The sequence below is a fragment of the Carya illinoinensis genome, chromosome 12, assembly GCF_018687715.1.
Source record: "Carya illinoinensis cultivar Pawnee chromosome 12, C.illinoinensisPawnee_v1, whole genome shotgun sequence".
In the NCBI taxonomy this organism is placed as follows: Eukaryota; Viridiplantae; Streptophyta; class Magnoliopsida; order Fagales; family Juglandaceae; genus Carya; species Carya illinoinensis.
In genome coordinates this window covers 20,891,261-21,019,648 of record NC_056763.1, presented here as the reverse complement: position 1 = coordinate 21,019,648, position 128,388 = coordinate 20,891,261, and the positions used below count along the sequence as shown (strand labels likewise).

Here is a 128,388-nt window from a genome sequence, read left to right as displayed (position 1 = left end):
AGAAAAGTTGTGGCCAACATTAGCATAGATTCATTTACTTCACAAGCAAAATCATAACTTAAGAGGCTAAATAGAGAACATGTGGAGACAATATATGGCCATGGGACCCATTTGAGTAAGATTGAAGAGTGACACAAAATCTCCCTACTAGTATCTCAACCTATAGCTTGCTTGCTTAGGAGATTATGAGACGAGGGATTCAAGTCCATCGATTAAAGAAAAACGATGATGACAAGAAATGAATGGCTCTCATTACAATAGCTTTTTGGAGGGGCCTTTGCTCTTCCTCTTCCCAACTTGTTCACTTCAATCCTTTTTTTTTTCCTCTCTCAACCTTGGACCCAATAAGATCTATTGTTATAAGGGATGAGAAATGGGAAGCTCTGACTGTATGTTGTGATCAAAATCAAATGTACCAAATCCAGCTATTGCAGAAAGTTTGACATTGTGGAGAGCTTTGAAACTATGTAGAGACCCTGACTTTGACAGAGTCAATTTTGATGATGATGCCTAGTTAATTGTAAAGGTTGTTAATGAAGAAAGCTCTGATTTTCCTTTATATGGCAATGTGATCTAAGATGCTAAAAAAATGCTTCAATTATAGCAAGGGTGGAAGGTTCAATTTGTTCACAGAGAAGCAAATGAAGTAACACACAGGCTAGCTAAGGAAGCATTACAATTAGATATTGAATTAATATGGATGGAAGATGTTCCAATTTGTATTTCTGATTGTATAAAAAAGGAAAAACAATGTAATGATGTAGTTACCAATGAATGAATACGAAGTTTCTTTGATTCAAAAGAAAAAAATAGGATCTATTGTTAAAAAATTAATTTTTTTTTTATATATAGATTTTATATTTATTTATTTAAAAAAAATATAAACAGTATTTACATATTCTATGACTACAAATATAATTTCTTGTAAGGATTAATGTGTCATTTTGTGAAATTCTATATTTTTAGTCATACTTGAAATATCATATTTGTGTTATATAGAGGGAGACTCTTGTTCTAATTAGGACCTTCGATTTTTTTTTTCAAAAAATTATTCATTTCCTTATCATCATCGAAAAGAAATTTGAATCCTGAACATCATAAATTTAAATATTAAAACAAAAACCCCATAATTTTGGATTTATCAAACCCATCTTCTATTTTGCCTTTAGATATCAATATCTAAAATCTTCATAGACCATTTTTAGGTTTAAAATCTTGATCTTTAAATTTCTTACAAACCAAAAAATGGGCTCTCTTTGTAGACTGCAGAAGCCATGCACGACACTAAGCCTTAAGGGCCTAAGGCTGCTTATATAATCACATATTTCTTTCTAAGAAACTCAACCTGCTCAAAGCAAGGGACCCTACTCTCTTTTGAAAGATAACTATGTGAAATGCCACAACAATTTTTTATACATAATTTTTCATAATTCATGCCTAATTTTACATCTTTTGTTCTCTCTCTCTTTCATCTTCAAGACAGAAATTTTATACATGTTTTAGAGACGATTAATTATTACCTACAATACCAATAAAATAGTAATTCCATGTCGTATAATTAAAATTATTGCAATTAGAAAAATACTTTAACTATGAATCAATTATATAAAAATAAACTCATAAATTAATATTTTTTAAATTATTTTTATATTTATAGCACTTCTCTTGTAATTATAGGATCCATAATTCCAAATTATCAAATCTATATAAAATAATTTTTTTTAATTTTATTTTAAAGTCAGTTAAAAAAAATTATGTTTATTTAAGAAAATACTAAACATAAATTCAAGAGAAATGATGTTTGCATGGGATAGCTCAGTTGTAAAAATATCATATCAGGCTGTCCAATGTTCTAAAATCACAACGTTCACAAAAAAAGTTCCCTTGAAATGGGAGCTATCTCTTACGTGCAATCGTATCGTCCCTTCTTCCACAGCTTATTGAACTTTTCCTCCAATTTATGGGGCGTCCGTCTCTCTCTCCCTCCATCTCGCTGTAGCCGGTCGTTGCATTTCCCGGAATACGCAAATTTCCAGATACTATTCCCCGGCCGCGCTGGTTACAATTTCCCGAGGAGAAGGGAAAAAAACAACTCGGGTTTCTCGGATCGTCGGATTTGCAACTTCTGTTGTCGTGATTCAGCTGTGAGCCTGTGATTCATACTATTGCAAATTTCTTTGATATCGCCGATTCTGATAGCTTGCTGGGGAGGATTCTAGCTTCGGTGAATTTACTTTGTTTTGCGGTAAATTTTGAAATTTTGACTTTAACCTCCGATTGTTGCTAGGAAAAACGGTGGGAAAATCAAAGATACCACCCCGAGGTAGATTTGGAACTCGTACATTCTGTTCTTGTTTCTTGTTTCCTTACCCATACTTCTAACTTTTTGGGTCGGAAACTTAGAAAGTAAAAATAAAAGTCACCTGAGCGATCCTCAGACCCGACAAAACCGGAAATGATTTTATTTTTTTATTTTTTAAGATATCATTTTCTTTTCGATTTTTCCAGCAAACAAATTGGGTCGTTAGATGTTTTCTTTCCATCTTTTCGCAAGACTGATGGTGGTTTTTTTTAAATTGAAGCAAAAGGTGGAGGAGATTGAGTTGATTTGTCGGTGAAGATGGCGAGTCAAGGAAGTTCTTCAAGAAGAAGTCTATCATTTACAAAGAAGAAGAAAACCTCGGAGAATGGAGGCCCTGATTCTGCGAGAAAGTCTCTATCACTTTCGCGGTCCAAGTATGTACGAGTCCGCTATATGTCGTTTTCTAAACGTATTACATTCGCAGAAAGTCTTCGTCGCTTGAGATTTTACCTTTTGATGTCTCGAGAAAATTTGGTACCCATTGAGTTTTGCTTTATCTTCATTGTTAGTTATTTTGTGCATATTCTCTGGTTTGATTGTAATGAGTTGTGAGAATTGAAAAAAGAATGAAACTTTATGAAAGGATTTTCAATCGCAACCTGCTTCAAGTTCCTATTACTTTACCTATGATTACTTACTGAATGGAGTGTCTGAAATTTTTTTTTCAATTTCGCGGTGAATTGATTGATAAGTTGTGATTTAATTTTAATAGTTATCTATACTATCAAAATTTTAATAGTTATCTATTACGGAATCCTCTCTGCAATGACATTTTCCCTATATGTGAATTGTACATTGGATGTGCCACTTCTTAACCACTATTCTCTTAGGAGACGTTAAACTGATTTCTATATTTTTATCTTAACTGGCCACGCACAGCATTTGAGATTTTCATTGGCTGTCGGTTGTTACTTTGAGAACAATCATTTTTCTGAGTTTAAGTTACGAGGGTATCTTATAGCTATTTCGATGGGGATGCAAGGGTTTAAGAGGCATACCAGAGAGTGTATCGGAATTAAAATTAATGGCCGAGCATGTCTTATTCCTCCTCTTTTTAAATTTTCTGCAAATATCTGAAGATGTGAGTTGCCAATCATAGGTTCTCGGCTCTTTTAACAGTTTTCTTTCTTTGGGTTGGGGGCAAACCCCTGTTGAAGGGTTGTTGGTTGTATAGAGATTTTACTTTCTAACGAATATAATATATTAGGGTTGCCAAAGGCTTGATGGACCAATGCTTTTTATTTGTTTGATATTATGTGTTCAATCATTTGTTCTAAACATACTGAAGTATAAGCATTCACGTGTCAAGTAGGTGCCTTTGGAACTTTATCATGAGACAATGATACATTTACATACCAACTTACAATCGGTTCTGAAAAGGCAGAAGGCTAATAGGCTAGCTCAAGTTATCTTTTTGTAAAATGAAACTCTAATGAAATTTCCATGTATACTTGTATCTTGAACAGGGGACTGACTGGAGAGCGTACTGTAAAACGGCTGCGGCTCTCAAAGGCACTAACAATTCCTGAAAATACAACTATTCTTGAGGCTTGCCATCGCATGGCTGCTCGTAGAGTTGATGCTTTGTTGCTAACTGACTCCAAGGCATTACTTTGTGGAATCCTTACGGACAAGGTATTATTTGAATTCGTTGTCTGGCCGAATTTACAAGATAGATATTGTCTTCAATGCTACATTTACCAGGATTTTAAAAATTCTAGTGGTATGTTTCATGTAACCATTCATTTTGTGGTTGAAGGATATAACAACTAGGGTTATTGCCTGTGAGGTTAATCTGGAGGAGACACCTGTTTCCCAAGTTATGACAAGAAACCCAACTTTTGTTCTCTCTGACACGCTTGCTGTTGAAGCCCTCCAAAAGATGGTGCAAGGTTAATAGGAATCCTAGAGGCCCATCCAATGTTTTCTTTTTCTTTTACATGAAAAAACAATGTCTTATATCTTGTTCTCTGAACATGGTTATGATGTCTGTCTGCACAGGAAAATTCAGACATTTGCCAGTAGTGGAGAATGGGGAGGTCATGGCCTTACTTGATATCGCAAAGTGTTTATATGATGCCATTGCTCGTTTGGAAAGGGCAGCTGAAAAGGGAAAGGCTATTGCTGCAGCTGTTGAGGGTGTCGAAAAACATTGGGGGACATCAGTTTCTGGTTGGCAGATTTATTTAGAATACCCTATTATTTATATGGTTGTGTGATATCTATTTAGGTTTGTGTCCAGAGAAAGAAAAGTGTTCGACGATGCCGTTTTGGTTCTGCAGGTCCCGATACCTTAATTGAAACATTGAGGGAGCGGATGTTTAAGCCTTCTGTGTCTACAATCATTCCGGAGAATTCAAAGTAGGTAATATATCTTTTTGTAATTTTTGATATGGTATACTAGATGGATATTTGGTAGCAGTATTATATGAGTTATTTGACCCCATCAAATCGAATGCTATTAGTCAAAAGCATCCTTTTTGGACGCAAATTGCATCTACCTCTTGCTAAATGATTAGTGATGCATTGATTAAAAAGTAGTGACATCTTTCAGGATTGTAACGGTTTCCCCAACAGAAACAGTTTTAGTGGCAACAAAGAAGATGCTTGAATTTCGATTAAGCTGTGCAGTTGTGACGATTGATAACAAACCACAGGGAATTCTTACGTAAGTCTCTTATTGATAGCTGCACTTCACTCTTGAGTAGCCATCAACCCCAAAAGGAAAATTCATATTGCTCATCATTTTTATATTCTTTTAGGAGAGCTGTTAATTTTTACTGCTATGATTCACTTCGTTGTTTTTATCATTTATGTTCATAATTTTTGCATTTTGTTCTTGACAGTTCAAAGGATATCTTGATGCGGGTAATAGCAGAAAATCTTCATCCAGAGTCCACTTTAGTAGAGAAGGTATTTTATTTTTCATCTGGGGAATATGTTTGGGCCACTCTCTGAGGACGAAGAAAAAGAACTTCCTGTAGATAATTTTGGTTGGAATATCAGTTACTGCATAGGACACCTCAATTTTGTTTGTGTAATTAATAAAATAAATTGATTGTTGATGCACGTGCTCATGATTTGATTTACAGGTCATGACACTGAATCCAGAATGTGCAACGGTAGACACACCAATTGTTGATGCACTGCATAGTATGCATGATGGAAAGTTTTTGCACCTTCCTGTACTAGATAGAGGTAATAAGCTGATTGAAGTTAAGAGCAAAAATGTTGTAATAATTCATTGTAGTTTCTGATAAGTTTTGATTGTCAAATACAGATGGAAATGTAGTTGCTGTCGTGGATGTAATACATATCACTCATGCTGCTGTAGCCACTGTAAGTGAAGCCAGTACCTTTCTGGTACTATTTATCTTTAATGATGTTCTATTCACGTGGTTAATATTAATCTCACATGAATTTTATAGGATCCCCTGCCCAGTTACATTTCAGTATATTCCAAGAGAACCTATTCTCTAGTAGCACTCATGAATCAGTTGTCAGTTTCTATTTCGTTATTGATTTAACTTCAAAAAGTGCAAGTCTTGTTGAAGGAAACATCTGTTCACTTTGTTCTTTCTTTTTCTTAATTCAATGCCTTGATAGTAAAATAGGTTTCAATATAATCCTCTTACATCAAAACTTCACAGATTTTCTCCCATATCTAACTGTATACAGATGTTCCCCCGTATCTAACTGTATAGGGTTTACTAGGATGCCTGACTAGGTGCTTATACCATGCCTTTTCATGTTTATCCTAAACCTGGAATTCATTGTCTTTAGTGTTTGATTTCTTGACTATGTTGCATGAGAAACAAGGGAGTACTCCACTTCTGCATGCTTGGTGGTTGATTCGAAGTATAAAGTTCTTTAGGAATTCTACATGTGCATAACAAGAAAATAGAAAATAGCCAAATACTCTGTCCCACTATAGATGACATGCTTTGCTTATAGATTCTCATAATTCATGAAAATTTCCTGGATGAGAACACTTTTCACCCCTACACTACAAGATGTTTTACACTTTGCACCCTTATCTGCCATAACTGACGTATTGTACCCTCTAACTACCTTCAACCATCAAACAACACCCTTCGTTAAGATCTGACAGTCTAGATTGTGCTAATCGCCTTTTTCTAGCCATCGTAAGGGTCAGAATGGATGGCTCTATTTGCCATTTATAATAGCTTAAGAATAGTTTTGATATTTTTGTAGTTTAAAGTGTAAATTACCTCATAGTTTATGGGTCCAAAGTGTTTACTTTTATTGCTCTCACCTTCACAAACATGATTTTTCTCATCTGATTTCTCACCTTCATGCACCTGTTCTTTAATAAGCTATCTAATTTTAGCTTAGGTGCTTCAGAAACTCATAAAGTAGCAATAAATAAAACACCACCTTGCTTACAATAAAAAAATTTTAAAAAAAATTAAAACACCGCCCTCCCTCTCCCATCCTTGTCTTTGCTTTTTCTTTTTTCATCTTCTTGATGATGTTCCATGAGCATACATAATTCTTTGCATTGTTTCGAAACAAGTTTACTTTATTTTTTTACCATGCATACAGAAGATATAAATTAGTAGTCTCCTGTAGAAAATTACATGGCCAGACTAGATACCAAATTTCTGCAATGGAGATTTTCATTTTGAAAAAGCATATGGATGTGTTTTATTCTTTTTGGACGTAGAAGACATGGCTTCATCCTTTCCTTCATTTGCTAGGTCGGAAGTACTGCTGGCATAAGTAATGAAGCCACAAGCACTATGATGCAAAAGTTCTGGGATTCCGCCATGGCCTCAAGTCACCATGGTGATGAGGAGGATACACCAAGGTTATTTTTATGCAATGGTGATACTATAATAATACATTCTGACATGGAGACTAAAATGTACTTACATGTACTTGTGATGTCTCAGTGAAGGTTCCTTGATATTGGCTTCAGAGGTAACAGAGACAGAGAGATCACTTCCCTTTCCCTCATCGAACCTGCAAAATACATTTTCTTTTAAAATCCAAGACAAGAAGGGAAGAATGCATAGGTTCACTTGTGGTATGCTGCTTATTCTTCTCTTAACATAAGGCACCCCTCAATTGGCCATAGTTTGTGGTATTCCATTTTCCTTTGTGCCACGTATTTAGTTTTTTTTTTTCCATTTATTTTTATTGGTATTGCTAATAAATAGTATTACATTTATAATCCATCGATGTGATAGGTTCAGGTACAAGACACCATCATTAATGCCTGGATAATTAGACGTCCAACCCGTAGTTGCAAATTGAGCTCCTTGTTCGATTACTGCAACCGCTTGGTCCATCTAGGTGTCTTGCTTAAATAAGTGGCTCCTTGCTTGGTCCATCTAGGTGTCTAGCAGTCCACTACTGTATCTATTTATTTTGTGATAAAAAATTTTGTAAACTACACCGGCTAGATTATGGTAGTCTAGAAAAGCTCACTGGTTGTATGCATTCTTTGGAACTATGGATTAGGCTTTATGGTACAGCCCTGGCATCTAATATAGCAATGCACTCACGTTTGATGGTTGATTGGGTATTTCTTGTGCTGCTTGACTTCAGATGTCCAGGGTTTGGCAGATCTTATAGCTGCAATCCTTCAGAGGGTGGGAGATGACATTGATCCCAACCACCTGCCCCAGATTCTGGTATATTTTAAGATCATCATTTGTTCTCTTCATTTGGTTCAATTCTTGGTTGTTCCTTATCTGGAGATATTAAGCTAATGATAGCCACGCTCTTTAGTATGAAGATGAAGACCATGATAAAGTTGTCCTAGCATCAGATAATGATCTTGCTGCTGCTGTGGACCATGCAAAGTCAGCTGGTTGGAAGGTACAACTGATCTGTCTATTGGTACTTTAGACTTTTTCCTCAGAACATTAGAATAAAGATTAAAACATGGATACCCTAAAAGATTATGCCTTCTCTTTGTGATACAATTGTTCATTCCAAGCTTAAGAGAAACATTTTTTTAAATGGGAAAAGGACTGTTGTTTTCTCATAGCAACTCAAAAAGAGAAACTTTGCAGGGTTTGAGATTGCATTTAGACTACTCGGGAACACGAGGTCGTCGGAGAGCTACCAGTTCAGGAGGTTTGGATTATTATGCCGATGAAGATGCATGGGCATCTGCATATAGTGCTGTTGCAGCAGGAGCTGCAGTTGTAGCTGGTTTAGGTGTATTAGCATACTTGAGAAGATCCGGGACCTGATTTCAAACAACACTTTCAGAGCTGATTTGCTCCCAAGGCTGATTTGCATCGTGCTTCATACATTAATTTTTATTTTTTTATTTTTTTAAAATTACCACATTCAAGGAAAATCAATTTTCTGGTACCGTGTATTCTAATAAACTAGTTGCCACATTGTTAATTTTTTAATTTTATTTTTGTTAATAACTTAATTTTTGTGAAGGTATTTAACCATGATCTTCTGACATTATTAATTTTAATGGAATAAGACATAATATTATGGATAAAAGATGATAAAATAATGATAATAAACAAAGCAGTAACGGATGAAAAGAACAGGACACGGATAATGAAGTGGCAATAAAAGATGCGTAATGTTGAATAAGACAAAACTTTATATTATGACATGTCAAATTACTCTTATGATTTATATTAATTTAATTTAAATAATAAGAAAATAACATGGCTTACCAAGAGAAAAACTTTTTGAAATTATGTAGCATAGAGATTTTCATGTTTCCTCTCTTTCGGGTTCTAATAATGGCGGATAAGCTGTTTGAAATTTAAATTTCAGTTTAGTTTAATTTTAAATTAAATTTAATATTTAAATATCTAATTTTCAAATAATTAAATTCGATTTAACTCAAAAAATTTTTACACATAGAATGTACTAGAGGTGAAAATCAACTATTCGGTTTCAGTTTTGGACCCAAACTGAAACCAAACCGATATATCATAAATCCCGTAAATCTCGACAAAAACCAGCCGTTGAAAGGGGAGAAAACCGTCTAAATCGGTCTCGACATCACTTCGATTGATTCGTTGACGTCTATGGTGGCGATGGAGGCTACTTCTTACCTTGGAATGTTCCAGTTCAACACCGTGAAGAAGAAAAAAAATGTACGTTTTCTTATTGATCTTCTCCTCCACAACCAAAAAAACAACCATCGAAAAAACAATCACCAAAGTCACCACCACAACCAAAAAAATCACCACCGAAAAAAAAAAAAAAAAAAAAAAAAAAAACCACCGAATCAACGACGCCAAGAGGTGCGATTTGAGAGAGAGAGAGAGAGAAAGAGAGAGAGAGAGAGAGAGAGAGCGGCATAGAGATGAAGAGAAGTGAGAAGAACTGAAGAAGAATCGAAGAGTTAAAACCCTAGAGTGAAACGGCACTGGCGCCATTTCATTTAATTTTATTTTTGAACTTTAGATGTTAAGTGACGCCGTGAAACGGTGTCGTTTAAGTAACGTATAAATAAAAAAATATATAACTTATTACGTTGGCCAGTTCAGTGGTTTGAACCAAGGCCAAACCGCTGCCAAACGGACATAGGTCGGTTCTGAAGAATATTTACCGTCCGTCGACCGGTTCACAGGCGGTTCCGCCTGGTTCCTGACACAACCGGTCGGTTCCCGTCGGTGGCAGCCGATGGCATTGGTTTTTGTACACTTCTAGAATGTACAATTTTTTTAACTCAATACTTCTTTACATAAGGGATTTATAATTTTTTTCAATTTTTTATAAATTTATTTAAACTTATCTTATCATTTAAACATATTTAAATTTATCTTAAGTGGATTTCACAAAACTCACTTAACAATTTCAATTCATTACTATTTATAAAAAATTTAACTCAGTTCAATATCCAAACGGGACCTAGTTTCATGTTGGGTTTGAGTGTTGAGAAGTGTTGATATATGTTGTAAATAATAATAAAAAAATAGATAAAAAATAATAAAAAAATAATAAATAATAAAATATATTAAAAAATGTTGAAATACTCTCAATACCTAAACATAGTTTGAGCATCGATTACAATTTTTAGACACTAATTTTTCTTTTTTATCTTTAAGAAATGTTTTTTATATTAAAATTGGCATATATTTGCGAACTTTTAAAATATATTTTATTAAAAAAAATTGTCGGCGCGTAGACCCACGTGGCCTCGTTCATCAATTCCACGTAAGCACGCAAGCATTCTTTGACCTTTGTGGTCGGAAATAAATTGATTTTATAAAGCCACCCAACACGCAATATCTCGGCAGTCATTATTCCCTTGTCCTAAAAAGGTTGACAAAGTTTGAGCAGAATTCTCCTTTTTGTTATGGAAAAATATAATTACATGTAGTAATTTATAAATTAATATAATATAATTGATTAAAAAATAAATTTTATTAAAAATAATATTAATTTAAATATTAAGTATGAATAAATTAATATTGATATATAGATTAATATGTGACTGTATTTATATATAATAAAACTCTTTTATTAAATATATATAAAAATAAAGTTCGGTCCATAAATTAATAAATAAAAATAATTATTTTAATATAAATTTTAAATTTATTATCTTTTTAAAATATAATGAAACTTGTACATTCTACCATTACAAATATTATTTTTTAATAATTTATCCTCAACACTTCCATATTCACATTTTATTTATTTATTTATTAATAAATTAATTAGATTTATTTTATTTTATTTTATTGGTCTCAATCTTCTAAAGAAGTAAACAACTGTTCTGTCCATGACTTATCTACCAAATCTCAAATGGCACCAAAATTCAAAGATATTTTGAGAGGCTTCACGTGCAATACTTTCTACCCAAACATTCAGAATTTAAGATGTTTTCATTCCTCAAAATATAACATTTACAGAAAATAATTTTTTCAATATTTTCAAATACACCAAAAGCTCAAAATCCCATCTCCCAAACAATTTTCTTTTAATTAGAAAAAAGAGATGATGGCGAAAAAAAGAAAAAGTCATTTAAAAAAAAAAGAAAAATGATAGTTACAGTCGTAAATGTCTAAATACCGTACAATTATTTTTAAAAAAATAAATAAATACGAGAATTATATGAAAAAAATTAATTTTTAATAATATACATCACTCTTTTTTAAAATACTTACGCGTTTTACGACTGTACGTAACATTACTATTAAAAAAATTGAGTCCAATAATTTTCATAAAACTTTTTACAACCTTAGTTTTCATAAATATTTTTACAAAATTCAGAAAATCTCCGTAGCATATAAACCTCCCATTATTTAAGAAGAAAAACAATATTAAAAATGTTTGTGCCAATCGGTATATTTTTCCTATATAATATTTTTATTTATTTATTTGAAAGGTTGCCTTAAATGGTTCATAATTTATGAGGCTTGCTTGTGACCAATTGTCTTGTTTGAAGTACAACATGTCATCATGTGACCACATTACCATATTTTGTCTGCCAATATTTATTTTTGCATTTAACACCTTCTCACCCAGATTTAATATTAAGTGTTTTTTTCCTTCTTGTATTGATGGATGCTGCCAATTAAAACGTCTCATGCACCAATTGGCGCTAATGTCACTTCATTCTAAATTTTAATTTAATAGTCACTTTTACGTACTCTTTATATATTCTATTGATGTGATTATTTACATAATTTTTTTAAGAATTTTGCTACATACAAACAAAGTCGTGTACTAATCTGCATACTAATACTGATTCATTCATATTTAAAATTTAAATTAACACTATTTTCAATAAAATTTATTTTTTGATTAATCACATCAAATTATTGCATAGATTAGTACATAATTGTACTTGTAACTATATTTTTCTTTTTTTAAATATAAAATAAATGTTAAATTATGTTAAATCAGTGAAATGTATAAAAATTATGTAAAAATGATTATACGTAACAGAATTCTTATTACAAGCCTAAAATAAGAAAGCATTGAAACTATGGTAACTAGGTCACTAGGAGATTAGCAAACACAGAGGCTATATTTTTGTTATTCTTAATTGCGATTGAATATAAAGTATAAGTCAAAATATATGGAGATGAAATAAAATAAATATATTAATTATTGTAAAAATTAAATCTCTTAACGTGATAATTATGAATATAAAATCATTTAATTTGATAATTCTGAAAATTAAATTAAAATAATAATCAAATTATATGATCGATTTCATTTATACCGGACTGTCTCCACAAGGGACGACCATCTTGTTTTAACTCAAACCATGGGCCGTATGCTTTCTCAAACTACAGCGAGTATGCACCAGAGAGCATTCGACTTCAACTCGGAAAAGTCACCAGAACAAGTCGCAGTTCCGTTTAGTTATACATATTAGATTAAATGAGATAATTTTTTTTAAAAAAAATTAAATAAAATATTATTATAATATAATTTTTAATATAGTTTTTTATTTTTATTTTTATAAAAATAAATAAATATAATTTTTTAATATTAATTTTAATGTGAGATGTTTTGCATAACTAACTAATTTATGACATTTCACCTTTCCTTTGACGTTGCTCCTCTTTTGCAAAAGCACCATCTATATAAAGATTGGAAAGGCGCAAAAGCTAGAAGCTTCTTTTTCCTCTACTGGTTGCTCTGTACTCGAAATGCACTACTGTAACTCTATATCTCTTTACTTCAAAAAAAATCTGATGAACTTCTCCTCCACATACTGTTTCTAGCGCATTATTCAGAGAGAGAGAGAGAGAGAGCGAAACGAAGAAACCCATTTTGCCAAAACTAGCATATTTCAGAGAGCATGGGAGGTTCCAAAACCCGGCCATCAGGTCCGCCTTCATTCGGCTCTATTTTCCTGCTATTTCTCACTCTGTCATGGGTTTTCCCACTCACCCATTTTGTCTCAGCAGTCCCACCTCCCCAGCAACCCATCAAAACCATAGTGGTTTTGGTTATGGAGAACAGGTCCTTTGACCACATGCTCGGATGGATGAAAAAAGCCATTAACCCATTAATCAATGGAGTCACAGGAGAAGAATGCAATCCAGTATCCACCAACCAGACAAACCCAGACTCCATTTGCTTCTCGGACGACGCTGAGTTCGTGGATCCGGATCCTGAGCACACCTTCGAAGCAGTGGCGCAGCAGGTTTTTGGCTCTGGCTCTATTCCTTCCATGACTGGTTTTGTGGAACAAGCACTCTCAGTGTCCCCAAACCTCTCCGAAACTGTCATGAAAGGCTTTAGACCTGAATCTGTGCCGGTCTACGCGGCTTTGGTTCGTGAATTTGCTGTCTTTGATAGGTGGTTCTCTGCAATTCCTGGCCCGACTCAACCCAATAGGCTGTTTGTGTATTCTGCAACTTCTCATGGTTCCACAAGCCACATTAAGAATAAATTGGCTTTCGGGTATCCACAAAAAACCATATTTGACTCACTTCATGAGAATGGTATGAACTTTGGGATTTACTTCCAAAGCATGCCCACAACTTTCTTTTACAGAAATTTGAGGAAGTTGAAGTACATATTCAAGTTCCACCTCTTTGATTCGAAGTTCAAGAAAGATGCTCTAAAGGGAAAGCTTCCAAGCTTAACAGTAATCGAGCCAAGGTATTTCGATATACTGGAAATGCCTGCAAATGATGATCACCCTTCTCATGATGTGGCTAATGGGCAAAAATTAGTTAAGGAGGTTTATGAGACATTGAGAGCAAGTCCTCAGTGGAATGAGACTCTATTTGTGATTACCTATGACGAGCATGGTGGGTTCTATGATCATGTCAAGACTCCTTATAATGATGTTCCTAACCCAGATGGGAACACAGGTCCTGCTCCATATTTCTTCAAGTTCGATAGGCTTGGCGTTCGTGTGCCGACAATTATGGTCTCTCCTTGGATCAAGAAAGGGACAGGTGAGCTCAAATTTTCATGTTTTAACCCCTCTTTTAGTTAGCTGTTTTGTGTGGATGTTAGAGATTGCTCTGATGATTTGCATAGAATTGTGTTTGGTATTTGAATCTCCTGGGAAATTTCTGAGATTGAAGTTGGATTATTTTTTAAGTGTCCTCTGTCACGCTTCTGTTGTTTGAGTGGGGATAGATTGAGGAGTGTGGTAATATGGGTTTGAAGTTTTGAACTTTGAGAACTTTGAAGTCAATTTATTTGGCAAGTTGGCAATCGAGTTTAGGAAGCTAGTTACAAGTGAACTGGTTGTTATTAGTAGTTTTCTTAAGAGTAACTACTGTCTTGGTGCATATCTTAGGGTAAAGGTTTTGAAGCTTCAAACTTAAGTTTTAAATGCTTTGTTCTTTCGCTTTCATCTTTTATTATGCTGATCTGCATCTGTTTTCACAGTAATAAGTGCCTCAAAAGGGCCTACTCCAAACTCCGAGTTCGAGCACTCTTCAATCCCTGCAACCATAAAGAAGATGTTCAACCTCTCCTCTAACTTCTTGACTTATAGGGATGCATGGGCTGGGACATTTGAGCAGGTTGTTGGGGAATTAACGTCTCCTAGAACCGATTGCCCGGGTACCTATCCTACATTCAAAGCCAATTCAAAAAACTTTTTCTTATTTTTCACTTATTCGCCAATCATTTGACGGTACACCAAAAATGATTAATAACAATTTTCTTGTTTTTAAATATGCACGAGCTAGTACTAGAAGAAACCTTAGCCTAACATGCATCTGTTTGCAGAGACTCTGCCAGATGTGACACCTTTAAGGACCACAGAAGCAAAGGAAGATAGTAAGTTATCCGAGTTTCAAAGTGAGATAGTTCAACTAGCAGCCGTTCTTAATGGCGACCACTTCTTGAGCAGCTTCCCAGATGAAATGAGCAGCAAAATGGATGTGAAAGAAGCACATGAGTATGTGGAAGGTGCTGTTGCAAGGTTCATAAGAGCAAGCAAAGAAGCCATCATGTTAGGGGCAGATGAATCTACCATTGTAGATATGAGATCATCTCTCACCACCAGATCCTCCATTCATAATTAATAAATAAAAAATTCTCCAAAGTTATCATCCCGTTTTACTCAATTATATATGTCAGTGTCCTTTCTTTGGTTAAATATATCTCAGAAAGTGACCACCATTCGTATTGGTTTTTGTCAGAAGTGGAATGCCTTGAAAAAACAAGGGGAAGTGGTACTTTCTATTGTGATTTGGCTACAATTGTTGTCTGATTTGCTTCAAGTGGTTATCGATGCTATCAAAACAACCTGTAAAGGAGATTGATTGCTAATTTCCTCATTCGTTTCGTGCTTGCTTTGGTCTTCTTCCTTGTTCCTGGGCTACGCAACATCTTCAGATTCCTTTACAGAATTTGATTTTTATGGAGTAATGAAAATTTGTTTTTATTGGATTTTGATGTCTGCAAGATCATTGATAATTCTTATACTTCTGTCTGCGTGTTACTTTCCAGAATTTCAGTATGGTAGAGTGAAAAATTTTAATGCTACAACAATTAGAATTAAAATAATGAAAAGTTAAAAATTAATATTTTAATAAAATAGTGAAATATTTGTTGAGTTTGTTGTAAAAAACGGCTAGATAAAATTTGTAAAAGTGAATTTTCTAATTAAATTTTACTCAAAGTTTACCACTATTAGTGCACTAAAGAGATTAGCCAATCATAGTCATGGAAAATGATGATGATAATATGGATTCAGCAACTCTTGCGTGTAAAAAAATTGAAAATACAAACAGATGCAGCAATTTCTGTTCGAATGTTTATGGCTCCAAAAATTAGATGGGACTTGAATGCAAGGGGAAGGAATACAGAGGGGTCATCAATTATTGCTGTCTATTTATTTGACTTGTCCGGTAGTTAGCAAGCAAGACTAGCAGTAGTGCTGAAGCAGGGAAAGAGATGTGAAAAGCCTCTATGTTTCTTTCCTTATATGGTATTCCTAAGACATTGCTTTGCACCTTACAGCAGCCAGCCATGGATTCTAACATGCTAAAGCATGTTAAAAGCTGAAATACTCAAACTTCTATGCATAACGATTAAGCCACGGGATTTTTGCACGGAATGAAAAACAAGGGAGCAAATTTATACACTGTTCATTATCTATGTTTTCCATTCCGTGTAAAAAAACCGTGAGTATCAGGGTTCCATTTTGATGGTCCTGCTGCTACTGCCTGCCAACTTCCTCGTGGTAAAACCTGATTCCTTTTGGCACTTCATAGCTTCGAACAAGAGGTGTTTTGGCATGAAATGAGGCTATTCCTACTACAAGATAAAAGGTGCTTAAGGACGCCTATATAAAAAAATATTATCCATATAACAAGTCAGACGCGTGCATTGGTTCAGTTTCTGTTTGGACGTCGGAGCTAACTTTCTATGGAAGGCGTATATATATTTAACAAGATCAGTGTGCCTCAACATATCTATTAATAGTTTGGCTTATCAACTATTTTCTATTGAACAAATGAATGAACGATACTGAATCAACTTTTCACTGGATGCAAGCCCAACTTATATACAACTTACCTGATTTCGAAGTAGTAGATTTACTCTTGTTGAGTCACATCATCCCATAATTTTGATTATTTGCGTTTACAATTTATAAATTTTCGTGTAAAAGCATAAACTTTACTACTGTTGAACTTGGACTTCTCACATTCAGACAACCCTACAATAAGATTAAGAACAGAACTAAAAATTTACACTTCGTCCAGCACGACTTGCTCACCCCTCAACTAAAGCTAAGAAGGCTCTCCTTTTCTTTCAGTGATATTCGAAGAAGCCCCCTTTCTACAAGCTTCTCTAAGATATAAGAGAAACTCAAAGAGCTTTCTTGAGTAAAAGATCAATCCTCAATATGTAGACCTAATGTCTCAAACTTCTGAAGCATATACATCAAATAACACATCAAGATATGGCTGAAATAAATCACATGAAGAGACTCATCACAGGAATGACTAACATGAGCAAACTAGGTTAGTCATACCAAAAATCCTTTTCAACAAACACTTTATCCATAATGTTAAATGTATCAGGATATAAAACATGTTCCTTCGGGACTACACTACTCTATTTTTCATCCAAAATTTGTAAAATAATTTTTACCCCTCCATGTCCTGATCACTCTCCTCTTAACTACTAGTCTTCTAAAATGAATATATGGTGAAGTTTAACAGAACAACGAAGAAAGTCGGGACAGAAGTATCATCACCTCATGCAAAAATATGGGCCAGAGTCTCTATTCTCAGCCATGGTTACTCAAGAGGACCATATATATCCAGAGCTTCATACAGAACAAGGACTTTGCCATGTAGAAATGTCAGTAATAAGATCTCGTAGCTGATCTATGAGAAGCTTGAGATACATGTTCTTGTTTGCAAGTTCCTACATTTAGAAACACAGGAGTTCAAATTGTAATGTAAAGACAGGTTAAGAAAATATGAGCTCTTATAAGGTCAAATAAATGCAGCAAAATTATAGACCCATTGCAATGAGATGCTAGTTGCCTACTAATACTCATGGTTGAAGCATACATCCAACCCACCATCCCAACTCCAGAATATATTTCCTACCACCATTCTAATATTCACCAATACAAATGTGCAACTCAATCAAAATCACCTTTCTTAGACTAGAGGCTCGCTCTTCTAACTTCTGAATTTCAGTCTGATCTTCTAGGGATTCCAGGCCACTTGGAGTTGAACCCATTTCAAATGACTTTGCCTACTTTAGGCACAAGAAAATTTGAGTTAGCTCAAATAACAGGTTACAACACAAAGCAAAGTCTACATCTCTCATCTCTATTGCAGCCAAAACTCTCACTGAATAGAAATATCAGTTTCAGTTACCAAGAAACAGAACCACCGGTGGAAATACAATTCCCTTTGCAATAGACACTAACAATATAACAATGGTTGCTTTTACTTTGCACTATCTCATTATTCAAAAAACAAAAAACTATCTCATTAGTCAAAACAATTAGATTACAAAGGAATAACACAAAGCACAACTTCTCAATACATTTAGAACTACTCCATTTTTCAAAGTAGAATCCAGTCCATTTGGGCCCAGACCCCCGCAACAACAACAACAACACAAAAAAGGAAAGAGAGTAGAATCCAGTCTATAATTTTCTACCACTAGGGATGTTTTCTTCTTCGTCAACTGAAATAAAATCTGAGACCCAAGCTCTTGGATAATCAACAAACAACCCACCATCACAACTCCAAAAACAATGTTCTTAATTTCTCTAAGATCTCGCAAATTATGCACATACCACACGATTGTCTTCAATACTAACCGCGCCCTTTTAATTAAAAAAATCAAGCACCAAATTTTTTTCATAAATCCCCGATATATTACTCCAAATTAAACTTTTATCAAAATTTCCCACAAAAAAAAAAGGGCACGACAACAAAATTTATAAACCGATTCTCACCACACCACACGCACCAAAAAAAAAAGAAAAAAAAAAAGAAAAAAGAAAAAACCAAAATAGCCAAAAAGGAGCTAGGGTTTCGACTTTATTTACCTTCTGAGAGCTAGGGATTGCGGCGATAACTGCACGAAGTGAGTTCACAGAGTTCTTATACCGAAACCGAGCTTCCTCGAGCGCTCCTCCAGTACCACCAACACTCTCAGCGGGATGCGTGTCGGAAGCGGCGGCGTCGCCATTGGCAACACCGTTCGAGGATAGAGAAGAAGGGCCATTGGCAATTGGGGTCGTATTAGTAGTGATGGCAGTCGCAGATGGTAAAGAAGTAGAAGTAGTGGTGGACCACAAGGCGGGGTTACAGAGCTCGTCGTTCATGGAGGAAAGGATCTGGAAGGCTGACTCTATCGTTTTTTCTAGATGCTTCTGGCCTTCAATTGCCAGCTCTTGCGTGGTCTTCGCGCTCGTTAACGGGGACGAGATCTTCTGTTCCATTTTCTGAATCAGGAAGTTTTTCTGATTCAGTTGGATTGGATAGAATGTTTCGAGAGCATAATCGAAGGCAGGTTGTTTATTTTGTGAGAAATATTACTATTTTCCCTACGTTTTCTTGGCGCCCAAACACAGATGTGAGAAATGATATTTGTGGTTATGAGTATTTAAAAAAAAAAAAAATTAATACGAAATTTATATAAAAAAAATTAATTTTTTAATTATAAATTTTATTTTTTTTTAAATAATTATATGACGTTTGTAATTTCATAATTATACATATCATTGCTCTTCACAAAAATATGAAACATCGGTGACTGTCGATCTAAAAATTATCAGGAACCGGAAGTTTCGGGATACCGATGTACGGTAGTCTCATCCTCGTACAATCTCAGTGCTTGCAATTTATATGTTTGAGTTCGTCATGTGTCATAAAACGAAGAGAAATGTGTTAGGAAAAAAAATTCCAATAAGGTAAATCAAAAAATAAAATTAATTTATAATTAATTAGTATTGTATGATCATATTTAGTCGTTATAATTAATCAAATCTTAATCTTCAATTAAAATTTTTATATCCATATATATATAATATATGTATGTATGAGGATTTTTCTAAAGTTCATAATTAATAACAAGAACACCTCTCTCTTGGTCTCTCTCTCATTCTCTTTTTTATTTTACAATATGATTTGAGTTATTACATTTAATTATAAAATTATTTTTATCATAAAATAAATTTAAAAAGGTTAATGCTACTCTGCCGCTAGAACATCGGTGACCCATTGGTTAAATATTACTTTTTATCTTTATTTTTTTTTCACATTTTTTAAATATTTAAAAAAAATAAAAAATACACCATTACACTAATATTTTATTTTCTTAATTATTAAATTAAAAAATAAGCGGTTAAAATAAGGAGACAAGTTCATAATACATACTAGCATTTTCTATTTAAAAATCATATCAGTTTTAATTTTTTTTTTAAAATACTATATCGTTTGTCTAAAATAAATGAAAATTTATTCATAACATTCTCCGCTTTTGTCTATTTAAGATTTGTCTAATATGTCCTTTTTAAAATTAATATATTGTGTTATTTAAATTTTTTAAATTAAATATTTTCATGTAAGTTATAAATAGTGTAAAAATTAAGCTTAATTAATTATGAGATCCTATCTTTTGAAAATTAATAATTAACCATTGCAACAATTTTCATATATTTGAAATTGGAATAAGTATATCTCTATTTCAAGCAAATAAATAGTATTTTTTTTTTATAACATACAAATATTTGTGTCATTCCACTTTATATTGTTTATTAGTCATTCAAAAAGTCTAGATACAATTGCCTAGGGTAAGCACCAGGTGATGTGGAAAAAAATTGAAACACACCGTTTTGTCTAACACGAACTCTCCTCCCTCAGTTTCCATCTCTCTTTGTGTTTCCATTCCTCTCTCCCTCGAAACCGAAGTCCACTCGAAGCGCCTCCCTCCCTCGAAGCATAAAATTTGGAAGGGAGTTTTGTATATCATTGGATGTATTTAGAGAAAGAGTAGCATAAGAGATTTTGAGGGGATTGCAAATTACCATTACTCAAACTGAAGCCTCTGTTTTCAACTAATCATTTATGATTTGCCATCGGCCACAAGCTACTGTTTTAAATCTCTGAAAGTTCAAAGAGTCGATTTCCAACTTACTTGTTCCCACACGTTCAAGAGCTCTAGTCGTGAGTTGCAAGAAAGGAAAATTTGAAATACCCACAAACAAAATGGCTATTTTCTTACAGCGGACGCCGTCGTTTGGATCCTCACATTGCATAGAAGCCATTGGAGCAACATTCTTTCTCTTGGTCCCTGCATTTCTTGTGCAAGAATAGAAGAAATTGGATTGAGAAGAAGAAGAAGAAGAAGGAAAGCGAGATTGGTAGACAGGAATGTGTAAATAGCAAGGGCTCCCTATCACGAAGCCATCGCTTTTGCATTTTATCTGAAGTCTCAATGCATAGAGAGAGAGAGAGAGAGAGAGAGAGAGAGAGAGAGAGAGAGAGAGAGAGAGAGAGAGAGAGAGAGAGAGAGGCAATTAAGCTTTGTTCTTGCCTTTCTTATATTTTTTTAGGAAAATGCTTTTTGCAAGCACAGGGGGTAGTCGCCGTGTAGTCGATGCCAATGTGGCATGAATGAAACGGTTTCGTTTCAATTCAAATTTGCATTTGCATTTTACACTTCAATTTCTTTCTTTCTTCCCTTATATTTTACACCTCGATTTCTTTCATTCTTCCCTCTCTCGTCTTCGCGCTTGTGACTCATTCTATTAACTCGTTCAACCCAGACCACTTCACGCTCGAATTGTATCTACTCAACCAACAAGAAATCTAGGGCGAACTCTTCCAGGTACCGCAGCTGTGACGTCCCCAAATTTCGTTTGGGATCGGACGGACATTTGAAGCGTCGAGACATGCAACACAAGGTTACCTGCCCCCGTTCATGACATATAAGATGCAATGTTCCTAACATGCATCTAACATTATGCAATATTCGCAGCGGATAATTTTTTTCTTTAGCAATACTATGCACCAAATTGAAAATATCCCAATTGCTTAAAACATACTTCATACATAAAGACCCATTGAGTATATCACAACACTAGTCCAAAATGGTTATGATCCAAAAAATACTAAAGATTCAACTTCATTATACAAGTAGTAATTTACGTTAACTACTATATTAACATTGACGTCGCACCGTCGCTTAGTCAACTGTGTCTAGTTGATCAGCTCCTGATTCTCCTTTAGGTCCTGTAACAAGATCTACCATTCGGGGGGAATGGTAGTTGGGACTACCAAAGTGAGATTTGATTACAAATCTCAGTAAGTTAACAAAAAACTTCCACACAAGCTAATGATGCATGCATGATAGTAAAAGCATAAATGCATAATCAAATTCATAAGTAATTAAAGCATAACTTGGCGTACAACATAGCATAATTGACATAACTTAAATTGAAATATGAACTGAACTGAACTTGACTTGACATGAACTTGATCTGAAACTTGACTTAACATGAAAAATACATACTCCACAGTTGTTGTGGCCTCATGTATTCTACGTGTAAATACATACTCCACAGTTGTTGTGGCCCCATGTATTCTACACAAACTTGACTTAACATGAAAAATACATACTCCACAGTTGTTGTGGCCCCATGTATTCTACGTGTAAATACATACTCCACAGTTGTTGTGGCCCCATGTATTCTACACAAACTTGACTTAACATGAAAAATACATACTCCGCAGTTGTTGTGGCCCCATGTATTCTACGTGTAAATACATACTCCACAGTTGTTGTGGCCTCATGTATTATACGGAAATTTATTCTTTAACTGCTTAAATACATACTCCACAGTTGTTGTGGCCCCATGTATTCTACGTGACACAATTGTTGTGTCTCATGTAGTATATGCGTCACAATTGCTGTGACCCCATACATAAGTAATCAAGATGAAACGTGACTGGAATACGAAATGACTGAAGCCCTAACGTAACATAACGTGATTTGAACATAACTTGAAATACATGACCAACTTGAGATAGAAATATTTCGTAACATGGCATAACATATAATAGACAACATATTTAACATGACATACTTGTAATGTACAGTAATACATGACAGAATATATTATGTAACAGATAAAAATTGATGACAGAATAAATTCTGTATAATAGATAATTACGTGATAACTTGGCATGGCATGACATATATGATAACATACATACATACACTGTAGTTCCTTTACTTAGTACACATACACAGTAGACTGCTAGTAAGTTAAAAGCTAACTTACCTCGATCTCCGCGTTTCTTATAAAACTTCAAGTGCGATCACGAGGAACTGTAATTAGTAATTCTAAAAGTTTTTTTTTTGAGTATAACAATGAATCTTTATTGAAGTAACTGGAAACAAAGTTCAATCAATACAGTATTTCTCACTAAGCACAGTATTTGTAATTTGCCTAGGACCCTCCTCTATCCACACTCTTTCTTCTATACTAGACAAAGCTAGTTTTGCAAGTATATGTGCTACTTTGTTAGCATCTCTATACACAAATTTTATAGACCAATCCGGCCTTTCTTTAAGTAACTTCTTTGCATCTTCTATGAACACCCCATAATCTGTTAGAATCTCCTCATCACTGCTCAGGTCCTTCACAACAACCTGTGAATCCCCCTCCAGAATTACTCTGCTCAGCCCCAGTTCTATACACAACAGAGCAGCTCTTCTAGCTGCCATGGCTTCAGCAGCACAGGCCCCCACTTGACTCTCAACACCCGAGCATAGACAAGCCAGGATTTCCCCTTGATCATCCCTCACAACAGCCCCCAATCCAATTCTTCCATTATTGGCATCAACTGCAGCGTCCCAGTTAACTTTAATCATTCCCACCTCAGGCTTTTCCCATCTAACCACCCCTCTTCTCACGGCTCTAGCACCCAAGCATCTCTGCTTAATCAAGTTTGCTTCCTTGAATTCTGACATTGCCAGTTTAGCAGCTTTGAAAACATTTTCTGGAGCATCAAACTTGTTTTCAAACACCAATAAGTTCCTTCTCAACCATAATCTCCTCATGGTATAAGCCATTAGCTCCACATCCTCTATTCTTAATTTCTGAACCATAGAAGCCCATAATTCTGCAAAACCCCATTCCGCATTGCACCATTTCCTGACAGGACTTTCATCCATCCCCCATACATCCGCAGCTGCAGAACATCCCCATATCATATGTACAGCTGTTTCCACCCTCCTCTCACAAATAGGACACATGTTAGAATCAGATACTTTCCTTCTATGTAGATTTTCCTTAGTAGGTAATAGTTCTTGACCCACTCTCCACAAAAACAACTTCACAGCACCTTGCACATTTAAGTTCCATATTTGCTTCCACATTTCCTCCACCTTATCTTTCCCTGAACCTTCCCCCCTATTCCTCCTAATTTTTTCCTTCCCAAGAAAATAAGCAGATTTGACAGAAAATCTGCCATTTTTTGCTGGTCCCCACACCATCTTATCTTCCACACCCACTCTACTAATTGGTAACTTACTAATCTGTTCTGCATCCATCTCATTGAAAGATTCAGAAATCAAATCTCTCTTCCAACAACCATTCTCAACATCAATTAGCAAGCACACCTTAGCATCTAATGGTAAAGAAGTTTGAGGAGATTGTACCTTGTATGAACTCGGGCATGGGAGCCATTTATGTTGCCATATGCTGATTTTCCTTCCATTTCCAACCCTCCAAAAAGTCCCCTCTTTGACAAGCTCAATGGCAGACCACAAGCTCCTCCATATGTATGAGGGATTATTTCCAAGCTTGGCATCATTTAACTCAGCCCCTCTAAAATATTTCTCCTTCATAATCTTGGCAACCATCAAAGAAGGGGAGGTGAGCATTCTCCAGCATTGCTTAGCAAGCATTGCTTGGTTGAAACATTCAAGATCCCTGAAGCCTAACCCCCCATCCCTTTTTGAATCCCCCAACTTGTCCCAGCTTCTCCATTGAATCTTGTTATCTTTCTCTTTATGCCCCCACCAAAATCTGGCCATGAGTGTAGAGATCTCTTTACAAATTCTTCTAGGCAACATAAACACACTCATTGAGTATGTCGGAATAGCCTGGATCACTGCTTTCAACAGAATTTCTTTCCCTGCTTGTGAAAGAAACAGGTTCTTCCAATTATTCAGCCTTGCCCATACCCTTTCCTTTACTTCTCTGAAAGTGTTATACCTAGATCTACCTATCATGGCAGGTAGACCTAGATATTTCTCATAATTCCCACACACAGGGACCCCTGCTTCCCTTTGAATTTGTCTTCTTACTGCAGTAGGTGTATTTGAGCTGAAAAAGATAGTGGTTTTCTGTAAATTGAGCAGCTGTCCTGATGCCTTCCCGTACAACTCCAACAGCCTATGAATCCTCTGCCATTCTGCCATAAGAGCTCTCCCAAAAATCACACAATCATCCGCAAAGAGCAGGTGACTAACCCTTGTTCCACCTCTGGCCACTGCTACACCCCTTATTCTTTTTGACCTTTCAGCCACATTAATTAAGGAACTAAGTCCTTCAGCACACAAAATGAACAAATAAGGAGAGATAGGATCCCCTTGTCTAATCCCACGAGTTGGCTTAAAAACTCCACCCGGCTGACCATTCAACAAGATTGAATAAGAAACTGAATTCAAACACTGCATGATAAGCCCTATCCATCTCTCCCCGAACCCCAATCTCCTCATCATTTCTTCCAAAAACTTCCATTCAATCCTATCGTATGCTTTAGCCATATCCAATTTGAGAGCCATACTCCCCACCCTTCCTTTTTGTCTTGTTTTCATTGTATGGAGAGCCTCATAAGCAATCATGACATTATCTGTTATAAGCCTCCCAGGAATGAAGGCACTCTGATTGCTGGAAATCAGAGATGGAAGCAACTTCTTCAGCCTATTTGCCATTACTTTTGAGGCCAGCTTGTAGACCACATTGCAAAGACTAATGGGTCTAAACTCACTAGCTTTCAATGGGTCCTTTACTTTTGGAATAAGAGCTATATACGTATGGTTGATGGTGCCATTTAAGCCCCCATTACCATTCAAAAAATCCAGTATAGCCTTACTTACCTCATCACCCACAATGTGCCAATATGCTTGAAAAAAACAAGCACCATACCCATCGGGTCCAGGAGACTTTAGAGGAGCCATCTGTTTTAATGCTACCTCAATTTCCCCTCTAGTGAACTCCTTTTCCAGCACCTCATTCATGTCATTAGTAACCCTTGGCACCACATTGCTCAAACATTCATTTATATCATCCAAATTTGGCCCCGATGATTCAAACAGCTGCTGAAAATGGCTTTTAAAAACCTGCTCAATTTCCTGCTGCTCAGTCACCATCCTTCCATCCATATTCAAGATACCTTTCACCCAATTTTTCTTTCTTCTTTGGCTAGCACAAGAGTGAAAGAATTTTGTATTTTTATCCCCCCACTGGTACCAATTCCTTTTCGCCCTTTGCTTCCACTTCATATCTTCTTGCTCTAAAAGAAGTCCCAACTCTTTCTGCAGCCTTTTAACCATCACTACATTATGAGGGCCTTCTTTATCTTGTTCAACCTTTAGCCTTTCTGTTTTTTCCTTAATAAGGGTCTCTTCACTTTTCCCTTTTTGCCTGCTCCATACCACCAATTCCCTTCTGCAGTTATACAATTTATTCTGGACCCCCCTTAAACAACCATGCCCACCAAGCCTTCTTGACCACACCCCTTTAATAATCTCTCCCCCCTCTTCCTCCATAGCCCATTTAGCCTCAAATCTAAAGATTCTTTTGCCCCTCCTTCTTTCCGTGCATCCTTTTTCCATACTCAAAAGAAGAGCTTTATGATCTGATTGTGGAGTAGTTAACACCTCCACCTCATGATTTCTAAAAAAATATGTCCATCTACAATTAGCTACAGCTCTATCAAGCCTTTCCTTTGTAAACGTGTTATCTTCATGCCTATTGCTCCATGTAAATCTACACCCCTTCCATCCAAGATCAAAAACAGAATTAACTTCCAGAGCTTGTCTGAAATCATTCATTTGCCCTTCAGGCCGAGGCCTCCCTCCCCATTTCTCCCCTTGACAGACCACTTCATTGAAGTCACCTATCAAACACCATGCCATATGCTCTGAGGGTCTGAGCAATGACATCAAGCTCCATGTTTCCCTTCTCCTACTCATTTCAGGATGGCCATAGAACCCTGTCATTAACCACTTGATCTCCCCATCAATATAAGCACTAATATGGTGCTGTGAGAAATTAAGAATTTCCAGGCTCACCTCCTTTCTCCATAACAGTGCCAAACCACCTTTACATCCCACTGCTTCTACTACAAAACAGCCATCCCAACCCATCCTCTTTTTAATCCCTTCAAAATTTTTGGCTACAAGTTTTGTTTCCATAAGGAACACTACCTCGGGTCTCTTATTCTTCACCAGTAGGTGAAGGGCTTGAACTGTCCGGGGGTTCCCAAGCCCCCGACAGTTCCAACTTAGGATTTTCATGGTGATTGGCGGGGCTGGATCTCAGCCACCGCCATTGATAAGAAAATAGCCCCCTCCTCCACCTCATCTGATTTTCTTCCCTTCTTATACAATCCATCATCCCCCAATATGTTTGAAACAGCACCAAAAGAGCGTTTGCAGGCACTCTTTTGGTTAACAGCATCATGATCCCCAGCAACTCTAGCCCTCCTCTTCCATCTACCTCTAGTCTCCCTCACTAGCACATCCCTCATAGCTTCATTCAAACAGCTGTTACTCTCCACATGATCACTTATCTCACACTGATTTTCAATATTAACCTTGGTTTCCACCCCCTCCCTTCTCTCAACCTTTTCCTCAAACATCATCTTAGCATTGACTAAGACCCTATCCATTTCTCCCTTATCCAACTTCACACCATTAGACCCCCCCTCCAATCTCACCTCTTGATATGCACAATTCACATCCTCTCCTTCACCATCAGACTCCCCCTTTCCCCTACAACCATCTAATCTAACCTCCCACCCCCTCCCTTTTTCTTCCCCACCCTCATTTTCAGTCACACCCTCCCCATCATCCCCATACCTACTGCCCCCACCATAACTCCCTTGTCTACCATTTAGATGGCGTCTCGGGCTATAGGTTGCCCTGAGCCAAGAGCCATATTGCATCCCCATTCCCTTCCCACGCATTGAACCCTCCATCCAACCCTTACATCCATCTACCCCATGACATATCACACCACAATTGAAACACAATTTCGGGAGTTTCTCATATTTCATTGGAATCCAGATCTTGTTTCCCATCACCATTGCTGTCCTTCCCCGTGCCACCTTCTTCTTCAAATCAATCTCAATTTTAACTCTCAGAAATTTTCCCCAACCAACTCCATTTTCCCCTACATCAACATCTTTCACCACACCAATCGATGAGCCAATCCTATTCCCAACCTCTGCCGTCATACAAGCCAACGGCAAATTGAAAAATTGAATCCACAAATCTTCAAAACCAAACTCCATTGATTGAGGCGGAATAAATCCATCAAACAATTTCAGCACAAGTAAATGATTATCAAATAACCACGGCTTACCTTCCATCACTCTTACCTTATCCTTCTGATTTTCGAATGTGATGACAAATAGGTTGGACTCGATCTCACGGAACACGAATGATCCCTCCGTTTGCCAAATCTTCTGCAGCGTAGCTTGGATTACAACCTTACTGATTCTCCTTTCAGAAATCAGCTTCCCTACCAAGCTTCGATCCCCTTCCTCGAGAGCCTTCGCCGATTGTCCCGAATCCAGATCGATAGCCTCTGTTTCCTCCTCCGTCAGACTCAACTTCTTCCACTGCTCTTTCAGATCTTCCATCACCACTCTCCAGCCTGCAAGCAAGCTATGAGAATCTCCTTCGCACCAACCGAGACTCAAGCTCCACCTTCGCGCTCTTCACAGAGAACCAAGAGGAGAGTTTTTGTTATATGAAAATCTTTAGTGATTCTAAAAGTTAGAACTAAATCACTAATAATTTGAAATATGGAAAATACTAACTTAAAGACTAAAATTTTCATTTTACTCTCTACATGTGGAAAAATGACCGTTTTACCCATAACTTAAGGATTTTGCATACTAACTCCAAAAGTTTCCAAAATTTACATTCCTCATGTAAATTTTGTCCTAAAGTTAAATATCAACTCAGAAAAATTTAAAACAAAACACAACTATGAAGAACACACTATGGCCGAAACATCCATAGGCCATTTCCCTTTATTTTTGTTGCAATTCCTTCTAACTTCAAAACTCATGCTTAAACCAAAATTTTGCAACAAACATCTTCCAATCATAAGTTCAAAACCATACTTAAAACATCCATTTAGAAAAAGCTAATAATTAACACCAAACTTTTTTTGTAAAAAGATCCAAGCACTTGAATCACAAGTTTTGACCTTAAATCAAAACATCTTCAAGAATTTCAAAAATCAAATCTTACTTCTAACATATTCATAATATCATCCTAACATCAACCATGCTTTAAATCATCGAACTAAAGTCACCAAAATCACAAAATAACATTTGGAGTTTTTTGGTTTTACACTTAGTCCAAAAACAGAAACTTTTTCCTCAACTAGTTTTGATAAATCTCTTGATCTATGACTTATAAATATATGATCTTCAAACCAAACCATCACATGGTTTAAAAAGATGTCCTAAAACATATATAAACTTCTAATTCAAGATCACATGGTTAGAAATTAACCAAAACATAAATTTAGCCAAGAATATCCACACTTTGGCTTATTTGAATATCTCTTTGCATAAAATTTCATATCTTTGAAATTAACATCAAATATATTCAAAATAATAATATAACATGTATATAAGATACTTAGGATCCTCCAATAAAATTATTAAAGTCATTAGAATAGGTTTAGACCACCAAAGAGTTAAACTTTCTCAAAACAGAAACTGTTTTTCTTCTTCCAGTTTCTAAGTTTCTAAATCTAAGAAAATCTTTCATCAAAACCTTTAATCATGAAAAAATCCTCAACCAATAGTCACATATACATGTTAACAATACTCTATAAAAATTTCGGACCAATATCTATCCATTAACTTGGTCAAAAACTCCAAACTAGAACATATTCTCCAGTTTATCTCCCAGAATGACCTTTTTATAGTTTACACAATATTTAACTGACCAAATGATCTTCAAATGGGGCAAATAAGATATCCATGTAAACTAGACTAAAAAAGGAACAACTTATATGAAGGAGACTTTATGATAAAACACTTACAAAAGCTTCGAAATGGGTGTGTAAAAGACCTCCTAAAAGCTGTCTGAGAGAGAGTGTTTGATATTCTTTCAATGAAAAGTGTAAATGAAGATAATTTCGTGGGGAGAGGTGGCTGGAGATACTTATGGATGAGATATGGAAGAGATGAGGCTGGAGTTAAGAGTTGAGTGTAATTTTCTCCTACCCAAAATATCTATAAAAGATTATCTCATAATATTCTATCCAATAGTATCTAAAAAAATCAACTTAAGATATTTTTATCTAATAATATCTATAAAAATCAACTCAAAATATTTTTACCCAATAATATTCATGAAAATTACCTCAAGATATTTCTTTTTATCCAATAATATCTACAGTTTTGAACAGACGTTTTGTCCGAAAATATGAAAAAATGTTATTGCGCCATAAGACTTTAAATAACCCTCCGAGTCTAATGGCACAAACCATAATACATTTTGACACTTCTAACTATCTCTAATAATCAAAAACACACTTCTGATACCATAGTAAATAATAACACTAACTATGTAGTTAGACAAAAACCTATACGATTAATGGATTTGTGAAAACTTATGGGGTTTTCACGAGGTTCCTAAAGTTAATAGAAATTTCACAATTGAATTTCTGGCGGGCTGTTACAGCCTCCCCTCCTAAAAAAAAGATTTCGTCCTCGAAATCGAAATAAGTAAGAAATAACAAGTTAAAGAATATGTGTTGCTTACCAATCTGGTGTCTATCCCGTATATATTTACCTTTGAGATTATGGCATTCCTTAACTCTCTTATTTTAATCAACAATTATATTATACTTCTTTCCACAAGGTTGGCCAAGTTGTATCGACACACTCTCCAAACTTAAAATTTCAAGTAAATAATCTTTCGAAACTCTTCTTTAGAAAAACATAGGCGATATACTTTAAGTGTTCTTGTAAATACCAAAGTTAGTAGAAAATTCATCAAAATTAAGCTGTTATCCTCTCTCTCTCTGTTTTTTTTTTTTTTTAAATCGGTGTCCCTCTGTTTTAGACCAGACAACTCTGATGCGCATGATTTTTATAGGTCTTCTGTAGTTGTCAGGCGCCGCATAGCTACGACACTACTTTGTTCTTCTGTAATTGTCAGGCACCGCAGCTATGATACTACATTGCTCTTGTCTCTTGTAGAGAAATGATTCACGAGAAACCCTTGAGCTGCCTTGGGTCCCCACCTTGTTTTTTCAGAAATGGGTAATCCAAGAAACCCATGAGCTACCTCAAAAGGTTGACCTGGAGCAAGCTGTAAATACTGCTATGCGAGATGGGTCAAGACCCAATGGGTCGGTTTCTACATGTGGGTCATAGACCCAGGTGCCACTGAGCCTACTGCTTTTCTCGAAGACCGACGACCTGGTGGCCTTCTCTTTTAAGCTTGCAAGCAGCGAGTAAGCCGGCCATGCCAACTACAATCACTGCCACTTTTGCAATATACAATAAGAGAAAACGTCACATTTTTTTTCCACTGTTAATAACGAAGACCCACAAGAGAGCACAAAGAAGAAGAGCTCTATACATTTCTTTTATTTTTTTTATTTTTTAATTTATAAAAATTCGGCTGACGTGGCTTATTTTATTGGACGACTACCTCGTGACTGCAACTCCCAATTGTCCCTAGCAGGATTCTTTTTTTTTTTATTATTGTTTTCTTTAGTTTCAGTAGTTACCATGGCCAGTTGCGCACTAACACGTACCTTCATTTTGATTCAATTACGAAAAGGCCTACTCTCGTTGGAGGCATTGTCAACAGGTTTTTTTTTTTTTAAAACGATGTGGCATCGGCGACTCCCCACTACTTACGCAAGCCGATTGTATGTAGAAGAATTATTTATCATTTTACTTGTTAATATGACATAAAATAATAATGCTTTATAATTGAGATAGCATATGGATATTTCTAGCGAGAGAAAGAGAATTGATCAATCTATAGTTTAATTAATATTTATTTATTTATTTAATAGTAAAGGGAAGAGTGGAGCTGTGGGTCAACATATTTGGGTTCATGCCCTACTAAAATTCATTTCTCAAAATTTGTTACAAAGCTATGGAAGGGTGGAATATTCAGATCTTACTTTAAGGGTGAGCATCTTCAAAAGAAACAAGAGAGAGAAATTTGTTGCATTGATTCTGCATAAGGGAAGAATTCCCACTACTTTGGAGCTATATGCTCAAACTGTAACAAACTTGACTAAATAAAAAAAGAGTTACTATGCTAAGTACTTAGTAAAATAATATACACCCAATGATAGGTCTACATGACACAAACTCAGACTTACGATAGGCCTAAGCCCTTATAGTAAATGAAAAGGCCCACCCTTTATTCTTACTAAACCATATGAGAATTCAACAAAATGAGCCCAAGAGCCCACTGGCCCGTAAGCCCACAACCACTTTCTCAACTAGCCAAGTCCTTCAGTTTAGGTTAAGTCTTCAGTTCACTTCCTCCCCCAAACCCTAAGTCATCCCCTCCCTAGTGAGGCCCCGGTAACCCCTATTGACGACAAAGAGTTAGAGTGTAACAATACCCTCATTTTAAAACACCTTACCCACAAAGTGTGGAAAGATGTTTTTAAGCTTGTAGTAGTTCTCCCATGTCGCATCTTCCTTTCCTTACTGTTGCCATCATACCAACAGCTCAGTAATTGGTCGATTGTTGAGAGGCTACATCCTTCTACCCAAGATCTCTTATGGATCTGATTGCAAGATTCCCTATGAGCTCATTGTGGGTAACATTGACACTGAGACCCTCCCCTCTCCCAACCTCTTCTTGAGTTGGGAGATATGGAACATAGGGTAGATTTATGGTGTTAGAGGCAACTTCAATCAATAAGCCACCTCATTGATGTGTTGCTCTACCAAAAACAACCTATAGTGCCGCAGAGCTAGCTTTAGCTCTTGTCGTTGGGTCACCGAGGTTTTTCTGTAAGGCTAAAACTTCTGGTCATTCTTTCTTGTGCCTTGTTAAAGATTGTGATAGAGTAATTGTGTAATGTGATATCTAGATCTGAGTCATGCATCCACCTCTACAGCCCTTGTAGTTCCTGGTATGTAGGATGTCAATTTAGGTGGAGGATAGCTGTATAATCCTTCAGAGTGGGTAAGTTTTGTTGTTGAGTATTGGGTGGTATCATACTACCATTCAGCTAGAGGTACACATTTCATCCAATCCTTACGTCTGTCGCCTACAAAGCATCATAGGTAGGACTAAGCCAAAATTTTGAATACCGTACTATATCGACCGGATTTACCTTGCCAAAAAAAAAAAAGGGTAGCGGGGTGGTAGATGTTTTGTATCAGGTCAAATACCATCCATTTTGGTCAATACCTGCTGGTTGTGGTATTTTTGTAATTAATGTAAAAATCCTAGTTGTTTTTTTTTCTTAAAAAAAAAAATCACTCAAATTCTCACATCTGGAGATTATTTATGTGTTTTAACTTTTTAAGACTTACATTGATGTTATTTTGAAATATAATTTATACATATATAATTAATTTATCTATATATAGGCAATTCCAAAACGATACTGATACATAAATATTTTGTTCCAATGCTTTAACCAAAACGGTCACCAGAATGGTATTCAAAACTTTGCTCTAAGCACTTGTTTATTGCCTTAAACTGCCTATCAGTCTATAGATGGTATTCAGTGCTAAATTCCAAATGTACACTTTGGGCCTTGATGAGTTGCCTCCATAATACACTAGTGAAAGTGTTGCCTCCATAATACACTAGTGAAAGTGTTGTCCCGATTGGAGACAATGGACTGGGGCAGACCATGCGACTTAAACACAGCTTGATAAACAATTGAGCTACTGACTTAGCAGTGTAGGGGTGCCCCAGAGCTATGAAATGATTGTATTTAATCATCTTGTCTACAACCATTCACAAAGTATTGAACCCATTTGAGTGAGGCAACCCCTTAATGAAGTCCATAGTGATATGGGTACATGGCTTGGGGGGAATGGGTAGGGCCTGTAATAACCCACTGGGAAAGGTATGGTTTGATGTCTATTTTTGGCATACTTCACAGTTTCTTATGTAGGCTCTCACCACAGATTTCATACCTTGCCAATAAAAATCATCTTGGGCCCTTTGGATAGTTCAATCTCCTCCTGAATGTCCCCTCCCCCCCTTCCCATGTGCTGTCATGCAAGAAATTCAGTAGCTTAGCCTTGAGCTCAAGAGATCTCGCAATATAGACCCTGCCTTTATAGAACAATACACCATCCCTTATTAAGTATTGTGAGGGCAGCTCCCCCTTGATACACCTCGTCATGAGATTCTGCAGTTCTGGGTCCCTTTCATACCCCTTTTTGATCTCCTCTAACCAATCTTGGGAAGAAATTGAAATTATAGTTAGGAAAATCTCATCTTCATCCCCAACTCTAGACAGGACATTAGCTACCTTATTATCGGGCCCCTTCTTGTATTCTACAATGAAATCATATCCTAGCAGCTTGCTTAGCCACTTTTGTTGCATAGGGGTTCCAATCTTCTAATCTAAGAGGTACTTTAGGTTATGGTGGTCAATCTTGACCAAAAAAATATTTGCCTAGTAAATAGGGCCTCCATTTCTAGATAGCTATAATTAAAGCATATAGATCCTTCTAATAGGTCGACAACAAAAGAGCCTCGTCCTTCAATGATTGACTAAAAAAAGACACTAGCCTACCCTACTGGATCAAAACTGCCCCAACTCCCTTACTTGAGGCATTGCACTCCACTATAAAGGCATTTAAAAAATCTGGTAATGTTAGCACCGGGGGTTGGGTCATTACCTTCTTCAACTCTATAAAAGCCAAGTCAGCCTCCTCATTCCATTGAAAATTATTATTTTTAGTTAGTGTAAAAAGAGCAGTTGCAATAACCCCATAGTTCTTGATAAACCTCCTGTAGTAACTCATTAGCCCTAGGACACCCTTTAAGGCCTTAAGGGTTTTAGGCTTGAGCCCGTCTACCATTTCTCTCAACTTTTCAAGGTCTGCTTTAACTCCCTGGCCAGAAATAATGTGGCCCAATTAACCCACCTCTAAACACCCAAACTTACATTTTGACTTTTTAGCAAAGAGCTTGTGCCTTCTTAGCATGTCCAGGGACCAGAGTAAGCCTCAGGTGTTCCAAACTTCCAAGTGCTCCTCTTAACCCTTGTTGTAGATTCGGATGTCACCAAAAAATATCACTACAAACTTCCTCAAATAAGTTTAAAGACCCCATTCATCAGGCCTTAGAAGGTAGACGAGGCATTAGTTAGCCCAAAGGGCATGACTAAAAACTCATAATGGCATTCATAAATGTGAAAATGTCATTTTGTGCACATCCTCAGGATTAACTCTGATATAATGGTAGCCAGATCTGAGATCCAGCTTAGAAAATAGTTTTGCCCCACTTAATTCATCAAGCAACTCTTCTACCATTCTTTCATTGTGACTTAGTTTAAGGCCCTGTAGTCCACACACATGCGCCATGACCCATATGTTTTCCTCACTAGTAAAAATGAAGAGGAATATAGACTTTGGTTAGGTTTTATTACATCAGAACCCAACAGCTCTTCACTGTTTTTTCTATCTCTTCTTCTTGCAAAAATGGGTACACCGTACATGTATGGCCTTACAAACACAAGTTTGGCCCTTGGTAGCAAATTAATAGCATGATCCTGGGCTCTAATGGGGGGAGGCCCTTTGGGTTCCTGGAACACACTGTATTGTTTCAGCATTACCTTGATAGCCTCTATATAAACCTTCTTATAGATATCATCTTCCTTGTTGATCATTTGCAAAATCACATCCCTCCTCTCTAACTTGTTTAATTTTGTGCATGTCTTCTAGTAACTATGAAGAAATCAAGCCTTACAATGTGACCATTTGCCCTTGCACAGAAAAATTCATGGTGAGTTTCTTAAAACTTATGTTTCTAATGTTTTCAACTAAGACTCAGTGGATTTCTTCAGCCCACTCAACCCTTCCTACAACGATTTTATACGAGCCCCCTCAGCCATGGTGGTGGTGGAGTGCTGCCAAGGATGATTGGCTCTGATGCCAATTTGTTACATGGCTGTGGAAGGGAGGAATATTTAGATCTCACTTCGAGGGCGAGCACCTCCATAGAATCAAGAGAGAGAAATTTTTTTTGTAGTGATTTTGCAAAAGGAGAGAATTCCCACTACACTGGAGCTATATGCTCAGACGGTAACAAACTCAACCAAGCAAAGAAAGAGTTACCATGCTAAGTACTTAGTAAGATAACAGATACGGAATAATGGGTCTACATGACACAGACTTAAACTTACTATGGGCCTAAGCCCTTACAGCAATTAATAAAAAGGCTTACCCTTTATTCTTACTAAACTATATGAAAACACAACAAAAGGAGCCCACTGACCGTACGCCCACGACCAGTTCCTCAACTAGCCATGTACTTCAGTTTAGGTTAAGGGCAGGTTTGGCCTCCGAGATGAGATATGGAAATCTCAAACTATTTCAAAACTGAAATGAGATACTTTTACCAAATGATCATTCATTTCCCAACTGAGATGAGATATCTGCATTCAAAAATATTTTAACAATGTTCATCGACATGACCGGCAACAGTATTGTACAATTATGAATTGTCTCCTCATCAGAACTGCCTTCTCTTTCCCCAACTTTCCCTTCACTCTTTCATAAATTCTCATTCCCTTGCTTTTTCTCAAACCTGTACTCCCCAAACCCGAAAACCCTCCATTCCTTAAGCATAAATCTCATCTCAACGACTAGTCTTCTTCACTAAACTGGGGGGATCGCTTCTCTGGAGGGAAAGATTGACGCTCTGTGTGTGTGAGTCATGCACCCTAAACTCTTCACAGAAACACATCTTATAGAAACAGTGTTGCTCATGAAACTGACCTACGTTTGGCCCTAACCTAGGCATCATTGAAAACCCAAATAAGGGTTCATAACTTTGGTGAAGACGTTGTAGCGAAGACAGGGAGGGAGGGAGAAGGGAAAGGGAAAGTATAGAAATCGCACGAGGCCTCGGGATCAAAAGAGTGGTGGGGCCATGACAATCCTTCTCTTATCCCAAAGATGAAAATTTTCATCTCAATTTTACATACAAACACAGTTATATAGGACCTATAAACTTTTTTTAAAATCAAACCCACAGATTTTAACACTATTCACAAAAATCTCAAAATTCTCATCTCATCTCTATCCTTAAACATGTCCCAAGTCGTCAGTTCAACTTCTTTAGTTCACTTCCTCCCTCGAAACCTAAGTCCTCCCCTCTCTGGTAGTGCCCTGCTAACCCCTGTTAATGGCGAAGACTTGGAGTGTAACAAAATTTGTAATCATTTCTCATTGTTATAAAAACAGTTTTTTTTTGTTTACAGGACTATGTATATATCAAAACTTGATTTGTAAAATTTAAATTCTAAAATTTAAAATCAAATACTTTATTGTGTTATTGATGCCCGGCCACTTATAAATAAAGTTTTCATGGTTACAAAAAGAGCACAAGAGCTCGTTTATTTGGCAAAATACTATTAAACGGCAGCGTTTCCGTAGAACATAAAACAGAGATGGATGCCTGGTTCGGAAAGGATAAACAGACTGGACCAAACATGAGTTTGATTGGTCATCTGCTCCCTCCACTTTTTCCGACCTCCAAGCCCTCGGCCATCAAGACCTCGCTTTGCCTTCAAATCCCAGAAGCTACTTTCCAAATTCCAAATCCAAAACCCTTACTCCTATCTAAGCTACTCTCTTTGGCTCTTGCTGCAACCTTGAGCTCCCCATTACCTTCTTTGGCAATCCCTTCACTCAACTCTCAGTCCTCCCTACTCTCTCCCACCACTCCCTTCTCCCAATCCAAGAACTTGCAGACTGGACTCGAAAATGGGTATGTGTTGAATTCGTTTTTCGTTAATGGGTTTTGTGCTCTTTTTTTTTTTTTTTTGGCATATGCAACCAAATGTGCCCAACGTTCATGGTTCACGCTCAATCTGAGCATGACATAGAATGTTTGCTCCGTCCCATGTTGGTGAATTCATTAGCAACGAGTTTGGCTCTTCATTTCATTACAGCACTCCACATATATGTGCCTAACGTACTCATGGGTCAGGATATACATAGGCTTTGTGAAGTTAAAATCTTGCTCATTATCTTTAACTAATGGTTAAGATTTTGTCGCTTTAACATTTATAACTAATCCAAGCTTTTCGATCAATGCACTGCAATACAAATTGAGAATGGCTTTTAACTTGTTTTCATTTTCTCTACACAATTACGATTATCTTTCTGTGCAATCATCAGATTTGTCACATCTCTATTTTTGCTGGTTTGAAGTCCAGAATTTTACGAGATGCTGTGTTCTTGTAGGAAAATTAGACCTTGCCCGTCAACAAATCCAGGTTGTGTATCAACAAACCCGAAATCATCATCATTTGCATTCCCATGGAGAATTCCTGAAAATTCTACCGACAATGCAGTTCAGGTCCTGAGGATATCTGTGTGTGTGTGTATGCGCTCACTGTAGGCATTTCGATTGAATATCCAAAGTGGCGTTAAACGATACTTGCTTGGTTGAACACCATTTGCTTACATTGTTTTGCCTTTTCAGTTTAAGTGTGCTTGACGTGAAACTTTATTTGTTCCTAATCTTTTGCAGAAATTGCAAGAAGCAATCCTGAAAACACAGAAAAATGCGAAAATTCAGGTTGTGGAAGATACACCAAATGGTAACTAGACTGAGCTCAAATATTTCACTTGGAACAAATTGATGATATTGAAAGTGAGGCATAAAAAAAGGGAGGGGTATAGATATTATGAACCAGTTCTGGCTTTTCTCATTCCTGTTTTTACATGAGTTTGGACGAATGCCATGAACCAAGAAAGTTGATGGCAAGTGTTATAAATAATAGATATAACATAATATCTAAAGCAGGTGCCCTCATATGGGAATGAGAGGAGGATTTCTTTCAACAGTTTAGGCGTTTTCTATCTTATTTCTAAATGAACTCAAACTGACAGACATTGGAGGTGGGTATGTGCTTGAAACGGTATGAATAGTATCAATCACACTCAAACCATGGGCCGTCGACATTAGACGGGATAAGATAAATTTCTTCCTGTATATGCTAAGCCTTTTCTATTCTAGTTTTATAACTCATTCCTCCTACAATATAAAACCATCAAGAGTATTTCAGTGGGGAAAGGGGGGTTTGGAGGAGGAGGAAGAGGGGGGGGCGGGGGTTCTTTATTTTCTGTATTGGTGTGTTTTATTTTTTCTCTTGTTGTTTATTTTCTCTTGTATGATGCTCTAATGATAATTTGGCTGAACACAGGTCAATATTTACAAGCTGAGGTTGACGGAGGGTTTGATCGGGATGTGCTTGAGTTCTTGGTGAAAGGAGATGTGGTTGCATATAGGTCTATGGCCACTAAAGTAACATACGTGTACCCCTTCACAACAGCATTTGGGGATTCAAAGGGACAAGAAGAAAGAATGAAGAAAATCAAGGATCTGTTGGGCTGGTATGCTCCAAGTTTTGATGCCATGGATTAATATCACTTCATGCGATCAATACAAAATAGCAATTGCTTTTGGACCATGTTTATCCTTATTCAGTCAACTAAATATTATTCTTAATGTCATGTCCTTCTACTGCTCATTTCCTAAGTATATGATGGCAGCAATGCAGTTTATGACTTTGTATAGAAGTGGAATATATGGGCGTCTATTTTAGGTTTCTTGATCAATGGTGGTTTCACTTGATGGATAAAGTAAGACCTACAGTTCGACATCCGCAAACAAAGTTTATGGCTGTAGAGTTGTTACATTGTCGATCATGTATATTTTGTTCGTAGGAATTTTTCCTTTTTTATTTTTCTTGATGAAAGAGTTGAGACTTCCTGCCTTGTATGAAGCACTTGTTATTGTCATATTGAAAACACTTCCCTAATCAGCTTGGGGAAGAGCATTTTCCGAAGGAAAAAATGGAAAAGAAAGAACTACGATGAACTTATGTTCTCCATTTCTTTTCCTATCATTTTATAACCATATCGTTGATATAAAATGGGAAACTTTACAAAAGAATGAAATGGAGGGAGACAACAGTATCTTGGTATTTAGCATGAAAGCTTATAAGGTCCAAGGATATTGTAGCTGCACTTTGTTATTATGTAAAAAAGGTAGGCCTTACTACCAAATATATCAAATCTCCAAGGTGTTTAATCGTCTAGTTCTTGCATGTTGAACTAACCTCATAAATACCATCTATAAGGGTATTGTTAAATTCAATTTGGTTATTGTATTTAGTCATTTTGGGTCTCCATCCCTTAGTTGGCTTCCAAAGGATAGACCCTTTCCTATTAAACAAGTAATACAAAATACAACCATTCAGCACCAGTGTAGAATCAATCTCTATTTGCTTGAATCAAGAGATGATTCTATTCTAATGTATCAATTATGAAAGGCTGCAGCTATCTTTGTAACTTTATAATTCACATCAGAAGGTCTGTCGGCAGATCATGATGAGAGGAGTTCTAGCTTCAGAGTCACCCTCATCAATTACACGGTAACTGAAATCCCTTAAAACATGCTCCTCAACACTGTCCATTGCCAGAAAACTCCATCAGCTAAGGTTGAAATGGAATTCAGCAAGCTCTTGAATGGGTTGAAGTTCATGCAGTGAACAGACAATCATATAAATCATCACAGCAGACTACTTTCAAGAGCCCAATATTGATCAAATATGCGATGTCACAGACTCAAGTATTTTTGTTTTTGTTCACTTGTCATGTTCTCTGCAAAAAAATGCACCCGCACTTAGCTTACAGTGAAAAGCACAATTGACAAGCCAATACGAGAAGCCATTATTATTTAATGATAAATTAGAAAGAAAAATAAAAACGAAAAAGTAGTGACTCTCTGCATAAGAAATCAAATGCAGAATGCAAATCGATAAAGTTCAACAAATCAAGAAGCAGCCAATAGCTAGAATCAAAATGATCACTTGAAAGCTCCAAGTCTTGTGATAGGTTAAACTAGAGGCTTAATTGGGCAGTAAAAGTTCATTGAATAAACAGAGATTCACAGCAAAGAATATGACCCATCGTTAATGTCAATTAACAGAAAAAAGGAAGAGGCACGGATAAGACATTAAAACAGAAAATCATCAATTTATGGCTCTGGTTTTGTTCTCATGAGTATTTTTTACAACTGAGAAGTCCGCACCTGTTATTTTGTTCAGCCAGTGTTGGATTATCTCTCAGCAAGTTTTGCATAATAATTGGAAAATTGAGTTCTACATTGAGTATATTCCAAACAGTAATGCTAGGTACAACTCCCAAATAGACAAATTTTGTGTAGGCCTTTTGTAAAAATGTGAGTTCCGCTAAAAAAATTAGGGTAGAATCCACTTTTTTACAAAAGTTTACGCGTGACTTGTCTTTAGAGTTTGTACAAATCATTTTTCTTCCAAATAATATTGTTTTATTTTTTATTTTTTAACGGAGAGGAATCTCAACTTATTACAGACTTCAACACCAGGGACACGGAGACCATATAAACACATAAATGTTAGAGGATATTCCTTAGCTTCGATCAGATTGACCTGAATCTCAAATTTTGTGACATGCATTCCATTAAACATGCAAAAAAAAAGGGAAATATAAAGTGCAAGATGAATGAAATAGACATCTTTAAGGTTGTCAACGAATAAAGAACAAGGTCTAGATGTGTATGAAATCTGAAATGAAACTGCCTGGCATGTTTGACAAGTGAGATGAGATACAAAATTCTCATATCATCATTATAATATTTTAAAATTTTTATATAAATATAATAAATAATTCAATATTTTCAAATCTTAAAAAAATATTAATATTAAAAAATATTAATTTAAACTATCATCCAAAAAATTCTAATCTCATTATCCAAACTTATCTCGACTTAGGAAGCATCCAAAGTAAGAACAATTTGGAACTTCAAAAGCCAATATTACATTTTTATTTAAAAAAATATAATTACAAGCATAATTGTGTACTAATCTGTACACTAATATGATATGATTAGTCAAAAAATAAATTTTATTAAAAATAATATTAATTTAAATTTTAAAGATAAATAAATTATTATTAATATATAAATTAATACATAACTATATTTATATATAACAAAAACTCTTTTCATTTTCACACCCTTCAAAAGGATCGAAGTATTTGCTGCTGCTCAAATTTGTATACCAGAACTGCATATTTATTGATAACCTTGTTGGGTGTGCTCGTTAGTACTATTCTCTGCGACTGCTCTAAAAAATTCTTACCGGATGTGATATTGAATGCCATAAATGATAAAACACGTGGATGTATCTATCTGCCTCAACGACCAATTGATTTTAGGTAGATTGGCAGCGCAAAGTCCGAGAAGTGTAGGTCATGAATTCGAGTCGCAAGTGTCGTTGTGAGCGAGAAGTTGTTGGAGACTCCATAATACCATTCCTGCAACTACAACTGCTCTGAACCCGCTAGGTTCTTTTATTTTTTTTGGTCGTTATATTTATATCAAAGATGACTGAAATTCCATCCGCTGAGTTTTTTTATTTTGGACATAGTTACAACTTACTTCCATTTTTTCTTAGGAATTAAAGTTCGAATTCCATGCAACATCTTTCAGTCTCGATATGTAGTGTTATGTTATGATATTAATTAAATAATAAAATTTATATTTTTTTATTAATTTAAAATTTTAAAACAAGTAATGACTTAATATAATATCAAAATAGATATTTTAAATTTAAACTCTAACTTTACACTCTATTTTATTTAATAAAATATTTCATATATTGAGTTTACTCATTGAGATAGAGTCTGATGTACATACGAGAAAGAGTGTTAATATATTAATTAAATAATAAATTTTATATTTTCTTATCACCTTAAACTTTTAAGATAAATAATAATTTAGGTTCAATTTGACTACTTAAAAATTTTGAGTTTTAGATAAAAGATTAAAATATTATATTTTAATATTATTATATTTTTAAGATTTAAAAAAATTAAAAAAAATTAAATTATTTATTATATTTTATATAAAAATATAAAAAAATTATAATAATAAGATAAAAATTTTGTAATTAAAATAAAAATTTCATGCGACTAAACGTAGTCTTACTAGGAGCATGATGGTACCCTTTTGATAGTGATTGCTGAAAAGCTGAAACATGAGGTTTTGACATCATCTGACGTGTGGGTTTCTTCCTGTTTGTTTCCTGTACAAATCAAGTGCTTTTCTTTTCTGTGTGGCAGAAGCTACTTGGATTGCACTTTTCGCATCACCGAAGAAGTTTTCCACTAGCTGGATTCCACACTCACCACCATTTATATTTCATGCAATTTGCAGTGAAGAACAGGATGGACACTTTTTCAGGACAATCAGAAACCGGGGTCTTAACTTAATAAGTATACGAGTGAGGACAAACAAGGAGCAACATACACTTTTAAAAATATTTTATCCCATCTTAATTATTATAATTTTTTAAAATTATCATATAAAATAAAATAAATAATTTAATCTTTTTAAAATTTTAATATTAATTTTTAATTATTAGATGAAAAGTATTATGAATATATTAAAACTAAGTAATATATATTATTAATTTAAAAACTCATAAATATTTTGACTTTTTCATAATATATTTTTATATTATTATATTATGACCTATTTATTATACTATATTTTATAAAGTTTGAAATATATTTTTCTAATTATATCTTAAAATAAAATAAAAAATTTTAATAGATAATTATATATATTAAAAATGTAGTAATTAGCGTTATTATATTGATACTATAGCTTTACTATAATATCAATTGAAAATGAAATAAGGTTTTATTTCCAACCGTTTGGATAAAAGATGAAAGATAAAATACATTTCAGATATAATAGGAAAGGATAAAACCCTTTCCTATTAAACAAGTAATACAAAATACAGGAAAGAAAGAAAAAAATAATAATAATATAAAATACAACCATTCAGCACCAGTGTAGAATCAATCTCTGTTTGCTTGAATCAAGAGATGATTCTATTCTAATGTCTCAATTATGAAAGGCTGCAGCAATCTTTGTAACTTTATAATTCACATCAGAAGGTCTGTCGGCAGATCATGATGAGAGGAGTTCTAGCTTCAGAGTCACCCTCATCAATTACACGGTAATTGAAATCCCTTAAAACATGCTCCTCAACACTGTCCATTGCCAGAAAACTCCATCAGCTAAGGTTGAAATGGAATACAGTGAAAAGCACAATTGACAAGCCAATATTTAGAAGCCATTATTATTTAATGATAAATTAGAAAGAAAAACAAAAACAAAAAAGTAGTGACTCTCTGCATAAGAAATCAACTGCAGAATGCAAATCGTTAAAGTTCAACAAATCAAGAAGCAGCCAACAGCCAGAATCAAAATGATCACTTGAAAGCTCAAGTCTAGTGATAGGTTAAACTAAAGGCTTAATTGGGCAGTAAAGGTTCATTGAATAAACAGAGATTCACAGCAAAGAATATGACCCATCGGATAAGACCTTAAGACAGAAAGTCATCAATTTATGGCTCTGGTTTTGTTCTCATGAGTATTTTTTACAACTAAGAAGTCCGCACCTGTTATTTTGTTCAGCCAGTGTTGGATTATCTCTCAGCAAGTTTTGCATAATAATTGGAAAATTAAGTCCTACGTTGAGTATATTCCAAGCAGAGTGATAGGTACAAGCTCCAAATTGATAACTTTCGTGCAGATCTTTTGTAAAAATTAAGGTCTCACTAAAAAAAATTACAGTTTTTCATGGTGAGATTCACTCTTTGGGGTTTATATAAAGAAAAATTCTATATATTATATTATTATCCTACTAAATAAGATGTGATACATTTATCATAATTAAATGATTATTTATTATATGTTTTTTTATCATCAAATGATGATAAATGCACCACATCATAAATAGTAGGATGCAAATAAGATAGTAGTGTGATGTATAGCATTATTCGAGTTCAACACCAGGGACACAAATACCATATCATTAAACATGCGATCAGATTGACCTGAATCTCAAATTTTGTGACATGCATTCCATAAAACATGCAAAAAAAGGGAAATATAAAGTTCAAGATGAATGAAATAGACATCTTTAAGGTTGTCAAAGAATAAAGAACAAAGTCTAGACGTGTATGAAATTTGAAATGAAACTGACAAGTTTGGCAAGTGGAATGAGATATAAAATTCTAATATCATCATTACAACTTTTTAAAATTTTTATACAAAACATAATAAATAATTCAACATTTTCAAATCTTACAAAAATAATAATTTTAAAAAATATTATTTTAAACTTTCATCTAAAACAAAAAATTCTAATTTTACTATCCAAACCTACCTCGGTATGGAAGCATCCAAAGTAAGAACAATTTGAAACTTCGAAGGCCACTATTACATGACTTTGCATTCGGATTTTTACATTTTCATTTTCACACCCTTCAAAAGGATCAAGTATTTACAGCTGCTCAAATTTGTATACCATAATTGCATATTTATTGATATAAAAATTTTATATACAGTTATTTTTACGTATTTTTTTATACATTCTACTAATATGAATATTGATTATGTATTAAAAAAAAATAATGCAGTTAACTACATTAATAAATTACATAAAAAAATATATAAAAATAATTATAAATAATATTATTCTTATAGATAAACTTGTTGGTTGTGCTCGTTGGTACTATTCTCTGCGACTGCTCTAAAAAATGCTTACCGGATGTGATGTTGAATGCCATAAATGATAAAACACTTGAACGTTACCATCTTCCTCAATGACTAATGAGAAATGATATTTTCAGTTATAGTTGTACAAGTATCACGTAATATTTAAAAAAAAATGAACTAATACGGGACTCACATAAAAAAATTAATTAATTTTTTAATCGTGGATCACATTTTTTTTAAGCGATTGTGCGGCATTTATATACTTCACGATTATATATAACATTACTCATGATCAATTAATTTTAGGTAGATTGGGAGCGCAAAGTCCGAGAAGTGTAGGTCATGAATTCGAGTCGCAAGAGTGTCATTGTGAGCGAGAAGTTGTTGGAGACTCCATAATACTATGAGAAAATATTAGGAGCAGCCACTATTTATCACTGCATACCACATACCTTATAAAAAATATCTATATATCTTATAAAAAACATCCTTACACCCTATAAAAATTTATAAGTGTGTCGTGTATAGCATGAATAGTGATTAATGTATAGAATTACTCTAATACTATTCCTGCAACCGCACCTTCTCTGAAACAACCAGGTGTTTTTTCCTTTTCTTTTTTTTTTTTGGTCTCTTTTTTGTCGTTATATTTATATCAAAGATGATTGAAATTCCATCTGCTGAGTTTTTTTTTTTTTTTTTTGGACATAGTTACAACTTACTTCCATTTTTGCTTGAGAATTAAAGTTGGAATTCCATGCAACATCTTTCTGTCTCGATACGTAGAGTTACGATATTAATTAAATAATAAAATTTACATCTTTTTATTAATTTAAATTTTTATAATAAGTGATAATTTAATATAATATCAGAGTAGAGATTTTAAGTTTAAACTCAAACTCTGTACTTTATCTCATTCAATAAAATATTTTATATATGGAAAATGCTACCGCTCTCTTTTTTTTTTTCTTTGTGATTAAGTAAAAATTATATAATATTATTGTAAATTTTTTATATTTTTTAAATATTTGAAAATATTAAAAAAATGATGTGAAAAAAAAAACACAAAAATAGAAAAAAAAAATTTTAACCTAGCGAGGCCCAGCGATGGCCGTAGCACTATCCTTTATATATTAAGTGCACTCATTAAGACAAAGTCGGATCCACATATAAGGAAGAATGTTAATATATTAATTAAATAATAAAATTTATATTTTCTTATCAATTTAAACTTTTAAAATAAATGATGATTTAAGTTCGATTTGACCATTTAAAAATTTTGAAATGAGAGTTTTGAATTTTAGATGAAAGATTTAAATATTATGTTTTAATATTATTATTGTTTTAAGATTTTAAAAAATTAAATTATTTATTATATTTTATATAAAAATATAAAAAAATTATAATAATAAGATAAACATTTTATGATTAAAATAAGAATTTCATGCGACTAAACGTAACCTTACTAGTAGCATGATGGTACCCTTTTGATAGTGATTGCTGAAAAGCTGAAACATGAGGTTTTGACATCATCTGATGTGTGGGTTTCTTCCTGTTTGTTTCCTGTACAAATCAAGTGCTTTTCTCTTCTGTGTGGCGGAAGCTACTTGGATTGCACTTTTCGCATCACCAAAGAAGTTTTCCACTTGCTGGATTCCACACTCACCACCATTTATATTTCATGCAATTTGCAGTGCAGAACAGGATGGACACTTTTTCAGGACAATCAGAAACCGGGGTCTTAGTAAAGTATACGAGTGAGGACAAACCAGGAAGAACACACATTTTTAAAATATTTTCATCAGATTTTAATCATTATAATTTTTTTAAATTATCATATAAAATAAAATAAATAATTTAATTTTTTTAAATTTTAATATTAAAATAATATATTATTTAATTTTTAATTTCAATCTCAACTTTCTCATCTCTAAAAATAAATACCTAATAGAGAGAATGGGTACATTTGGTTACCTAGTGGCCTCTATTATATTAGAATCGCTCTTATTATTTATTAATTTATTTTTCTCAGCTTTCACATAATTAGAACTTATTGTAATGCATATATATTATATGCATAACATAATTTAATAAATCTTATAAAAGATGTAATGAAACAAAACATACATAAATAAAAACATCCACATCTATTAATAAAGTAAAAGACATCTAGACAATTAAAAGTACACAACAAAAGAGGCCTATGACATTTAGAGAGGGTTTCCTTCTACACTTCACTTCTTCTGATCTTGCTTCTTCTTTTCCTCCACTCCCTCTAACAAAGATAGAGATAAATGGAAGTTTGCATTTTATATATCTCTGTAGTGAATTTTCTCTTCCATATCTTAGGGATGTAGGCCTTAGAGACCACATAAAAAAGATAGAGTTTTGGGTCTCGTTTGGTTATATAATTAAAATGAGATGAAATATTTGAAATAATAATGAGATTTTTGAGTTAATATGAGATGTGATAGTTTGTAAAAAAATGTATGTTTAGATAGTAAGATGAGATGAAATAGTTTTAACTTTTTAGAAATTTGGTAAAGTGGTGGGTCCCACTAATTATTGAACAGTATTTTTAATTATTGGGTGGAAAATGTTATGAATATATTAAAAATAAGTAATATATATTATTAATTTAAAAACTCATAAATATTTTGACTTTTCCATAATATATTTTTATATTATTATATTATGACCTATTTATTATACTATATTTTATAAAATTTGAAATATAATTTTCTAATTATATCTTAAAATAAAATAAGAAATTTTAATAGATAATTTTATATATTAAAAATGTAGTAGTTAGCGTTACTGTAGTGATAATGTATCGTTACTGTATTATCAACCGAAAATGAGATAAGATTTTGTTTTCAATCATTTGTATAGAAAATAAAAGATGAAGTACATTTCTTATAAAATAATTTGTATCTCATCTAGACATTCAAACTAGGCCTAAGAAAAGTAGCCAGAAGCTTCCTAGAATCTCTTTTTTTGTGAAAATTGTGGAAAATGCACTAGAAAAATGCTTCAAGAAAAGACCGTATGACAAGAAAAAGAGACGGAGAACATAGCTTAGAAGGAAATATGCTTTCCAATATTTTTTTTCCAATAATAGAAAAAAGTAATAAATTATTGATAAAGTAATAACTGCTCTTAGCCATAAATTATTATAGAATAAAAAAATATTATTATATATTAATATGATTTGATATGATATATTAAATTATAAAATTATTTTTATTTATAAAATATATTTATTATATATATAAATTATATTAATTTATAAATTTATTTTTATAAAATTTGTAAGACTTTATGTTTGATATGATGTTGGATACTTTATTTATATATTTATTTTTTTAGCTAGATGCTTATACTTTCAAAGGTTTGACTGACTAGATAGTTGACGTATACGTTGTTGCTACCTCTCTTATTTGCCCTTTTTAGATTGGGTTTTACAATCAAAGATTTCTACAGTAAAAGTATCAATTTTTTTTTTAAAAAAAAAGTAGAAGTATCAAATTAATCAAAGATTTAGGTGGTAATATTTCTTTAATATTAAATATGAGAAATAATAATTATAATTATGAGTATGTAAATATCGTATAATTATTTTAAAAAAATAAATAAATATAAAATCTGTACAAAAAATTAATTTTTTAACTTTATACTTCGAAATTTCCTGGACGTTAGGATTCCGACCGAAATTTAAGTGTAAACAATTAAAGTTATGTGTCGGACAAATCTTTGGGTTCGACCCAAAATGTCCTCTACAAATTTAAGGGTTGCATAGGCTTTTTTTTTTTTTTTTTAAATATATATATATAATTTTTTTAATAAAAAATAGACTTTATTTCATTCATGAAATTTGAAATTATATTTGTAATAGATAAATACAGAAAAAAACTTAGATTACAAGCTAAATTACGTATCTATAAGGGACTTCTCCACACATAAATTTTTTTATGACAGACATTATTTTAATTTTTATAAACTCTTCTGTGACAAAATTTTTTGTTATACAAGACTCTTTATGGTAGAAATTTCAAACCCAATTAAGTGGTGCAAAAGCTATAGATAGTAAGTATATATGGAATAATTCAAATGATAATAAAATTCTCTTAATTTAATGGCTGAAAGAGTATAAATGCACATAATAATTATTCGAAGCTTTTTTTTTTTAAAATTAATAATATATATGTTTTTTAAGAGTATGTTGTACCTTATCCAATCCCTTTCTCCACAACCCTCAAAATCCCCACCCCACATTCCCTCTTCATCACTCAAATCCCACCCACCCATCATCATTCATCCAGAAAAACACACGCACTTGCACACGCAGAGAGTCCCCCATTTGGCAGCATTTCTTACAGACCCATCATCAAGCACCTTTCCATCAAACCCACAAATCCCCCCCTCCTACCCATCAATCAATGGAGAACAACAACCAGGCAGCCCAGTCCTCCTCTTACCCTCCCCAACCCACCCCTCCTCCAGCGGCTCCATTCCACCACCTCCTCCAACAGCAGCAGCAGCAACTCCAGGTGTTCTGGTCCTACCAGCGCCAGGAAATCGAGCAGGTTAACGACTTCAAGAACCACCAGCTCCCTCTTGCCCGTATCAAGAAGATCATGAAGGCCGACGAGGACGTGCGCATGATCTCCGCCGAGGCTCCCATCTTGTTCGCTAAGGCATGCGAGCTCTTCATCCTCGAGCTCACCATTCGGTCCTGGCTCCATGCCGAGGAGAATAAAAGAAGAACCTTACAGAAGAACGACATCGCGGCGGCGATCACAAGGACCGACATATTCGACTTCCTGGTGGATATCGTGCCGAGGGACGAGATTAAGGACGAGGCCGCCGGCCTGGGCGGGATCGTGGGGGCTCCAGCCAGTGGGGTCCCGTACTACTACCCTCCGATGGGGCAGCCGGCGGGTGGGCCCCACGGGGGGATGATGATTGGTCGGCCCGCGGGGGCAATGGACCCTTCTGGGGTATACGTGCAACCCCCCTCAAACGCATGGCAGTCCGTGTGGCAGGGCCACGCTACCGACGATGGGTCGTATGGGAGCGGAGGGAGCACGGGGCAGGGCAATCTTGACGGCCAAAGGTACGTATTTTGGTGTGGTTACTCTTTTTTTTCCCTCGCAGTTTCTCTCAAATGTTACTTTTGTTTCTCTCAAGTGTTATGTTTGTGGATTTTATTTGTTATGGGGATTTCTAGTATATGATTTGAGTATTAAGTGAGTTCGTTTTTTGGCGTTGGAAATTTCATGTTTTGATTGCCTGTTCACGGGGTAAAAGATAAAAAATAAATAAATAAAAAATTGCCTGTTGATGGTGTCTAGCATTCCAAGCATTGGCCTCCCACATATTAATGTAGCTGGATGGTTTTGGAATTCGGTGCTATGTTGGTGAGTGATAGCTATTTTGTTTGTAGGTTTTCTCAACATGGGTATATAAGGTCTGTAATGGTTTTATGATTCTGGGTCATAAAATCGTTTAATTTTTTGTTCGCAATTTTTTTTTTTCCCGATCAAATGTTTTTGAAAGTAATCGATCTGCTCTGAAGATTATAAAGACGGGGTGATCATTCTACTTTGGACAATCTGTTTTGTGTTGTGTGCATTGTATAGAGGGTTTCCACTTGCCCAATTAGCCTGAGGTACCACTGCAGCTTATTCTCTCTCTCTCCTTGCCCCCCACCTGAAAGAAAGGAGAGAGATGCCATCCCTTCTTTATGCCCATCTTTGATCTATAAGGGAATGAACAACTGTTATTGAATATTTGAAATTGCACAAGTGAAGATTAGTTTGCTCAGCAGACTATCTTGAAAAAGAAGATCTTGTGGGTAAGACAATCCAGTAAAGGAATGGCATGCAGTCTTCCTCCTTCCAGCCCTGAATCAAATCAAACACTTCTGAGTTCTGATTGAAAGTTCTAACTGTGATTTTTAAAGAACTGCATCTCATTACTTTGGGGTGGCTTTTCAACCCCATATCTCTGGTGGATTATGGTATTTACGATTGGTTATCATTATGTGTGGGACTTGAATGGATGCACAAATGGAAAGAAAGGAGGATCATGATAGAATAAGGGAAATTACTCTTAAGTGTTGGATTCTATCACTCCTTTTTTCTCTCTCTCCTTTTTCTCTCCGTACTGTTCTTTGCGTATGTTTTTTTACACTCAACGATGGTAGCAATCACTCAATCTCTCCACTGATTTTGTGCGGTTAGCGGCGTTTTGCATGGTTGTGTTTTGGGTTGTCATGCACAATATGAATCTCATTAAGGACTTAGTTATAGATTCTAAACACTTTACACTAGCGAGAGGGGGGCGGCTTGGTTATTACAGAGAGGACTTGGAAGGTGGTGGCTAAGGTGATACTGGGACCTGCTTCGGTATAATGGCTGGCTAAGGCCATGGATTTGTGCTCAAAGATAGAAAAAAAGGATTTTTACACTACAATAAGGGAAGGTAACCGAAGCTTTATTGCACAACGGTGCTCGAATGAGAGAGGCCATAATATGGCGGTGGTGGAATTTAGTGGTGGAGGGAGGAGGAATTTTATCTTCGTTCCAGGGGAAGAGGGTAGTGGCTGGAGGATACTGGGAGAGGTGTTGCGGGAGTATTTTGTTGACAAGAGAAACATCCATAGCAAAAGAGGCGTGAAGAGGACGTTGGCCACGGCTCAGCCATAGCCTCTTTCCTATTGGGAGGTATTGATGGTGGAGCAGCCCCTTGTGTCTTGGTTTGAAAATGAAGGCATGCAAGGACACAGAGGTCCGGATACGGGACATACGTCTGACAGAGAGAGGCGTCCAGCAAAGTGTCAGGGTGGTGGAAGCAGACAAGAAGGTGGCGTGGCAGAAGGGGAGACGTTGAAGCTCCTTATGGAAACTAAGGCTCAGCTGGGTGACTTGCAAAGTAAAGTAGATTACTTAATAAGGAAAGAGAGGGGCCTTTCATGGGCTTGAATGGGGAAGCTGAAGTTAGGCTGTCGTTTGATGGGCATGAGCCCAGTTTTGGTAAGCCTAATCCCGTGGGCACATTGGGCACCTTCATTCCGCATCCAACGGGCTCCTTCAAAGCTCATAATATGGGCCCTCCCCAGCCCATTGGACATAATAACAAGTTTAGAATCCAAAAAAGGGGACCCAAGTACCAGTTTAACGGCAAATGGTCTTGCCTTGTCGAAGAATGTCTTGGAAGCACTGATTCCAACGGTGATCCTAACTCAGGTGGAATAGACAACGCTGGCGACCGTGGTGGAGTAGATACTGCCGTTGCGCGATGCAGAAAAGTAGGCAACCTGCAACTTTTCTCGTTCTACCTGATTTTTACGCACAGACTAGACTGATAATGAGTAAGGAACCTTCTCCTTCCTAGGTGGAGGCCCCCATCGCATCGGTTGAGCTTCTCTCTGATTTCCTTACATAGAACACACCGATAATGGGCAGGGAACCAACGCCTTGCCAGGTGGAGGCCCCCATTGCATCGGTTGATCATCTGTTGTTAATGTCGGAAGGTGGGGGGATGAGAGGACTTGGAAATTGGGGAGGACAGATATGAGGGGCTGTTGCAACGGCTCACAGATACTAGTATGGTTCCTGATACTCAAGTGGTTTATGTTGAGATGGAGAACAACGTGGGTATTGTGATCAAATGGGGAAGTAATAGTTTGTTTGGGGATGACATTGATGTTGGTGACAGGAACCCTTATCCGTTGAATTGTTTATTACCCAATGAATTTGAGATGTCGGATTGGGTGTTCAAAAAGGTAAAGGATATCCAGCATGTTGTGGGAATGAAGTGTGTGGGGTACGAAGAACAATTCATGGCGCTTCTCACGACCATAGAGGTGGGTCATGCGCAAACTAAGAAAAATGGATCCAAGAAATAGAGAGAGCTCAAGAGACTTGATTAGTCTCTGAACGAGGGGAGCTCAAGTCATGATAGATCCAAAGGGAAGGGTACTGTTGTTTCTTTATGAAGCCAAAAATTGTGTCATGGAATGTTCGAGGGCTGAATGAGATCAAATAAGCACCTCCGCATAAAAAATTTACTTCCAGATTGGAGGGCGGATATTGTTTGTTTATAAGAAACTAAGTTGAAATTGGTGACCAGAAAATTAGTGAGAAGTGTGGAATTGCCCGTATGTAGATTGGGTTTATCTAGCTTTGAATGGGGTCTCGGGTGGTATTCTTGTGATGTGGGATAAAAGGATGGTGGAGAAAATGGAGGAGTTTGTAGGGGAATATTCAGTGGCCATTTCCTTTAAGATGGTAGAAGACAATTTTTTGTGGGCTTTTGCAGGTATTTATGGGCCAAATGTTGATAACATCAGATTGCATCTATGGGAAGAACTTGTTGGAATATGGAGCTAGTGGGACCTTCTTTGTTGCATAGGCAGTGATTTTAACATCATAAGATTCCCAAGTGAAAGATTGGGAGACAATCGCCTAAGCCCAGCCATGACTGAGTTCTCAGATTGCATTTTTGACTTGAACCTAGTGGATCTCTCACTTATAGGTGGCCCTTTCACCTGGTCCAACAACCAAACATGATCTTAGTTGGATAGATTCCTAATATCATTGGATTGGGAATGTCATTATCCGGAGGTATGTCAAAAGAGATTACCACGCCTATGCTCAGACCATTTTTTTATTGGATGGAGGCGTTATTCAAGGTGGTCGGCGTTCTTTTAAGTTTGAAAACATGTGTCTTAAAAGTGAAGGCTTCGTGGAAAGGGTAAGGCTTTGGAGGTCATCTTTTCAGTTGCATGGTACTCCCTTTTATATTCTTGTAGGTAAACTAAAAGCTTTAAAGAATGATTTAAAGCTTTGGAATTCTAAAATTTTTGGAGATGTAGGGGAACAAAAGAAAACCATGATGGAGGAGATACATAACTTTGAAAGGATCGCCGAAGATAGAGTCCTCACCCCAGAGGAATTTTCACGTAAGCCAGAGTTGGTTTCAGAGCTGGAAAGGATATTATCATTAGAAGAGATCTCCTGGTGTCAGAAGTCAAGAGCCCTTTGGTTGAAAGAAGGGGACCGAAGTACAAAATTTTTCCATAGTGTGGCTAACTCACATAGGAGAAATAATACCATTGAGATGATGAAAATCAATGGTAGAGACTGGATAAAGGCTCTGGTGATCCGTGAACATGTTGTGAGTATTTTTGAAAATCTCTTTCAGAACGAGAGGGATGGAGGCCAACAGTGGATGGTCTTGGTTTTGATTCTATTGAACCACAATCAAAGTCATGGTTAGAAAGAGCTTTTGAAGAAGATGAGGTATATCAAGTGGTTAGGAAAATGGAGAAAGATAAAGCACCAGGATTGGATGGCTTTTCGATGGGGTTCTTTCAAACGTGTTGGGAGGTTGTGAAAGAGGACATCATGAATGTGTTCCAGGAATGTTTTTACGTTGAGAAATTCAAGAAAAGCCTGAATGCTACTTTTATTGTTCTTATTCCGAAGAAAACTAGGGCTTCAGAAGTGAAGGGCTTTAGGCCCATTAACCTAATTAACGGGATTTATGAAATCCTTTCCAAGGTGTTTGCTAATAGACTAGGGGAGGTCTTAGGAAAGATGACTTCAAAGCCTCAAAATGCCTTTGCAAGGGGTCATCAAATTCTAAATTCTGTGTTAATAGCTAATGAATGTCTGGATAGTAGATTAAAATCTGGTATTGCAGGGGTTATTTGCAAGCTAGATAAGGAAAAGGCATATGATCATGTAAACTAGAACTTCCTCCTTTATCTATTGTAGAGATGTGGCTTTGGGGAGAAATGGTGTATGTGGATCCCGTGGTGTATCTCAACGACAAGATTTTTAGTTCTAATCAATGGCAGCGCGGAGGGTTTTTTCGGTAGCTCCTGAGGTTTAAGACAAGGAGATCCTTTGTCGCTACTTATCTTTGTTATCATCATGGAGGCCCTGGGTAAGATTCTAATACTGATAATCTGCGAAACCACCGGGTAATTATTGCATACTGGTGTTGTATGTGTAAGAAAGCCAGCGAGATAGTGGATCATCTGTTGTTACATTTTAAGACAGCTAGAGCCTTGTGGTGTGAAGTGTTCAGCAGAATCGGGTTAAACTGGGTGATACTTGCTATGGTGGTTGAGTTATTGGCCAGTTGGGGGATGCCGGACGGACTTTCACAGATCAAAGCTGTGTGGAAAATGGTTCATATATGTATTATGTGGTGCATATGGTGAGAGCATAACGAGCGGATTTTCGAAGATAAGGAGTGGACACTAGTGGAGCTTCGCTCTCTTTTTTTCACCTCTCTATTTCTTTGGGCCATTGCTGTAGATTTTAATGGCCGAAATATGCACGACTTTCTTATGTCTTCTTTAGCAAATTAGATAGATTTTATCTCTTGTATAACTTCTTGTTTACTTGGGCTATGCCTATTCGTATTAATATTATCATTTACCTATTGAAAAAAAAAAAAAAAAAAAGGAAATTACTCTATGATGCATGAGAAGGGAAGTATTTGACTGATTTGATAATACGTAAAAGGAAGGTGACTAAAGCAACTATGCTACCATTCGCGCCCAAGAAATGTATCAATTTTGGTCATCAAAAATAAAAAATGGATCCTATAGTTGCTTGGGCTGGGGAATATAGATCAATATTTGTATTAATTTAGAATAGATTATGTAGTTTGAAGTACTGTCCAATTATGATGGAAAATGAAAGTTTTTATTATTATTTATTAGATGATACACCCAATGTCTAACCTATGTTGACATTGGTCCAACAATCACTTTGTAATAAAGTTATCCCATTGTGGTTCTGCTAACTCTTACAGACGGAATATTCGATTTTCAATATGTAATTTCGTTATTAAAAATAGAGGTAATGGACAAATCGACATAGGGCTTAGTAGCCATATCATCATAAGCCTAGTAGAGAGTGTTTATAAGCTTGTATGTGAAAATTGGTAATTTGAGGAATGAGCTTGACTTTTACTGCACTGTGCAACCCACTTTATCGGAAAAAAGTAAAAAAAGGCTTTGCTCAACCATTTCAATTGCGGTATATTTGTGAAAGAAGATTGTGAATATACTGCAGTCTTTACTTTTTGAGTAAAGATTGTGAATAACAGAAGATTGTGAATGAATATTTATAATTGTATCTAAATCACCAACTCATACATATTTCAACATATAACTTTCGCATTAGAAATGGAGAAAGAGATGTGGCTTTTTTAAATTTTGATGGTTAATCTAGTGAGATTTCTCTGAATGTAAGAAGAAAAAGTCTCAGATGTTGTTCTCGTGTTTCATTGCTGCTGTTAGCAGTGTTTTATGTGTACTTAATGTTGTCCCTTATTGTTGTTGGTGTTGTCTCCAATTTAATGTATTCAAATTTTAATTACCATAAGAGTCCACCTCTAAAACGGTGTAGTTATTATGAATATTTATATATATATATATATTGTGTTTCTGGAACTTCATGCCAGTTCTGACATACACCCCCTCCCCCTCTGTTGTTTTGAATTTTTTCCTCCTAAATCCAGAGATAATGTTTTGTGCTCAACTAGATTTCGTTTGTTGTATGAGTAATTCACATTGCATACTACTTTTTGAAGGGGATGACTTTCGAATGAGAAGATCACATTACCTGATAATTATCTTTAATTTGTAATCCTTGAAATTTTTTTTCCTAGGACTGTTTATGCTTTAAATTGAACTTGTATTCCTGCATCAGTCGCATGAATTAATTCCTGCCTGAAAAGAATATATATTTTACCTAATTATAGCTTGTTTGTTCAAAATTATAACGAAGAAGTTCTGATACCAACTTTCCTTTCTATTAATCTGTGCAGTTAAAGTAGCTTGGTTGAAGATGTGCTGTGGCGCAGTTGTTCCATGTAGTTAAAAAGTAACTTGTTTCGAAGATGTGCGGTGTGGCAGCAGTGGCGCAATGGAAAGGTGTCAGGGTGTAGCTGATGCTACTTGGAATTTTTGATTGCTTCTAAATTATAAGATGCACTTGTTGTCAGCTGTTATTCTTTAGATTGCTTCTAAATTATAAGATGCACTTGTTGTCAGCTGTTATTCTTTATGGACGCCTTTAGAGACTTGCTATAATTTTAACTTGATCCGATGCAGTTGATCAAATATGCTGCTGTGACTTTAACTATTTTAATACTACTACTGTGCAGTCCCCAGTTTAATGATCCTCATGTTGCTTATTTGAATGATTTTTTTATAAGTAATAATCTTTATTGAATAGAAAGAAACTTGCTTATTTGAATGATACTGGCTGTTTCGTGTTGATAATTCATTCTTCTTGATTTACTCAACTTCGACTATAATTTTGAATAGTAATGTTGTATATGGTCTTAAGGTAAACTCTAGGCACGCATCGTTCACTTTCTTAAAAAAAAAAAAAAAGAGTATATTATTAAAAAAATAATTTTTTTATGTGAGTTTAAGATCTATTGTCAGAATATTCAAAAAAATTAAGCAGAGTTTACACATCTTATAATTAGAAATTTGATTTCTCAATTTTGAAACATTATCCCCCTAGTCCTTGGAGACTAACAAACGACAAACTACGTGTGCTCCGGCATGTTGGCTGTCCCTTGTTTATTTGAGTAACATATCTATTATAGCAATGCTACATACAGTCGTAGAATTGCAAACACTGCGTAAACGCTTTGAAAAAGAATGGGATCCACGATTAAAAAGTTAGTTTTTTTTTTTATGTGAGTTTTATATTAATTCATTTTTTTCAAAGCGACTGCACGTCGCTTGCACAATCACGACTGCAAATATCATTTATCTATCCATTATATATTTGTGTGTATTATGAATACATTTGCTAAATAGACGAAAGGGTGTGGCTGTCGTTGCATGATTCTAAGGAATTTTGTGACAATGGAAGTCTATTTTGGGGATCAAACCAAAGTTCAATTCTTTCATCTAAACACAATTAAATATAAATCTCCTCAATCTTTAGTTACATTTATTTGAAGAGTAACGTTAGATATAAATCTCAAATAAATTCAGTCTATATAAATCTTTTGTAAAAAAGTAAGTCCTATTAATACAAAATAACTTTTTTAGATTTTTTTAAAGTGGGGTATATATTTTTATAATAACTTGTATGAAATTTATCTATTTAAAATTTATACAAATTATTTCTCTTTATTTGGGTGTTACAATTTTTAGTAAAACCGAATAACTCATTAGAATCATGATGAAGGGAAAATTAGCTGCAACAAGAACCCTTTCGTCTGAAAACTTGAACAAGATAAGCTCTATAAGGTAATCCAAATTTTACTAAAAACAAAAAAAATGGTTTGAAAGAATTACTCTTGTTGAGGAAACCAGCCCCTTGGTTTCCAAACCATATCTTCTTCAGTCCTTGTTGACAATTATTCTGTAATTATTCGAGTAAAATCTAAATTATATGAATTTGAAAAAATGATAGAGCTACTATCATTTTACTACTTATTTATTATTCTTTTTAAAATAGGATAATAACCCTATAACTACCCACGAATTTATACTTTAAAATGATTATTTGACTATATATTGTGGTTAGAGGAAAGTGTCCTCATTTTGATTGATACTTAACTGTTTTTTCTTAATCGTTAAGAAATAAATTATTAGTAAATTGATATTTTTTAAATTTTTTTTGAAATATATAAAGATATTAAAAAAATGTTTAAAAGGAAAAAAAAATATAAAAGTACATTTACACTATCGGTACAATGCAAGGGCCTTTGCACCATTTCAGTCCCCTAGCATTATCCTTGTGGTTTATCATCCTCATTATTTCTTTAAGAGTCATGTTATATGCCAGATTCTTATTTCATTATATAAGAAGTAGAATATTTATCATTGTTGATAAAAAAAATCTAATAAAAGATTATCAAATGGTAATAAATAATGAATGTGATATAGTAATATGAAGTATAGAATTTTCTTTTTTTTAAAAACATATTTCACAACTTTTACACTATTCTTCACTTAAATATTATTATTTTAAATCAAATTATGTCAAAATAAAAATATAAAAATATTTTATATTTAAAAATCTTATAATAATAGTGCCTATACAATTTTTGTAAAAATTAAAATATAAGGCGAGAAGATTTGATAGTGAATTGAGATGAAAGTTAAAAGTTGAATAAAATATTATTATAATATTATTTTTAAAATTTTAAAATTGAATTATTTAATATATTATATATATAAATTTAAAAAAATTATAATAATTAAATAAAATAAAATGAGATGAATTCTCATCAACTTCAATCGAAACGCTCTAAATTAATTATATCCGTACACGCTACTCAAAATTTCGATCGCATATCCCAGTCCTACCGTTCTGCGTGTGTCGTTAGATGTAGAGGACACGATCGTCCAAGCCCTAGTTGTTTAAGGGCACTCTCGTCCTGAGACAAAACTTTGCTTCCGTTTTTGACCAGTATATAGACTGTATACACGCCCAAAGTTCGTACTGTTTCTTTAAATTTCAGATCTAGGCTTTGCGTCTCTTCCATTGTATCCGAGCGATGGACGCCGTAGATTCAGTCGTCGATCCTCTCAGAGACTTCGCCAAGGACAGCGTCCGACTCGTCAAGCGCTGTCACAAGCCTGATCGCAAAGGTATGCACATACACGAATATAAATTTTTGTGATTTCGTTGAGATCTGTGTGATTGATCGGGTTCTGAATTTACGGTCTTACTTGTTTGGCGTTTTAGAATTCACGAAGGTGGCGTTCCGTACGGCGATCGGTTTCGTTGTGATGGGATTTGTCGGTTTCTTCGTGAAGCTGATCTTCATTCCTATCAACAATATCATCGTTGGTTCTGGTTAGGTAATAATTTGATTTCGATATATGCATTCTAATTTCTCTCTGTTTTTTTCCCAATAATGTGTTCAGGGTTTTAGATGGTTGTTTGTCAAATTTTCGCTCGCTCTATTTTTCTTTTTTTCGTTTTGTTTTACGATTAAAAATCATATTAAAACCATCTTCGAATCTTTAAATGGATATCCTCATTCAATCCGCTTCGTTAACTATTCATCTTGTTTCCTCCTTAATTGCAAATGCTTCATATGCTAGATGGTGGCTAACTGGCTGCATTTAATTCTTTGATCAAATCAATTACATATTTGGGTGATTCAGTAAATGCAAGAAATTCTGTGACCAAACAAAATTGCTTAATCCCACGATGCAGATCGGGAGCTAGACTTGTCGTCGGAATACACATGTGAGCGTCTATAGTTAAGCCTCATGCATTGGGTAGATTTGACAAGAGCAAGTGGTTGATATGGCATTTTAACCAAAGTTATTAGAAAGCATTTTATTTAAATTTAGGGGCTTAATCTTCTGGATTAAGGTAGTATCTGAAATCAGGGGCAGAATTCCCCCCCCCCCCCCCCCCCCCCAAAAAAAAAAAAACAAAAAAAAGTTCAGAAATATAATAAAATTAAATTTGTTGAGTATTTTTTTTTAATAAGGGAAATTCCATATAAATTAACTTTGCCTCCCTCAATTTTTTTTTTTTATTTTTTATTTTTATAGTTTGGCCTCCCCATATTAAACATTCTGGTTCCGCCCTGAATATGATGTTTGAGGCCTCATTCGTATATAAGGAAAACCGTAGTAACCCACACCATTAGCAGTATAAAATCCATTCAAAAATTTCTTAAAAAGCTTGTCTCAAATCATTGTTTTTGTCAAACTCTGTTCGGGCCTTTTGCATTAGTAAGTAGATGTCGATGAGCTCTTTGCTATTTTTTATTGTACTGCATTTATTTGAAATGATTTCTAATATGGTCTTCTTATCTCGTTGATATAGTCTTTTGGTTAACGGTTCTCTCTCAATTTTTAGTCTCAGCCTCACTATTTTAGGTGTTAGTACTTTTAGAAATCAGTTATATTTCTTGGTGTAGGTTGAAAGTTCAATTTTTTTGTGATGAAACATTATGTAAGCTATTGATCAGAAATAATTATATATAAGAGCTCATCAGGTTAATTGTAAATCCCTTCTTCTTTTTTTGTCAATTTTTACCTATTAAATTCAAAACACAATCTTTAATCTGAACGTTTTTGTTTGTTTCATTTTTGAATGGTTAATTAGTTGCATGAATATGATGTGGTAAATGACTATTTTGGAAATTGTGTCTGCTTTCTAAAAGCATTCTGTGGTTTCATCACTATTGTTGTTATGGTTTTCTATAATTCATTGTAAACCCTTGGTCTAATGTTAATACAAGAACTGTCTTTGTGTTCATTAACAAATGCAGGCCATTTGAATCACTGAATTGATGGAGGTGGAAGGCAGACTGGTGCAATGCAACATCATGTTTAGCATGTAGCTTCCAATTAGGCTCCCTTTCGATATTGTATGTCATACTCGAGTAGACAATGATATTTTGACTCTTTGTTTTCTTTTTGGTTTTTTAAAAAAAAGGAACCCTTTGTTTTCTTTTTGCACCGTTTGTAGTGGATTTGTTTGCCCCTTTTTAGACTAATTGCTGTTCTCTTTCTCTTAGCCACTAGTTCTCAAGCATAAAAACTAAAGGGATGAATATATTTGACCCTCGAGTGTTATTATCACCATTAAGCCACTAGTTTTTGTAAAATTGCACAATTTTTACAAGTATTACAGTCAGATCTTCATAGCAGCGGGGGGTGCATTGTATCAATTTTAGTATTAGGTGCAATGTGTCAATTTTAGTCTTTCTGGATTCAAAATGTAGAATATTTAATAGTCGGAGGGTGGAAAGCGTATTTTGCCCAAAAAGAAAATTTTGCAATCCCCCAATTCATCAAGAAATAGGGACTTGAGGAGAAAGGCTCCCTCTTTGACCAGAGTTATAGGCCATTACATTTACATTTTTTTTTAATAGTTGGAGGGTTTCGAGTCCAGGTTTTTTATTTGGTTTATTTGGAGAATCAGGTCATATACCATTAGGCTCTAAGTCACCAAATTTACATTTTGTAGCTGTAACAAGTTGGTATTTTACTATCACCTCTTGTGGTTGTCAACCAATTATTTGAACAAGTTATGTCTTGGTAAAATCCAAACATCTAAAGAGAGAGATAGAGAGGCCTGGGGAAAAGCTTGAATCTAATTTCGACACAGATGAATATAAGGTTGATATAAAATAATAATAAATTTAAACTTATGTGACTTGACAATATACGTTAATTATCTGGTCAAATCATACCAATTATCGTACGTAATTTCTTTTTATAAATCTAGCTCACACATCTCAATATAATTGGGTTATATCATTAGCCAAACCCGCGCAAAGTACAAATAGATTGCCATCTCGCCATTATTATCATTATGCTTGATCGTGTAAAAACTTAATCAGGATTGAGGTCATACAGAAACCTGTGGGGTTTCAGATGAACGGTGGATTTAGACATTTTGAGTTAGATTTTGCAATAGTAATTTTGTGGGATCTTACATTTTGGAAATTATTCTCCAGGAGTTGGGTTTTAGAGAAGAGAAATAAGGTTAGTAATGAAAATTGATTTCATGTTACCTACATTTATTATATATATTTTAATAACAAAAGCTGGCATTATATAACTGCATCCTTTGTCATTAAGAAGGGAGATAGGTCTAAGAGCTGAAACAATCTAAGCCGTGCGCTTTACCAAATTTTCCAACAATATTTCTATTGTGAAAGCCTATATTTCAGAACTCTGGCCATATATATATATATATATATGAACATTTATTTGCTGTATCTTTACAGAATCTTCTCTTTTAGCAGTGTAGTTTGATGTGTCATGAGTTTTGAGGATCAAGAGGTATGTATGGCTTTGTTTTCTTGTTTCTGTCCTCGTTGAGTTCACGAGAAAGGCCAAGAATGACTTGACAGTCCCAAGTCAGTCAGTCTCGACAACAATAGCATTAAAACAATTATCTTAATTAATAACTACAATCAATAACTACATTTCTTTATAATTTTATAATTCATTCTACAATTAATTTAATAAAAATATATATATATATATATATATATAAATTTGAGAAATGATATGGTAAGTGGTAACTCCTTAATTTTACTCTAAAATCGCCTTAGATTGAGATGTCAATTTGTGGGCATACATGAAATAACTTAAGGGACATAAAGATGGAGAAAAATAATTAAATAGATAAAGGTTATAATTTTCTCAAAATGGTATATATTGAGACAATTGTTTTAAAATATAAATCCATAGTCTTTGTTTGAAAACTACAATAAATAAAAAATAGACACATAAAATAAATCGAATTTGCAAATCTTACGTTCTCTTTTTAAAAGTAGGTGAGGTTTAATATTAAAAGATTGATTTTTTTTATAAAAATTTTAAATTTATCATTTTTTTTAATAAAATATTTGCGCAAGATTGAGACATATAAATCATTTCCTATACTAAAATATCTCATAAATATTTTATAATATATTTTATAAGTCTATCACTCTCAATGCAGAATGCTGAGGTAAGTCATATAATTAATTATAATGATATTATATTATATGTATTTCTATTATAATAGAGCTTAATAATGCAATTTACAAATTCTAAATAGACAAGTTTCATATAATTTAGTTTTATAAAACTTTGAGTTTTACTAATATAAAATAATTTTTTTTATACTTTTTTAAGATGAGATTAACTTTTTTATAAAAATTTATGCATAACTTATCTATTTAAGACATATACGAATCATTTCTCAAAAGAGCCTATCTAGAAATGAATACTATTTTTTGATATCTTTCCTCTCCAATTCTATCCCTCTGTGTCTCAATGCATTGTAATGGTTCAAAGTGAGTGAAGTGTTGATGGCCTCTTGTGCAGGAGCGGGATTTGGAATGAATTGGCAATTTTGTTAGTTGAGGATTGTATAAATATGGCCTGTCGTGTGTGTTGTATGTGTGATGTCGTTTTGAGTTCAAGGTGTATTAATAGAATGATGCCGTTTAGTTAGTGAAAAACTACAGTGTATAAGGTGATGTGTAAAATGATGCCGTATAGTTAATGAGTAACTATAAAAACAGAATGAAAGGAAAAGAATACTACATGAAGAATTCAATCAATACATTCTCTCTCTCTCTCTCTCTCTCTCTCTCTCTCTCTCTCTCTCTCTCTACACTTCTTGAAGCTTTACAAGTCATTGGTAAGGGGTCCATGATAGTTGATATTAGTAGTCATGGCTGAAGGGACGTGATCCTATGCATAAGTGGTGGATTCTTTGAATCACCTTAGGCAGTAACAAGAATGACAACAAAAGTAACTTGAAGATACGATTGCTGTTTTGGTTCCAACAACATGAAACTGCAAAAATCGACAAAGAGAATCAAGATAAAAGGTTTGTAGAAGTTAAATAGTAGATTTCAAGAATATCAGTGAATGGATCAATGGGTCATGAAGATATGGGCAAAAATCTTGAGGGCAATATGAACTGCATGAAAGAAGTGATGAAGTGCATTATCGTGAGCAAGTTGATAGAGGAATCTTTAAAGGCATAAAGATAGTGTTTCCAAGATTTTCTGGTAGAAATCTTATGGCTTGGGTGTATAAAGCTAACCAATACTTTCTATTATCAAGTGCCACCAAGACAAATGATCTTTTTTGCTACTTTTCACATGGAGGAAGAAGCATTGGTTTGGTTCCAAAATTCCAGTGAAGCGGGACTTTTCCGTTCTTGAGATGATTTTACTCAAGCATTGCAAGTAAGATTTGGATTATCTCTTTATGATGATCCAATGAAGGCTCTCACAAGGTTGAAGCAACTTGGTACTGTAACATCTTAAAAGACATAATTTGAGTTAATTTCTAATAGACTCAAGGGGGTTTTTGAGAAGAACAAGCTTAGTTGCTTTATAAGTGGCTTGAAAGAAGTAAGGTTTACTGCAAAGATGTCCAAGAACTTCAATGATGCGTTTGGTTTGGCCAAGATTCAATAACAAAATATTTGGAGCACAAGAAAGGCTTGGAAGACTAGCTCTTATGATGCACGAGCTAGTGTACAAAGATAAGGGCAAGCTTCTTCTATTTTAGGAACTCCTCCTAAAGGGCAGATTGTTCCTAAGGTACCTTATCAAAGAATTTCATAAGCTCAAATGCAAGATAGAAGAAAAAGTGGTCTTTGTTTGTGAGGAAAAATGGCATCAAGGACATAAGTGCTTGAAACCAAGATTATATGTTTTGGAGGGCATGTATTTGCCCCAAATGGTGTCATGGGAATCTAAAAAGAAAACTGATCAGTCACAAGAAGATAAGCATAAGCAGTTGCAAGATATTATTGGAGCTACCTCAATTTTAGTCCAAGCATTGGTGGAAACACCAAGTCCAAATACTATGAGAGTTCTTGGCTAGATTAAGAAAAGAAGAGTCACTACTTTGATAGACACAGGCGGCACCCATAATTTTGTGGATACTACAGTGGTAATCAAGTGTGGACCGTTAGTGAGGAAGTCTATTCTTATGCAGGTCAAAATTGCAAATGAGGATATGGTGGGTACTGATGGGAAATGTAGTGATGTGGCCCTACATATACAAGGTACAACCTTTGTACCTGATATACTTACTTTAAATTTAGGGGATTGTGATGTAGTATTGGGAGTACAATGGTTGTTGTCACTAGGCCCTATCATTTGGGATTTTGGCAAGCTGCATATGCAGTTTACTTATAAGGGAGTTTTGACATGTTTAAAAGCATTAGCGTCCACTACTAGCAACCTAGTTGATGATGTTGAGGTTGATGAACTCTTTTCAATGGAGCACAAAGATTTATTTTTACAGATAGTTTCAGTTCAGTCTCAAGAGATGTTGCATGATGTACCTCGGGATATCTTGAATCTATTGGACAGATTTCAGAAGGTTTTTGATGAACCAAGAGGTTTACCTCCACAAAGATCTCATGACCATCAAATACTTTTGAAGAAAGATTCAACACCAGTGAGTGTGAGGCCATATAGGTATCCATATTACCAAAAGACGGAAATTGAGAAAATAGTTAAATAATTATTGTAGTCTGGTGTCATTAGACCAAGCCAGTCTCCATTTTCTTCACCTGTTCTCTTGGTGAGAAAATTGGATGATTCTTGGAGAATTTGCATAAATTATAAGGTACTTAATGAAGCTACAATCAAAGATAAGTACCTTATACCAGTGGTGGATAAATTACTTGATAAACTTTTTAGAGCAACTGTTTTTTCTAAGCTTGATTTGAGGTCAGGCTATCGTCAATTAGAATGCGGGAGGATGACATTTCAAAAATAGCATTTCGAATACATGAGGGTCATTATGAATTCCTTGTAATGCCTTTTGGACTCACTAATGCACCATCCACATTTCAAGGCCTTATAAATGATGTCTTCAGGTCTTTTTTGAGAAAATTTGTCATTGTTTTCTTTGATAACATACTAGTTTATAGTAGAGATTTGCAGTCTCATTTGAAGTATCTAGCTACCGTTTTGAACACTTTACAAAGCCACCACATTTATGCAAAGATATCTAAGTGTCATTTTGCTTGACTTGAGATTGAGTATTGGCAAATCTCATTTCTAAGGAGTGGGTCAAGGCATATTAGAAAAAGTTGGACTCAATGATCAAATTGCCACTTCCTAAATCTGTTAAGGCATTGAGGGGTTTTCTGAGGGACTGGCTATTACAAAAATTTTATTAGAGATTATGTCATCATAGCTGCACCATTGACATCTTTGTTAAAGAATGACGCTTTTGAGTGGTCTGAGGAGGCAACTAAGGTGTTTGATAAACTCAAATAAACTGTAACAAAGCCTATTGTTTTATCCTTACCTGATTTTTTTCTAAAGTATTTATAATTAAATGTGATGTGTGTGCTAGTGCTGTTGGGGCTGTGTTGATGTAGAAGCAAAGACCTTTGGCTTTTTAAGCCAAGCTTTGCAGGGCAAGAATCTGCAACTATCAACCTACGATAAGGAATTTTTGGCTTTGGTCTTGGCAATCAAGAAATGAAAGCCTTATTTGTTGGGAGGTTCCTTCATTGTTAGAAATGACCACCATAGCTACGTACTTGCTAGAACAAAAGATTGGAATACCTACTCAGCAGAAATGGTTGTCAAAGCTGCTGGGATATGACTTCATTGTTGAATATAATAAAGGAGTGGAGAACAAGGTGGCAGACGTCTTCTCCAGAAGAGATCAGGATGGGGGTGGTGAAACTATGCTAGCCATATATGTTCCAAATCCCACTTGTCTAGAATAAATTAAAAGGGCCTATGTTGAAGATCACGTAGTGCAGTAGCAATTTGCTGTTTTACAACAGAAACCTTCAACAGGCACAACATTTTCTGTTAAAGGTGGTGTTTTGTTCAAGAAAGGAAGACTTTATATTCCTGATTGTGCAAAGTTGAAAGTCAGAATATTGCATTTTGTTCATGCAAGCAGTAGTGTAGGTCACTCAAGTTTTCACAAACCATTACATAGAGGAAGATCTTACTTCTATTGGCTTGGTATGAAAACTAAGATCAAGAAATTTATAAAGGAGTGTGAGATTTGTCAAAAGAATAAAGTTGAAAATGTTCACCCAGTTGGGTTGCTTTAGCTTTTGCCAATTCCTCAAAAAGTTTGGACAGATATATCTATGGATTTTGTGAAGGGATTTCCTATGTCTAAGGGCTATTCAGTCATTATGGCAGTTGTTGACAAATTTTCGAAGTGTGCTCATTTCTTACATTTGAAGCATCCTTTTACAGTAGCTAAAGTGGCTTCAGTATTCTTAGATCATGTTTTTAAGCTACATCGCATGCCTAAAGTGTTGCATCTGATAGAGGTTCTACTTTCACCAGTTCTTTTTGGACGGAGACCTTTAAGTTTCAGGGTGTGAATCTGTCCTATTATTTAGCATACCATCTTCAAATTGATGGTCAAACTGAAGCTGTAAACAAATGCTTGGAGCATTTTTTAAGATGTTTTTCTGGTGACAAACCAAGGTAGTGGTCTAAATAGTTGACCTTGGCTGAGTGGTGGTATAATACCACTTTCCATGCTTATACTAAGCTAACTCCATATGAGGCAGTTCATGGAGTATCACCCACTTTTCTTCAAGCATATATTTCAAGTCTCTCACCTAATTAGGCTGTGGAACAACTATTGAAGACTTGAGAACAGATTGTAGATACATTAAAGAGCAATTTGGTACTAGTACAAGAAAGAACGAAGTTTCAGTTTGATAAATAGCATATTGAAAGGGTATTTGCAGTAGGGGATTAGGTCTGTTTAAAGCTTCCGCCTTATAGACAAAGGTCTTTAGAAGTGAGAAGGAATAAGAAGTTATCACCCAGATTTCTTGGTCCTTTTTCAGATATTAGAGAAGATTGGACAAGTGGCTTATAGGCTTGAGTTGCCTCCACAGTCACAGTTGCATCTTGTGTTTCATGCTTCTTGTTTGAAGAAGAAGGTTAGATAACATATTTCTCCTCTATCAACATTACCTTGAGTAGATGCTCAATGTGAGATTACACTTGAGCCTCAGGTCATTTTGTAGCGACGCAATAGAAAAGTAAACAACAGGGCCATGGTTGAAGTTTTGGTTCAATGGCAATGAGGTGATGTTGAACAAGCCACTTGGGAATCCTATTGGGGGCTTAGGCAGAAATTTCCTCACCTTGTGGACAAGGTTATTTAAAGGGGAGAGATATGTAATGGTTCAAAGTGAGTGAAGTGTTGATGGCCTCATGTGCCGCAATAGGATTTGGAATGAATTGACAATTTTGTTAGTTGAAGATTGTATAAATATGGCTTGTCATGTGTGTTGTATGTGTGATGTCATTTTGAGGTTAAGGTGTATTAATAAATGATGACGTATAATTTAGTGAATAATTACAGTGAATAAGGAGATGTGTAAAACGATGTCGTATGAGTTAATGAGCAACTATATAAAAATATGGGTAATGATAGAGTTACTATCTTGTTGCTACTTATTTACTACTTATAAGGTAGTAGGAATTTTTTTTTTTTATCATTTTCTTTTAAGTATTTTTTTAACATCCTTAGCCATTAAGAAAAAATTTAAAAAATATATAATTTTACTAATAGTCACTTCCTTAACCATAACTATTAAGTAAAATAAAAATATATATATATATATATATATATAAAGAATAATAAATGACTACTGACTCTATCATTTTCCTACAAACATAATGTAAGGAAAGGAATACTACTTGAATAATTCAATCAATACATTCTCTCTCTCTTCCAACTCTCTCTCTCTACTTCTTGGAGCTTTGTGAGTCATTGGTAAGGGGGTCCATTTTTTGTCCATTACAATCTTCCAGCAAGAAAGCATAAGTTTGCGGTTCGTGTTCTTCCTTTTCATTTTTTATTTCTAAAGGGTCTTGATCAGTTTTGCATGAATTGCTGTTTGGATTGGATTTAGAAAGTTGGTTCTCAAATCGAATGCATGTCTGCGCGCGGTGGAGATGCCAATGCCGAATGGAAGGAAAGGGAGGATATTGGGCGTGCGTGTGTCGATCTCCGTTTGGAGGAAATGTAGTTTAAATGCCGTGACTCATACTAATCCCAAGAACAGAGCTCCCTCTCTCATGCTCTGTTTGTCAGAGAACCACCGCATGGAGCGCCTTGCTTCCTCTTGCTTGTTTCCATCTTCACATTTTCAAGTTTGAAACTAGCTACTTTCTTATTTCCCATTTGGTTTACAGGAAAATATTATTATAAACAATGCTCTGTTTTTTTAGCATTTCCTTCGAAATGGTTAGTTTGGAAAAAGAGAATATCTTGTCTATGTTTTTCTCCATACAATGGCAACCAACGATAGCCTGCCAAGTAGAGCCCAAATCTTCCCAATAGTAGACCGCATTGCAAAGGAAAAAAAAAATTGCCTAGATCAATACGGAAGCTTCTCTGTCGAAACCCACCCCCTCTCTCTCTCCTTCCCACATTCACGAAGCTCTCTCTGTCGAACCCTAGCCCTCTCTCTCTCTCTCTCTCTCTCTCTCTCTCTCTCTCGACCGCCGGTCCAAGATCTCGACCCTTTTCTCTCTTCTCTCTCTCTAGCAACTTCAATTAATCAATTTTCTCTATATTTGAAGGCTTTAGGTCAACTTGAATTTGCTGAGTTGTTTTGTGCTCCAGCTTTTGTTTGGTTGCATGTGAGACCAATGCAGTTGCAGGGTTAAGTGAGTCCGTCGTTATTTCCTCTTTGGTTTCTTTTCCTTCAATTTTCTGCACCATTTGGTAATTTCCACCATGATAAATGAAAAATATTTAATGGTTCGTAAAGTGGCTTGAAGTCATTTTTTCAAAATTTTCTGCACCAATTTGTGCATCACTTTGGGTCAGAAGAGCTATAGGCACCACCATAATCCAAACAACAAATTTCATCACTACTACTTCTCTGCAAGTTTTCCATTAGTCTTGTTTACAAGAAAACCAAAGGCTTGAAACAAAAATCCCATAAAAAATGCACAGAGCAAGAAATAGTAACAGTGGTGCCTCTGATTGGTGCTTTGAACGTTGCTTCATGTCTTTGAAGATATAAAGACTGGTGACCAAACACTACAAAAAAAAATAAAAATAAAAATAAAAATAAAAAACAAAGAAAGAAGCAGCAGATGAATACTGAATTAATGAAGCGTGAGAGAGAGAAATGCAACAAATGATGAAGAAGAAGACGCAGCAGCAAATTCTGTTCATCGAAGCAATTCTTTCTTCATTTGTAAAGTGTGATTTGGCCGTTGCAATAGTGCGGCCAGGTTCACGCTGAGATCATGTGCTCAGTTGATGTATCATTTTCTACATGGCAGTGGGGATTAAGCCTCGGGAGAAAGTCTCGGTGGCTGCAGAACAGCAGAACTACACTTCTTTACGTTTCAGCTCTTGTTTGTCCTACTTTCAACTTTGGTGTCTCCTTTTTTTACGTTTCTGCCCTTCTTTGATTGCATATATACGTTTCTGCCCTTGCCTGATCCTTTTTGCTTTCCGTTTTCGTTCCCCTATTTCCTATTTTGTACGTTTTTACCACCGTTTCATCGGCTATATACGTTTTTGCCCCTCGTTGACTGGTATTGTTGGTTTTGGATTTGCTTATTTGGGACGGTGCTACAGGCACCGCTGGTGGCTCCCGCTGGGAGTCACCGTTAGGCAAAAACAATTTTTTGCCTTTTTGATTTTTTTTTTTAAATTATTTTTTAATACTTTTAAACATTTTAAAAAAATATAAAAAAATTATAATAATATTATAAAAAAATTACTTAATCATTAAGAAAAAGAAAAAATTAAAAAAAAAAAAAATAGGGCCAGCGGTGGCCCCCAGCGGGAGCCACCAGCGGTGGCCCTATCATTTTCCATTTGCATTTGGTCTGTTCCTGACAGAGTGGACACTAGGGTTTTCAATTCTCGGTTTTGGCCATTCGGTCAGACGAATCTCGAAGGTGAAGTGCCGAAGAAAAACTTCTATTCGCTGCTGGGTATATCTTGGTTCATTTTCTTCGTTGCTCTTCGCGGTGCCGTGTGGGTATGCCCTTTTCGGTTCCTATATTTTCCCTTTCTGCGAGATCTGTATCTGAAGGGTACTCCCATACACTCCTGCATCCAAGATTTTTTCGCCTTTTGCTGTTTTTTGGTTCTTCTAAATTTTTATATAACTGGAAATGGATGGATGGTTATGCAAATGCAAGTTTTCTAAATTTGTTATCTAATTTACATAATATCACATGATAATGCAAATGCAATTTAGGCAATGGATTATGCTAATGCAAAGTAATAATTTGCATAATATCACATGATGATGGCAGAACACAGATAGTTCCAATGAAAGATAGGGAATCCCATATTCAATTGTTTTAATAACAAAATACAAAAAGACAAGCCCAGTCTTGCTAATAAAAAACAAATACCCCAAAATATCTGAATAAGCAATATATGCCAGGTTTATTGAAGTCGAAGAACTCAGAAGCTGATGCATGTAACCTAAATGCACGGCTTGAGGTTTTGGTTGCCTTTTTATAAGTTTTATAGCTTCCTGCCCTGTTTGAGGACCGAATGGATTATAGATTAAAACCCCAAAATCACAAGACCATTATTGGATTCAAGATGCAGGTACAAATTCGAAAGTCCCTAAAGAAGTTTACAACCCCTAAAATCGAAAATCCCTAATAACAAACCCTAAACTCTCAATCCACAATAAAATCCTCACAAACCATTTCGAAATCAATACACAATAAAACAAATAGTCACGTACTTACCTTTTATTCGAAACTCAGGGAGGATGTGGTTGAAGGATGGCGGCCCCCTGAAACCAGAGGGCTTCGATTGGTGCTAGTGCGACGAAACACAAGCTGCTGCAACAAAGGAATGTTGCTGCAACCCAGATCTGTCTAAAACTCAGACTTTCTCTTTTTTTCTCATTTTCGTGCAAAGGAAATCTTACCAAGTGTGAAAGACAAGAGGACAGGAAAATGGAGAGGAAGAGAAGAGGAGTTTCGGTAAAAGGAAAATGGAGAGGAGTTTGGGTAGAAGGACAATGGAGAAAACACACGGGAGAAAGAAAGGAAAAAAGTGTAGTTCGGTAGAGGGAAAAATCGAGGAAGAGATAGTGTTCACAGACCCCAAAATATTTTTTTTATTCAATTTGGTCGAGCTATAGTATCAATCAAATATGACCCACAACATTAATTTACTGTAGCTAGAAGTCATCTTGTTTTGCATTTGCATAATCCAATGCAGCATATTTTTATATTCTATTAGCTAAATAAACTCTTCAGTTTTTTTGGATTTGCGTAATCCATCACTAATGCTCTTACAACCATGTCGTCTAACATCAATGATAGACTCCTTCAGGCTTATCTAGTACCGAATTAGAGTCTGTCACTGTAGCTTTCATCCACTACTCGTCTTCGGCTTTCAGGGTACGATTCTTGTGCATAACTTGACTGCCTGTCACATTATAACAAGTAGCAAAAACTCCTTATTTTGTTTAGAAATTGCCATCTCATTTGTTTTTCTTATGTTTCGTCACTGGTTTACTGTTAGGTTTTCACTCTCGACAAATTTGATCGGCAGGAGAAGCAAAATGCAGGTTAGCCATAACTATCATTGTTTTAAGTAGGCATGTGTAACCGTTCTATTTTTTATAGATAGGCGTTGATATCAGGTCCGGGTTGTTTATTGCTTGTTATTCCTTTTGTCTTTTTGCATCAATTCTTGTAATTATATTATACATTTCTTTCCAAGGAGGTCCATGTCGCTTCATTTTGCACGAACACATATGGCCTCCATTATCTAGCCTTGAAGATGTAGGAGATTTAGGTCTAGAGTAGCATATCAATTGTACATGTTTGTTGTCTGCAGGCATCTAGGGCAAGGCTTTTCAAGGAGTACAAAGAGGTGCAGCGGGAAAAAATGGCTGATCCAGATATTCAATTAGTTTGTGATGATTCCAACATATTCAAATGGACTGCTCTTATCAAGGTATGCTCAGTTGTTGATGAAGAAAACATGATGAATTAGGTTTTTTTTTTTTTTTTTTTTTTTTTTTTTTTTTTTTATAAGTAAATTAGGTTGTTGTTGTTGCTTGATGGATTTGACTTATTTAGGGCCCGTCAGAGACTCCCTATGAGGGTGGCATCTTCCAGCTTGCTTTTGCTGTTCCTGAGCAGTATCCTTTGCAACCTCCTCAAGTGAGGTTCTTAACAAAAATTTTTCATCCAAACGTTCATTTTAAGGTACGGATCTTCTGTATGATATATACTTTCTACAATTACTATCAGTACCTATGAAGACACTAGCATGTACACATATACTATGTTGTATATGGTTCCTTTCCACCATCAAAGTAATGATGATCACGGGGAAGACGAAAGGTAGAATGGATCATGGGACAACAGTAAAATAGGGTTTTAAGGTTGTGTACGTGGTTAGCTGGCAGAAATGGGGTTTAGGGGTTTTCAAGAAAATGCTGAAGCACTTTTTTTTTTTTTTAAGTAATAAGAAATTTTATTAATAAGCATATTCCAGGTACACTGGAGGTATACATGTGAATACACCTATTTAGGATCTAGTAACTGATACAAGGAAATCTTGGAAACTGAGACCATTAAGCTCTAGAGCGATGGCCCACGTAAATAAAGTCTTCCAAAAAAACCTCCTAAACTCTTCTATGGAACGTTCCTGATCCTCAAAAAGTCTATCATTTCTTTCACTCCAAATACACCAAAGAATACAAAGAGGAGCCATCTTTCATACAGCCGCAATCTGTGGTGTCCCCACAATTCCTCTCCAGCTTGTGAGGTGCTGGAGAGGTGATGAGCAAAGATATGTCTTGTTTTCTCTGAAATTTGTTGAATTTCTGGAAATTTGGGGGAAAATTTGAAGCACAATGTCAACAAGTTTTCAAATTACTGCCTTTTGAGTTCTGCTAGATTTAGGACATTTTTTTGTATGTAGATGTAATTTTCTTCCATCTCATAAAGAGGTGGCATCTAAGTAAACAAAGAGCATACAATAGATACATTTAAACGTTAGAAGAAAAAGAAGAAGAAAATTCTTCAGTAATTTGAAAATTCTATTATGCAATAAAATCCACCTCACTTCTTGGAATTGCCTGAGCCACTCAAAGTAGACTGAGTGTGATTCCACAAAGCATTTGCTAGTTCTCGAATTTAGGATTTCAATGTTGAATGAATGAATTTGGTGATGAGCAAATGTGGGACGTGGAATATTGCTGGAGTGATATGAGGATAATCCCTGTCTAATAATTGAGAAAACATCAGTTAAGGTCGGCTTAACAAGTTATCTTCAGTTGATAGTGAAGGAAGAGTTATAGAGCTCACTATATCCTGTTGAACTCACTAGAGCATATATAGAATCACAATTGGCCTACTAAATGGTGAAGTTGAGTGAAGCTACCTTCCATTGAGCCAAAGGTGTCACAACTTAATAAATGAATTGAGAATTTAAGGAATCGAGCTGGCATCATTTGCTTGGAAGGCTAGGGGTTATGGTCAACGCTAATGCTCAATTCAATGCTGCTAACGCGATTCATTGAGCATTGTTTATGGTATATAATACGTTTTTTCTGCTGACTTAAGATCTGCTGCACATAAGTGGGCGTGGGTTTGAATCCCACAGCCTGCAAAGAAAAATAAAATTGTAATTTATTATTACTTATAAAAAAAAATAATATGTTTTTTCTGCAGACAGGAGAGATTTGCCTTGATATTTTGAAGAATGCATGGAGCCCTGCGTGGACACTCCAATCTGTTTGTAGGGCTATTATTGCTTTGATGGCCCACCCAGAACCTGATAGCCCATTAAATTGTGATTCAGGTAATCTTCTATAATTTTGTGCATTATTATTACAATTATTTTGGATTTGGGGGGTGGGTCAACAAAGTTGATTTTATTACTAATTAGAAGAAAGGTGAGCTTGAGAGTATGAACATGAACTTGAGTTGCTCACTGATATGGTAATTTTTTTCTGGGACTTCTATCAAATCTCAAAATACTTATCAGGGGGCTGAGAGAAGGTTGTGTTTCTGGTTCTTATGAAGGGCATGGTTAAATTTTATTAGCAGTACTTGCTTGCTTCCTTCTTTGAATTGGATTTTTTGGATTTGGAAGTCCCATTGAACTCCTACCCAATATATTCCAGTATAGCAAATCCCCTTTTAGAGCCCAGTCCAACTGTTATTCGTCATTCTCTGAAAAATTATGGATGTTGAAACGTGATTAAGGTATGCATGATTGGAGGGTGTTTTTGTATGCAATTTTTATGTGAAGTAATGTAGATACATTACTCTTTTATGTGTGATGTAATTAGTTTCCATTTGGTTTATTTTTGCTGAGAAAATTACCTACTTTCTTATAACAAATTCCAGTGACCAAGGCCGCCTTCATTAAAAGGCAGTTCCCCTCACAGCCCCTTTCTCCAGGGACCAAAATAAGAATTGGGTGGTGGTGAGGTTGTGTGTCAAAGTCTTGTGGAGATGTGTGAGTTACTGACCAATAATAAGTAAATAAATAAATAAGTTAAAACACCTATAGCTGTATACTTGTTTCAGATAGATAAAAAACTTGTTTCGGATAGATAAAAATTAAAAGGAAAAATATAGTTGCAAGCACAATTGTGCACTAATCTGTGCACCAATATGATGTGATTGGTCAAAAAGTAGATTTTATTGAAAATAGTGTTAATTTAAATTTTAAGTATGAATAAATCAGTATTGGTACATAGATTAGTGCGCGACTGTACTTGTATGTAGCAAAACTCAAATTAAAAAGAAGATACAAGTTATGCTTGTTTCATTAGAATGTCAAGACTTCAGGTAGATGGAAATGGGGGATATGATTGCTTTTCCTGTATTGTTTATTTTAAATGAGAGACTGCTTTATATTCCAAATAAAAATTCTTATAGAAAAAAAAAAAAACTAGAGAAAAAGTGTACAAACTTTTCTTGCCAACTAACATAAAAGGTTAGACTTGTTGCACCACATCATTTGCACTGTCCCATTCCATGTTAATGCGTGAATTATTAAACAATGGGTGCCTTAAAGAAGAAGTGGTTTATTGGGTTGAGTTATCACTCATTTATCGTGCTGATTTTAATTCAATCACTTTGGTTTGGCCAGGTAACCTTTTGCGTTCTGGCGATATTAGAGGGTACCAATCCATGGCAAGGATGTATACTAGGCTTGCAGCCATGCCCAAGAAAGGCTGAATTGTATGTGTGCTGTATACTCTGGATTTTGTGTCTGCATTCATAATGTTGTCAAATGTTGTTGGTGGTATGCAAAGATGTTATGCAAAAACATAATCCAAGTCAGAGAATGTCAACTTTTTTTTTTTTCTGTCATTTACTTGGAACATGGAGCGTGCTTACAAATTACAATAGTCCGTGTTGTTTACTTATATAAAAAAAAGACAATAGTCCGTGTTGTCATGATGAAGATAAATGTTGATTTCCTTCCATCAGTTGGTCTGGACGATAGTATGAATTGGTTTTATGCAAGTAGTCGTTGTGAGGACATGCTGGTCATTTGGATTTGGTTAGACTCAATTTCTGTTGGAATGGGATCCAGTAGATGAGTTTCGTGGATCAAGTAAACAAGAACCCAAGTCAATCCTAAAAGCCGTTGCTCAAGTTAAAAACGGTGAACTTTCTTATCTAATTTATGGCTAAAAAAGTTGATATTCGACACTACATACAATAGATTCCATTACTAGGGTCATCTCTATGGTTAAAGAGCCGCAATTGGCGTGGCAAGAACCCAACAGATCAGTAATTTTTAGAGGAATGTAGTTTTTAATCATTTTTACATATACAGTTGATATTTTTTAGAGACATAGAATGAAGGCTATTAGCATTTATTATATTATTATCATCTTTGTTTGCATCCATAAAAAATGAGGATTTGGGAAGGGCATCACATTTTTCAATCGAGCTTTGCTACGCATCATCTTACACATCAAGTACTACACTGGTTTTTATTTTTTATTTTATTTTTGTTAAACTAATTTATTCTTTTACTCATTATTCTTATACCACATATTTATTAAGAAAAAAAATAAAAATTATATATGTTATATGGTGTAGGGATTATGAATAGAATTTTTTTTTGTATTACGTGAGCACAAAAAACATTCATTCAATTCCACGAAAGTAAAATTTATTTAAAATATGAAAAGGGGGAGGGAATGGTCCCCTTAATTTAATAGGTTAGGGAAATGACAAGAGGTGGAGATAAATAGAAGGGATGCAAAAGAGAAGGTAAGCTTTCTTGAAGAAGTAGCTGTGTATAAATTAGGAGTTGGGGCAACGTTACCGCGGAGATATACACGCACAAAGCAAAATATTTAGAATCTAATTAATTCCCTATCAATCAAGTCTCTTTCACATCTTCACATCCTTTTGCAGCATGTTCAAAAGTCCGCACATGTGTGCGTTAGAATCTTCTTGTTCCAAACTTCAAGCATAAACCCGAATTATGTATGTGTATTGTATTCTCTATCCCATAATCAGGTTTCCACATCTTGGTTATTCAATAAGTGAATTAGAACACAAATCTCCACTGGTGATCGAAATGGGTAACAGAAAGGCTCCTATTTAAAAAGAAAAAAGATCCTATAAAATCGGCCCTTCGACTACTCTCCAGTCTTCCTCAATTTCACACGTTCCAACCACACGATACCCATATACAAAAACGAAAGTGAACTATCTGTTAGAAGTTCCAAAATCCAAGTCACCATCTCTTTAAAATGATTGAAACGCCGATCTTCCCTTTTCCAATGGAACAGGCAGTTTCTATTTCTCATACATAAAATTGCAACAACAATAGTTGGCCTCAACAATTTTCTTTTTATTGGCACCGGGTGTCCGAGATAGCATCCCAAGTAACCTTGGGATGCATAGGCTCTCAGCAAGAAGTTTCCTATAAGTATAAATCTCATAGTCCGATGGTCTCTAGTGATTATTTGTACTCGAGGATTCGAGCTTTAGACCTTGGAGGAAGCATATCACCAAGACTAAGGTCTTTACAACTTGAGCTAACCCCTAGGGCTTAACCTCATCAATTAGCTGAGAATTCAAATAAAAGAAGGGCTTTGCTAGATACAGTCGGCGTGCAATCGGCTGTACGGAATGAATAAAAAAAATTATAAAAAAATTATTTTATATTCAGGGGGACCTACATGAATAAAAAAAAGTTATAAAAATAATTTTTTTTTTTCATGTAGGTCCCATATTAATTCACTTTTTTTTCCACGACTGCACGCTGACTGCAAAAAGTATTTCTCGCAAAACAATGCCCCCAAATGTGCACCATTTCCGTTATTTTGTAACTCCTTATGTTCCGTTTTCTCCTGCACTCTCACCTGAGGCACAACACAATCTACCAATAGAATACAAATATTACAGAGGACAGAAGAAATTGAAAACTGCCGTAAAGAAAGTTATGCCAGCCCTCCTCGTGATACCATCAAGCTTCTCCATCATCAGGTTTATTTTAGTCAGAGTCACAACTTCGTCCAGCTCCCCTCCACCGCCGACTTTATCTGCAGCCACACTTGCCTTTCTCCCAAACGCAGCGAGGTTCCAACTTCCAGCACATGCGCCGGGCTTCACAAAAACTCAACCAAAAACCTCAACCAATGCGATCAATCATGCTCACAGAAAAGGAATTTCTGCTCCTGGCAAATGTTATTTCCCACCAAGCTCCCTGCAACATGCTAATTTTTGGGCTTGTACCCCAATATCTATACCTGTCACAAATCAATGCAGGTGGCACCACCATCTTTCTAGAGGATGAATACCAGATGCCGGGAAACAAATCAATGCAAATTCAAATAGCACTCGAACGTACAAGGTTGAATACCAGATACCTGTAAACAATGCTTACAAGCTGCTCAAGCATGCAAGGCAGAAGTCAGCCTGTGCACCTAGCTAAGGACTGCTTCAAGAATCAAAATGCCAGCTTGCATTGACAACTTTGCCACAAGAAGTATATCAGCATAATTGGGATTTGACATTGGTGGATGGACCGAGTGGAGATACACCAGAGGCACCAGGTAGGATGGAAACAATCTATACTGCTAGTATGATAGCAAGATCTGGGAACACAAAAGAAGTAGTCATACATGGCGTCCATAGAATGATTGAAAGGTGGTTTTCATGGAGTTTTCTATGTGAGGAGAACTTGGTTTCTTCCAAAGGGAAACTATGAGTTTTCAGGATCAAAGGTCAATTAAATTCTACAACGTTTTGAACTGCTAAAGCTGTTGTGATAGAGTAACATCATTCTTTTTCTCCAAGAATAGAGCAAAAAGTAACAAGCTCGTTCTATTACTGAGCCTTTTTAAAAAAAAAAAAATGTACGTGCAATTGCAAAAGTATGAAACCCAATGCTATGGCAATTTCACATGTACCGGCCTAGAGCATGCCAATCAAAGGCTAATATTCATGCAATTTTAGGACTGTGATGCATAAGAGGCAACACAAGCTGATGGTTAAAATACCAAGTTATATACAACAGCCTCAAAATGCTACCACATCGATATCAAAGATGGACACGCAATATGTGTAACATTTCGGACTACTGAGAGCTTTTTGGATTCCAGAAATCAAGGGAGCAGTTAATACCCAAGAACAAAGCAATTAAATACAATTTTTATCGATGGGAACATTAATGCTACCAGAACAGGATATATGAAACATGGGAAGAAAACAATATATTGAATGCATCTGGCACAACAGACTAAATGCCCAAAAAGTCATTGAATGGACATATCAACTGATAGCATTTTTTTTTTTTTATGTACAAGAGCCTAGTAACCATGTAACCTATTTTGCGCTGAATTGCATTTGCACCAACTCTGCTACCTTTCTTACAAGATCATTGCTCCATTTAATCTCTAACCAAAACTCGACATGGTGCATAGGTGAATGAGACATATACGTAGTGATTCTCTAAAATTATCACCATCAGGAATACAATATTAAGCATTCTTATCTCCGAAATGATTATTCATCCGCTTCACTGCACTGCAAGGGTGGCCAAAGAAAAGAAAAGTATAAGCCTTAGGAACTCCATATATAAAAGCCAAAACTCTGGTATAACTGTTCTCATTGTTAATTTGGATAGGGAACTTTTTTCATTATCATTATTGTTATGCCACATGCATGAAATCACTCAAACTACATGCAACAAACTCTATGAAAGTCTTGAAGAATTCAAGATGCAACAAGCATTTATTAAGCACACATATCCAGCCTTACATAATAAGATGGACACACAGGTATATACACAAACCAGAATATAAAACAAAGCTAGATTTTAAGTTCTGCATTTTTGGATTTAGCCATTACCCTACCATGATTGCACTCCATCCATCACGAGTAAGATGCCAGGTCCAGTGGAGTTCAGTATTTTCGAACCAACTACCATAAACTGACCTTAATGCAGAAAAATATCCCATTATAGTTTAAAACACATTTTATTTCCTTTTTCATACTGTGTTGGCAAGACAGTGGAGCCAATTACAGAGCCTCCTGGTAATGACATATATTAGATAAAATTCTGATTCTGAGTGCCAGTATAACTCATATGAAAGGTGAAAACTTGCAAAACATGGACTACCTTTCAATGCAACGCTGTACCATGACATCAAACAATAAGATATTTCATCACCTAACTTTACAAGAACTAGCCTAAAAAATTTAGGAACCTAAAATGCGGTATGCCGAGAATGTGGCTCACCATTCCCTTGCTGACATGAGGTTGTATCTTAACTGGCATCTCAAATTTACTTTCAAGCTTGATATATTTGTGATTCTCCATCTCAAATTATTTTCTAGATTCTTTCTGGCTACCAGATTGCCAAACTCTACCAAAGTTAGGAAGCCATTAGGATGTGCAATCACTCTTGACATCTCTCCTCTCTTCTCCATCTCCAGCTCCATCTTTCTCTTTTCAGCCCAAGCAGCTCCAACCCATTGCAGGTTAAATTTTTTGGACTTCCCTGACTTATTGGGAAATATAAGGCTTCCAACTGCAGAATTTAGTTGAACAGCGATCTGAATTTCTTCAGTTGCTTCAAACCACTGAGGAGGAGCTTCAGAATGCACATTACCTCTTGAGCAGCCAATGTAGAAATTTGACTGAGATTTTGCAAACCTAAAGAAAAGGAATCACAATATGAGGAAAGGACAGCATGTTCCAAATAAAGCATCGCTCCACCAAACTCCGTGTGCACAAAGCCAACCAGAGTTCTGTTTGAGACATTAACTGATACAATTTCAAAACTTCAATCCTACAAACACATCCACTCAGATGATGAATTCATATGGAATCTAGCTAACAGCTTCATGAGAAAAGAAATAATAAGAAACAAAAACCAAAATTGTAGTCAGAGATCAATATCACGAAAATTGCTTCCTCCTTTTACAATTACTTTGTCCTCATGCACCGGGTACGTCTATATCAGTATACAGTAAATGTTTGAAGGTTTTGTAAGTGCATGTCAATGTGAAAATGCAAAAAAAAAGTGGTATGAAGAAGAAGATGAAGTTCGGTCATAGACCATGATGTAAAAGAACAAACCAAGGGAAAAAATATATCTACAGGTAGGCCTTGAAAGAAGTGAAAAGTTGACCTTCTCACTACGGAGATGTTACTACAAAACATAAGTGAACCCTCAAAATAAAAGAACTGAAAGAGAGAGGAGAGAAAAAATAAAAATAAAAATAAAATAAAAAACACACAAGCAGTCATGCCAAACATAGTGATACCTGAGCATAAACAATCACTATTTAGTCATTCGGCCCTATAGCATGCTGATTTTTTGGGTTTTGCAAGCATTAAGAGTTTAGTATATTCCAAATACAGGGAACAAATGACTAGCCCCATTGTCAGTACAAGTGTGGGGAGCATGAAACAATGTTAACTCATTAATAAAACAAGCATTTTAAAACGTGAATGGTACAGAACCATCAATTAGTGCACATGAAAACAAGAATCATATTACTCTAATGTAGAAATAGTATTAATTTAGTTTGGAAATAAAATCAGCGTAGGATGGCCTCCACTACAAGTCAATTAAGCAGATGCTACTGCTACCTTCAATTACAATGTTTTTCACTCTTTCTCAAATCATGTTCTTGTTCAATTCTACAGAATGGACAACCTAAAATATCCAGGACGGGTAGGTAATACTGAGTTTTATTTAAGGGCCCCAAGAAAGTGTTAAAAAAATGACCAACTCCCATTTTTCCAGAGGAAATGCTTCGAATTCTTCAGATGATCCTCACTTGCTAGATGATTACCACTTGCATTATAACTGCTAATAGGATACAAGGCACTTACTTGCATTATAACTGCTAACAGAATACAAGTCCATAAAAGCAGACTCTAAACGCATTCTACAGTTTCGTTGCTCTAAAAATAAATACAATGATAACAGAAATGATATAATTCTCAGAAATTTTCATTATTCAAAGAACCTCAAGAAAACAAAAGAGCCACTAAACTGAGACAATTCGATTATATACAACGGTTAACTATAATGTTGCTATATTATGGGGGAAAATAAACAACCATATGGCATAGAATTCCAAAGACCTTTTTTCTTTTCCCCAAGCGTTTCTCTCAGTAACCAAACAGAAATTCAAAAACGGCAATCCAAAAATAGGATACCTAAAATGCGGTTACCAAGCGAATAAGCTACCAAGCTTGTCGATATCGGAGTCACAGAAAACGCACCAGACGCGGTTGCGAGAGGCTAGGTCGGGAGTGAGATGGCTCGGGTTCTCAGGGAAAAAGCGGACATTGGAGAGCTTGGAGTAGAACCAGGAGAGGAAGGCCGAGAAGGAGCTCTTGTGGCTGGGGAAGTACTTGTGGCGCTGGCCCTGTTTGTGGTTGAGATTGCACACCTTGCAGAACTCATATTCGCTCTTCTCCCACTGCAGAAGCGTTGTTTGGCCGCCGAGTTTCGATTTTTCCTCCTGTCTCTCATTCCCGGCAATTCAAACTAATTTTTAAAAGTTACCAAAATCCATTTAAAAGAATTATTATACACATCCCGTGGACCGTCAATACGGTAGGCTCAGTTGATACGAGTTGTTATTCTATAGCTTCGAGGTAAGGAGTTGAGGTTGGGCGTTGGGCGTAAGTTGAAACCGTTGACAGCTTGAGTTGGGCTGGTGGTGCTCGCCAATTGAGCAGTAATTATAGCTCAAATTGAACGTTCTATTGCATAATAGAACTCTTATGATCACAACTAGATAAAAGTAGTTACACTAGTCACCTTCACCTCTCATTTACTTTAAAAAAAAAAAAAATACACATGGAATGGATTGAAATATTGAATGATACTATTATATAAATCTCGCATATTCTTTTTTTTTTTAAAAAATAATATATACCGTGATTATCATTATAAAATATTCAAAATTAACACTCTCTCTTTCAAAAAATAAATGATTTGTACTGTAATTTTTATTATAAGGTATGCAAATCTCGTACATTTTTTTTAAAAAAAATTATATGCAATCTTTTTTACATACTTCTTGCGTATTTTATTGATATGATTGGTTGCGTTACTTTATTTTAATATAAAATAACTATTCATATAAATGAAGTGCATGAATTGTACACAAAAGTAATTATATCTAGCATTTCTTGAATGATTTGTACCATAACTACCATTATAAGGTGTGCAAATCTCAGACAATCCTTTTACAAAAATAAACATATCTATGTCGCACATAAAAATAAAAAATTAATTTTTTAATATTAAGCTCTTTTTTTTAAATAGAGCACGCAAGACTTGTACGCCCTATAAATACATAAAGCATTGTTCACCTACTTATTATGATACTTATAAAAAAATCATTAATACTTTTAAAATAACTGGTGTGAAACACTTTCATAACTGTGTTAAGTAGGTAAAAAATAAGATTTATAAATAGATATTTTAAACAAAAATTGAAATAATATATTGTTTAAATTTTTTTAATATGTAAATAATAGAACTAATAAATTGAAAAATTAAAATGTATAAATGATAATTATAAAAATCTGAATAATTTAAATAAAAAAGATTTAAAAACTAAAAATCAAATATGTAATCCTTGTAAAATATTTACAGGAGAATTAAGGGATCATATTTTCCTTATGATTTGAAAAAAAAAAAATCAATATAGATAACAAAATGACAAATCCAGAAAAGTTATAATAATTGGAAAGAGAACCAAAAGTAGAATGTGGAAATAAAGAGTAATGTAAAGAAAAAAGTTACGGCCTGCAATTCCCCCGAAATTCCATTTTTGGGTGGAAATCCAGGATGCGGTGCACTTACAAATATAGCATATTTTTACCATCCCAATACATTATTTGGATAGCATGACAAATTATCCAATGAACTTGAGAATTAAAAAATTAAAATTTTATATACAATTATTTTTACATATTCTTTTACGTATTCCACTAATGTAATTGACTATATCATTTTTTTAAAATTAAAATAACTGATTGGACCAGTCACATTAGTAAATTATACAAAAAGTACGCAAAAGTGACTGTATATAGCAGAACTCGTTTCACAAAATCCAATACAAAACATATTTTATAATTTTTTTTTTTTCAAGAACTGTAAAAATGAGAGAAACATTTATTTATAAAGATGCTTTAAAGATTCCTAACTAGCCCCAACTAGCACTTAATAATTATGAGTTGCTTTCTTTTGGGGGATGAAACCCGATCATCTCAGATTCTCAGCCACTATTGATATGACTGGTTCACCTCTCAGATATAGGAAACTAATGGGAACAAACACATAGCAACATATGCATCACTTCCCACTTTTGTGTTTTAAGAACATTGTTTACCCTCACTTTCTTTTGACTAGAAAGCTTGCTTCCCTTTATCTGTTAATGTCAAAATGCAAATAATGAACTTGTATTATGAACTACTCTATTATATGTTTCTCCCTATCCTTTTAGCTTTTTTAATTTTAAAAGATCATAAAGCACCTAGACAAGATCTGTTAGCCCACTCTTACTAATGTGATGGGGGGGAGTGAATCCCATTCTCAGATAGATGGTGTGACAGCAAGAGTTTAGTCCCACCATGATCTGAACTTTCCTACCTTTAAAAGTCAGCAGACTTTTTTCCCCATGTTTGATTTAGAAATGACTTGTTACAAAAAAAAAGATCTTGATGATTCAAAAAAGTTGTTACTTGCAGAAAATTTTTACCCTTACTTTTCAACAATCACCCAAAGATCATCAAAGCTGAACTTTGTGAATCTTTGCATGATAGTATGAACTCCACCATTTTTTGTCCTTTCTTGATGCTAAATAGTCTCTCACTTATTCACTCCTGTCAAAATGTTACTTTCGACTTTCAATTGAAAAGGATTGGCACTGTCCTTTAGGTGAGAACTAGATTCCCGCATTCAATTTGAATAGTTCTACTATTTACAAGTGGGGGTATCAACGCATTTTTTGTTGTAGGGTTGATTACAATTATTAAGAAGTCAAAACACCAATAATTTTTTTATGGTAGTTGGTATAGAATGCTATAAAGAACTTGGTTCATCTATGTTCACCTCCAATGCAATACAGAAACAGAACTTTGTATGTGTCAAAATGAACTGCTTGTGCTGCATTATTTGTAGGAAATTAACTATCATATGCATGATGCATGGATGTGGTTCCCTACTGCTCATCTCTGAGGATTTCACAGAGATCTGTTTACTGATAACAGTAAAGGTAAATATGAGAGAAGTCTGCTGTGCTAACAGTCCCAGACACTGACACTTGTTTACAATTATAATTTGGTTCTAGAGGTAGATACCCTACTAAAAACATATAATTGTTTGCAATTCAATTAGAACAAACTGTATAACTTGACAATCGGATGTGGACAATGTGAAAAAGGACATTTTTTAAGGTTATGTCATTATGACTCCTTTGATAACGGGGGAAGCATGATCATCTTCACTCTGCTCTATCAACTTTCTGAAATAATTGATTGGTCTTTCATTCATTTCTATGATTGTAACCCAATAAAAAGATAAAAGAAAAGGTATCTATAATGGAAGTGGTCATATGTCGGAGTACATAATATCATGAATTGGATTATGATCTGGTGATGTTGTATGTCCATTAGGGCTCACTTCTGAGCATTTTTCTGTTAACTTACCTTCAGTCCAAAGGGTGTTAAATTCTTTCAGCCACTGCCATCCAACTGAATGGAGACCATCAAATACAGATCTAGTTAGTTTTCCAATAGGACAACTCACACTCATTTTTCTGAGAAATTGTAGTCATCCTCGTATCTTTATGAAGATTTTGATCCTACTAAAGTTAACTTTAAAGCTAGCAAGGACATCCAATACCTCGTGTGTTTTTCTTTACTAAAAGGAAAAGCATAAGCAAGGCTTGGATCTAATGAGTATTGCTAATACTTTTTTATGTACCCTGTAAAGAGAAAGACTACTGCATTTACCAAAACCCAGAGATAAAAGGGTTCGTCTCGGTAAAACTAGGAGCATTAAGAAGGGTGGGTGGTCCTAAGTCCTAACATGGTAAAACTAGGAGCATCGAGGGTGGTCTGAAAATAAGTGAAAGTACATTTTTCACCTCTAACTAGCATGCATCTTACAATACTCAAACTATCGTTGATTGTCAAATAAAATCTTCGTCCAACTCTAGCCGTTAAGATGATTGAAAGAATAGGTGAAAATAAGTGTTGTAGCACAAGCTTGACGGTTGACCATACGCTACGAAAGGTGTATTACTTAAAAGTATCGAGAAAGCTATTTTCTCCTTTTTGAAGTTATATATGTGTGAGAAGCAAGAAAGAAAAGAAAAGAAAATATCTATGGTGAGGAGGTGAAAGATTAAGTGGGTCTTTATATCCTCATTTAGGTTGGGAAGTTGAGAAGATTCTGGCAAACCAAATCAAGGATAGGATATTAATATTTAATTAGATTACAATCACCTTTTTTTTTTCTTTTTTTCTTTTTTTACCTCCATCCCATGCTTTACAAGCTGTTTCCGAGTGTACTTTTCAGAAGAACCTAGTGTAGAAACTTTATGATCATTTGCCCCCACTAGATTATTTCATGACCTCATCAAAGAATCAAAGTGCATTATTGGAGCCACACTTGACTACTGATTAACTGTATTTGAGTAATATGTTTGGAGGTTGCTGACAAATCAAGCTAATGTGCCATCCTTGAGACATCTTTGAAAAGGGATCAGCACTGCGCTTACTGCTGTGGCTGATGCTTTTTTAAGAGCCATCCTATCCAAAAATGGTTCTTTTGTGTTGGATCCCAGACATGGGTAGTGGGTGTTCGGTTTCTGATGAGCAAAAGTTAAAGAAGTCGAATACAAGTGGATACAGCTATCCTGTCTTCTTCTTGCTGAATTACTCGCCTTTTTGTTCTGATTCATTTGCCTTTCTATCAACATCAAGGTTCCCAACCTGACCCTAGTTTGCATCGGGTTTGACTTGTTTGTGCCAGTGTCATGAGTTCTCAGTTTGTGCCAGTGTCATGAGTTCTCAGTTCAGTAGCATTAAGTTTTACTAAAAAGCAGTTCTTTATCCAAAAGAGAATACTAAACTAAGTGGTTTTAAGAACCCTGTTTGAGTCCAGGATGCATATATGCCTGGTGTTTTTTTAGCAACTGATCTTAAAAGCTATTCATGTTTGGATTTGATGATTTTCTTCTTAATGGCTAATTCTTCCTTCTGTTTGCTTTAAAAAGGTTCTGCTGCCATACCTCCACAGTGATGTCCCAAGCCATGAAAGTATCAAATTAAGAGCTGAAAAAACTATGTTGGATCTGCATATAGTTATAAATAATATTATATGCAGTTTCTCAACAATCCAATGAAATATTTAATCTGCTAATATTTTTCAACCCCTTATATTATCACTGTTGTTTGATCTGCAGATAGGATAGTTATATCAGAATAGCAATCAGGAAATGACAGTACTCTGATAAACAATGGCAATTTCAAGTACCTAGATATTCTTGAAAACTTAAATACTACTTTCCATAATCTGATATACATCCATGCAAGCTTCTCGTGCTCAAGATATTCTGATAAAATTTGATTCACTCCAGGGTCTCTAGCTCTTTGTCAGCTTAATTATTACCCATGGCAGCCAGGCAGTTCATTTAAGTTTTTGAACAACAATCAAGTAGTCTTGAAAGACTCCAAACCCGTACACTGTTTCTGCTCCACCTGGGCGCGGTACTTCTGTATATCTTGGCATTTAAGTTATGGCTTCAACTACATACATATGGTGTACGGACGGCTTTTTGATCCTGTCCTCAGGTCACGAACTAGTAAACGCTCTTAGATTATCTTAGCTGTGCCATCAAATGCAGAGATGAAAATGGCTTCTTTTTTTTCTTGCTTATTTTTTCCAAATTCCAATACCATTACCCTGAAGAATTATGACTCAGAGAAATACTTGTCGGACTCGCTTGATCTCTGAATAAATAAACTTTTCCACCTTATATATATATATATATATATATATGTGTGTGTGTATAGAAGCAAATTTTTTCTGAAGTGTAAACTTAAAATTTAAAATTTGTGAAGAGAGAGAGAGAGAGAGAGAGAGAGAGAGAATGCATTCACCCCTGCAGGACCATATGGCATAGATCGCCGTGTAGATATTATTCAACATACAGATCACGATGACAAAGTAAAAAGGGCAGCGACGAAGTTATACATCTCCTGCCGCTTTTATTATGTGCTTTGATCGCTAGCTTTTGAAGTTTTTTGTTGAAGCAAATTCATTGAAGAAACCCAAGAACCCAGATTGATTTTTCCATACATACAAATCCACCTTGAAGCTTAAAACAAATTTACTGATCAGCCTTGAATTAATGGTACGTGCTACTAAAATTCTATCTATATCATTGATGGGCACTATGGCCGGAACCTTTGCCTGCAAGATTGGCAAGTGATCTCCATGCACGTAGCAGCAGTAGTAGAGTCTGCTATCTGGCGCGTTGCTCTCTCCTTCATTCTCTCTGCCTTTTCCACCTCTTCCCTCGCTCTCTCCCACATGTGCCTTGCTCTCGCAAACTCCGACTGCGCCAACTCCATTTCTCTCCTCGTCATCTCCCTCACTCTCTCCGCATGCGCCTTCTCTATCGCCGCCAGCCGAATCTGTTCGGCCGCCTGCCATTTTAACGCCTCAACGCAGCCTGCTGTCTCCGGCATGACATCGTCGTATAAGGAAGCACAGATTGGTCCGGCTAGAACACAATCAGAAGGTGGCTGGATTGGCCTCATACTGATTGATAACTGCAGGTCTAGTGCCGGGACTTCGAAAGAACTATGATGATCAGGCACCGCTGATAGATACCTTAGAGAAGTTGAAGAATCCGACGGCCGAGATGACATGCGTGATGAGGAAGCTACGGAGTTTGGAGAAGGGAGTAGCTGCAACTCCTTTTGATTTTCATGATCTTCCATTGAAAGAAAAAAGGGTGAGGTTCAGAGGAAATGATCACTGGGGAGGAAGAGATCGATGGTGAGGGAGTTTGGACGTGTGGGGGTGGCAGAGACTTGTAGCCGTATATAAACAAGCTCAACTTGTCAAAGTTACTACTATGCCCATGCTTCCCACAGATTTTTCATATATTAGGCAAAATATTAATATAATATTATTTTCTTAATAACTTTTTTATTTTTTTTTCCATATTTTATGACTATACTAACCATATGCTAATTAATTAGAGATAGTAATATTAATAACCATGTACAAAACCAGTTAATTAATATCATTATTGACTGTTAATTAATAATTAAATATAGCAATATTTTGAAATAAAATATATATTTTTGCTATGAGCAGTGTCTAGTCAAAGATAGAGAAAGGTTTAGATTTACTGTAGCTCATATATGGAGCTCCTAATTTTTGGCTATTCCAAGTAAACCATTATAGATATTAATCTGTATTGGACTATACATCTCATTGTCAAAAAAATAATATAATACTATGTATTTTAATAAATTTTTTTTTTGTATACTTTGTAAATACACTTTATATATTAATTAATAATTTAATTTTTACTTAAAATTATTATTTCTCAATTATTTTTTTCCTCAACCTAAGTATCCAACAAATACACTCCAACTAAAGAAAGAGGAAAAAAATAATAATAAGGAAAAGGGGATCTGAACAGTAGAACTTGGAGAATATTTTTAAACTAAAAAATTGTTTTAGAGATGAACAATAGAACTCCAAATTTGGAGAATAGTTTGACTTTACGATAACTCAAAAGTGGAGCATTGAAGTTTTGACTACTTCAATACAAATCATTTTAGTAAAAATTAGGTAAAATTTGATTAGGCACTCACATTTGGCTAGAGCAATACCAATGCCCTTAGTAAGGCATCATTGAAAGTTGATACAAATAGTTAGCAATACAAATTCATGTATTTTAACGAGAAAATAATGTTAGATATAATCTTAAGGTGTGTAAGTCTTATATATTTCTCTTTAAAATATAAAATCTTCTATTAAAAAATAATTTTTTTTTTCGTACAAGTCTCTTATTTGTTTATTTAAAAAAATATATATATGTGAAACTTACATATTTTAAAACTGTATAAATCAATTCCCTTAATATAATGTGCCCTCTTTCCTTATCCAACAACATCCATGGGATTGAAAACTAACATATGATTGTTAATTTGTTACATAGGAAAGAAAACAATATGAATCAATTAATAAACAAAATAATGTATGGGGATTGTTTGGTAATTGATGCTGGAAAATATGAACAGGAGGGGAAATTCCGTTATAGAAAAGCCAAAGTGAAAACGGATCACGTTATTAGGCCATGAGTGAACTTTTTTGTGTTCTTGTGCATTGTATCACTTTTTCTTTTTCTTTTTTTTTTTTAAAATATATATAAATTTATTTGACTTTTTTTTTTCTTTTCTCATTGGGGTGTGAGAATGAAAGGAGGGTGTGGGTGTATAATTATTACATTCGCACGTGCGCTGTGGTTGTTTTTATTTTTTTTAATTTAATTTTGGTTTAAATGGATATTTTTCCTTAGCTTTATGGTAGGCCTAGGTTGTCGGACCCTAAGTACCTAATAATACTACTAAATAATAAGAAGAAAAAAAGCTTCTTGCTTTTTGATTGAGCAGCCCATGGTACGCCTGGCACGTGGGATGGGCACACTGGTAAGGCTGACCAGGAATGTGGGTCCCCTTTTTTTCCTTTATTTTTTATATTTATATTTTTTTCATGACCTTTCTACTTCTCACTTCATGTGGGTCGAAAGTTTATCAGATTTGTTTGTGCTTTTACATCCATGAAGAAGCCGACTTGGTTTCTTCATCCACTTTTTTTTTTGTTATTTTTAGGTGGGGTGTTTTCAATTTGAATAATGATACGTACAGTGATTTTTATGTATTTTATAAATATTTTATTAATATAATTGATTATATTAATTTTTTTAATATATAACCAATTACATCAATAGAATATATAAAAATATACCTAAAAATAATTACATATAAAATTTTTATTTCAATTTAAATTTCTTCATAAACTTGATTAGGCAGTAAAAGATATTAATCTCGATTAAGTATTTATTTTAAGAAAAAAATTTTAAAAAAACAACTTATAAAAATAATATTATTTTATAAAAATATTCTAAAAGATATGATTGATGAAAGAAAATAGGGATTTGTGGAGGGAAAAATATAATTACAAGCATAATTATGTACTAATGTGATGTGATTAGTTAAAAAATAAATTTTATTAAAAACAGTATTAATTTAAATTTTAAGTATAAATAAATCAATATTTGTACACAGATTAGTACGTGACTGTTTTTGTACGTAGCAAAACTATTTGTGGAGAGTGGGATTTGAACCCACGCCCTTTCGGACCAGAACCTTAATCTGGCGCCTTAGACCAACTCGGCCATCTCCACTTCAACGCTGCAATTTTCTTTCTCGTTTTGTTGATTTTATTATTTCATTGTCCATTTCCCAACACTTTCTACCCAGCAGCCTAGTTAGACAAACAAAAATTTCTCAGGATCCTCCCCATCCATTCCATTCCCCCAATGCACACGGATCTTCTGACATTCCCTTCGGACTCCATGACCTCTCGGGAGCTTGAGGTTGTCTCCCTCCCTCGCTCTCTGCTTCTTCCCCCACCCAAAAAGGCACTTTTCCAGAACCAATCCCTTGCCGGACATTGTCATCCCCAATAAATTCTCTTCTCGTATAGCCCCCCGTAGATCTCTCCAAACACAAAGGCTAAGTATAATTCCGATTTCTAGTCGGTCAAATTCGCTTATTAATTTCATTTCAAGAAATTAATTATTTTTCTTATCATTTTATCCTGAATGCTGAATGCCAGATACTTGTCATAACTTCATGCAATGGCATACTTGGTAAGGAATTTGTATCGATCTATCAGTGGCATGAAGCATGGAGGCGTCTTGTTAATTTAGCCTTGTAGATTATAATATTTGTTCATTGATTATTGAGATATATTGAACTTCCTGCAATTACTTCTTTCCCTTCTGCTTCCACTTCTCATAGTCAAGCTGGTTTCTAGATCTGACTCGTCTTTCTTGCAGGCAGGTGTCTCAGAAGCTATATATTTTTGTGAAGCAAGAGATTTAAGTGATTCAGGCATTGCATATTATATTGCATCTCACAAAATACCATCAATGGCCGGTGTAAATGTAAGCCTCGTAATTTGATGTCTAAATGTGCTCTATAGCTTGGGCATATATAGTTGTTCCTGAGCCAAGGCTTCTAATGTGCGACTTCTAAATTGAAGGTCTGGAAATACCAAACTACTACAGACGAATGAAATTATAAAAAGTTTGAAGAGCCCTTCTCCCCCATTCCCCCACTCTATGGAAGAATGATAAATTAACAATCACAAATCATGCTCTCCAACAATATGGTAAAGAGTTTCAGTACCATTTTTTGCCTGATAGCCCCTGAAGGCTATTGTTGGAATAGAGGTATTGATATCATTGGCTTGCTAAAGGAATTAGCTTTCTGTGTAGGGAGGAACTGTTGGTGGACATCAATTAGAGTTTAGAGAATCAAGTTGCCTACGAAGATCTTCTAGATCATCGATAGAAGTAAGTGGTGGTTCAGAACCTGGAAGTTTTTTAGGCTCGTCTGCACTTGGGAGCTCACGGACAAGACCTTCTGGAAGAGCATCTGAAGGGAAAGGCAACATCAGAGAAAATAATTGACAAACAAACACCCATATGCTTTAGCATGAAAAATATTTTAACCCTGCTACAATTTCTAGGACAAAGGTCTTTGTCAAGCCCTCCCCTATTTTCTTTCATGTCTATGAACCAACAAACGAATAGAATCAAACTAGAGGGATGAACGCAAAATGAAAAGTCAGCAGACAAATACTAGTGGATTGTCAGCAGTGGACTGAATTCCCCACATGAGGGATAAAATCCTTAAAACAAACGAGGGGACCAATGTGGAAAGTGTTTTGGGCATTCAGTGGTATGTAAATCCACAGAATCCATGAAACAATGCCATTTTGGTGCCTGCTTTTCTGACACTAGCGCACAACATGGCCCCTCAAACAACCAGTCAATAGAACCATAAAAAGAAAGGAGCGCCTACTTTAATTAAACACCACAAGAAAAAGGACCATTTGCAATAGAAATTAAGCAAAAATGGACCGCAAGATATCTCAATAAGCTAAAGCATGAAATGATGAATTACCAGTACTAGCTGCACCCATGCTATCCAGCTCATTATCATCGACAACACTGAAAACTCAAACAAAGAAAAGATATCACTAACCTTGACAGCTAAGATTCAACAAAGTAATGTAATTCATACAAGCTTATGGAGCTATTGATATGCTTTTGACGCCAACAATAATCAGGATCAAGAGTTGAAAGTTAGATCAGGCATCGATCTTTTCCTCTAAAAACCATGTGACTCGGGGGGCTCAAACACCGTGGAACATTTCTTGGTCAAGAATTAAAAGAAAAGAAAGCTAAATTCAAGAGAAGCACCTTATGTTCCATTCGTTGTCAGCATGAAGTGAGACTTCTGTGGCAGATAAGTCTTCAGCTTCCATCTTTGCCTTGAGTGCAGCATCCCTAGCTGGCTTAGCCAAGAAATACTCCTTCTGCAAACAAAATATATAACTCCGACCACAGTAGTTAATAAGTAACCTGATGTGTATATTTCAGTAAATGAACTTTGGTGAACCAAGGCTTGAATCGAAGCATGTTACCTGTCGTTCTAGACAAGCTGCATTTGAACACTGAGGGTTCGGCTTCATTTCCATGGTCGGGAAAAAGTCTTTAAGAGAATTATATCCCTGCAAGTAAGCAAATGCAAGGTGAGATCAGTATGTCAGTTGGCATTAAAACAAAAAAGGAGGTAAACTAGAGTAGCCTTGCAATCTGCTAGTCAGTAAATATATTGAGAAAGAGAGAATGCAAAGAGTTACCAAGTACGGGGAAACATGTCCAAACTTAAGCAAGAATTTAAGTGTGTTCTGGACAAGAAGCCCAGCAACAACTCCCTACAAAACCAAATAAATTTGCCGATAATGGAAATGCAGCAGTTACAATGATAATAATGTACACAGCAAAAAACACTACCGAGAACTTTTTCTTATTTTGTTTTTTTTACAAGTACTACGGAGAACTCATACCATGGTGGTAGGTAAAGAGGCAGCACAAACCCCTTCACGCTTTAGTGTCCGTTCATCTATTCCTGATGCCACAACCTACAGCAGAAAGGAAAAAATAAAGAGAAATGATATTTGCAATCATAAAATTCCCAAGCGCCCTACAACCCCTTTGAAAAAAGTGAGTAAATACAAGACCCACATGAAAAAAAATAATAATAATTATTTAATAGTGGATCCTACTCTTTTTCAAAACGATTGCACGGCACTTACGCACTGCACGACTGTATGTAGTATTACTCTATTTTAAAGTTTCATGTTCCATTTATAATGGATTTTTCAGATTGAGAGTTAGAAAAGTAAGATGTTCATGAAGAATAAAAAAATATAACCCTTGGATGTAAAAGTCGCCAATTCTTTTTTTTAAAAAAAGCTTTTTAAAAAAATCAAAATACATTTAAATTGAAATAAATTACATAACAGCATCAGAGATAGTATATTAAGAAGGCAATGTCATCCAAATTTGGATATATGAAAGTTCATACCAGAGGAGGTGCACATGCAAAACAGGCACTTTCGCCAGGTATCAACAGCTGAATATGACCAGAAACAGCGTCCTCAGATACACCTATGCAAATTTAAGTTTTCAAGTAAATTTCCTGTAAAGTGCATCAATGTACACCTACATATATAAAACTTGCAGAAGCCCAAACCTTAAACTTAGAAATTATATATTCAATAATAACAATGTTGTTAGACACAAAGTTTTACATCTAATAGATGTGGGCATATGCTTGTCCGTATTTGTAATAAGTTGACAGTTTACACCTGTAAGTATCTAGATATGGATCTTGACCATCACTAAACATGGAATGGCACGAGCTGATGACTAGAATATAATATTTTTACCCAGGAAAATGCCTGCCATAGAGTACTGAAATGTAAGTGTAAGATGTATCCACAACAAAGTTTTTCACATTATCTTTCTCACAAATATTTATAAGTATATAATTCAAAATTTTAGGCAGTTCTGATGACCACTAATGAAAGATAAAAATACAGTAACTCTGGTACTTGCCAGACTCCATCCACGTCTGATTCAGTTCATTGCAAGCCTGTACAACCATTTATGAAATTAGATATGAAATGAGAGAGAGAGAGAGAGAGAGAGAGAGAGAGAGAGAGAGAGAGATGTATGACCTTGTATTTCAAACAATAAAAGACCCACTGTTGAAGTTAAATTACCTGGTTGACAGCCATCCTAGCTTCATAATTATCTACACAGCTTAAGACCAGATCCACTCCACTACCTTCTTTCCTTGGGCAGAATGACTTATTTTTCAAACTTGACATAAACGTTTCAAAACCTTGCACCGTGGTGATGTTCAGTGTATAGCTCTAGACAAAAGATGCACTGATAAGTGTGAAGGAAGCACATATAGAACAAGGTCAATGAGATTTAGCCGCATCAACTACCAGAGCAACCATAGAAAATCTGACCTAGTCCTATGATGCAATTCTTTGGTGAAAAAACTTATCAAGTTCGGAGCTCTTATCCAAGCCAAATTCAACACTTCATTATAACAGCTCTGGTAAATTCAAAATCTCGTTTTATTGTTTTATACATCAGTATACTTATCCAGTATAAGCATGGCAATTCCAACATACTCAGATTATGAGAATTTAGATTAGGAAATCTAGCCAAAGGAAAAACATTAAACAGCCTCAAATCAGAGGGTTTTACAAATTTAACAGGTTAAACAAGGCCCACACTTATCAAAAAAAAAAAAAAAAAAAAGGCCCACTGGCTTTAGATGAGTTCAGATTCATGAGTTCATGATAAAACTTCCATTATGAGGCTCTATTAGTTCAAATCCATAAGTTCATGCAAGGATTTTTCAATAGGGAAAAAAAACCCTTGGAAAAATACTAGGAATGGTAAAAAGAAATATCAGCGAATAACTCCTAAAAACACACATTGAAACCAAGATAATAAAAACCTCACTATGTAACGAAATCACAAGGCACAAAAATTTCGTAAAGCATTTACCTCCAGCACAACATCAGGATTTATGTCTGAGAGAGTTTGGACAGCAGCATCTGTCTTTGTCATACCAACCTGAAAAGTCAAATCAAATTACATCCATTATTAGCATGATTGTGCATTCCTTCACTAAAAGAACTTTCTTATGCTAGAGAGAAAATTATTTATGGTCTGCAAAACAGTTAGGAAGATTGTTATTATTTACTTGTAATGGCAATCCATAAATATATAAGTTTTTTTCATCTTCATAATTAATAATTTATAAAAGATCATATTGATTTTTTTTTTTTAATTTTCTTTTTTATTTAGCGATAAATATTTTTCAAAATATTTTTTTCATATGAATCACATTCGATTAAATCTTTATTTTTAGTCATACGACATTGACAATAAAGATTGGCACTAAATTTCAAAAGCTATTATCTAAAAATAACACTTAAGTCTGAAGCATATAATATCCAATAAAGCAGAAAGAGTATATGGTATTATCTAAAAATCATCAATGCTTAACTTTTGAAGCATATACAATCCAAAAACGAGGAAAATATATGGTGAAAACTTAAAGTATGAATCAATAATGAGAATAATGTGAATACCTGTTCTGGACGAAAGAATAACCTATTCATGTTTGCTAACTCCACTCTGTCATAATCATATAACAAAAGTCGACCTATACCACACCTTGTCAACATCTCAGCAGCAACACTTCCGACACCACCAATTCCCTGTGACCTCATGAGACATCAGAAAATCAGAACCACCATACTACGTGCGTTGATTACATGTTACAAATAAATATATATATATATATGTTGGGGAAATAGTGGAAGAAGGCTAAAAACAACTTGACTAAAACGGATTTCATTTTCTTTTTCTTTCTTTCTTTTCTCTGAGCCGAACTTCGGTTTTCTATGGCTACTCTAAAGCTGCCCGCAAATCACAGTGTATAACTTCCAAATAGTATGAACCAGTGGGGCATACTAAGTATTCAACCACACTGGCATTACTAGTAGTAGGCAAACGAAACCAGTAATTCATTCTATTGCCACAACCAGAAGTGATGAGTGCTTTGCGGTAACAAAAATGCATTCTTTTGCAACAGGCTACTATTCTATAGAAATTAAAGAAATACTGAAGGAGAAGATAAATACAGACAACTATGGCAACCGAGAACTCCCGTATTCTTTCATAGTTCTCCACAATTCCCATCCTCTGAAGTGCCATTAGCCTACTATAAGGATTGCTATCCACCACCTCTGCACTCATATCCTGCCACCACAGCAATTAATGTGTGAATCACTGATTTACTTATCAAAAGAAAATGTGTGAATCACTGATTTTATCAGAAAGAGTATGCACAGCGCAAAAATGAGGTACAAACTTTCGAGATACACTATGGTTACCTGGACTTTCAAACGCCGAACAGGTCCTGACTTTTCTAGATTTGTGAGATGTTCTACTCGTAATCGTAGCTACAAAACACATTCACAGAACTCATAAGTCACGACCATGAATCAGAATATCACAAAAAAAAAAAAATCAATATGATTAATTATAATTCATATTGTTGCAAAAACTTCAATTTTCCATCTTTTTGAACCCCAAGGAAGCCCAAAAATACATCAGTAATTTATCCTACCAACAAAAGCCAATATGCATAAAACATTAGCTGGAACTCTTCCGTCGCATAATTTCCACCAAAAACAGAAAAAGAAAAAATGCGGTATCATTTCTGCATTTTATTAAGTTAAAACAAACTTTACAGTAAAGCTACACGGCGCATCCGAATGGTGTCATTACCGATCAGAACATAGATTTTTACGCCAACAAAACTACACTGCGAGTCCGAATTCGCCCCGATTCAAGTGGTCCAAGTGAATACATGATATCAAGAATTCAAGCGAAGGTCCGCAAATTCTCATACATCAATTCTCATACAGATAAATAATGAAATATATAACTAACTATATGCGTATAGGTATATGAAATAGAAATACCTTAGCAATTGAAGCATGATGCGAAGGATCGGGAAGCGATTGGTTCAGAGATTCGAGATCACGCAGCAACTCTTTCAGTTCTGCCTCCATTGCACCCCCTCTCTCTCCCCTCTGCGTGTGAGATGTCTCAGCGACTGCTTCCCCCTTAGATTCGTTCCCCTTGCTTGCAGTTTTTGTTGTGGAAATTGGCAAATTGCCAAATTGAAAAGGAACGGAAATGCTGTACAGAAAATCAGAGCTTCGTTCTTTTCGTGTTAGTTTGGGCTTTAAAATATTGTAAGACCCAATATATTGATTCATATCTGGGCTAGGCTCGCAGCTTTTGGGCAAAGTTTGGAGGCTAGTGTTCACCATAAATTGGGCTCTACTATTGGGCCCCACATCTTAATATCTATACACTGTAACAGCCCATTTGTATTGGACTAGGAATCATGGGCTAGGATCGCAGCCATTGGGTAAAGTTGCGAGGCTAGGGCCCACCATAAATGGGGCTCTATTCTTGGGCCCTATATCTTAAGGGCGGCGCTAGTCCAACCGCTGAGGCTCCCACTTTTTTTGTATTTTTTTACATATATTTTTTTAACACATTTACATATTTTTTTAAAAATAAAAAAATTCATAATATTATTAAAAAACACTTACTTAATCATTAAGTAAAAAATAACAATAATAATAAAATAAAAAAAGTCACAACAGTATAAACCAGCAGTAAAAACCAAAACCATCGGTAAGAGTAGCATTTTCTATATCTTAGTATCTATGCACTGTAACAGCCCATTTGTATTGGATTTCTCAATGTTATCCTAAATTATAAAAAATAGAAATATCACTATTAATCGTAAATATGTAAGTCTCATATAATCACTTAAAAAAAAATATGAGATTCATATAAAAATAAAATTAATTTTTTCTTACTTTTTTTTTTAAAAATAACTGTACGATATTTCCACGTATCACACTATATAACGTTACTCTGTAAAAGAATAGAATTCCCCTCGCTCTAGGGAGAACAAGTAGGAAGGAATAAACAAATAGGAATCTTTACTATTTGTAAGGATGCCCATTCCTACACGATATGTATAGCTTAAAAAACTATTTTACTAGATATTTATCTTTGAAAATCTATGATACTAGATATTTATTCTATTATTGATACAGACTCTACAACTTGGTAACTGGAGATTCTTCTTTCAATATCATTAAAGTAAAACTAATTATTAATTATTTTCAAACTATAAATGATTTGATATTCTCGTTCTGATCTACATCGTATAATACCATCAAACTGTTTACATAATCACTTGTTTTTAAAAATATTATTATATTTTATATTAAAATGACAGTGCTGCATTTCCATATTTCACGATCTGATCAGATTTTCATAACTTTATATGCAATAGATATTATCCATTTAATATAAAATATATTGGTAATTTCAACCATCATGTTCTAAAAATTTACAAACTCAATTCTTTATCATAAGTCTAACATGAGACTTGAAAGATAAGCAAAAGTAAATAAATAAAAGGAGAGAAGAAAACCAATATAGTCTTTATATTTTTCTGTATTTGGCCAATATTAGATTGAACGGAGGAGAAAGAATGAATTAATCATCATATTTAATTGCAATTTGCAAGGCTGATTAATTGTTAGTTAATCTTCTTCCTTTTCATTACCGACAAATTAAATCACGTGGAACTCACAATTAAATAAAGATAATTCAGATGATATTAACAAAACAAATAATATAAGTGTAACTTGCTCGAATAGAGGTCCTAACTTCTGCAATATATAATACATGAATAAAGACTTTATGTATAGTTACTTTTGTATACATTTTAAGCATTTTATTAATGTGATTAATTACGTCATTTTTTTAATATAAAATAACTGCTTTGATTAATTACATCAATAGAATTTGTAAGAAATACACAAAAGTGACTCTATGTAACAAAACTTTAATACAATACTATCATCTCACTTGTATCCTAGTATATATGATGTTGACATATTTATCATCATTTGATGATAAAAAAAATATGTAATATATGATCATTTAATTATAATAAATATGTCATATTTTATTTAATAAAATGTAAGTAGGATGATAATATAGTATATATAATTTTCCATATATATATTGAATTCAGAGAGATCAAAAGAGATTGATACGCCATGCACCCACCATTCCACGCACGAAGAATGTTACAGCCTCCACATATCATATATAAATATATATATATATATATATATATATGTAATATCAATCTGTCAACCCTAAATGTCTATGTCAATGCTTCTTTAACTATCTTTACGTAAATTCTTCTACCATATAATCATAATGTATATTATATATATATATATAGAGAGAGAGAGAGAGAGAGAGAGAGAGAGAATATAATTTATATAATTAAAATGATTGAGTTCATAATTATTTTTTATTCGGTTAAGTTTTGGAAAAAAAAAATAATTTAATCTATTATTAATTGGGGAGTCTTGGATTCAAAAACTTACTCTACTTTGTCACTTAAGTCTTATCATCTCTCATATCATTTATGTGGCACATTTTAATTGGCTTATCCTATTTGTCACTTAAGGTATATTTGGATTTTAACACTATCTCAAATCATATATAAATAGTAATTAACTATTTGTAAATAGTACTAAATTGTTTATAAACTGCAATTTGAGATGGTCTAAGCTCCCAAAAACACAACATAGGTTGTTTGGATTGAGAAATACTTGCAACTCATTTCATCTCATCATTACAATTTTTTCAAATTTCTATATAAAATATAATAAATAATTTAATTTTTTTAAATCACAAAACAATAATAATATTAAAAAATAATATATAATATTTAATTTTCATCTAAAATAATCTCATATCATCGCAATATTCAAAAAACTTATTAATCATCAACTATTTAAAATACAAAGCATAACAAGTGTGTGTGAAAGATGGGATTGCTATGTTTTTTGAATGAGAGTAGTGACGATGGGTTTTGCAGGAAGGAATCAAAGGCACTGTAAATGGATGTAATTGAGTACCTTTAATTTAGCTGACCAAGGAAAGGCTATCCGTCAATTTTCAGCTTCCACCACCAGCCAGTTTATTCAACATCTGCGTATCACTGTTTTTGGTACTGCATGCATCTCACTGCTTTTACTGTATAAAGAATTGATGCACTGACTGCAGCATGCATGCATGCTTGCTTGCTTCAGCACCAGAAGTCCGTGCCGCATGCACCACTTTATATTATTAAGAGACCTATATCTATATCAATATCTATATATATATATATATTTATATAGAATAACTTCCGGCTGCCTCCACCGCTCTCCCCTCCACCGGCAGCCTCCACTGTAGAGGATTAAGGATCCCATTTTCCATCGCCCTCCCGCTCACTCTGATCCTATCTCTCAGGAACAACAAACCCCTCCCTCAAGCTCGAGTCCCACCCCTGCCTCCCAACTAAGGAGCTGTTAATTGGATTAAGAAAACATCTCATATTATCTTATCATTATAATTTTTTTTTAAATTCTCATATAAAATATAATAAATAATTCACATTTTTCAAATCTCAAATCAACTTTTTCAAATTTTAAAATAATAATAATATTAAAAAATAAGATTCTAATAATATTTTATTCAACTTTCATCTAAAAGCATCTCATCTCATCTCACTATCCAAACAACACCTAAGACTAGTTCAAGAAGGACTTAACATAAAAATTTTATGAGAAATTTTATTTATAATCCTCAAGTAGGAACTGTATGTGCAGACCTTTTATTAAAAGAGAGAAAACATCATTTGATAAGGGATATTTTAGTAATTTTAAAAAACTTTAAAAATAAAGTTGTCTATACCTATATTCAAATAGGGACTGTACGTAGCATTGCTCCAATTTTATTTCTATTAGGATTTGCTTATTTTATTTCTACAAAATAGGGCTTGTAAAATTAACCATTGATAAAGGAAATTTTTTAACATGAAAAGTTCGAGATTTATGATCTCTTAATAAAAATAAAAATAAAAAGGTCATGATATTTATGTTTGTGGTCTCTTTTTTTTTTGAATAACAGATCACATCCATTCATTAAAGAGGACTTACAAATTTGACTTAAACAAGTCAGTTACAACGGTTGATAGCTTCCCAACACACTAATGTGGTTGACATAGTCTAGTCCAGATTGCGAATCTCTAAAGACCTAAGTCTAAGAGACAGCACAACTCTATCTAAGATAGAGTTACCAAATCCCTATACCCGACTAAGCGGGATATAGGGTACCAACCCCACCAAACACCGCTAAGCGGAGGGGGGACTAATTTTTTGGATTTTTTTTATTGAAAACAAAGACAATAAAAGAAACTATATGGAAAACACTGTACACGAAAAACCAGTGTAGTCCGTAAGTACTGTAGCGCGTGCAACACACGCGCCACTCTATGAGAGAACCAACTGCCAGTCTTGGAAGTCCCCGACTCACAGGTCCCAGAAACGCCGCTCGTGGCATCGGCAGAGGGATTCCCGGTGGCGCGTGAGCACCACGCGCCGGAACGACGGGAAACTTTAACCCGCGCGTGCGGGCCACTCTCCACTCCGATTGGCACCGGATTCGGTGGTCTTGAAGATCGGTGGCTGGGCTACGCCATGGAGGTGCGCATCTTGGTCGGTGGTCGCCGGATGCTTCCAGATCTGTGATTCCCCCTTATACAGCCGAAAAAACAGAAAAAAAACAAAACCAGAAGGTGGAGGGGGAGGGAGGCGGGGAGATGGAGGGAGGAGGGAGGGAGCCGAAGCTCCCACCCCCTCTAGCCGATAAACGTTTGTTGTAGTTTAGAGAGAAGGGAGAGGTTTTAGAGAGAGAGAGAGGTAAGAGCTCAGCCGGTCGGGTCTTTCTCAAGCTAGCCTCCTTTATGTTTGTGGTCTCTCTTGCTCGAAATGGGTTTAATTTTTATATTATCATGAGTTTTCTGGTTCCATAAAAATTATTCAAAGCATGGGGTATATCCATCATTTAAAGTAAGCTCAAGGGGTTGCGAATTTCATCAATATCACTACAATAATTTACATCAGTCATTTTCAAGCTTCTAAAGGTAGCAAGTACTCCTTCAACAAGCTTCTTGCTCTAATTTTCTGATTTTTTTTATTTGCTGCCTAATAATCCAACCAAAAAAGTCACAATCATATAAACACACACACACACATATATATATACACATATATATGTATATGTATGCATGATTGTTAATAGAGAGAGGAAAGTGTTACTCTTTCCACTAGTGTCTCCTATTGGGAGCTATTGTTGGGATTTTTTTATTTTTTTTATTATTATTTTTACTTAATGATTAAGTAAATATTTTTTAACAATATTATAATTTTTTTTAAATATATTTAAAAGTATTAAAAAATATATATATACAAAAGCAACTAACTGGAACCTAGCCAGCAGATGCTCCCAGCTGTGGCTGTAAAGCCATCCATAAATATATATATATATACACACACACATACACACACTAGACTAGTTAGGTGCCCACCAAACCCTTATGAATTCTCATGTACTCCGAAGAAAAGCATCTCTATAATGATTTAACTTATTTTTAATTATGTATTGATGATATATGATATATGATCATGGCCATTTCTATGATATATCTTGTACAGCCATCTATATGTCACACATCATAGCTAATTGTAATAAAATTCATATTTATGTGCTAGTGCGTGACATTAATAAACACTGATATCAAACTACCACACTGAGATTTAAATATAAAAATTTAAAATTTAAAATTTAAAATTTAAAAAAAAAAAATTCCTATTGTTCATAATTACTTCTTCGGAAGGTGAAATTGGCGAAAGGCATAAATTAACTCATGAATCAATAAATAGTTGCATTTGTATGTATGCAAATCAAGGAATATGATCAACACACAACCATTTTCACAGATATTCATATTTTAAATTAAGGATATTTATATATATATATATATATATATATATATATAGATAAACCCTTATAAAAATCCTGCCATGCATTTGAAAAATGTACCCTTATTTTAAACATGATTGTGTAAAAGACGGTCAAAATAATTGTGCGTCTATAATTCAATAAGAAAAATGAGTCATTGATAGGTGTCGGGCGCTCTTGGTGTGTACCATACATTTGAACATGATAGCTAAACTTCTTGGCAAAAAATTCAAACTAAAATACAACTTTGTTGGAACAGGAGGTTTGGCCCTATTTGAAACTTGGAGTTTAGTCTAATTTTAAAATTAAATCTAATATTTAAATATCTCATTCTAAAAAATCATTAAATTTATCTCAACTCAAAACCTCTTTATACGGAAGACCCACGACCTTTTTTAACTTCTTATAAATACATTAAAATTTATTTTAACATTTAAATACATCTAAACTCACTTTAGGTAGACTTTACAAAACTCACTTCATCATCTCAACTTACTATTATTAATAAAAAACCTAACTTATCTCAACTCAAGTCAACATCCAAACCGAACCTAGAGTGTATGTTCTTAAAGCAGCAAATATCTTTCTTCCTTGGCTTCTTTTTTGTAATTAATTTCTAAGGAGTAATTCCCTTCACATTTGCATCATATATATATATATATATATATACACACGTACAATATTTTGTTGATGGGTTAATTAATTCATGACTTATGCAGCCCATATATATACATAAATAGGCTGCTGCGTGCAAGGGAAGTCTTTAAGGAAGGGATGTAACTCTAATTGCCTTGACTTCAATTTTTCTTGCCGCAATTAAACATCATGAATATTGTGCATAGTCCATACCACATTCACTCCGTTGATTGAGGCATATATAGATCGATCAATAAACTTCTATAAATTTCGAGGCTTTAAATGCATTACAAACTGACTTAATTACGTACAAAAATATTGTTAAGTTGTTAAGAGTGTTATGTTATATACGACACGTCATATTATACTTATAGATATATATACTGTCACATCAACACATGCAATAAGGTAAAATAGGATGAGAGTATTGTAGTATATATTTGTTAAAGAGAAATGTCACAGCCACAAAGAGATCTTACAAAAAATAAACTCATATATTAATATGATTTCATATAATACCATAGATCTAATTTACAATAAAAATAATTTTATAATCTAACGTACCATATTAAATCATGTCAATTTGTGAGTTTATTTTTATAAAATATCTTTATGACTAAACCATTTCTCTTATGATAAATCTCAACTGAGACTAATATCATAATTAATAATTCCTTATGATTGAATAGTAGTAAGATTTCTAATAGTTAAAAAAATCCATTCTTAGCCACACACCCAAGCATTTGGCAAAGGATTTCTTATTGGCTAAAACTCAACTAATATTTAGTAGGCCGGTTAATCTTTGTGAACCGTTGATTTGTGTTAGCTAGGGAAAATATATTCAAAATTTTTTATGACATTCGACGTCACACTATATTTTTTTATTTTTAAAACAAATATTACTACGCATAATTATCGAGTACATAAATATCGCGTAATTATTTTTAAAAAAATACTTACATAATCACGACTACAAATATAATTAACACACCCTAACAATTGACATCACCTCAATAACTTTTACTTACTTTTTAGAGACTCAAACACAATACGAAAAGGGCTAAAACAAGAAACTTAAGCCATGCATATAGGAGAAAAAAAAATATTAAATAAAAATGGCATGCAATGATTAAAATGTTTAGAAGAGGGTCGTGGCACATGGAAAGTAATGCCTACCAAACCAAAAGAATTAATCTCCATAGCCTTTTGGCGTGATTGGAAAATGAAGATTTGTGTTCCACCAACTCATCCATATCTTCAAAGTTCAAACGGCCTTATCCAAAACCTTATAAACATTCCTTCCCTAATACATATCCAATTCAAAGGGTGAACCACTCCCCCCTCCCAAAAATGAAAAAGAAAAACAATTCGTTTTCATTTCGTCCCCACAACATGATAAATATCTATCTAGCTAGCTTAGCTTCATTTACACAATTCTCTCTTTGATCTCTCATTTTACTACATGATATATATCATATGCGTGCATGCCTTGAGATCATTATAAAATATTCAAATATAATAAAAAATGAACAAAACAAGGGGAGGAAAGGCATGCCACATGATCCATTATTAACACCTACCTTGGTCCTTGTCTAAACCATCTGCAAAGTGTATGATTCAGATACACTATGTACATAGAGTAGCCATCCGTGCAAGCAAGTGCAATATCATATATGCTAGTGGGAATCATGTGCATGCGTTGGAGATTCAAATGCAACCCCCTTTAAGCCTTCCTTTTATTTAAACAAATATATTTAATATTGTAATTAATATTATTAACTTCTTGATTATGATGAAGTTTGAAATCCGTACACCCATCATGATCTTCTTGATCAATCTAGGGCCGGGAGGCTCAATTCAATCAATAAACAACCGTTGCTAATAACATCATATCAATCTTTGCTTATTCAATGCGATTTGTCCGATTGTTACTATAAAAATAATAAATATTTGTGACGAATTGTTTACTAAGAGAATATATTATTTTGACAGATAATAAATAGAAAATAACTGAAAACAAATAAGTAATTTTTTTTATAGTATCTCTTGTAAAAGATAATCATAGCCGTCACATCTTGATCCTCCAATTGCATGCAAGTAACCATTGATTTTGGTTGGAAATTTGTCGTTTCCGTCACTCTATGAAACATGAGTCGGGCAGTCAACAAACATGCTTATTATCATTGCATTTAGTGGGTCAAAAATGGATGCAATTCCATGTAATTAAGACGTAGATTTCCTTATCCAAAGTTGCTCAGGCACATATATTCATGAGTTGCTGTCGCTTTAAAGTTGAAACCAATTTGGTGGACTATATAAGCGTGATCACATGGTCATCCCCCCACAAAAAATTTACAAAAAAATAAAAATAAAAATCATGCTTTATATTTGAAATGTAGCACGCAATGAAATAGAAAGAAAATCGATTTCACCGATTAAAAGAAAAAAGAAAAAAAAAAAAAAGAAATCCGGCGCTTAATGATGGCATCATTCTTTTGTCCAATCCCAAGCAGTGAAAGTCCGTGAGTTTGTTTGCATGTATGGGTCCCCCTGCGTGGCTTTTGACCAATCCCCTACTTCGCCATCCGTGACATCCTCCACGAGAGGGATCCAAACCAAACTATATATTAAAATGAAATTAAAGAGAAATTTATGAGCACACTTTTTTATATCTATTTTATATTAATTAATTTAAAATAATTATAAGTATACCATTATTAAAAATAATCAAATTACGATTCATAAAGTAATTATTATGAAATTAATACTTGCATAAGTAATTTTAATTTTATATCAGAGTATTACGCCATCTTTATTTAAAAATGTCTAATAATTTTACACTAATCATATGTATATTAATAATTTAATTTAGTACTTAAATAATTAATTCTCAACTAATATAGAATAAAATAAAATAAAATAAAACTATTGCCTATTAAAATTATAATAAAATATTAGTTTAAAGGTGAAATAGTAGACCTTCAATTTTGAAGAAAGAGCAACAAATACTGTACTTCAAATCTTTCCAAATACCTCTTTATTAAATCTAGTACATGCTCATTTTAAATAAATTCATCAAAATTTGAAGATGCATTGATTTTTTATGAAACCAATATTAACGCTCTTAGAACATTGGTAATGGACTCGTCATTGCTCAATACAAATCCAAAATTTTAAAGTTGAAGCTTATTTCCCTCTGCATTGAACTAGCCATACATAAAAAAATATGAGATTTTATGTACAGTAAATTTCAGCTTCTCACCGTACCTTGCGAGCTTATGTGCAAAGATTAAAACCATATTTTATTATTTTATCTTTAAAATCCCACACTCACACTCACGTTTCCCTCTTGTACAAAGATTAAAATTACATAAAAAGTTTCATTCCCTCGTTTACAATCACATGCTGTGATATTTCTATTTTTTATTTTTACAATTTTCTAATATCGCAGGGATATATTTATTGTAAAAATGTTTACTATTTTTTACAATTGTCTAATATAGTAGGGATATATTTATTGTGAAAACTTGAATATTCTATGAAAAAATATTTCCAAAATAATAATTTTATTTTTTTAATAAAGTTATTAATTAATATATGAAATGTATTTGTAAAATATTATCAAAAAATTATCAAATATTATTAAAATATGTAATATTATATTATTATTTAGAATTTAAGATAGTTAGTCTAATATAGACTAGTCTAGTTAAAAGTTCATATTATAGCCAAAAGTCCAATGTGGACTAGTCTAGCCCATTGTCAATGCTCTAATTAATAGTCTCTATATTAAAATATGAGTTATACTACATATAGTCACAATTCTTTGCACATCCTATTGATATAATTGAACAAAACAGTTATTTTATATTAAAAAAGTGATGCAGCTAATCACAGTAATGAAGTGTATTAAAAGTATGTAAAAATGAGTGCACCAAAATTTTTATTAAAAGATTATTTCATTTTTACCATTCAAAAGTAATTCAAAACAATTTCATATCTAAATATTCCATTGACATTTTGACATTTAGTCAAGAATTTGAAGAGATCATTAATTTTCATGCGAAATATTTAAATATATATCGTTTTACATTTGATATGTTAATAGTGTAAATAAATTTAATGTATGCAAGGGATTTAAATCTCAAGAATAATGAATGATTTCAACATTAAATCATGATTCCATATAATATCTACCTCCCACTTGAATTAATAATAATATCTCATTGGATTCACTTACTAAATATCTTGCATTAATATATTCTTATAAAGTATAGGTAAAAATGGCTAGAATCTGTTCTGACCAACTTATTATCTAAATTTTATAATAAAAAAACGCAAAAGTTAAATTCTATTAGATGGAAAACGAATCGAAATTTAAGAAACAAGAAAAATTAACCCAATTTTTCAGACAAAATATATAAAAAATTAAAAAAAAATTAAAAAAAAAAACATGAAAAAGTTAATAATTTTGTTGAAACTAAGGTTATGTTTGGATACAAGAGCTGTTTCATTTCTATCTTATTTCATTATTATAATTTTTTAAAATTCTTACATAAAATATAATAAATAATTTATTTTTTTAAATTCTAAAATAATAATAACAAGTTATGCTAAATATAATTACTTTTATGTATTTATTACTTACTCTATTAATATAATTGATCAATACATTTATTTTATATTAAAAATAATGACGTAACTAATCATGTTAGTAAAATATATAAAAATTACTATATATAAAATTTTTTATTAAAAATTAATATTTTAATAATATTTTATTCTATTTTTTTTTAACTTTTTGAATTGAATTCAAACCTCTCGATTCAATATTTAAATTGCACCTAAAAGGTGGCCGCAGCAGATTAGTGCAAAACGACGCTCCTTGGCTGAGTTGTATCATTCTAATTTCTTTCTCCTCGATCTTTCTGGTGCCATATAAAATCGCCACGCTGCCTATTCTCAGACACGCACGCACACAACGCAAAGCAACTCCCATCTCAAGACTCAAATACAAATACCGCCTCCTTCCCTTGGTTATTCAAAGCCTCAGCCCCCAAGTCCCCAACCATGTTCAGGAAAAGGCCACGAACTCCGGCAACCACACTCTCCGGTAAGTCCGATCTCTTCGACGACTTGCCGGACGATCTCCTCGTCTTCATCCTCTGCAAGCTCAGCTTCTCCGCTTCTTCCCCCTCCGATTTCATTAACGTTCTCATCACGTATGCTTAAGCATCATACCAACTTCTGTTTCTCTGTCTGTTTCTCTTCGGTTTTCCTCTTTTGTTTTAACTTTTTTGGGGATAATTTCTGGAACAGATGCAAAAGACTGAAACGCTTAGGTCTTCATCCTCTGGTTTTATCCAAAGCCGGAGCACAAGCGTTTGCAATCAAAGCCCAGAACTGGTCCGAATCCGCCGACCGTTTTCTCAAACTGTGCGCCAACGCCGGCAACGTCGAAGCCTCTTATACTCTAGGAATGGTCAGTAGCCTACTAGAGATGTTACTGCAAATTATTAGTTAATAGAATAAATTTCGTTTTTTAGATATATTTTCTTACTGATTGCTTGTTTTTCTTTTTCTTGTTCTGTTACTGTCTGTTGTAGATCCGATTTTATTGCTTACAGAATCGAGGAAGCGGGGCTTCGCTCATGGCTAAGGCGGCGATTAGGTCACACGCGCCGGCTCTGTACTCCCTCGCAGTGATACAGTTCAACGGCAGCGGAGGATCCAAGAGCGACAAGAACCTCCAAGCCGGAGTGGCTCTGTGCGCTCGAGCTGCTTTCCTCGGTCACGTCGATGCCCTTCGCGAGTTGGGGCATTGCTTCCAGGACGGCTACGGGGCCCGCCAAAACATCGCCCAGGGACGCCGGTTCCTGGTACAAGCCAACGCGCGCGAGCTTGCGTCCGTCCTACGCTACCTCTCGTCTCCGGCTTGGAGGCAGCACAACCACAATCACAACCCCCCGTGCGTTAGCGATTCGGGTTGCGAAGGGCTTTTGAGCGACTTCGGTTGCAACGTACCGGCCCCGGAGGCACACCCGGTGAACCGGTTTTTGAGGGACTGGTTCGAATCGGAAAGGGGTGAGCTGGGCAAGGGGCTCAGACTGTGCTCACACGGAGGGTGCGGCCGACCGGAGACAAGAGCTCACGAGTTTCGTCGGTGCTCGGTATGCGGCATGGTGAATTACTGCTCGCGTGGGTGTCAAGCCCTTGATTGGAAGCTGCGACACAAGGCGGAATGCATGCCAATAGAGCGGTTGTTGGACGAAGTCGGGGTTGCTGGCAACAATGGTGCCGATGGTGTTGGAGGAATGGTGGAGGTTGAGGAAATTGAATGATTAATATTAATTAAATTTGGTATTATTAATATTGGTGATATCTGATTTTTTTTATATTTTTCATTTATTTCCCTGATATTCTCTTCTGTACATTAGGAGACAGATGGATACAATTTTAGTACTGTTCAGATTTTGCCTCTTCCGACTTCCGATATATATATTTTTTTTTAAATGAACTTATTTTTCATTATATGAACTTAACGCACAATTTCCAAAAATTTTTAACCTCATCTCGTAACTTTTTCTTTCTATACATAATTTATATGTACAATTTTTAAATTAATTATTATAATTTTTTAAATTATATTCTAACAATATTTTTATTTTATAATAATTTTTATTTAATTTTTTTTAATACGTAATTATTCATAAATTATCTTATTATTATTTATAAAATTTTCATTTCATTTCACTTCGTAAACAAGCACGTATCTAGTGATTAGACTCAATGATCATTTGAGAGAGAGAAAAACGTTTTAAGCAAAAAGAGTTTTTATAAACATAAACTAACAAATACGTTAATTAATTTAGTTGAATGATTTAATTCTATGTGTTTTATCTATTTTCGATTAGGGGGTAGAATAAGAGGATAAAGACTAATTAGTGTGCAACTTAAGCATGGCAAGGAAAGACCAACACATGGGTAATGGACATAAAGGGTTAGGAACGTGTATTTTGTCGGAAATGATATGGTAGAAGTTGGAAATCCTGCTATTCCTCTGATATTCATAGTCAGTGAACATATATTTAAGTCATCCACCAATTACTCAAAAGTAAAACTTCTCGTGGTTCTTATGGTCCATTTTGTCTCTATCTATCTTAATATAAGAAACAGTACGGACTACGGCTAATTTATCAAATTTTATTTAATTTTTGGATTTGATTTGAGTCCGGCTTTCTCTTGAAAATGAACAACTCCAAGCAAGGTGTTTTTTTTTTTTTTTTTTTTTTTTTTTTTCCAACCATATCACATTTCATTACAGAGCAATGTGGATTTCAATTAAAAGTTGGTTAAAATGTACCATATCAATTTGCGTATGATAATATATAAATGAAAAATCTTATCTTTCTTATTTTATACAAAAAATTTTATTACATATAATTATTTTTACGTATTCTTTCATACTTTATTGATGTGATTAGTTAAAATAATTATTTTTATTAAAAAAATAATATGACCAATCACTTTAATAAAATGTGAAATAAATATATAAAAATGATTGTAAATAAAATTTTTACTATTGAAAATAATATAAATATGATGTCACATTGGTTGAGAGTTTTTGGTCATAATTGTCTATCACCAGCTTCAAGATTAATGATGCTGTAACCCACATTTTTGTAAAAACTATTACCCTTGAAATATGATATGATATATATATATATTAAATATGAGAACGAAGCCCACTTTGTGCATATACGGTGGAATAAGCCAATTTTTGGCCGTCCTTTTTGGGTACACTCTCGGAGGGAAAAATGAGTATAATTGGGGGAAATTTCGATGAACTTTCTCTTTGGGTCCAAAGGACGTTTTCTGCCCAAAGGTCGACACATCGTCACATATTCACATGCATTACGATGCAGAATAAGGGAGAATATCGACATGATCCGATTAGATTTGAGAATTGGTCTCAGCTTCTCTCCGATAATTATTATAATTTTTTTATATAAAATATAATAAATTGATTAATTTTTTTAATTAAAATAATAATAATATTAAAAATTAATATTTTAATAATATTTTATTTAACTTTCATAAGATTCATTATCCAAATCTCCTCTTATTTAGAGGCGCAAACCTAATTCTCATCTTCTTAAAAGGGAAAAGAAAAAAAATGAGACCACACATTTTGGATCCAAACTTTACATATATTATGACCAATATGTCTCGCCACAAGATTTTCTCTCCATTTTATTTTTTTTTTGGCGAGGGAAGATTAGTGCATGTAGACTTATTGAGGCGACTTTTGTCGCCACAACTCAGAAGTAGGGCGATATTTGCGTCTAACTGTGTAGAAGTCAAAGTTGTCACAAAAGAATGATATCCAAGAATCAATATGATTAATATTATATATAGTTATGGATAGTACAAGTAATGTGCACTTCTTTTAAAAAATAATGAGATTTATTATTAAAAATTAAATTTTTCTTGTAAATCTTATATTTATTCATTTTTTTAAAATGAACTGATATTTACAGTAAAAAAATATGCAAGTCAATTTTTTAATTATGAATCTTTTTTTTTGAAATATACCGTACTTGCATAACCTATTATTACAAATATCATTTCCCCTCTCTAATAAATACTCATGAAATTTTATACTCGAGTATTTTTGGAATAATTTCTGCAGAATTTTTATATTTATTGAAATTGAATAGTTTAATAAAATTAAAAAAAGATTTATTTATTTCTCTAGATCTGCCCTTTAAACTTTCTGATAAATTGGAAGAAAAGATAAGGGTTGAAAAGTTGAAACTCTTTCAAATTGTATGCCAGCGTGATCAATTTATTTTTCAAATTACTTGTATTTGCTGTAGTTTTATGCATATATGAACTTCTGAAATTTGTCTTATTTTATGATTTTACTTTTTTTTTGCTTTCTTTGAATCATCGTTTGATTTATTTATTTATTTTTGAGTTTCTTAACTTGTTTCTTTTTCCCTTATCCAAGTATGGCTTGCTGCTACATAAATATTAAGACATATATAATGAAAAATGCTACTCTTTTAGTTGGTGGCTCCCGCTGAGAGTTATTGTTGTATTTTTTTTTTTTTATTACTTTTTACTTAATAATTAAATAAATATTTTTTAATAATATTTTAAATTTTTTATTTTTTAAAAAATATTTAAAATTGTAAAAAAATATATATATGTTAAAAAATACACACAAAACAATGTGGCTGTTAACTGTTAAGCCACGCATATAATATATATATATATATATATATTCTTAAGGAAAATGCTTCTTAAATCGAAAAAATGGACTGAATTTTGACCGATAGTATTTTGTATTTTTTTATTTTTATTTAATGATTAAGAAAGTGATTATTAATAAATTGATATTTTTTTATTTTTTAATAAAGATGAATAAAAATGGTTGAAAATAAAACAAAAAATAAAAATAAATTAAACTAGATTTACACTTTCGGTCTACTCTCTCGGTCTATTTCTTCGGTTTAAGTAGCATTATTCTATCATTACTCGAGATAAATATTTCTCAAGTAATTTTTCCAACTGTTTGAAGTTAGAGATAGTATATACATAAAATTGAATTCTATAAATATTTATTATTCATTTAATACTTTTCAAGATATTTTTATAAATAACATTAAATACTTTAAACCCGCATACACGAGTCATCTCGCTCACTCAAGTTGGACAAAAATTTGAAAATACCTTAATCGAATGGATATGTATATGGTGCATGTCCCTTTGCTTGCAAGTCGCACTAAATATTATTTATGAGTTTGTTCCAACTGCCCATTTGCTACGGTCAGACAAAGACTTGTTCTGCCCCCTTCCCCTTCCATACATCACGCCGAAAGGGAACTTCTGGATCAATGGCCTGTACAGTTGCACTCATCTTTCTTTCTTTATTCTTCTTCTTCTTCTTTATTTTATTTATTTATTTTGGGCTAGGAAACAAAGCTAAAAAGGAATGATTTTCTTTGCAATTTCAAATTAGTATTTACAAACTGAATTCTAATATATCAGCAGCAATCCAAAATGGGCGTCCTTCGTTCACATTCGTCACGCAATCTGCAATCTATTTCATGAAAAGTAATGTATATTTCACATTTATTTGAAAATTTTCATTTTTTAACATTATTTTTATAAAATTTGTTAGATATAATCCCACACGCTCAATTTTTTTTTATTTATTTTTATTAAACTAATTAAATTATTCTACTCATTATCTATATATCAAATATTTGATAAAAATATAAAATAAAAATATAGTGTGTCGTGTGTAGACTCATATTTATAATTTTTCTATTTTTGTATACATGTATATACACATATATGTTATGTATGTATATTTCCTTGGTCAGACTACTTTGTTAGTTTGTTGGCATGCATATCTAGATGAGTTTGATTAGTTGAATTGAGACACGCATCCTTTGTCTAGCTTTTGAAAATATAAACGAAAAGGAAACGAACTTAGAATGTTAAAGGTCACTATAATTATATCTCCAAAAGAAAAAGAAAGAAAAAGTTGAAATGAAAGGAATAAAATAAAAACTTCATTTTCCACCAACTTGGGGGTTGATTTTTAGGTGGTGGCAATGAGAAAGGATTCGTGTTCGATCCAAGGACATGACCACAAATTCATATATAGGATTTGTGTTGGAAGCACACCGCATATATCTGTTCATGGCCTTATCCAATTCTAGAAAGATTCCATTCTTGATATTTTCCCATTAAGGGAATTTTGACAAATTACTTTAAAATTTTTAGAGTTTTGATACATACAGTTATTTTTATATGTTATGTGTATACTTTATTAATGTAATTAGTCAAATCAATTATTTTGTATTAAAAAAAATAATGTAGCCAATTACATTATGTTAATGTATAAAGAGTATACAAAAATAACTGCACATAGAATTTTTAAAACTTTTAATTTGTGCTATCAAGAAGATTCAACTTGAAATATCATTGGCAAAGATGGATGCAAAAACATTGATAAAGATGGCAAGATTAAATTGTAATTTGGATGGTGAGATGAGATTGTTTTAATTGAAAATTGAATAAAATATTGTTAGAATAATATTTTTTAATATTATTATTATTTTTTTATTTAAAACTTTTAAATTATTTATTATATTTTATGTAAAAATTTAAAAAAATTACAATAATAAAATAACATAAAATTGTTTCTGTATCCAAACCAAGCAACAGGTGAAACCAAGCAACTCACCTGTCCACCGAGCACGTACCTTTAGGGTATAATATATAACTACGCCGTTTAGAGCCCTTTCATTAAGAATTTATTCTAGAATTTTATAAGATTTGAAGTATTGCTTTAAGTAAATTTTTCAGTGGTTGCATGTATCCTGAAAATGTAAATGAATGAACGAGATTGATTGTAGCGAACAAATAAATAGATCTCATATGTTCACTTTAAATATGTTAGATATAACTTTGGAATACAGTGAGATATATTGTTTAATATTTGTGCCTAGAATATACATCATTAGGGATCCCACGAGAATTTAAAATGGGCAATTCATCAATTGCCTTGAATACCAATTCGTTCAAAGAATTATTGCAGAAATAAATAAATTACACAAAAATAAATTCATCAAACGTGATTTGTTAGATCTATTTTGTAATAAAAATAATTTTATAATTTGATATATCATACCAATCACGTCAATTTATAGATACTTAATCCCTTTTAACGTATATTTCTCATACGTTAAAGAACAAATTGGATTTATTTATTTTTAAGAACTATAAATGCAAAAGTTAGTTAGAATTAAATAACTAAATGATCAGGCATATTTTATCATTATATTTTTAATTTTTTGATAAATGTAATAAAATTATCGATTTCTTTCTAAATAACGTTAACTTTATCTAGAAGTTTTAGAGGTTATTTATATAAGTCATTTAGGTAAAAATTGAGTCCATGAGGATATATATATTTATCCAAAACATAAACTAAACATAAATCATTCATTGCATAATAGAGTTATCGCAAAATGTCAGAAATCCGTCAGGAGACATTTTTGCAACTGTTGCTAACTGTTAGCAGAGTTTTACTTCAACTAGAACTCTTTTCAGACTTTCTATTTAATGGGATTCGGTTTTATAACTCTTTATGGAATTTTTAGCCAAGAATTATAGAAGGGATATTCCAAGTGCTTGTGAGAGAAAATTTACTTAAGAATTTTCATTCCATTTTTTATCTCTCATCGTGTGTGATTGTGTTCTAAATTTGGAAGATTATTGATTGAATTTTAGCCACTGAAGTTGTAGGAGGAAATGCAATCTTTGAAAATCGTCAGAGATTTTAACTGCTACTGCAGTAGAAGACAAACGTCGTTTGTCTGTGTAAGTAAGAGAGTTAAGTTGTAAAGGTTTTGTAATTGATAATTACTTGTAATTGATTTTCAAATAATTAAAGAGTTCTTTAAAGGGTTTTCTTTCGTAACCAATTTTTGTGTTATGCAAATTTGTTTATTTACTTTTAGTATTTAATTAATTAAATAATCATAAGATTGAAATCTGACCAATTTTTTTAAGAAAATTGATAGATAATTTTGTGGTTTTATAGGGATATATTGAGAATTTCAAGAACTGTTATAGACACAAAGAGATGTAAGATTACATAAAGTAAAACCAGAAATTGATGTGATTTCATAAAATTTGTTAAATCTATTTTATAATAAAAATTAAAATTTGTTAAATCTATTTTATAATAAAAATAAATTTATAATTTAACGTACTATCTTAAATTATAATAGTTGAATTTATTTTTGTGAAATGAGTAAAATATTTTCTTTTATTTATCTTAATTAATTCTTCAGACTCTTATCTACTCCTTAGGCCAGAAAAGAGGAAGGAAAAAAAAAATTAAAAAGAAAGAAGGTGAGGCTCTGCGTGAATCAAAATTTCCAGGACAAGTAGAAACGCAACCACGTGTCAATTCCTTATCTTTTGCAGATAAGTGGCTAAGGTGCTCCAAATAAATAAGATAATAATCTTATCCTTTTTCATCCGTTGATCATCTTACTCCTCCCAATCTCATCCGTCCGTTTCAACACCAAAAGCCTTCATTATACCTCCACCAATCGCCTCGGCCAAAGGCTCAAAGGCCAAAGCACACCACCACAAACCAGCCATGGCCGCCCTCCAGCACACTCCCATTTCTCTCCAGTCCCCACCGTCCGCCCGAATCCCAAGAACATCAATCCACAACCTCTCCTTCTCCACCGCATTCCCATCTCTCAGAACCAAACTGAAACTTGCCGTCGCTACCGGTAATGGCCGCGCCAGAATGGCTTCCGCAGCCTCCAGTAGCTACGCCGTGGCCCTCGTCGACCTCGCGAATTCCAACAACACCCTCGAAAAAACCTACGAAGACGTCGAGAAAATCGAGAAGATCTTCTCGGAAAAACAGGTGTTCGACTTCTTCATCAACCCCACCATCGATGCGGAGAAGAAGCGCCAGATGCTCGACGAAATTTCGAGCTCGTCGAGCCTCCAGCGCCACACGAACAACTTCCTCAACATCCTGGTCGAGGCCAGGCGGATCGACCTGATCAACGAAATCGTGAAGGAGTACGAGATCGTGTACAACAAGCTGACCAACACAGAGATGGCGGTGGTGAGCTCGGTTGTGCAGCTGGAGACTCAGCACTTGACCCAGATTGCGAAGCAGGTGCAGAAGCTGACTGGGGCCAAGAACGTGAGGGTCAAGACACTGATTGACCCCAATTTGGTGGCCGGATTCACCGTTAGGTACGGGAGCACGGGCTCCAAGTTCATCGACTTGAGCGTCAAGAAGCAGCTCGAGGAAATCGCTACTCAGCTTGACTTGGGCGATATTGCAGTAGGCATATGAGTTTTTCTGTATTTTTTTTTTCATAATTTTCCTAATTATGTCATTTTATTTAACTTGGATGATTTTTTGTTTCTGGTTTTGGTAGTTTATTATTATATGAATGAATATTCTGTATGCTATTCTTTGGGGTTGGGCAAAATGCTGCTGCCCTTTTTGTTAACTATTGAACTTGTTAAGAGTAATTTACAGGAGATCTTGTTTATCACCTTTCTATATAGTTTAGATTTAAAAAAAAAAAAATCTATTTTTTTAATAAACTTTGTTCTTCTCCACCTTTGATATAATATAAATAATATTTGCAGTCGTAGTTATACAAATGCCAAGTAATATTTTTGAAAAAAGTAAATTAATACTAGACTCACATGGAAAAAAAATTAACTTTTTAATCGTGAACCTCATTTTTTTTCAAAAGATTATGCTGTATTTGCACATTTTATAACTATATGTAATATTACTTTTGTCACATATTATATTTTTCGTATATTGTTTTATTTTTTAAAACTCATATTAAAAAAAAAAAAAATAAAAAAGATGATTCTATCTTTGGGCTCATACACGAAAAAATAAAATTAAAAAAAAAAAGAAAAGAAAAAAGAAAAAAAAGATGGGTACTTCTAGGGGTCACCTGGGCATGTCCCTACCATCATTTTTTATTTTTCTCCTTATTCTTTTTCATATTTATTAAATATTTTTAACAAATAAAAAAATATATATATATCAATATACTAATAATTACTTTCTTAGTCATCAAATAAAAATAAATAAATATATGAGTGATTAAAATAAAGAGACATACTATCATTTTCTTAAAAAAAAATCTTTGTCAATCTCTGTTCTTTTGTCTTTCCACGTCTAGAATAAGCTCGGAAGGTCATGAAAGAAAAAAATCTATTTTCATACATATTTATTAACATATAAAATACATCACAAATATAATGACTCATTACACCAATTAACATAAAAACTTTAATAGCATATCTCATCTAAGTCAATAAAAGTAATCTTGTAGAGTAACCCCTCTATCAAACTCATGATTTGTCCAGTTCGAAGTAATAATCTACGTGTCAGTTTACAATTTGGAAGTTTTTTCTTAAAGATTTGGATGTACGGAACAACACACTGAAAGAAGTAGATTGCAATCGAGCTGTCTCAATCATAATTTCTTCGAACAATTGAGGAAGAGATTTGTCCATTCTGAGAAATCTGAAAAGGAAATAATGTTGGAGCATCAATCTCTTCGTTCCATGTCTCCTTTTATGATTAGTATTGATAGTTAAAGCTAGTTCTCAAATATCAAAACTTGTGACCATAAAGATCTAATTTTTTTTTTTTTTTTTTTTTCTAAACAATATGAAATCTCGCATATCACATATTTTTATAAAATAAGATATCACAATATTTTCTTTATATTTTTGATACTCTCGTTTAGCCAATTCATCTAGGTGACACAACTCAAGTACCATAAATAAACTCTAATACCACATTATAAAAAGGCTAGAACCACATGATCCATACTAAACAAAGACCAACCAATTATATACTATAGCCAAGTTAAAACCACGTTATAAAAAGTAAGAAATTCTCGTTCGTAAACAATATGAGATCGCATATATTTATCATTGCATTAGGGGTGTGCATCCGGATCCCGATTTTCGACCAAAACTGGATCCGGATTTCTAAACTCGACACCCGGATTGAATCCAGACTCAATCCGAGCGGATAACTGGATTCAATCCGGATATCCGGATTTTATCCAGATTGTTTGTTTCTTTTTTAGGATAAAAGCCGGATCCGGATTATAACCAGATTCAATCCGGGTTTGGAAAAAAAAAAAATTATAGCACTTAAAAAAAAAAAACTAATATCATGTTCAAATTGCCTAGATTCTTTTAAATTTAAATAATTTAAACACTTTAAAAAAGTGTTTTTAAAAAATAAATTGAAAAACAAAATTTAAAAAAAATACAAAATAGGTAATATTGTTGTTCCATCACAATGCAAAACATAAATTTACAAAAAAAAAAGAAATAAATAATAATATATCACAACTAATTAAACTAATACAATGTCACTAATCTTAGTTTGAAAAAAAAAACCGGGTGTATAATCCGATTATAGATAACCGGGTTATAAAACCAGATCCGGGTTTTTCTAAACCGTCCGGATTCACCCGAATTCTGAATTTTCAGACTGGACCGGAAAAAAATTTGACCCGGATGAACACCCCTTTTGCACATCATATGTGGTATCATAATAGACTACATCTTTTCTCTTTTGCAATGCCCTCTTATTATACTTGTAAAAATACTAAGTACTTGAAATTTTCTAGAGCAAGAAATTGTTCTATGAGTTGCATTTGGATGGTTGCAGTGGCGAAACCAGCAATTATGTTAAGGGGGGACTAAATTTTCTACTATGTGACACATTTATATAAAGAGTAATGTTCTATATAGTTTTAGGGTATGCAAGCTCTAGGCACTCCATTTAAAAAAAAAAAAAAAGTGGAGACCACCATTAAAAAATAATTTTTTTTATGTAGGTTTTAGATTTATTTATTTTTTTCAAAGGAAGTGAGGGGATTTGCACATCCTAAGACTACAAATATCATTTATCTTATGTAAATTAAAAAGAGATTAAAAAATCATAAAAATATAATTACAAACTATTTTTCTTATAAATCATTGACCTTAAATAATATATCTTGTATTTTCACTTTAGATTCTATATTAAGAAACTCAATATTATATAACAAAAAATTTTAGGATACATATTAATAAATTTATTATTTTTCCTAAACTTAGTTTTAATTTTAATTTTGGAGAAGCCACGTTCTCGAAAATAGATAATATATAAAAATTAAACAAAAATTTGCAACTATAAAAAAAATTGGAAAGATATATTTTTAGATATATTAAAATTTTAAAGATTATAAGGAAATTATAAAATTTTTTAGAGAGAGCATTTTCTGTATTTGTATAATTATGTAAAAGCAATTTATATTTTCACAAGGACAACATGGGTCCGTCACTAGACGATTGCATTCTTGAAAATGAACACCACCCATTAAAAGCGAGTGTTTAAGCATTGTAATATAAATCCTTTTTTTCGACCAGAAAAATTGGTTGTAAAAGTTGTTTTCAGTGAAAACAATTTAGTGAAATCATCATGAAAAATTATATTCATTATTCCTATATCACACATCATATATGATTTTTTTTTTATTTCTAAATATGTTATGTATGAATGATGAGTAGAAGAATTTATTTAATTTAGCAAGAATAAAAAAAAATAAAAAACAAAATAAAACATAAAATAAAAAATTATATATGATGTATAATACATAGATAATGAATAGAAGGGCTCAATCACTAGGTTTTAAACAAGTTGATATAAATATATATAAAAAAAGAAAAAATTGATGCATTGAAAGATGTAATTTCCTTTTAGTAGAATGCCACAACAAATAAAGAAAAGATAGGATAAATGGAGTTTAACGTATGTGTTGAACCTAAGATTTTAAGTTTTATGTGATTATAAATCTACACATGGATTTTGATGATAACAAATGAATTCAAAGAATAAAAGAGTTTCAAGCTCAAGTTGTTCACATAATGAAATCAAGCACATCAAAGAACCAAGCATGAGCAAGAAGGAAACAAGTTCACATTAAAGTCATAGAGTAATATTGTAAATCTCTTAAAATTTGAAATTAGGATTAATGTTCAAATTAATATTTTATCATAAAGCATTAAAATACATTTTCCACATGTGCATGAATTTTTTTTAAAAATTAAATTTGAAAATTTTGAAAGATGATTGATTGTCATCTTTCACATGTGCATGTTTTATTTGAATATTTTCAAAAGTGATTGATTCTTTTTTAGACTTATACAAAAGGTAGATGATTTTGTTTGAAAAATTTGAAAAGTAAAGTGTGCTCATTTTGTTATATGCAAAAAGTAAAAGATTAGGTTTGAATTTTTTGAAAAGGAAAATGTGCTCATTTTGTCATATGCCAAAAGTAAAAGATTAGGTTTGATTTTTTTGAAAAAGTGAATGATGTTGTCTTTGACAATTGAAAAAGAAGAACCTTTTATTTGAATTTTTTGAAAAAGTGAATGATGTTGTCTTTGACATGTGAATCTTTTTAAATTTGAATATGAAGTCTCATATGCCTATAAATAGATCATTTAAGAGTTTCACATTCACAACACCAAGAGCATACAACATTCATTCAAAGCTTTCATTCTCTATTCTCTAAGCATTGAGCCTTAATCCTTGTTTATTTTGAGAGATATAGTTTGCGCTGTATTGTTCTTATTTCACTAATTGAGGAGTGTTTTCTGATAACCTACCCACTATCAACTCTTGTATCAGAAAAAGGGTGTGTATAACCCTTGTGTGTGTAGAAAGTATTCTACACGGGGAATAGTTGAATCACCACGTGTAAGGTGATTGCAAGTGTAGATGGTGTTCTACACGGATCTTTTGTAGCGGTATTGTTCAAAGGTGTAATAGGTTTCTATCTCCACCTGAAGGAGGTTGAATAATGAATTTGGGAATCCTCAAGGGGTAGCTTGAGGCGACGACGTAGACAGTGGGGCCGAACTTCGTTAACATACTGAGTTTGCTTCTCTCTTACCCTTACTCTTTATATTTATTGTTATTTCATATTTTGTTTATATTTTATATTATATATTTGATTTATAATTGTTATTTTTTTTAATACAAATCAATTTACCCCCCTCTTGTGTTAGTCATCTGGGCAACAATTGGTATCAGAGCTAAGAGCTCTATTATAAGATTAAATATGTTTTGAGTTAAGATCTTATGGCTAACATTGCAGCTTCATTTGGTGAAGGTCAATCTAAGAGTCGGCCTCTACTTTTTTGTGGAGATAATTACTCATTCTGGAAAGTTAGAATGGGAATATTTCTTCAAGCTCAAGGTAGAGAAATCTGGAAATGTATTGTAAATGGACCTTATATTCCAACAAAAGTGGTTGATGGAGTAAAGGTAAAAAAGGAAGAAGAAGAGTTTGATCGTGAAGACGATAGACTTTATACTTTAAATTTAAATGCTATGAATTTATTATATAATGCTCTTAATGGAAATGAGTTTAATAGAATAATGAATTGCGCTACGGCAAAGGAAATTTGGGATAACTTGGAAGTAACTTATGAAGGAACTTCGCAAGTCAAGGAATCAAAAATTTATATTCTTACTCATGAATATGAAATGTTTAAGATGAATGATCATGAATCAATTTCTAGTATGCACACTCGTTTTACTAACATCATAAACAGCTTGACAGCTCTTGGCAAAATTTATTCCAAGGTGGAGATAGTAAGAAAAATTCTCAACTCTTTATCAAAACGTTGAGAATCAAAAGTTACAACGATTCTTGAAGCTAGAGACCTCAAGAAGCTCGAAGTCAATGAACTCATCGGGTCACTTATCACCCATGAGTACACATTGAAAAGAGGAGAAGAAGAAGGAAAGCCAAAGAAAAGCTTAGCACTTAAAGCTGTTCCTCATGAAAGTGAAAGTGATGAAGATGAGGAAAATGAAGATAAAGATGAAAAAGTTGCAATGATAACAAGAAGAATTCAGAGGTTCTTGAAGAAAAATAGAACTCCTCCGAGGAAATCCTTCAAAAAGTTTTCCAATAAAAATTCAGGTAAAAATGACACTTTAATTTGTTATAAATGCAATAAACCTGGTTATATCAAACCAGATTGTCCTCTGCTAAAGAAAGATCGAAACAAGGGAAGAAAGCAATGAAAGCTACATGGGATGATGATTTAAGTAGCTCAGATAGTGAAGCAAGCAATGAAGAATCAGCAAATCTTTGTCTTATGGCTAAATATGACATTGAGGTAACAAATCTTGATAATATTGAAGATCCTTCATATGAAGAATTGCAAAATATTTTAGAAGAGGTATATGAAGAATTTGAAAAATTGGGTATCAAGTATACTGCTTTGAAAAAGAAAAATTCTTTTTTAACAGACGAAATTGAAATTTTAAGAAAAGAAAGTATCATTTTGAAAGATGAAAATCTTGAATTAAATAAGAAGAAAACCGATTTAGAAAATATTGTTGAAAACTTTACGAATGGAAAAAGAAATTTTGAAAAACTTCTTGGTAGTCAAAGATGTGTTTTTGACAAGGCAGGTTTGGGATATATGCCAAAACAAAAATACAAACCTTATAAAAATTTCTTTGATAATCATTCTACATCAAAAACTAATATTCAAAATTCTTTTCATAAAAATAATTTTGTCAAAAAAGGATATTATTATAATCATTCAAGTTTTTTTATATATGTCACATGCTATTTGCAATTTTTGTAATAGAAATGGTCATAATTATCATACTTGTCCTATTAGAAGAAATCATACAATGACTATTAGGGCCATATGGGTACCTAAAAATCTTGTTTCTTCTAATACTAATAAATAAATTACCCAAAGAACTTGGGTACCAAGAAAAATCATTTTAATTGTTTTTATAGGTATGCATGAAGTCTTCCACAAGTAAAAACAAATGATTTTTAGATAGTGGATGTTCAAGACACATGACGGGAGACAAGACTAAGTTCTTTGATCTTAAATCTAAAGAAGAAGGACACGTGACATTTGGAGACAATTCGAAAGGGAAGATCGTGGGAATAGGTAAAATTGGTAATGAATCTTCTCTCATAATTGAAGATGTTCTACTTGTTGAAGGTCTAAAACATAATCTTTTGAGCATAAGTCAATTATGTGATAAAGGATTTACAGTTACTTTCAAAATGGATAAGTGTATTATTTTGAATGATCATGATTGTAATATTTGTTTTATTGCTTTTAGAAACAATAATGTTAATACAATTGATTTTAAAGAAATTACCTCACAAGATGCTATTTGCTTTTCAACTCAAAATGAAACTAGTTGGTTATGGTATAGAAGATTAGGTCATGCCAACATGGAACTTATTTTCAAACTTTCAAAAAATGATCTTGTGAGAGGTTTACCAAAAACAAATTTTCTTAAAGACAAAATTTGTGATGCATGTCAATTTGGTAAACAAACAAAAACTTCTTTTAAAACTAAGAAACATATTTCCACTAATAGACCATTGCAACTGATACACATGGATCTTTTTGGACCAAATAGAGTTGCAAGTCTAGGAGGAAAATATTATGCATTTGTTATTGTTGATGATTTCTCTAGATATACTTGAGTCATCTTTCTTACTCATAAAGATGAGGCACATAATGCTTTTACCAAGTTATGCAAGAGAATTCAAAATGAAAAGGGCTATACTATTTCAAGTATCCGAAGTGATAGGGGAAAAGAGTTTGTTAATAAAAATATTGAAACATTTTGTGATGAAAACGGTTTTGTGCATAATTTTTCTGCTCCTCGAACTCCTCAACAAAATGGGGTAGTAGAGAGGAAAAATAGATCTCTTCAAGAGATGGCAAGAACAATGCTCAATGAGAACAACTTGCCTAGTTATTTTTGGGCCGAAGCGGTAAGTACTGTATGTTATGTTATAAATAGAGTTATGTTAAGGTCTAAGTTAAATAAAACCCCCTATGAGCTTTGGAATGAGAAAAAGCCCAACATTGGTTACTTTCATGTATTTGGGTGAAAATGTTTTATTTTGAATGACAGGGATAATTTAGGCAAGTTTGATGCAAAATCTGATGAATGTATCTTTCTCGGATATTCTACTAATAGTAAA

At 34.0% G+C, this 128,388-nt stretch overlaps 11 protein-coding genes, 1 non-coding gene and 1 pseudogene across 25 annotated transcripts; 8 read left to right on the top strand and 5 right to left on the bottom strand.

Moving 5' to 3' along the window:
* The first annotated feature begins 1,848 nt into the window (after positions 1 to 1,848).
* LOC122290342 (CBS domain-containing protein CBSCBSPB1-like) lies at positions 1,849 to 8,780 on the top strand. Of its 5 annotated transcripts, XM_043097982.1 has the most exons (16): positions 1,849 to 2,144; positions 2,288 to 2,323; positions 2,583 to 2,736; positions 3,829 to 3,997; positions 4,122 to 4,254; positions 4,364 to 4,534; positions 4,645 to 4,723; positions 4,917 to 5,030; positions 5,209 to 5,275; positions 5,455 to 5,560; positions 5,643 to 5,701; positions 7,084 to 7,193; positions 7,279 to 7,412; positions 7,937 to 8,022; positions 8,120 to 8,209; positions 8,407 to 8,780. In XM_043097982.1, exons 3-16 carry the CDS (start codon positions 2,621 to 2,623, stop codon positions 8,587 to 8,589), a joined length of 1,617 nt encoding a protein of 538 aa, XP_042953916.1. In that variant the 5' UTR covers positions 1,849 to 2,144; positions 2,288 to 2,323; positions 2,583 to 2,620; the 3' UTR covers positions 8,590 to 8,780. The 5 variants fall into 5 exon arrangements, with proteins under 5 accessions (XP_042953916.1, XP_042953917.1, XP_042953914.1 ...); XM_043097983.1 differs by lacking the exon at positions 2,288 to 2,323; XM_043097980.1 differs by lacking the exon at positions 2,288 to 2,323 and having other exon boundaries at positions 1,849 to 2,245; positions 2,589 to 2,736.
* Positions 8,781 to 12,951: 4,171 nt separating this feature from the next.
* On the top strand, positions 12,952 to 15,616 carry LOC122290337 (non-specific phospholipase C6-like). Its single transcript, XM_043097976.1, has 3 exons — positions 12,952 to 14,250; positions 14,693 to 14,869; positions 15,038 to 15,616. The coding sequence occupies exons 1-3, from the start codon at positions 13,140 to 13,142 to the stop codon at positions 15,334 to 15,336; spliced, it is 1,587 nt and encodes a 528-aa protein (XP_042953910.1). The 5' UTR covers positions 12,952 to 13,139; the 3' UTR covers positions 15,337 to 15,616.
* Positions 15,617 to 17,258: 1,642 nt separating this feature from the next.
* LOC122288868 (mediator of RNA polymerase II transcription subunit 30-like) lies at positions 17,259 to 19,383 on the bottom strand. 2 transcript variants are annotated; one of them, XM_043095678.1, is made up of 3 exons: positions 18,840 to 19,383; positions 17,930 to 18,031; positions 17,259 to 17,692 (listed from the first exon to the last, which is right to left on the bottom strand). In XM_043095678.1, exons 1-3 carry the CDS (start codon positions 19,233 to 19,235, stop codon positions 17,594 to 17,596), a joined length of 597 nt encoding a protein of 198 aa, XP_042951612.1. In that variant the 5' UTR covers positions 19,236 to 19,383; the 3' UTR covers positions 17,259 to 17,593. The 2 variants fall into 2 exon arrangements, with proteins under 2 accessions (XP_042951612.1, XP_042951613.1); XM_043095679.1 differs by lacking the exon at positions 17,930 to 18,031.
* An 18,296-nt stretch (positions 19,384 to 37,679) lies between these two features.
* Positions 37,680 to 40,043, top strand: LOC122289057 (thylakoid lumenal 17.9 kDa protein, chloroplastic). The gene is made up of 4 exons (XM_043095969.1): positions 37,680 to 38,014; positions 38,494 to 38,608; positions 38,783 to 38,852; positions 39,459 to 40,043. The coding sequence occupies exons 1-4, from the start codon at positions 37,695 to 37,697 to the stop codon at positions 39,677 to 39,679; spliced, it is 726 nt and encodes a 241-aa protein (XP_042951903.1). The 5' UTR covers positions 37,680 to 37,694; the 3' UTR covers positions 39,680 to 40,043.
* A 10,084-nt stretch (positions 40,044 to 50,127) lies between these two features.
* LOC122290008 (nuclear transcription factor Y subunit C-1-like) lies at positions 50,128 to 58,084 on the top strand. The gene is made up of 2 exons (XM_043097514.1): positions 50,128 to 50,990; positions 57,731 to 58,084. The coding sequence occupies exons 1-2, from the start codon at positions 50,314 to 50,316 to the stop codon at positions 57,732 to 57,734; spliced, it is 681 nt and encodes a 226-aa protein (XP_042953448.1). The 5' UTR covers positions 50,128 to 50,313; the 3' UTR covers positions 57,735 to 58,084.
* Positions 58,085 to 60,364: 2,280 nt separating this feature from the next.
* Positions 60,365 to 62,401, top strand: LOC122290516 (protein transport protein Sec61 subunit gamma). Its single transcript, XM_043098277.1, has 3 exons — positions 60,365 to 60,527; positions 60,625 to 60,740; positions 62,174 to 62,401. Exons 1-2 carry the CDS (start codon positions 60,434 to 60,436, stop codon positions 60,738 to 60,740), a joined length of 210 nt encoding a protein of 69 aa, XP_042954211.1. The 5' UTR covers positions 60,365 to 60,433; the 3' UTR covers positions 62,174 to 62,401.
* A 9,850-nt stretch (positions 62,402 to 72,251) lies between these two features.
* Positions 72,252 to 77,906, top strand: LOC122289822 (protein PEROXIN-4). Of its 9 annotated transcripts, none has more exons than XM_043097133.1 (7): positions 72,252 to 72,451; positions 73,722 to 73,789; positions 73,914 to 73,959; positions 74,232 to 74,351; positions 74,477 to 74,605; positions 76,079 to 76,208; positions 77,511 to 77,906. In XM_043097133.1, the coding sequence occupies exons 3-7, from the start codon at positions 73,954 to 73,956 to the stop codon at positions 77,597 to 77,599; spliced, it is 474 nt and encodes a 157-aa protein (XP_042953067.1). In that variant the 5' UTR covers positions 72,252 to 72,451; positions 73,722 to 73,789; positions 73,914 to 73,953; the 3' UTR covers positions 77,600 to 77,906. The 9 variants fall into 9 exon arrangements, with proteins under 9 accessions (XP_042953067.1, XP_042953071.1, XP_042953068.1 ...); XM_043097137.1 differs by having other exon boundaries at positions 73,900 to 73,959; XM_043097134.1 differs by having other exon boundaries at positions 73,712 to 73,789.
* A 1,747-nt stretch (positions 77,907 to 79,653) lies between these two features.
* On the bottom strand, positions 79,654 to 84,397 carry LOC122289335 (annotated as a pseudogene).
* Positions 84,398 to 90,029: 5,632 nt separating this feature from the next.
* On the bottom strand, positions 90,030 to 90,951 carry LOC122290202 (protein indeterminate-domain 16-like). The gene has a single exon (XM_043097785.1). The coding sequence runs from the start codon at positions 90,882 to 90,884 to the stop codon at positions 90,333 to 90,335; it is 552 nt and encodes a 183-aa protein (XP_042953719.1). The 5' UTR covers positions 90,885 to 90,951; the 3' UTR covers positions 90,030 to 90,332.
* A 2,335-nt stretch (positions 90,952 to 93,286) lies between these two features.
* TRNAL-AAG lies at positions 93,287 to 93,367 on the bottom strand. Its single transcript has one exon. It is a non-coding gene; the product is annotated as a tRNA-Leu (tRNA).
* Positions 93,368 to 94,065: 698 nt separating this feature from the next.
* On the bottom strand, positions 94,066 to 100,360 carry LOC122290199 (ubiquitin-like modifier-activating enzyme 5). The gene is made up of 14 exons (XM_043097779.1): positions 100,123 to 100,360; positions 99,529 to 99,597; positions 99,281 to 99,394; positions 98,722 to 98,850; positions 98,132 to 98,200; positions 97,327 to 97,479; positions 97,160 to 97,196; positions 96,627 to 96,709; positions 96,106 to 96,180; positions 95,899 to 95,973; positions 95,680 to 95,766; positions 95,456 to 95,571; positions 95,157 to 95,203; positions 94,066 to 94,625 (listed from the first exon to the last, which is right to left on the bottom strand). Exons 1-14 carry the CDS (start codon positions 100,210 to 100,212, stop codon positions 94,486 to 94,488), a joined length of 1,284 nt encoding a protein of 427 aa, XP_042953713.1. The 5' UTR covers positions 100,213 to 100,360; the 3' UTR covers positions 94,066 to 94,485.
* An 11,320-nt stretch (positions 100,361 to 111,680) lies between these two features.
* LOC122288861 (F-box protein At5g50450) lies at positions 111,681 to 113,221 on the top strand. Its single transcript, XM_043095670.1, has 3 exons — positions 111,681 to 111,960; positions 112,058 to 112,220; positions 112,345 to 113,221. The coding sequence occupies exons 1-3, from the start codon at positions 111,809 to 111,811 to the stop codon at positions 113,077 to 113,079; spliced, it is 1,050 nt and encodes a 349-aa protein (XP_042951604.1). The 5' UTR covers positions 111,681 to 111,808; the 3' UTR covers positions 113,080 to 113,221.
* A 6,650-nt stretch (positions 113,222 to 119,871) lies between these two features.
* Positions 119,872 to 120,772, top strand: LOC122288916 (ATP synthase subunit delta, chloroplastic-like). Its single transcript, XM_043095741.1, has one exon. The coding sequence runs from the start codon at positions 119,931 to 119,933 to the stop codon at positions 120,651 to 120,653; it is 723 nt and encodes a 240-aa protein (XP_042951675.1). The 5' UTR covers positions 119,872 to 119,930; the 3' UTR covers positions 120,654 to 120,772.
* Positions 120,773 to 128,388: the final 7,616 nt, after the last annotated feature.

Excerpts from the sequence above, each read along its gene's own strand:
- LOC122290342 (XM_043097983.1), top strand. The coding sequence starts at position 2,621 with ATGGCGAGTCAAGGAAGTTCTTCAAGAAGAAGTCTATCATTTACAAAG. Across the intron at positions 2,737-3,828 it reads CTATCACTTTCGCGGTCCAA|GGGACTGACTGGAGAGCGTA; the intron begins GTATGTACGAGT and ends TATCTTGAACAG. Across the intron at positions 7,194-7,278 it reads GATGAGGAGGATACACCAAG|TGAAGGTTCCTTGATATTGG; the intron begins GTTATTTTTATG and ends GTGATGTCTCAG.
- LOC122290337 (XM_043097976.1), top strand. The coding sequence starts at position 13,140 with ATGGGAGGTTCCAAAACCCGGCCATCAGGTCCGCCTTCATTCGGCTCT. Across the intron at positions 14,251-14,692 it reads TTGGATCAAGAAAGGGACAG|TAATAAGTGCCTCAAAAGGG; the intron begins GTGAGCTCAAAT and ends CTGTTTTCACAG. Across the intron at positions 14,870-15,037 it reads TCCTAGAACCGATTGCCCGG|AGACTCTGCCAGATGTGACA; the intron begins GTACCTATCCTA and ends ATCTGTTTGCAG.
- LOC122288868 (XM_043095678.1), bottom strand. The coding sequence starts at position 19,235 with ATGGAACAGAAGATCTCGTCCCCGTTAACGAGCGCGAAGACCACGCAA. Across the intron at positions 18,032-18,839 it reads CAATCCCTAGCTCTCAGAAG|GCAAAGTCATTTGAAATGGG; the intron begins GTAAATAAAGTC and ends TGCCTAAAGTAG. Across the intron at positions 17,693-17,929 it reads GAGCCTCTAGTCTAAGAAAG|GAACTTGCAAACAAGAACAT; the intron begins GTGATTTTGATT and ends TTCTAAATGTAG.
- LOC122289057 (XM_043095969.1), top strand. The coding sequence starts at position 37,695 with ATGGATGCCTGGTTCGGAAAGGATAAACAGACTGGACCAAACATGAGT. Across the intron at positions 38,015-38,493 it reads CAGACTGGACTCGAAAATGG|GAAAATTAGACCTTGCCCGT; the intron begins GTATGTGTTGAA and ends GTGTTCTTGTAG. Across the intron at positions 38,853-39,458 it reads TGTGGAAGATACACCAAATG|GTCAATATTTACAAGCTGAG; the intron begins GTAACTAGACTG and ends GGCTGAACACAG.
- LOC122290008 (XM_043097514.1), top strand. The coding sequence starts at position 50,314 with ATGGAGAACAACAACCAGGCAGCCCAGTCCTCCTCTTACCCTCCCCAA.
- LOC122290516 (XM_043098277.1), top strand. The coding sequence starts at position 60,434 with ATGGACGCCGTAGATTCAGTCGTCGATCCTCTCAGAGACTTCGCCAAG. Across the intron at positions 60,528-60,624 it reads TCACAAGCCTGATCGCAAAG|AATTCACGAAGGTGGCGTTC; the intron begins GTATGCACATAC and ends TTGGCGTTTTAG.
- LOC122289822 (XM_043097133.1), top strand. Across the intron at positions 74,606-76,078 it reads ATCCAAACGTTCATTTTAAG|ACAGGAGAGATTTGCCTTGA; the intron begins GTACGGATCTTC and ends TTTTTTCTGCAG. Across the intron at positions 76,209-77,510 it reads CCCATTAAATTGTGATTCAG|GTAACCTTTTGCGTTCTGGC; the intron begins GTAATCTTCTAT and ends TGGTTTGGCCAG.
- LOC122290202 (XM_043097785.1), bottom strand. The coding sequence starts at position 90,884 with ATGGAAGATCATGAAAATCAAAAGGAGTTGCAGCTACTCCCTTCTCCA.
- LOC122290199 (XM_043097779.1), bottom strand. The coding sequence starts at position 100,212 with ATGGAGGCAGAACTGAAAGAGTTGCTGCGTGATCTCGAATCTCTGAAC. Across the intron at positions 99,598-100,122 it reads ATCATGCTTCAATTGCTAAG|CTACGATTACGAGTAGAACA; the intron begins GTATTTCTATTT and ends TGTGTTTTGTAG. Across the intron at positions 96,181-96,626 it reads TTGCATGTGCACCTCCTCTG|GTTGTGGCATCAGGAATAGA; the intron begins GTATGAACTTTC and ends TTTCTGCTGTAG.
- LOC122288861 (XM_043095670.1), top strand. The coding sequence starts at position 111,809 with ATGTTCAGGAAAAGGCCACGAACTCCGGCAACCACACTCTCCGGTAAG. Across the intron at positions 111,961-112,057 it reads TTCATTAACGTTCTCATCAC|ATGCAAAAGACTGAAACGCT; the intron begins GTATGCTTAAGC and ends TTTCTGGAACAG. Across the intron at positions 112,221-112,344 it reads CCTCTTATACTCTAGGAATG|ATCCGATTTTATTGCTTACA; the intron begins GTCAGTAGCCTA and ends TGTCTGTTGTAG.
- LOC122288916 (XM_043095741.1), top strand. The coding sequence starts at position 119,931 with ATGGCCGCCCTCCAGCACACTCCCATTTCTCTCCAGTCCCCACCGTCC.